The 140,261-nt window shown below is 39.5% G+C and overlaps 1 protein-coding gene across 19 annotated transcripts; it reads left to right on the top strand.

Annotated features, from left to right (window-relative positions):
• The first annotated feature begins 27,683 nt into the window (after nucleotides 1-27,683).
• LOC101172768 (adhesion G protein-coupled receptor L2) lies at nucleotides 27,684-130,671 on the top strand. 19 transcript variants are annotated; one of them, XM_011486959.3, is made up of 24 exons: nucleotides 27,684-28,320; nucleotides 54,023-54,235; nucleotides 72,673-72,886; nucleotides 78,821-78,930; nucleotides 82,016-82,030; nucleotides 83,185-83,985; nucleotides 94,166-94,462; nucleotides 96,562-96,662; nucleotides 97,950-98,135; nucleotides 100,001-100,039; nucleotides 105,797-105,980; nucleotides 107,303-107,425; nucleotides 109,705-109,910; nucleotides 110,605-110,778; nucleotides 112,024-112,233; nucleotides 114,364-114,584; nucleotides 115,337-115,403; nucleotides 117,739-117,830; nucleotides 118,889-119,057; nucleotides 119,811-119,939; nucleotides 121,504-121,600; nucleotides 124,260-124,385; nucleotides 126,992-127,030; nucleotides 128,586-128,699. In XM_011486959.3, the coding sequence occupies exons 2-23, from the start codon at nucleotides 54,160-54,162 to the stop codon at nucleotides 127,027-127,029; spliced, it is 3,675 nt and encodes a 1,224-aa protein (XP_011485261.1). In that variant the 5' UTR covers nucleotides 27,684-28,320; nucleotides 54,023-54,159; the 3' UTR covers nucleotide 127,030; nucleotides 128,586-128,699. The 19 variants fall into 19 exon arrangements, with proteins under 19 accessions (XP_011485261.1, XP_011485260.1, XP_011485259.1 ...); XM_011486958.3 differs by having other exon boundaries at nucleotides 126,992-127,045; XM_011486957.3 differs by having other exon boundaries at nucleotides 124,260-124,424.
• The last annotated feature ends 9,590 nt before the right edge of the window (nucleotides 130,672-140,261 follow it).

Below are 140,261 nucleotides of genomic sequence, written 5' to 3'. Positions count from 1 at the left end.
TCAGTCTGACAATTGGTACCACTGCTGCTGTTTGCGTCAGGGTTATGAGCTGCCAGCGCGCACAAAACAATTTATCAGCAACTGTTTTGCTCCAGCCCTCACACACAAAGAAAAAGTTATTGTGAGCCTTCACCAAGTTCATTCTGAGGTTGACCTTCTTTATGATGAAACCCCAGACTGTATTCTGAGCTTTAAAGCTAAAAAGAGAAACTTTTAGATTGGCTGCCAAATAGTGCTTCAAAAGAAAAAAAAGGACTGAAAACAATTTGAGTTGCTTATTAAAGACCTATTCCAATTAAAATGGTGTTTTCAACATGCTCCTTTGGCATTTTTCTGATGATGGAGGACATACTTAAAGAAAATTAAGCTTAACATAGCATTTCTGAGTATTTCTTTATTCAAATCGGTGTGAATCAGCAGCAGACGAAAAAATGCTGTTTGAAAAAGAGCTTATTTGTGAAAATACACTGAGCTCTCAGTGATGGTGAGGGGAAGTGGGCAGGGTTTGAAAATGGTCCCACCCACAAACTAAAGATGAATTTCCAAAAAACACCTGCCGCTCTACAGAAATTATGTCCAAGAAAATGCCAGTTTTTTTCTTACTTTGGATAAAATCGGCAAAATCTTAATTAAAAGACCACTGGGAATGCTTTTAAAATAGCTCAAAAGATGAGTGGAGTGGGTCTTTAAACCTCTTTCACTTTGTAACACTGATATTTTATGCTTATATATATTTTACCAAACATTTTAAAGAATTTATGCATAAATTAGAACAGGTTAAACTGCTATTGTGATGATTATTTCAACTTCAGTGAGAACTTTTGTGGTTTATGGACTTACCAGCTCTGAAAATACTCCGTAACAAGAATTATTAATCATTTGTTTCTCTGTTTGGTTTGTAGGATCTGAAGAACTTTTCTTGCAAAACATATTTTAAATCTAACATCAGCAGACAAACCGACACAGACAAGGATTCCTTGTTAAGAAAAAACATCAAGTCACTTATTTCACATCCAAACAGTGTTGTGCAAATATCCTGTCTGTGTATTGAGATACTAATGAGAATCCATTTCACTTTGAATCATAAACATGTCAGAAGTGTTTCAGTTTTTGATAACAGTGAGCCCAAATCAACAAATCAGTGCAGCTCTAGTTTTAGCTAAGGTCTGCAAGCTCTCCCTCCTTTACTGCAACCCAAAATTTAAAATAACTGTGGGGATTTTTTTTCATTACGGCAAAGATCAGATTTGAGCGTCAACTCATTTTTTTTCCTCAAAAATGTCTGAACAGCATTTCATTATTGTAGAGCTCCACCATGATGGAGCAGTTAGCACTCTGACTGGTTTAACCAACAAACCACACGCACCGTGAAATTACACTTAATAGGCGCCCAAAGGTGCCTGCGCTGCAGGTCATGTTAGATTGAAAACTCATTTCAGGATCAGGTAGGATTCAAAACATGACCAAAATGTTGCAAACCCTGCAGCTGGGCGCTGGAGCCGTTGGCCCTCGTGCGTCTGGCCTGTGCTTGATCAAACGTGACAGTGCAGAGTGTTTTCCTAGCGGAGTCTGCACTTATCCCCATTATTATCACCAGGTTATCTGAAAGGGTGTTGACAGCACTTGGTTGATGCAGGCCAGTGATCACGCCTTAGCTATGATAATGAAATATTTTAAACACCCAACTGGTTAAAATGGAGGGGGGGGGGGGTGTTGCAAAGCAGCAGCTGGGATTTTGGCTCAGCTGTTACCGCCACTAATAGTTTTGATTGGAAAGGGAAGCAGGAAAGGGAATGGGAGGTCCGTCTATGTCCCCCAGGAGCCCCACACGCGCTATTTCAGTCTGTATTTAGTCAATTAGAAGTCCATACATATATATTTAAAAAAAAACAACTATGTTCTGTCATCAACTGTCAGCAGAGTGGACTTTGGAAAGCCGGTTAATTGCAGGAATTGACGATAATTGTTTCATTAACTCGAGCTTACTTCCATTGTTTCTGGGCCTGTGTGTTGGTCCAAGTCTGCCATGGGCTTGGCAGCGGTTTTTAAACGAAGGGGAAATGGAACAACCTGCTTCACTGCCCCCGCTGATCCCTCGGGTTTAAGCTAGTTTTTCTTCTCTCTCTCATACCTAGACTGTCAAGGGCATTCCCCAATCCAGGCTTCTGGAAACATGCGAAAGGTCAATCATTCCAAAAGCTGGCGGAGGCTCACAGCGGGAGAGCAGATTTATGTTCTCTCTCAATATTCTCTTTGACAAAGTGCCTCGGATGTTTGTTCTTAATAAATAGTGCAGCTGCAACAGTCCTGTAAAAGCCTCCCGTTGGAGAAAATGCAGCGATTTTCAGACAGAACTTTGTTATAGTTGTCATTTCTATCCCGGTTGAAGCAGATTTAAAAACATGCTAGAGAGCCCCACCGACTGATTGCTGAAGGGGGAAAAAAACCCTCCTATTGACACTATTTGAATCCGCTGCTGAGCAAATGTTCCAGTCTCAACACTGAGGGCCGGGGTTATGAAGTGTGGCCATGAGAAGAACACCAGAGGGCAGAGGCTATTGGCTTTCCTGCTATCGGGATCACTGCTGTGTGTCTTTGAGGTTTGAAAAGTTTGAATTAGATGTGCTTCAGCACTTTTCCAGCTGTGTCCTATGTAAAATGACAGCACTGGTCTTTGCTAGAGAAGCTAAAGCATGTGCAGACAAGGGTACCCGCGTTTTAAAGCAGCTGCATTGAATGGGTCATGCATAAATGGCCAAATGCCTGGAGACTTGTTTTTTTTATTTGGTTGATATTCTGGCTAGAAACATGTGACCAAATCCTGCTGATTAAATCTGTCTGCGGTCTTTGCAAATGATTTTCATTTACGAAAATTAGTCCACAATGAAAATATTGTGATTAGTCCTTATGTGCTCTAACAGAAACATGACACTGAGACCTTTTATTCCACTGCTCAAAAGAAAGGAAGACTTCAATCCAATCAGTGTGAGTCTTGTAAAAACACGTTCAAGGTTTTAAAGTGCTGAATAGTGTCTGTGTGCTGCCTGGGGTTCGTGGCAGCCAGCACAGCCTGCAGACTTTGGTGGTGCTTTACAGTGGAAAACAGCAATTCTCTGTCGTGGCTGGTGGCCACTTCTTCCTTGAACTGCAAAAAAAAAGACTCATAAGGAGCCGGGCCGCCTGTGTGCAGCAGGGAGAGGAAAAAAAACAAAAAAAAAAAAGCAGTCATTTATTATTCAAATGAAATGAAGTCCGGCAGATGGTGGAAGAGAGGCCGTGTGCTTGCGGCAGAAAACCTCCTGCTCTCTACCTCTGTGATTTCACTCAGGCCGTGACAAAATAACAAGTTCAAAGGGAATCAGCCATCGTGACGAATCTCATTACCATATTTCCAATGAGGAACATTAGAGGAAGAGAAGGGGGAGTCGAGGGTTTATCCCAAGCAGGACCTAATCAATTCTCACTGTGTGCACACGATTTGCCAAGTTTCACTTGTACCTACACTTCCTAACACATGGACCAAAACCTTATCGAGTTGTAGCTTTAGTTTATGACAAGATGCAAAGAAATACTCAATTAAAAAAAAATCCAATCATTCTTGGTTATGAGCCACAACAGCAGGACTTTGAAATTTGAAAAATCAAATCAAGCTTTATTCACAAAGCCCATTACATACAACACTAATGGAAAGTGCTTTACTGGCTTAAAACATTTAAAAATGAAATTATAAAATCCACACAATGACCTCCCGGCCCCCCACCCAACATAACCAAACATGAAGTAATGTGTGGAAATTATATGATGACACTTTATTAACATTTCTGGAATAAAAATACCCTCAAACTGTTAAAAAACTATGAATAAATATTGTAAAAGTTGAATTTTCTGGAATAACCAGCTCTACTAAAACTTTTGGTAGTTCTTAAGATATTTTTTTAAACAATAAAAAACATTTGATACATTGTGCTCAAAAAAAATACAAAGATCAACTGCATGTATTTTTTCTTAGTTTAGATTCTAAAACTATAAAAGCAATACATGATTTTGTGCATTTATTTTGCTTTGTTTTCTACATCTCGGTGTAAATTATCTTGAAAAAAAAATTTCAACAGTTTTTTTTAAATCTTTCGTTTGTTTGCATATCATTGTGTTTTTATTTTTATTTTTATTTCTGCTGACAAATCCACAAGCAACTGAATGTCTTTGTCTTGGAATCATAAACAAAACCCAAACAGTCTAAATGCCACCAACTCGAGTGTCTATCCTTTGTTTTGCTAACCAGAGAACGGAAGTCAGCTGTTATACGGCGAGAAGACTCCGGACAGATGGACAGCCTATCACATCAATAACCAGGTCAATTTAGAATCACCAATCAACCTATCGAGCCAATGATTGAACTTGGATGAGGTTCATGCAGCTGTGACAGAAACCAGGAACCTCTCATGCTGTGTGTGTTTGTGTGTGTGTGTGTGGGGGGGGGTGTTCTGTGCTTAATAAAGCACAGAACACCAGAAAGAAAAAGATGGACAAGGCAGAAAAGTGTTGTGTGTGCTGTGTTTTCATATTGGCAGTCTGCAAGGAGCCCAGAGCAGCACCAATTAACTCGTTTTTAAATGCTGTTTCTTAAGTTTTAATTGAATTAAAAATATTTCTAATTATTTAAAGCAATTTTATGTAATAAAATTATGGTATAAACAAAAAGATATTGGAAAATATTGTTTTTGGGATTATTACCCTATTCCAAAATTCCTAATTTGCATTCTTAACTCTATTACATTTCTTTTCCCACATCTAATCAAATCATGAATTGCTCAAAATATGTGTTTAAATGAAGGAAAACCCAAATTAAATCATTTACCTTTGCACATAGCAGATGTTCTGCAGGAAAAAGTGTGAGCACTTATTCTTTGTGCTTCATCGCTGCATAGTTTTCTACGTGTTGCAAACATCTGATCAAGTCTTTATAGTTATTTTGCATTAATGACATAAAGTTTCTAAGGTTGTTGTGGGATTGGTCAAAAGGCAACACAAGGAGATTTTTTTATTTATTTAATGATATTCTTTCCGTTTTTATTTGTGTAATTTGGGCCTAAAGGAAGTTGAACCGAGAAGAGGGAAGTTGATGCTGAGACTTTCATGGGTTATTATATAATAAACACTCTAAATTTAAAGCCGTGTGAAGGTTTCTGGCAGAAGTCCAAGAGGACTCTGTTCAATCTTGCATTATGGAGTGGCATGGTGTCACGCCATTCGCCTAAGCGCTATAAAACACGGCCATGTGTGGGGTCAAACAACCAAGGTTGGGCTTATAAAAGGCAAAAACTTTTAAGCTGCCCTTCAAACACATCTGACTTCAGCACCTGTCAAGGGGTTACTTAAGTGTCGGCTTGTAGCCACGTACACTCAGCAACCTGCAGCCAGCCTATATTTCACAGCACTATGTGTTATTTAGTGCTTTTTTTCCCCATCAAGTCCTTTCTCCTCTCTGTTTAAAACAGAGCACCACTCCATCTCTGATTTGAAATATTGTGCTGGGAGATGCCCGTGCCCTCAGGCACAATTGTGTCTGGAAAAAAAAACAACTGAAATCCAATGAGTTATTCTGAAGTTCCCTGTGGTGCTGTTCATGTGGACCACAACAGCCCACAGATCTGGCAGCAGTTTTTTTTTTTTTTCCCTTTGCAAATTTGGAATCGCATCCACCCATTAAAAAGGCACAAGAGGAAATTTGGTCAGAGAAAGAATGTAATAAAACGTATAAAGAAGGCAAAGCCGAACTTTACGCAATGAATCAAAGAATGTCACTGAACCTAACGGGGGACATGAAGGGGAAAACGGATCACAATCCTTTTATTTTTGGGATATAAAGAAAGTCTGTTTTGATTATCTCATAACAATGGAATGTCCTGCCTGCAGATCTGAAAAACCTCTGCTGCGGTTTGGAGCTGATTTTCCGTTTTTGTACATTTTTTTGGGAAAATTCTTCACTCATTTATGTAAAAGATTCATCATCACAAGCGTGCGATGGATTTACCAGTCTTTTCCAGGAAAAGAAAACAGAGTAAGGGGGTGGAATGAAGTAAGTCTCGCTTCAGAGTAACGGGGGATCTGGCTTCTTACAGCCTCTTCCCGCTGCCAGATAACCAGATCAACAAGCCCCTCTGCAGCTAACCAGTGACATTCTTACGACAGCAGGTTGCGAATCCCCATTCTGAAACGGAAGCACTTTTCAGTGTCACCTTGTAAATTCTTTCCATTTTCCTGCTTTGAAAGGAAGCAGACTGCCATGTGTTTGGAGCATACCTTTGCTCGCAACAGGTTCTTTCTTTTTTCTAACTCCCACCCAAACACTCAGCCACTTACGCCTCTTCACTCTGTTACCAAAATAGAAGCAACAAAGTGACACTGACAAGCCCACTGGGCCTGCAGTGTGACGTTAGCCCACCCTGGGATGAGCCTGGAGAAGGACCACCCCAGCAGATGATCAAGCTCAGGCTGCCTGACACCGTTTATGGCACCTTCAAGACACGATCGCGCTGTCAGAAAGTTACCATGACATGGACTAGTTTTGGTCTTTACAATCCACGTTCATATCCTTGTTTTTCCCACCAATACATTTCTTTACCACCACCCTCTTGATTGTTAAATCCATAGTACAGTAATCATATTTACATTGTCTCACGTAATTATACCTCAGTGCCTCTTTTGTTCACAGCTCTGGAGCAGTTTGAGAATAAACACTTTTCTTTTGTGTTTCTAAGCAGATTTTTTTGCTGAAAGGGAGGTGAATATATATATAAATATATATATATATATATATATATATATATATATATATAATTAACAGCAAATCAGTATCCTCCATTTAACCTTGACTTCTGCATCCTCTACTCTAACACCAGCAACCTTCATGTCTTCCTCCTCTCCATCTTCGACCAACAGTAGTCCAATTTCCACCGGCACCCCGTCAGAAAACAGCACCAATTGCGGTCGTTGTTAAGCCGGGCCTCGACTTTTTTTTTTTTTGCGCATGCCCTTTCTGACCCAATCTTCTGTATTCATCATATACATGTGACCATAATATAATATATTATATAATGGTTGAAAAACAAAAAGTGCTACTTCTAAATTTTAAAGTCACTCTTCTGGTTTGTTATAATATGTTCAGCTTACAGCCACATTTTCTATGTGTTTTTTTGCGGTATTGAATTAAAGTTAAAAGGCAGTTCAAAAAAACCCTCAAACTACACAAAGTTGCTTAAATTTATGGCTAGCACAATTTTGGGAAAGTGTTGAGTTAATTATTGAATTTTTCTTTTCCGTTCTTTGTTTACAAGAATGCCGTATAAATTTTTCTCATTCTGATCAAAATTTCTACCCAAACACTTGTAACTTTGTGTTTAAATAGGTCTATTCTATTTGAGCTCAGGCTTCATCTGACAGTTATAAGCTTTTCCCATGCAAACCTGAAGAACCTATAGAGGTCTAATGTTCTTTTTTGTTTTTACATTATTTATTTGTTGATTTAAATTCTTTATATTCTCTTATTTTATTTTTTTTTGGCCACGGTTAATTGCTGAAACCAAAAATAAAAGGCAGGAAAAGAAAAAAAAACAAAGAATCAAAGAAATCAGAGAAAGTTATTCTTTCTTCTAAAACTGACTGTAGGTTAACTTTTATCATGAGTTTGTTTTCTGTAATCAGGTCCCACTAAAGAGGGAAAAGTGTGAGGTTTTACACAGGAAGCAACATGAAGCTGCTTTGTTGTTGAAATGCCAAAATGTTTACTCTGTCACATTAATGGATGTGGAATGTGACAATAACAGATGCTGAGTGTCATGATACCCCAGGAAGGACTAAGAGACACTGACAATTTTCACCAGAACAGAATTTTTAAAAAGTTCATTTATCAATGTCATTTCCAAAACCTTTGGATCAACTTAGATGAGCATCGCTCTGACAAATCGTGCTCAGACTGTGATCTTGTCATGACTCATTTGATGCACGGTCTAATACAGTCAGCAGAGTGTGTTGAAACTTACGGTAATTGCTTGTGTCTTTATCACTGTAAAAATCCGCAAAAAGATCTTTGTTCCAATACTCGCCTATAGTCATGAGCTATGGGTCATGACTTAGAGATAGGGTGAGAAGCTCGTTCACCCGTGGAGAGCTTGGATTAGAAGCGCTTCTCCTCCACATCGAAAGGAGCCAGTTGAGTTGGTTCGGGCATCTGGTCCGGATGCCTCCTGGACGCCTCCCTGGGGAGGTGTTTCGGTCGTGTCACACTAAGCGAAGGCCCCGGGGATGACCCAGGACACGTTGGAGAGACAACGTCTCTCATCTGGCCTTGGAACGCATCGGGGTCCCCCAAGAGAAGCTGGAAGAAGTGGCCGGGGGGAGTGAAGTCTGGATATTTTTGCTTAGACTGCTGCCCCAGCAACCCGGATGAGCGAAAGAAGATGGATGGATGGATGGATGTATATTATCGTAAGAGCTGATTAAACATTATGCTACTTTCACAGCCCGCTCTGGAAGTTGCTTTCAAGTGATACGCTTGTTTTACTCTTGGGGTCATGCGATACTACGCAAGTTTTTAAGCCCTTTTCCGGCCTTGGTGTACATTGAACACGCGTTGAAAATTGAACAAGGTTGAACTTTGATCAGTCGGGTACTCAGATTTGGTAGTGACGTATGGGTAGCGTCCTTTTCAGTACACAGAAGTGCCAACTGTTTGAAAATGTATCATAAAGGAGAAATTAATAGTTGTGCTTATTTTCCAGACAGAATTATATGCCACCAAGTCTTTCATTAATCGGAATAAAGCTGTGAAAGAAAAAGCCTGGAGCAAGATTTGCGAGATTTGTACTACTTTGACATTTCGCACTAAGCCTCTTCCAACTGTTTGCACATGCGGTATAGTATCGGGTAGCGACAGTCGCGCGTGAACACCATATGCTAAAATCACATGCAAATAACCCGCTTAGCATGTTCTTGAACGCTTGTCAAATGCCCGATGTGTACGTACTTTTTCAGTTCATTGGTAGAATATGTTACATTAAATCTGATGGATTATCTCTATTATTGCTGCAGATACTTTTTTTTTGTGACAGACCAGTGCAGAAAATAATGCTTTTTCCATTAATGTTGACTCCTGACATTTATCAAGTCCACCTTCAAAGGTATGGACAGTAATCAGGAGCACCCTTCCAGTCTGACTCCACAAAAGGGGAAAAATTAGGACCAGACCACTCTGTGGACGCGGCATAATCCACAGCAGATTCCCTCCTTTGCTTGAATAAAGCTTTGCAGCGTGTCTCTCCACTAGGTCTGCCTGCTCTGTTAACAAGCCTCCTCTGTGACTGGGGAATTCATAAGCAAGGCAAAGGTAGGGGAAAAAACCCTCTTCCCTTCCTCCTTGAATGGAGGCACGCTGGTGGTGGTGGTAGGGGAGCGCATGGGAGCCCGTCTCCCCTGCAGTTCTCGGTTTTTAGTTGTGCAGCCTTTTCCCCGACTCAGTGTGCATGCAAGGCAAGCCAAAACAGATAATCAGGAATGTCAGCTTCGAAACACAAAATCACCTCTGCCAAGACCAAACTGTTCCAGAGCCACTGACGTGCTTTTCACGGCAACTGTGAGTGATTTATTACTCCCCAAAACAACAAGTCCCCCGAAAAGACATCGAGCTCCACAGCTGGTTAATACCAACTGGTTGTGACTTGTGATGAGTAATGGCATCCCTTTGATTCGGTAGCTTTGCTTTGTCGTGTCTGGATGATGGATCATTCTTTTAAACTCATTCTCATGCAGTGAATATTACTCATTTTGCAATAATGCTTTTTTTTCAAAGAGCCTACAACTAGAAGAAGTAATTTGCCCCTCTGCTAGGTTAGTTGTGTTATCACGTTTCTGCGGGGTTGAAGCAGCGGTTGTCCACTTTTCACTGCGCTCATCAACAGTAGATCCAGAGTCCATGCAAACCCAATTAAGAATCAATTTGAGCCAGTGTCAGACAGTCTGGCGCCTGGAGAGGGGTAAATGCTTTTAATATGAACATTTTATCGTTGTCTCACAGTCCTCCATCGTCTAACAGTCTGGCATGTGTAAAGTATCTGTCATTAAGCCTTGTGCCTGAATACAACCATGGTAGCACATCCAAAGATCTTAACACATGTGCACATGAAAGGAAAAGGTACAGAAAGATTGATATGTGCTGCAATCCCACCTGAAAGGCGTAAATCACAAAAATACTACAGAAGAAAGAGATCTTGTCGTTAGTCATGACTGGCAAACGCACGCAGTTTGGTTTCGGTTTAGTCCCGAGACAAACTGCCACAGCGTGTGAAATTCCCCGCTGAAACTCAGGTTTGACGTGGGCCAGCAGTGATGTGTTTGCAGCAAAGGGGCTTTGAAAAACCGACACCTCCACCGCCATTATCTGTGCTTCCTCCCACTTCACATCTATCACAGCACGAGGAGACCAACGGAGCCGCAGAGTACATATGCAGATGTTTATATCTGCATAACTCAGCATCAGTTTGTTATGTCTGAAGCTCAATCTCAGCCCCTATCACAAGGAAAACATCATTTTTAAGAAAAATTGTGTTGGTTTTTGTTGTTTTTTTTGGAAGAAGCATAAAAAATCCGAAAGGTCAGGCCAAACAAACAACTCTGCGTTTCACAGCAGACATATGCCATTTAGAGTGTAGCTATCAGACAAATTGCAGACTATATTATATGCCAGGTTTGCAAAGTGCACATGCAGTTTCCATCAGTCTACCCTTTTGCATTACAATAGACTGTGACAAAAGCACACAGTGGCAGAAACCTGTTAAACAAGAGGCTCTTTAGGGCGGATCTCTCCGCGCTGACAAGGCTGTGGCGCTGAAATGCTGTGATTATCACTTAAGGCAATGCTGGGCAGAGATGATGGCTTTTTATAGGCGAGTGGCAGTCAAGAAACGAGTGGTATTTTTTATACACATTCCACCTGAGCAAGAGGGTCCTTTTAACAAGAAAATATTGTTTTCACGATACTGTTGTCTAAAATGTGGAAATGGGCATTTTGGAAGGGCTTATTAATATGCACTGTTTTCTAAAAATTCTTGCAATTCTGTAAAAATATAGTTTAAATGCTTGGACTTGATCATTTTTTAATCTTCATCCAAAGCCCTTTGGGAACTTTGAATATTGTCATTCACCGTTGTGCTTATGATTATGATGTTTACTTGTTATTTGTTTAAATTAAACAAATAAACTAAACAAAAGAGAAAAAAAAAGTATTTTGGAAGATTAGCAGATGCGACAAGTCTAATTGGTGAGACACTAAAATGACACAAATCCCCAATTAGTATGTTTTTTATTCAAAATGTAATACAAAGGTAGGGGTGGAGCTTGAACATTTAATATTGGGGGGCAGAAGACTTTGGAAGGGTGGCAAAACTCCATAGTGGAAGGTCATTGCAGATGAAAGGATCAAGAATAAGTCATTCTAACAGGTTTATTATTGTCATTGTTTCTCATTTCATTTAAAAATACTGTTATTTTTGCAATGCTTAAAGTAGCTTGTATTGATGATTTATTAACATTTGTTAATAATTATACTAATATTGACTCAAAATATGGAGGGAGCAAATGTGGGCCAAAGCTTTTTGCTCTGAATTGAGATTTTTGGACATTTACAGATTCCTTGTGGTGTCATTGTGTGATATGAAGATAAAAAGAGGAAGCAGAGGTTGAACTAAAAAGATGAATATCAATCACTACAAAAAGAGTTTTAAACATGAATTAATAAAGAAAATTGTAAAATAAAAAAATAAGATGAAAAGGCTTCGGGCTACCAAAGGTTAACAATGTGGTATTTTGGTTTTTAGGAATAGAATTTTGATTTTGCCGATATTTGGATTGTCAGAATGCAAAAAAAGAAGTGTTATGGGTTTGTGATGAAGGTTATGACATAGTTTTTTGCTTCTGTTGTTATGGAACATCCTTCAGGAATGAGTTCCTTCATGAATATGAGCATACATAAACGGCTGCTGCTAGGTTGGATCAGCCACAGGGGTAAAATAAAAGACGTGCCCTGTTAAGATTTGGGGTTTCGCTGTACAGATTGGATAAAATACCTTTTGGGCAGGACTCACCTTTTTGTCTTTGAAATGGCTTTGAACTGTTATTTCAAGGTAATTAGACCAAGACCTTGTTTAAATCAACGGGGATTGTATTCACCTGACTACATATTAAAAAGAAAAAGCACGTCCAGAATAACTGTTTTAATTAAATAAAAAAGTGCTAAAAAGGGTTAGTGACTTTGCCATGAACAAAATCAGTAGGTTAAACTTCTGCTACACAAGAGCAACTTTCGTCCTAGCTTCACTTTCTGTGCCCTGAATACAATTAATAAGGTTAGTTTCTGCAATAAGTTAATTATTAAGAGTCTCGGCCTGCTTGCACGCTTTTAAACACACTTTGCTTCTTCAGAATAATTAAAGCAACAACTCCTTTTTCCCTCTACACCCCACCAAGTTGCTGGGAAAATCCAGAGCAGACTTCTATTATAGAGAAGAAGATCTTAAGAGAAAAAGGATCCAAATCCCAACAACAAACTGTCATCTTTTCTGTTTCTGATGAGTGAATAAACAGTTGAGATGATGCGTGAAAACTGTAAGAAAAACTGATAATTCCTTCAGTCTTCGGTGCTGGAAGTTTCAGATTTGTTGCACTAAAGAAAAAAGAAAAAACATCTGTGGAAATGAGCAAAAATCTCCACACGTTCTACACAGCTGTACTTTTTATCTTTAGTAATAAAAACAGACTTTGTTAAGTGTCTTCTGAATAGAACTTGAAAATCCATCAACTACAGTCTTGTCTCTGCGTTTCATTTGTAATGTAGAATTATGAGTAATTCCATGTCCACGCGGCTTTATACATTCCTAAACATATAAGCTGCTAAAGTTAAGTACTTCACACTCTATCAGTCAATTTTATTTAAGCCTCCATCGTGTATTACAGACATTTTTCAATGCCTCCTGTTCTACTGTCATACAAATTCGTGCAAAAACCACAAAAAAAACAAACCAAAAAATGAATAAAAATAAAACAGAAATAAAGAAAACTGACCTAAATAACATAATCATCACCACATTTAGTTACTAGGGATGCAATTAAAAGCTTTATAGACATTTTAATGCAATGAAAAACCTAGTAAAAATAAAAAAAAGATACAAAACATGAATAAAATTATAATAAACTACAATAAAAATACCTAAAATTAAAAAAATTAAGCTCCTAAATACTTTACACTTTAAATAAAACGATAAAATTGGTAAAATAATTCAGATTTATATATGTAATATCTGTTTCTTATTTATATTTAATTGCAAACATTAATTTGGTTGTTAGAATAATTGAAAGTGAATGTTTAAAAAATGAACTCTAAAGCTGGTGCCTCAAATTGAAATGATATTTATTCATTTTTAGATTTTTTAGAAATTGTAGAAGTTATCAGTTTTTTTTTTATTAATAAAGGACCATAGATGAATCAGGATATTGTTATATCTAACATGTCTGTTACTCTATTCCTTTTTTATTTCATCAATAGTAATTCACAAATAAAGAGGCTTTTTTCTTCTTCTTTTTGTTTTTAGTTTTGATGCACTTCCTGTTGAGGTTACTTAGCTTTCTTTGTAAATATTTTCCTTCCAAAAACATGGAAACAAGTATCTGACTTTCTGCAAAGCCTGCTGGCAGCTCAGCCAACACTAATGTGTACTTTTATTTACCCAAGGTTAGATTTTTGTGTTGTTCTCCTGTCTCAACTGCTGAGTGCTGACAAGGAGCAAGTAGAAAGAAGTCATTGTACATTTTTAACGTTTTTCCATTGGTAGGCTGTCAGTTTATGTAATGATTTGAAAATTCTGCAATTTGTCCTCGGTGCACTTTAAAGTTTTTGCACCAGGCCATTTGTCTGACATGTTTCTGATTTATGAAGCAGTCTCTGGGGTTTTCTAACAGCTGTGTTTTTCCTTGTTCCAGAGCAGCAAAAGAAAATTTCTGAAGAGAATTCTTCTCATTTTCAGGTCCGAGTATTTTAAGAGTAGCTTAAAAAAAACATTGCAAAATAAATATATTTACGTCTCCATCAATGTTGCATATCATCAGCGTTATTGAACATCTGCCAGTCGTGCTGAAATATCTGTAAAATGCATTCATCTGTATGGAGGCTGTTGAATTATTCTAACGCAATAAAGGAAATTGGGACTAAAAAATAGGGAGAAATAAATGTTGAGCCTCATGAAAGCCTTTCAGACTAAATATGGGGCATGGTGGTTTTCTCATTGACAGGAATGATGCTTTTTCTCATTTTGTTGTCAGTTATTTCAACAAATATTTATGACTAAATAGAATTTAGCTTGATAAAATCCAAATTTGACCCCATCTTTTTACTAAAAAGTTTAATGTTTGCCCTACTTCCTTTCAAACAGAGTGAGTTTACTCACAGTCAGAAGGTTTAATCAGCCACCCAATGCTATGGGGCTTATTGGAATTGTTATGTCTTGATTAAAATGGTACGGCAGGTTCATTCCAGGCTGCACTTTTTCAGTCAAACTCATAAAGGCAATCTGTTTTAAGAGACAAATCGTGGAGTCTAATCGAGCTGAAGCTTTGAAAAGGGGCGGATGTTGCTTTAATGTCCCATCTCACTTCAATGCTAGCTGTGCTCCTCTCACATCCATTCGCATTTTTGCATAATAGGTCTACGGAGCCCAATTTTCCCCGTGAGCCGCTTTGCAAATGATTGACTTCCAACCAACCCTTGAGTGGATAATATCTTCCTGTTTGGTGCATTTATTATTTATTGCGTCTGTGCTTGTGCAAGGGTTAAACCGTACGGTATGTGTCTGAGCTCTGAGCGCTAAAATTAGACACAATCCCAGAACTCATGCTTGAGTGACAGAGATCTTCCCCCTGGAACACAAAGATGACCCATTTTTTTTTGCCCAAACGTCACCCAGGTATTTCCAACCTATGCTCTGCTTTATTTCCATCCAAGTCTGAGCAAAAGCTGAATTCAGGGAAGCACTTCAAATGGATTTATGTAAAGTTTGGTGTGCTTTCTGTACTTTCAAAGATCCGCACAACTACGAAGAAAACCCAACCAAGCTTAAATCCGCTACCGTTGAACAGCAACATCAGATTCTGGGAGGCTGTTCTTTCCCTTTCCCCCTCTCTGCATTTCATGCTGGAACAATGAGCATCTGTTTCCAATTTTCTGTTTTAGCCCTCTTTGTGGGACAACACAGACTTGTTACACAGCACCACAACACTGTCCAAACACACACACACACACACACATACACAAGAAAAACTCTTAGCATTGGAAACTAAATTAAAACAAATGTTCCCAAGTGCTTTAAAATGCTAGACTACAGATTGTGATGCCTATTTCAGATAAGCTTGATTTTTTGGGGCTGAGACGCAGCGAGGTCTTTGGAGCTAATCACACAGTTGGAGAGCAGTCGCTCTGGTATATATTGTATTTATTTATATGGCGCTTTTCCCCATATCAGAGCCTATTTGCCGACATTCTAAGGTTGAGGGAAAAGAGACCCGTTCTCAAGCAACAAAGGAGGTAGACAGGGGACAAGTCTGGTTCCATGTTGCCTGTCAGATTTTATCCTTTGTATAAAATACTGAGTGCTGTTTCATAGTTTTGTCTAACTTCTTTCAGCAGAATCTGAACTTCATTCAAATCTCAGGGGACTATGCAAGGTAAGTGGATTTTTCTGTGTGTTCCAATCAAACTTACACCAAGATCCGGAAGTTCTGAGCATCCCCTAAAAAGATGAAATAAAAAAATACTATATAACCCAATGACAATGAAAAAAACAACTTATTTTATCGGTAAAAATTCATGGTCAAGTGAATTTAAATAAAAACACTAATTAACAGTATTCAATGCAAAAAGGGGTAGCCTAAAAATAGCAAAAGAACTCTGATCTTAAGAAGAAAATCACTAGAAAGTAGTCAAAATATGTCTTCATGCAGCAGTTTTTTATCTATTTATTAAAATCTAGTAACAAGGAGTTCCACACAAGCATTCAGAAGTGGAAAATAAGCTAAAAAAGTTAACTGTCAGAAAGAAAGACTTTATATTGAATGTTATACACTCCATTAAGTATTTTTTGCTAGTTCTAAGCTAATTGTTTTTATATATTTTTTATTGTTTTTATCTATGTAATTGTAGAATATTTCAATTAAAGTGACAAAAACTAATGTAATCAGTGGAAATGACTTATTTTAGAACAAAATGAGAATCTTAGTAAAGAATGGCCAATCTTACTAAATCCTCATAAAATCTAAAACCGTCACTTATTCTTAGGGCATACCGGGAAATCAATTGACCGGAAAAATTTTTTTGGGTCCAAAATAAAGACAATTAATGCAAGTCTCACTAGTCAACATTTATTGAATATTCAAATAACATCCTTATAATAAAAAAATACGGTGTAATTTGACTTTTATTTGTCTTAAATCATGTTTTTCTATTGTCAAGAGTTTGAAGCAAAAGGATTTTGACTTATTTTAATAATGATTTCCTTTTTTCTAGATCCTATAGCTCTTGATGAGACAAAATGTTCTTGGCGGTGCTGAATTTAAGAAAAGCTGGAAAAAAATGTAGAGCAAAGAGAAAACAACTTAAAACCAATGTTTTGAATGTCTAAAAACAAGGTTTTACATCTTTGCAAGGATCAAACAGTTTGCAGAGTAGTTTTATGGTTTACAAGCCTGTTTCCGGATTATTTTTTAAAACAATTTGTGTGAATTCTGTTTTCAGTTGACCATATCCCACGGTGGACACATCACAAAACACTGATTCATCATGTCATACTGTGCTGTGATCCCCTTTTTTTAGTCGTTCATAAGATGCTTTTATCTGAAGAAACTTGGTTTCTTCCTCTTTCCTCTGGCTTCCACCCAGACCCCATCCACCCTAAACTTTTATGAAAAAGTAATGTGGTTTCTGTTAGTTTACAAGTTTCAATTCCCCCTTGATCAAAAACTACTCTGACAGGAACCGCTCTTAGAATTTTTTCCTCCCTTTTTCTAAGAACCTCACTTTATCAAACAAGGCTGAGCTGCTGCCAATAAGACTGACTGCATATTTCCAAATGACTCTTTGATGTTTTTCATTTGCACCAACAGATTCAGCAGATTCTTTGTACGAAACTGTCTTGTGATGCTGCAATTCCTTTAGCTCCATTTTCATCCCGAGCCCTCCAACTTCAAGAGCAAAGTTAGCTAATATTTCTTCAGAGTGTGTGATAGAAAAAGACACAAATGCAGGTTCACAGGCATCGACTTGCTTCAAAACCAAAAGCATTTGCAGTGAAACAGGAAGACTAAACACAACACACAGCTCTGCTAATTTGCAGACATGACACTTAAGATTTGGCACAGGATGACCCAAATCAGAGGGTTTATGTGTTTGCGCCTGAGCTACTGGGAGACTCATGGCTGCTAAGAGAGTGTGCAGCAGAGGGAGAACAAAGGTGAGGCATGATGGGAAGAACTCAAAGCAGATGTGATGTAAGCAAGGACAGCGGGCTGCATTAACAACCATGCATGATGAGGTAATTTCTCTAAACACAAGACAGGAAGTAAAACAAAAAGATGAGAAAAAAAACCAAATATGATCAAATAAATTTTCTTTAGATTTTAGGAAGCATGGGGGGTTTTTTTTTACGAACAAATGCTGATAGATTCCTGATTAATGTGCTCTTGCTGTAATTTCACTAGGCTTCTTTCACAGACAGCCACAAACTCCAGAGCAAGCTGGAGAGGAGAACAAAACTGCAGGGATGATTAGCATGCACGCTCACTCGCTGTGAAATCTCTGGATATTTCCAGCCTCTGTTCACACACTGTCAGATGTTCCCTTTTTTTCCCCCTTTTCTTGAATGATAGCTAGTTTTGTTGTCTGGAGGAAATTGACACGGTGTGCTCGTCAGGATATTGTATTGACATTTTCAGAAAATGCAGAAATTTTACCGCTGCGTCCTTGCTTGTCAAAGCTGAAGGAAGATGTGCAGATTTCCAGATTGAAAGTTCAATTTTGTTTATCATGAAGCTATTTTTGAAGGACATGCATGTGGGCTGATTTTGATTGGCTGCCCTTGAACATCCACTTAGATGAAAATCGTGTTTTTAACATGCTCTTGAGGCATTTTCTGATAATGGAGGACATAGATTAAGAAGATTAATTACTGAGTTTTACTTTATTGAAATCGCTGAAAATCCAGAGCAGATGAAAAACTACAGTGAGGTAGGTGATGAAGTCAGTGATAACTCTCTGTTCAGCTCCATTCTGATGCCTCCACTTGCAGACAAATGGATCCATAAATGTTTTTTTTTTCTCATCTGAGGTGGCATGTGGCTTACAACTGTATGGCTGGATAGCTCTAATATTGCTCGCTATTATTGTTGCAGCGGTAATGTTAGGTTGGGGGTGTGAGGGGCTGTAAGCTAGCAGAAGAGCATGTAAACGGATGGATTTTGGGAAATGGAGGTGGGCTCACTCTGCACCAACAATTTCCACAACCCAGAGGTGAATTTCTAATGAGCTACTTTCACTCTGCAGAAACGATGTCCTAGAAAACTGAACTGATTTTTTTATTTGGGCTAAAAACAGCATAATTATAATTAAAAGGCCACTGGGAACGCTTTGAAAATAGTTCAAAAGATTATTGGAGTGGGACTTTTAAGAAATATCTGTAAAATCTATTAAATGTTATGCCTTAATTGTGAGATAAACAGCTTGATTACCTATCCAATATTTTAAATTGGGGAGTTATTTTGACTAACATGCTAAACTCACACATTTTTCATGTCTATGACCCCTTTTTTGATGATTTTCACATCAAGTGAAATTACATTAAATAAAAAAAATACTTCAATAACCTTAGTAATAAGGAATTTCCTGCAGGAAGAAATAGAAACCGTCTTCTTGCTCCGTACAAGAGCTTAACAAATCCCATAGAAATCCTCAGGAACTCAAATCCTTTGATTTTTTTCTCTTTTTTTCAATAAATGGTTTTTCCCTTTAAGGTTTTTCGAGTGCCTTTGAATGTGTGGCTTTTGATCTTAATGAGTAAAACCATCTAATAATGACTCAAGAAATATTTACCACAACTTTTCCAGCTCTGTTATTTACCGCATAGTTGTTTGTTCAAACGCCCCACATTATTAGATGAGGTCCCCCTCCACCCCCCACCCCCATTATGTGAGTGGCACATTTGGAGCGAGAACACACAACAGATGAGTGGAACAATATCAAAGACAACACTTAGAGGTGGAGGATCTTGAATGGCTGAGATTGAGTGTCTTTGTGGCAAAACAGCTTAAAGTTAAATAAAAAAAAAAGCTATTATCACTCCCATAATCCATTGCAGTTTCACCAGAGTGGATTCAGAAGAGGGTCTGTCTTTAATGCATGTACTCGCTCATAAAAAACAAAAAAATACAATCAGTAAAGAAGTGAATTTGTTTGTAAATGCACAAAAAAGGTTGAATATTTAAATACAGGATGCATGGTGGAGGAGTACCCCCATAGTGGCTGACTCTCTTGCCTCACAGAGAAGGTTAGAAACCCATGTGGGTCATTTCTGTGAGTTTGCATATTCTCCTGGTGTGTGGGGGTTTTGTCCATGCACTCCACAGTCAATATCTCACCAAGTGTTGGATCGGATTAGATTAGATTAGATTAGATTAGATTAGATTAGATTAGATTAGATTAGATTAGATTAGATTAGATTAGATTAGATTAGATTAGATTAGATTAGATTAGATTAGATTAGATTCGATTCGATTAGATTCGATCAGGTTAGATTAGATTACATTATATTAGATTATATTAGATTAGTTCAGATTAGATTAGATTAGATCAGGTTATATTAGATTAGATTAGATTAGATTAGATTAGATTAGATTAGATTAGATTAGATTAGATTAGATTAGATTAGATTAGATTAGATTAGATAATTGTAAGCAATAAAATAAAAAAATTACACAGACATGCCAAACTCATTTCAGAAATGAAGTAATGCCTATTACTGAAAAATCTAAAGTTTCATTTTAGTCATACTATAAGATGATTGCAGTCTAGAAAAAAGGAGTTAGACTGTTTTATACCTTAAAATAGGATATTGTAGAGAGAAAAGTGTACAAATATAAAACCTTTAAAACATTTTGAGCAAAAACGTTTGTTTTAAAATGTCACATTTACAATTACCAGAGCAATAAATATGAGTGTTTATAGTTAATTTCAAGATGTAATCTTTACGTAAAATAGCAGGACACCCAGACTTAAATCAAGAAATCTTACCAAGATACATTCTGCTAGTTCCATTGGGAGTCTTTTTCACCTCTAACAATAAATATAACTTTATTCTACATTTTTAAACTTGTTAAAATCTTTTAAAGATTAACTTATGTCTCTAAATTGTCCTTTAGGTGTGAATACAGTTGTCCGTCTTTTTGCAGCTTTGGTGGACAGGCGGACTGTCCAGGATGTACTCTGCCTTTTCCCTTCAGTAACTGGAGAGGCTCCACCCACACCAGGAAATAAGCTGGTAATTAAAACGGACACTGGCATCATTTTAATCATCCATCCATCTTAAGAATCTGCTGAATCCTTCTTGAGGTCACAGGGTTGATGGTGCCAACCCAGCACCTGGATGAAGGTTGGATGCACTCTGAGCAGGTCGCCAGTCTGTTGCAGGACCACACACTCACACCCAGAGGCAATTTAGAGATATCAATTAACCTATAAAGCATGTTTTTGGAACCATGAGTCCCTGGAGAAAATCCATATGCACAAGGAGAACATTTAAGCTTCACACATAAAGGTCCAAGTCAGGATGTATAGCAGGGCCTTCCACTGTGAGATGAGAGCGCTAACAGCCCCATTTTAATATTATTATTATTAATAAGTGTCATTTCAGAGAATAAACAAATTAAAAAAAAGTCTGAAGATGGAAAATACCTTTTTACCCAAATTTTAGTAAAACCTCATTAACAATCAAACACTGGAAACTGCAGGAGCTGCAAGAAAGAATGGAACAGAGATGACCTGGAAGCTTTCTATCAGACATTACTTCATATACAAACATGTATCAGCAGTTCAGTCTGCAAGCAGTCAATGATGTCCAGCACAGCAAATCACAAAAGCTACAATGGAGGGGGAAAGGCTTTGCATTCATAATAAAACAGGATGTGTGCTGCTATGAATCAAGCCTCTATATAAAAAAAGCAGAAAACTGCATGCAAATGTAAAATATCCTCATAGTGATTCAAATGGTGGTTTCCAGAACTCCTAAACAATAAATGAAACCATTTATTTTCTAAATTTAAGGCAGATTTTTATTTTGACATTAATTATATTAGTAACATCCTTCACTGAATTTCAACAAACAGTTAACACCGAGCAAATTTGTTGGGAAAAATGTTTTCCTGATTGGAAAATGTCACCGTGATGCTTATTGCAGCCTTACATTTAGCTGAATTTGTGTGGAAAGCAGTTTCCTAGCAACCACAAGCAATCACAGGTGATGTCACGTGTTTATGGACAGGAGTTATTCATCCTGTCGTTAATTAAAACGTATGAAGGAGACATAAGTTACGGCAGCAAGTGAGGGGAATGAAAAAAAGAAAAAAAGAAGCCGTGTGCTCCTTGAGGGCTTTGATGACATCGAGGTAGCTTTAAATGATGGCCCCTAAAGGTGTATTTTACAGCGTCCGGTCTGTTTTCAGGAAAAACTTATTTGCCCTCTCGAGATGAGTCAGCACCTTATCTGCGGCGTGCTTTTGGTCCTTTTGTGATATTGCTCTGGGTTTTAACTGCACCCTGAATTTAGACGAGAATGACAGGCCACGGTGGGAAAAAAGCTAAGCAAAGCATTTTCTGACAACTTCATCAGCCTTCACAAAATAAAAAGAGGAAGAGAAAACAGAGACAAGGGCGGGTTGTGTGTATTTACATATATAGTGTGTTGACCACAATGAATAAAACACAAGCAAGACAGGCTCTCCTGGGTCAGTTCAAATGAAATAGAGAGTTTACACTTCCAGCATTAAGCCATACATAAACATTGTTTCTCTAAATAAGAAAATGTGCCAGAGGATCAGCATCATTACATCTGTTTTTCTTTGACTCTATCTTTTTTTATTAGGAAAAACTATGCTTTAAAAATTCATGCAACTCTGCTTTCAGCCTCTCACTTTCCACCTGGTTAATTTAACCCAAATTCACGTTTTACACGTGACCGGTGGGCGGTGTGTTTTCCTTTTTTTTTTTTTTATTTATTTTTTTTATTGAAGCCACATGTAACAGAGACCACTGACCCGGCTATGTTTTTTGGCTGTTGTGTAGAAGATAAGTGACATTTAGAATATTAATACTTGGCGATCAAGTGTTTGCCCTTAGACTGTCTTTTCTTGGGTAAATACACCTCTTGCTTGAATTTTCACCACTGAGGCGGCTCTTTTATTACAATTCTGCAAAACAGAGTCTAAAAATAGGAAGGAGTGTTTGGGAAGAGTGAAATCTCCTACTAACTATATAATATCATGTTCAAAAGAAAGCTGCATGTGGTTGAACTTTAGAAACTAGAGGGAAATGTTATCATAAACCAGCGGCGCAGATCTTTTTTCCTTCCAGCACATCGATTGTTGAGAAAATGACAACACAAACTTCACTTGATATCTAGAGGGAAAATGACAGAGCTCAGGCAGGATATCAAAAAAAAATAAAATTAAAATAAAGCAGCAGCTGTGCTGAGGCGCCTCCACCTGTACGAAGGACACAGCTAAGGTGGGGCCTGCAGTGCTGCTCTGCTCAGGCCCATCAGGGGTCTAATGGTTTTAATGATGGTGTGATTGTGGTTGGTGTATAAATCAAACATTATGATGAAAAAACATTTATTGTTTTGGTCCTTATGGCCCAAGGCCAGCACAGTCAACAAATCCTGTCTGAATAGCTGGAGATTTTGTGCTCACAAAAATGTTGTTCTTGCATTTGTCATTAAAAACATATATTTGTTAGCAAATGACAATTTAATGCAAATCTTTTTTCCTCTTGTGCTGAAATCTTAGGGGGCTTTCAGCTCTGAAGTGGTTCCATGACAAGAGCCTGAACTTGGATCTGGGTTGGAGGTTTTTTGGGTTGCTTATGTGCAGCAGTCTAAAGTCAGAATCCACATTCCTTTTTCTGGTGTTATGAATTCAATAAAAAAAACAAGGAAACAACATTTTCTGCAGAATTCTGACTTCAATAAGTTATGAATTGCAATTAAGACAATAGCACACGTGTTTTGTTTTGATTATTGATCATCACTCTTCATATTTTCAGATTTTTAATACCTGGTATTAATGTCAAATTAAACCAATTCTTGGGTGGGGTGGGAGGTGGGGCTTTCAGCTTTATGGTGTAATTCACAGTGAAAACCTGAACTTTGGTCTGGTTTAGGGTTTTTGGGTTTCTCACAACTCCGTTCTGCAGTCTCAAGTCTAAATCCACATTTCTATGGGGTAAGGTAGGTACTGCAAAAGGTGCGCATGTTCACTTCACCATCAAAGAACTTAGTTTCCGCATTGGAAAATTTACAGTGTTAAAATACACGTCGCAGTGCTGACTAGGATAGCTTATACTTTGATTTCGATTCGGAACAAGGTACATTGGACTTAGCAGACTTTCTCATGACTATGGATCGATTTCACAGCTTCCTGAAAGCTACAAGCTGAATTAGGTCCCCAAATCCATATCCTAAACATTGAGGAAACTTGATGAAATGAGCGACGTTCGTCGTTGCAGACCCGAATCTCACACGTCACATCGTGACGAACAATGTTAATGAGCGGGATAAGGCGTGGTCACAGGCTCAAGCCCTCAATACAGAATAATAAACTGCACTCGGCAGACATAAAGCACGTAATAAAATAAATTGAACGATCAAAATTTGTGGAATAACTTCGATAATGTTCTGTGATAAATAGATGGTGTTTAGTGCACAGATAGGGAAGATGTGGTATAGAAAAAAAACCTTTATATATCTACCTGTGATTACCAGGTTTTCCCATTGTTTTCTAGCCGCACAAGAACGGCCATCAGCAAGATTTAAAATATCAATGACTTGCTTAATGTTAGGTCTATTGGGCTGTTTTATTTATTTCTGTGTTCGGAATTGGAAGCTCTATCATTTGTCACCATTTAAGGTCATCTCTGGACCTTAGAAAATTGTGGCTTCATTTTAGTTTAATAAATAAACTTGAATACGTGCCTAAATTTCAGCCATCGCTCCTGTGAACCTGTGACGTGTTTTTGACAGTTGGTTACCGAGACAAATTTCTTATTCAAAATAAATGTATCAAAACAGACGTGTCAAACATAAAACTAAATGTTATATTTATATTTTTGCAGTCCGTCTTTATAACTATATTTCTTATTGACAGTTATCTCACCCCATTTCCTTCTCCTTCATTCTCTTTCTCTCTTTGTTCTTTTTTTAATTAAATCTAAAAAGGAAACAAACTTTTCCTGCATAATTTTGATTTAAATACATTTTGAATTTCACTTAGAACACATCAGCACACATACTTGTTTATTTATTTGCTTAAAAATTGACAAATACATCTTATGATACCAAATTATTCATCATTGCTGAGTTTTCAATTTCAAAACCAAAACTTTCATGAAAAAGGCTGTTTTGGCACATTTTGCACTTTGTGCTGATATCTCTTTCAGTTTAAAAATGTACCTTAATGCTACAAAACCCTATTCACCTCATTTGCAGGCGCCTGATAGTTATGGATAATTACTACCAATATTTGTATTTGTATTCATTATCATTATTATTATTATTTGTAATAATGATAAGATGGTTATTTCTAGTGTGGGTTTCATGATGGTTACTGCTATTGACTTTTCTAGTACTGTATCAAGAATATAATGAATGCATAGTTCTATATGTCTCGAGCCTTTCCTATCTATCTATGTGAATATTTAATAATGTATCCCTAAATATGTATAGTTAGCAGAATGCATGATGGTTAGTTCAAGCTTGAGGATGGAATTCACTCTTGTTGTCCTCACATGACACACACACACACACAAACACTTTTCCTTTTTATTTATTTATCTATTTATTTTAACCTCCTGTTTTTGTGTATTGATAGTTGTCTTTGTTTGTCAGATCTGTTTTTCCAGTGTATTGTCGTTTGTTTGTTGTTGTTTATTTTCTGTGGTCTCACTTAACTAAAAATTAATAATAAAAAAAAAAGTACCTTAATGACGAGTAACCTAAACTCAATTATGGTTTTGAGTTTTTTAAATACATTTCAATTTTGAAGTAAACCTAAAAACCTAAAACCCTCAAAATTTTCACCATAACTCTGACTTACATGAATTATGAATTACAATTATAACACATGAGCTCAGATATTTGTTTTCCTTATTTTTACTTTTATTTCAAATTTCAAAAACCACTATTCTGATCATTATTCTGTTCTCCTGTCTAAAGTCAGAATTCAAATTTCCTTCTTCTGGTTAATCCAAGACTTTTTAGATTTTGCACATTTTTTACTTCAATTTGACTCAATTTCAAAAGCAAATCTTTCAATATGAAAAAGGCTTTTAGCACATCTTTGCTTGGCCTGTAAAATTCCCTCTGAACACAAAACTATTCATTTGTTTTCTTGTTGATTTCTTTTCTCCCTTTTTTGTTTGCATGGAAAGAGAAAAGATTAGAAGCAGAGTGGTTTGGTTTTAACAGGCTGAGTGGGATTATAGAGGACTGCCTCAAAGAACTAGCATCCAGGAGAGACAATTTATTTCCTGTCCAAACCAGTAGTTTCCAGACTTTGTTGTGTTTTACATTTTATTTCTTTATACTCACTGCCCACTTTTGCTTGTTTTTTTTTAGTTTGGTTTTGGCTTTTAGTCATTTAAAACTTTGGTCTGGTTTGAATAAATCACAGCTTTCAGCAAAATAAACTCGTTTCTGTTTTACGCAGAAGTCTTGTGAGGCAAAAAAACAAGAACAACAAATAACTGTTTAGAACAGAAATGGTTGTTTCATGTAAAAATTCACTTTTTACCAACTGCATGTATGGCGTCTTGTGTGTTCATGGGAAATTAAAAGACATACCAGTGGGTTTGCATGATTTAGCCCTTTAACCACAAATGTTTAAAGTCTGATTAACATCAAAGCTGACCAATTAGCAAAAGAGTTGCGTTTTAGAGAGTTGGACAAACCGAAGACAACCAGCTTTTCCAAGCAACCACTGGCTTTAATTCAGTTGTTTACAGTATAAAATCAGCAAGACTGGAAAAGCACACAACACAGGCCACTCTTCTTGATCTCATCTGCATGAGGGAATGCTGCACAAATGTTTTTAGAGACACACTTTCTCTGCTAAAGTCTTTGATATAAATATATACATATATTTTTGCAGTAAACAACAACAAAACTCTTGCAGCTCTGCAGGATTCTTGATTTTTATAAAAATATTTATGACTATGTTTGTCATATTTTATCCATCAGTACAGCGTACTGATAAATAAATTCAAACACATTCTGTGAATTTATTTTACATTTTCACCCCAAATGGATCCTTTTTGCACCTTCGGATTTAAAGGTTACATATTTTTTTATTCTCATATAGAAGCCTTGATTTGTACAATATGATACAAAAAAATGCAACTTTTGTTGTATAAACCTGATCCAAGTTTCAAAAGAACTTTGTGAGATCCAAAATGCTGTTTTGGATTTTTTGGTGTTGACAGGAATGAATGAAGTCACTGAAATGACATGATTTCATCGCATGAACATATGGATGAAAGCTGAATGTTTGCTCAACATCTGCTCTGAGGCGACGCTGGAACATCACTGTCAGTGTACCAGCAGTTTAGGTGCCATTTTTGTTCACCGTTAGATGTGTTTCTCTCAGAAATTGGGGTTAAGTGAAGAGCTTTGAAGTCTAAACGCAATTTCAGTCACTTTACATAGCAAATACCCACAGATCGGCCATGCAGCCAGATGTGCTGCAAGTTACTGTTCCCAGCAGTTTTTTTTTTAGAGGAAATTGTTGCTGAACATAGTAGAAGTTTTTAAAAGATCCCTTTTAAAACTTACTTATTTTTTCCAAAGTTTTTTTTATCTTGTTGTTGATTTATTTTATCTATTATTGTCACGTTGCTGTTTCTTTCCAGGCCTAAAATGATTTGGTCAGTTTGAAAAGTGTTTCTTCAGCCTCGTTATTTTTATGCTGATGTGCTGTTTTGATTCCTACTGATCATCCAGGTGAAAGCCTCTGCCCACACTCCTGGAATTTTAATGGGGTTAAAATTAGTATTTTATTTACATGAACTGCTTTGAGTTGCGGGGATTTTTGTTAATTAATAGCCTTGCACTTTTTGTTGCCTCCCCTGATTAAACAAGGGGAAAAGCTGATTAAAAATAGCACTTTGTGGATTGTTTACATCACCTGGAGAAAACGCAGCCTGTTTGGGCTGTAACACCTGCGTCACATCTGAAGCAGCAGCATTAGCTGCCTAATTAATGAGAATCCGGTCCGTTCCGCGGCTGCGCTCCGCTCCGCGCCAGCTTTTGCGCGGCGCCATGCACAGCCAGCTGCTGCAGAGCAGGGGACCGGTGCGCCGCCGCTCCTCGCCTTGTTTGCTTCCAGTCCGGCTGTCTGCGCGGCGTGTGGATGAAACGCGGAGGGAGGAACCGGGAGCGCACCCTCAGACGGACTAAAAAAAAAGTCACGCACTCCCCCTTCCATCAGAGACACAGACCGTCGGAGACTTTCGGAGAGAGCCGGCGCGCTCGAGTCGGAGTTGCCAGACTGAGGCGCATCTCGTCTCCTTGAAGTGCTCCCTTTTCATGCAGGCTGTCCATAGCGCTCCCGTCGGAAGGAGTCTGTCTGTGTGCACGCACAGCACAGGAGGCGGAGGAGGAGGAGGAGAAGAAGGAGGGGAAGTAACGATCGTTACTTTTGAACAGATCCTTTCTGCCATGGAGCTACCCGCCTGGTCCCGGACGCTTGTGGAAGCGCAGATACCTGCCTCGTGGATCCGCAACATCTGTCCACAGTGAGGACGGTCGAGAATGCAGCAGAGCCCCGGACGGCTTTCTCTGGTTTCTGGCGGCTCCTTTTCTAAAACTGAGAAGAGGTTTTGGTGGGGGGGCCTCCCGGTGCGCAACTAAATCGGATCCCACTCCACGCCACGCCGGGATCGGTGTTTTTTTTTTTTTTTGGCACAGCACTGTAAGTAGCCTTCAGGAGCGCATGTTTTGAGTCTTTCAGTGGAGATGCTGGGTTATTGCTCGTCCAATCAATACCATTTATTTACACTCCCAAGATGGAATAAGGCAAATGTCACGAAACGGGCCCACGGGCTCCTCCAGCAGTTGGAAACTGATGAGATCAATACACAGCCCGTGGAGAATGAAATTATTTGTGGGGGCTGCATCATCACCAACAATTCAACTTATATTAAGTTGTTTGGCTCCTATGTAATTAAATGTAAAAAGGACGCAGGGTTTTTCCTAATTTAATGGGAACAATTTTTTTTAAGGACACAGTTTTAATTCATCAAATCAGTAACTAAATTTAAAATTAAGGGTTTAAAATAGATTGAAGGGGGAGTTTAAAGAAACAGGGCTGTTAACAGGAGGGGGCACACACAGACATCCAGTCCGGGACACCATGGAGCTCAGCAGTTGGATGCTTACTGTCTCCATTTACTTCTCCATTTTGCTGCTGTAAAATAAGATCATTTCACAGGGCATGCATAATTCACAGACCTGAGCCAGCCATGTGTGATGATGGGACACACACACGCACGCATGTACACACACACTTACACTTAGTTTTTAAGGGCTGGAGGAACCATATTTCAGTCTTCCGTGAGCCTTTTAAAGATAGCAGACCTCGGTAAGAAATCAGTGGAGAGCACGACTGCTGGACTTTAGTGTCAAGATAAATAAAATTTACACATAACACAAAATGTCTGTCCAAAATCAGGAAAGTGGGGAGTGTTAGACACAATTTGAGGAGGTGAAATCCTCCCCTGGTGGGAAAAATATTAGATTTATTAGACTCCAAAAATTCTGGATTACTTTAGAGTTTTTGCTGTTTTTGTTCGCCAACTAATTTTTATTTGTTTCGTAAAAAGTGAATGGACCCCTTTTAAAACTACACAGAGTGAAAAAAACGCATGACGCCAAACATATTCAGTCATATTGTGCTGAATAAGTTTCTGATTGAGGTGCCGGCCATTTTGGGAGCCCAAGCTAAAAGTCTTGGGTTGAAAAGTATCCTCTTCTGCTGACAGGATTCTTTCCTGCCCAATAAGAGATGCCCTATCTTCTAAGAATTTTTGAAACAGTTGGAATTTAAAATGGACAGGGTGGGGTTGGTGGGGACAAATGGTTGCCCCCCTTCCTAAACCAACAACTCCTCCACCCTCGACTCCCATCTCTCACCCATCCAGACATGCTGGTTTGGTGCATTTGTCTTTCTGGGAGGAAGTGCCATCTCATCTCACATTGCGCAAATGGTTTCAGTGCACACTAGTGTGAATTCTAGCAGCTTTTTGTAACTGCCAATTTCCATATCAAAGTGTCTGCATTTCAATAGGGAGAACTTGAGCTACCAGCCCCCTACCCCCCCCCCCCCATTTCCTCCAAGCGGGGCATTGCGGCGGCTTCTGCTGCTCCTGGTTTTGGTGTCGCTGGTGGTGGAGGAGGAGGTTCCTGACAGGATTTCTGGACACGCCGCTCGGTTCTGTGCGTGTGCAAGGACCAAGTGTTTGTGTTGGAAGCAGATTAGGTTTGGGATTTTTTTGTTTGGCCATAATTAAACACTAAAAGCTACACATTTGGTGGTGGTGGTGGTGGTGGTGGGGGGGGGGGGGATTCTAGACTGAGGCAATGTTAAAAACATTTTCTCCGTCAAAAACATTTTCCTCAGCACGAGCAGAAAATGTCATCAAAGGTTGAATGGAAAAGAAAGGGATTATTGTGAAAAAAAAAAGATTAATAAGTTGCAGAAAATCTGTTTCTGCGTTTCCTAATTTTTGCCACAGCAGTCTGCAGTTTAGATGCTCAAAAATGAATTTGTTCTCAAGTGCCTTCTTGAAAACTGAATGGTTTAATTTGACACTGATTGAGTGAAGATGTAAAGACATGGAGCATTCAGGCTTTGTGCGACACTGAGCGCCTATTGGTGTCTGATTGTTTTCCTGTCTCAGAGATAATATTTGTTTCCAATTTTGTGCAGCTGTTGTTTGTTGGAGTAAGAGTGCAGAAAGACTGTTTATTTTGATAGATTCCTATTTTCTTTGCCCTCATTTTGCAGAATTTATCACATTTGGTCAAATTCAAAGGATCAAATTAACAAATAAATGATATGTCGCCAAAGATTGAGGAGAGGACGTGTTCCTGCCACCGTACGTGATCCTCCTTTAAAAATAGGATCAGAATGGGTTACAACAGAGGGAAATGTTATTACACGGAGATGGTAAATACTATTAAAGGTGCTGGAGGGGCCCCTTTATGGTCGTGGGTTCTGGGCGCTAATGCGAGCCAACTGCTCCCCAACAGGCCGGAGAAGGGGAGCTCGCTCTTTCCTCTCCTTCCTTTGTTTGGCCAAAATAACATCACAAAACCCCGGAGAGAGCGGTAGGAGCGGGAGGGCTCTTTCCAGTTTGAAGCACAAAGAGCAGGAAGGTGGAGAAAGGAAAAAAAGAAAAAGAAAGAGCAAGACGTCACCTGCCATCTTCTATCAAGGCAGGTCTGACTGCTGTCTCGTCCAATTTCTTCAACTCACTCGTGGTGGAAAGTTGGACAAACAAATGGACAGAGAGAGGGGGGGCTACAGGAAGGGATGAGTAATCATCGATGGCTCTGGAATCGGATTGATTTTACATGAGAGACACTGGATGCGATGGTAGGGGATTTTTTTTTTTGTGTGTAATTCTCTCCTTCTGTTAGAGGCTTCCTCTGTTTCTCAGCTCTAACAAAGCCCAGAGAACAAGCTGCCCGCATTGTGTATGTGTAGGAGGATAAGGCAGGAGGAACTGGGGTAAGTTTGTCGAGTCGAGAAAAAAGTAAAGGTGGAGTGGAAACCATGCTGCGGCGCTGAGCTTCAGCCCGGTCGTTCAAATTACTAAAAAGCTGCTGAGGAGGAGAGGTACAAGCATTCTGCTCGGTGGAGGCTGCTGTCAGAGAAGTAATTGGCATCAGTGCTCTCTGTAAGATGGATTTTCTCCTGCTTGCTGCATGGTCTGGAGTCCAGAGAAGCAGCTGCATCTGAAAGGTGCACACAAAACCTGACATTTGACTTTATTTACTTGTTTGTCTGTTTCTTGAAAGAAACGACTCATTTCTCGTTGCTTAGACAACAAATAAAAAAAAAACAAAAGGAGGTTTTTTATTTTTAAACCAGTGGTCTCCAACCCCTGAGTCACGGATTGGTACCAGTATGAAGAAACCATGAACTACATTTTTTTCGTCTTGTTTTTAATTAGATTCTCAAGGAAGTTGAATTTATTTGGAAAACTGCTAGATTCTCCACCACATCCTACTCATTCTAGACACGTGTGAAGTCGCTCCATCACGTGTTTCAAACACACTCTTTTAAAGCAACTTTGTCAACCGCTAAGTCTATAACACCACCAAACTAGCAAAGTTAACAAAAAAATGATCATATTTGGAGAGATTTATTTATTTATTTTTTTCAAAAAAAAAGCCACAGAGGAAACGAAAGAAGAGCTTTTGAACTTGAAACAAAATAAACTGCATTTAACAGACATAAAACAAGGGTCTTTACTCCAAATGTGATTTAATGTGTAATGTTGTTTTTTTGAATTGTTTTGTTTTTATCCGTTGCACCTTAAAAGTCAGACGAGGCTGAAGTTGGCGTCTGATTTTTCAATTTTTTATTTTATTATCCCCCTTTGACTGTTATGGATTAAAGGAACACATCTGTGTCACATTTTATGGATTCCTACTCAAAATCTAGTGATAAAAAGTTTTAAATCAGCTGCAGGTATTTTACAGAGGATGAAGATGAACTTTACCTTAAAAATTTCAGGTAAAATGAAAACCAAAAGAAAGGGCCAGTTTGTGAAAATATTGTCTTGACATTACACTGACATTACAATGCTGTAAAGGAAGCCACACTTTGCCTATTTACAGTGTTTTAAGTTAGACAAGTGGAACGAACGATTGTGTGCTGTAAGGCAGTTAACCCAGTTAACAGATGCTTGTTCCTTTTTGTCAAGAAACCACTTTTGAGGGAGAAAAATTCCCCCTCTTAGCACAACCTCCTGCGTCTAAGATGACGGTTAACTTTCCCCCACTGGTTTAAAAATGGATGTTTAATGATCAACAGAGGCTCTCAGCTCAGGCTCCAGCAGCCACACTGGCTCTATGTGTGCACTCGGATAGGAAAGCTGCCCCCTCAGTGTCGTGGGCTGCTCCACTAGAAAAAAAAAAAGGCTAGTTCTTGAGTGATGGATCATCAGAGGTCCCTTTGGGATGTGTGTTAACCCTTTGGAGTGTGTGGATCTCTCCCAGTCGGGGAGCCGTCGGCCGTGTGTGATGGATGTGTCCCGGGTGTTTAGGCTCCATATATCAGAAGATTAGCGCTGACCTGTGGGCTGTCTGGGCCGCCCTCAAAGCTTCTTGTCCAACGTTGGCTTATATTAGCATATAGGACACTGCCTTGTCTCAGGGGATGCAGAAGATAGTGTTCTTTATTCGCCTCATCATAGCACAGGTCACAGGAAGTGTATAGAGTAGAGACTAGAGGTTTTCTGTTGGCATTAGCTGCGTCTGACAAGTCATCTGTCTTCAGACTTTCCTCCATCTTTAAAACACTAAATAGCACTATGCAATTAATTTAAAAACTGATGCTTTACTGCGGTTCCTCAGTTACGGTCGCCTCGAATCATATAAATATGTAAAAGTGGTCACTTGGTCTGAGTGTAACCTTGTTATTTCTCAATGAATTGAAAATAAAGGAACTGGCACAGGCCTGCACTCATCTTTTATCGTCTAAATGAGTAATCTGCAGGGCTGTTGCACGTGATGGACAGCCTCGCTTTTTCTATTAAGTGCTTCCATGTGAACGACACAGACACATTTTGCCACTTGCAAAACAGCTTTAAAGGTTGAATTAAACACTACATTGAGGCCCCCTTCACTCACCCTAGTTTTCTGCAGAGTCTTTCCAATAATCATAAAACCCTTCTGCGTTTAGCACTCTCATGCAACACTTAAATGTCACCTCCCACGGCATCTGGTTCTTGTTGTGTCTTTATGTATAGAGAGAATGCTTCAAATGCCAGTTTTGCAGAGCTGTTGTGTGCATTAAGAAGATGCAGAAAAAAAACACACAAGAACACCTGTAATCTGCAGGCTATTGGGCTGCCATTCCTAATAGCCATTTGATGTCTATTTGTTGTCAGTCGGTACCTTGTGATGAAGCCAATCTATTTTCAAGGTGAGGAGATGTTGTAAAAGCCCTTGAATGTTCCCTGGGCTTTGACTGGCAGGCGTTGTCACAGAGGATAAGGAGGAAGAGGAGTCGCAGTACAAAAAGAATCTATTACCCAGGATGGAGCGTGCTTTCACTGTGTGTCAGTAAAGTCAGCCATCTTGCTCGCTCTTGATGTCTGGGATAGTCTCTTGTCGGTGCTACAAGGGAGCAGCCTTCAGGTTTCATTTTGGTAGTTGCCATAAGTAATATTATTGATGTTTTATACTTTAGCGTAATACTATGATGAATCGTCCTGCAGAAACTGAAACGGTGAAGCGTTCATCAGTGTCAGTGTATAATCTGTTTAGTGATCACTGGCAGCATTAAACCAAAGAAAAGTGTTGCAACATAAATGGCACTCTGGCAGAGACGAATAAAAAAAAGGGAAAAGTAAAAAAGCCAACATAGAAGTGGAAACTCAGCTGGGCCTTTTCTTGCAGAGTTGTGCTGATTTCCGCCACTTCAAAGGCATCTTTAGTGTGGCGAAAAAGGGAGTGCGTGCTCTGTGTGTTGCAGAGAGAGAAGGAACCTTGTTGTTGATCAGCCAACCAAATCAGATCTTGATATTTGAAGAGTGCAGTTGTGATTGCTAATCACTCCACTGCTGAGTTTTAATTAGGAGACTCATAAGCATTCTGTCATTCTTCCATAGAGCATAGTCAAGCATCAGATCACAAAAAAAAATAATTTGATGCCTTAGTAGCTGTGGCTGCAGTAATGAACTGAGTTTTTTTTTTTTATTGTATAGATGAATGAGTGTTTTATTCTGCGCTGATTAAAAACAGCAACATATCTGGGTTTCATGTGGCCGCTTGTGCTTTAACCTAAAACATTTCTTGACCTTGTTGCAGGATGAAGCAGAATTGGTTTAAACCACACAGTCATGCGTAGACGCTGCTGTTTTATGGGCTCGTTGCCCCCCCTTCTTTTTGTTTCTTGCGGATATCACTCGGGATCTGACTGATCTTATTTTCAATGGGTCGGTTTCTGTCCTCAGACCTTTGTTAGGACATTTTAATTACAGCAGAGCTGGGAGTAATTGATCTTGGTTTAGAGAGATTTTATTGTCAGTGAGAATGAGCCTGGGCGCTAATACAGCCGAGCAAACGTCTGCACCTCCGGCCACGCAGACGGCGTGCAGAAACAAAGAGCAGGCCGTCTTTTACCTCAAAGAGGTGTCTGTCTTTTTTATCGGTAACCAGTCACTGCAGGCTCCACTTTCATATATCTGTTTCCAGCATTGCTGCTACCTGTAGTGTTCTCTTACGAAGCACTTTCTTCATGGTTCCATGTTGTCACCCACAATCTTTAAAATTTTATAAGGCTGTTAGATAATGCTTCCCGATGAAGGTGAATTATTGATGGTCTTGTTCCTATGAGTGGGACAGGGCAGGCTTTTAACTCTCTGAGCTGCATGGTCTCTCATCCAGTAACTAGGGGACACCACACAAACACCCAAAGGAATGATGTACTGGAGGAGGAAACAAACGGAGGCAGGAGGCTGAAAATAAAATAAAAAGACGCATGCATCCTTTACGCCGCTTTTGGGCTAAGCCACAGCACAAGGAAAACTTGGCAGCAGGGAGAAGCTTTGCACCAATAAAAGCCTTTTCTGTGTTTTTCGAGCACTGAGAGGTTAGGTGTGCTGGCTTAGACGCAGAGCAGTCTGGCTTGGCTTTTTCCTCATTGTGTAAAAACACGTGTTCAGCTTTGCTGCAATTATTAACCCTGGGTTTTAAAGAGTTCGCAGGCAAGTAAACCTTGTGGTCATTCTGTGGCTACTAGAATTTGTTGATCGCCTCTCAATCGCCTCTGAGTTGTGGGCAAAGCGATTGATGAGACCACCCATAAATGAGAGTTTTCTGTTTACATGCCCTCCTGCCAGCTAACAAACCTTTACAACTCCAACCTATCATTCCCTGTGCAAAAATGGCGAGCAATATTTGAGCTATCCAGCTGTACACTTACCCAGTGTATTTTCAACGACACAAATACAATCTTTTTTTCAAACAGCATTTTTTTTGTCTGCTTGGATTCATCATTTGAATTAAGAATTACTCAGAAATGCTTATATGTATCCGCCATCATCAGAAAAATGCCCCCAAAACATGTTTAAACAAATCCAACAGTAGGACCAGACTCTGCTGGGCAACCATTTTTTTAATGTTCCTAGTATTTTAGAGGTTAAAACCAAGTTAGGAATGAATCATATTTATTGTCAGCCGATGCATTGGTAAGGAAACAACCATTAGCCCTTCAAGCAACAATTAATAGACCGAATGAGGCAGAACATTCACAGCCCATTAGGTTTTAGATGACTGCTCTTTAAAGTGAAGCACATGTGTCCTTTCAAAATTTTCAAGTGGATTTAGGTGGTTGCATAAACACTTTGTGCTTAGCTAAATCCCAGGCAGCATATACAGAACTTTTTCAAGATTTCTTGGCAGAATTTAAAAAAAAATAGCTCAAATATATTATAGGAAAGTAAAATCTGAATTTCTTTGACCTGATTCTGTGTAAGTTGCTGTAGACGGGGATCAGTCATCTGAATTGCAGTTTGTTTCACATGAGCTCAGTTTTGGTAAAACCAGTCCTTAATCTGTAATTCAGCTCTCCCTCACCCTGACAGCTGTCCTGTGTCTTATTGCGTGTGCTCTCATCATTGTTCAAATCCACTCCCTCTGCACTCTCATGGCCCTTCTGTTTGCATTACAATAGAACAAGCAGAGCAAACCCTTGGAAATATTGGTAGATGGCTTCAATTAGCAGGCAGAAATTCAGCTTGTAAAGCTTTAGGCTGACTACCTTTTTTAAACCAAAAAAATGTCTCAAAAAACTCAATTTTCCTTTTTCTATTACTTGACTGGATGTAAAATGCAATGTCATGCAGGTCTTATATTTAAAATTATTCAAAGTTAAAAAAACAAAACTTCAAAAGATCCACATTTCTGTGAGATATGTACTCTTAAATAACAACCCTGACTCTGTCTCTACAAGTCATGGGAAGCTTGAAAAAGCAATTATGCAAGACAAAACAGGAAAATCAAGTGCACCAGTTCCTTTTTCCCAGTAGAAAAGCTGTAGATCGATGCTTTCTATTGAAACCAAGACACAAGCTGCGAGCGGGATGACAAACAAATAGAAACCAATGTTGGAAAAAAAAGACTAATTTCAAAACAGGCGGGAAACCCATCAAAGCCTACAGAATGTATATTAAGACCAAGGCTAATTTCCAAAGCAATTCAGCACAAACACCTGGACAGAAGGCATGAAAAGTTGTATTTTAAACTATAGGTCAAATACTATACATTTCTAAAAATAAAAAAGAATGTTCCAAAGTTGCAGAATAATTTAGATTTAAAACTTTTTTATGAAAACTGCTCAAAGTTGGATAACTACAATAGGGTTAAGAACTAATCAAGATAAAACTAAGTCTAATTATTTGTCAAATGCTATGGTTGCATCTATAAATGTGCATGCATGAGCTACATTTGGTGTGAATGCAAAGAAGATGCCATAAATTCTGAAAAATCACAAAATGAAAAAAAAAAAAAACTGACAATGTAAAAGAGTCTTATTCCAGCTCCCAAACCACAAAAAAAGAATCTGCTAAGAACCGTCCCACCATCAAACACCAGACAAATTTAGTGAGTAGCTAATAATGCAGCACTTAGCAGATTAAGAGGCAGATATTTCCCTCAGGAGTTTTGGAGTCTGCAGTCGAGCTAAAAGTGAGTGGATATTGGCCAGAAATGGGTCTCCAAATGAGTGATAATTCCGTGTGGATCTGCAGAATGCGTAATTAGGTATTTGTTTGCAAAAACTTTATGAAAACACAAGGCCATAATGTATCATTGTTGTGTTTACAGCATAGTCTGCAGGCTCTGATACTAACGTTAATAAAATAATAATCATAAAGATAATAACAGCAAGATTTTTGGACAGTGCTGTTTTACCATGGAAAAAAGGAGAGCTGAACAATTGTTTTTCTCCTTGAGGGAAAAAAAAAACTGCTTGCAAAAGCTAAAGTGGCTCATTTTCATGCTCTTTTCCTTTAATACGTTTTACTGTACAGCTGCACTGGATTAAGATTTTGTCAAATTGACAAGTAATCCTACCGCAGAGCAGATATTCATTTAGGATGAACTTCTTTGGCTGAGTTAAAGACCTTCACTCTGATGAAAAATGTGTTTTGGGTGTTTTCAACATGCTTGTGTGGCACTTTTCTGGTGACGAAGGAGACGTGCAAAGAAAATTAAATTAAAAATTGCATTTCTGAGTAGAGCGTGACGGTGTGGGATTTTTGATCACCGCGGTGATGAACCAGTAGGGGGGGCGGTGTCGCGGCTATCCCCCCCTTGCCAAAATCCCCGGTAGCCGCGTCGCAAATGAATACAATTACAACGCACTATTCTTTATTAACAAATAACAGTGACAACTAACTACTAACTATCTAACTATCTAACTAATGAACTAACTATATAGGTGTTGTAGAATGACTGTGTGTATGTGTGAGCGCGCTGCGTGTGTAGGAGGAAGGAGGGCACACAAGTGTGTTGGGGGTGCGTGTTGATTCTTCTGCAGCGGACTTCTCTCGAGCTGCACGCTAGTTTCACCTGTGCTCTCTGGTACAGACATCTTCTCAGAATATTATATATTGGTGTTACGAAGTGAAGGAGAACAGTAATAACCCCCCCCCCCCCCCCCCAACACAAAATCTTCCGGCGGCAGAGTCACGCACTCAAGAGCGTACGTAGCTTGTAATGGAAATGAATTCAATGGAAATTAATAATTTGAACGCAGTAAATTTGTCGTATTTCTTCGCGAAACGAAACTTCTGTTGTAGAATGAGGATGTGTATGTGTTGCTGAAACCGCGCGCACGTGTGTTAAAAGAGGCAGCGCAAGAGGGAGTGAGAGACAGCGCAGGGAGAGATGGAGAACAGTAATGAAAGGTTTCCCCCAGAAACCCTTGAAGTCTGAACACAGGACTAGCAGAAAAAGTAAATTATCAGCAAAGATGAATGCGTTCAATGTGTTTGTTTTAGTTCCAATCACGCACCATAAAGTGAACTTTCAAAAAAAAAAAAACGTGCGGTGATGCGGTTATCGTCACACCCCCTATTTCTGAGTATTTCTCTGTTAATCATGAGTAGACGAAAAAAAAAAGTCATTTGAAATAGAGCTTATATGTGACGTAGCAAATACGCTGGGCAGACCACAAGCTCCCTGCTTGGAGCGCTCAGCGGCTGGAAGAGAAAGGGGGGTGGGGTTGCTCAGTGCCAACAGTGCCACAACTCAGAGACAAATTTGTACTAAACTATGCTGCTCTGCAGAAACTATGTCCTAGAAAATTACAGTTTTTAAAATTTTTTTGCCAAAAAACCTCAAACATAATTAAAATTTAAAGACCACTGGGAACCTTTTTACAATAGATCAACACATGATCACAGTAGAACTTTGAACATAATAACAGCACACACACAGGGTCTCTTTTTTTAATAAACAAACGTTTCTTCATAGTTGCAACATCTTTGATTTTCCTTTGCACTCTTGTGAAAAGTAAAATCTACCTGACTGATTTTGGTGCAGGATTCCTATAGGGATTGAAGGATTTAAAATTCAGCGCCATTCAAACAAAAGTATATGAAAACGAAACAACTGTGCATCACTTTAGGCTTTATTTGGAAAGGTCAAAGAAAAATAACATAGAAAAATGTGACATGTATTTAATAATTGGGAATAGAAAAAAAAACCTTGTTTCAATAAAGATCTCTCCCCTTTAGCAGAAGATTGTTGACTGGTTTTAGATTTGGTGGGATTACACAAAACTCTAGATGTTTTCTGGAAAAATTCAATAGAAGGGGAAAAAATAAATTATGGCATCTTGTGGATTAAGAAAAAGTACAAATTGCTTGTTTGATTACTGGAGACTCAAAGATTCCAAGAGAAAAGGTAAATGTTGATCAAAGCTCAACAACTCGGATCCTCGTAATTCTACTAGCTGGGTGATAAACTGTGAGACTCAGAACCAAATACATTTGAACTAACATCTGTGTAAACATGCTGCCATGAATATTTTTGCAGGTTTTAAAGATGCCCTTCAGAGAAGACTTTCAAGTGAAAAGCACGCTGTGACTGAGACGCTGAAAAATGAATGAGCGCTAAACGCTCCCCTCACAGGCTGATGGGTTTACCTGCAGAGAAAACCAGTGAATATCTGCTATTGGCTTTTAAACATGGTGGTGGGTCCGTAATAGTATTGGCAGCACTCTCGTGGGAGTCATTAACACTGACAATTACTCCACACAGTGCTGTAATGGCCAAAGTGTATGAGGCATTTTACTTATTTATTTATTTCAGAACCAGCAAGCAACACCCCGTTTTTGCTGTGGTTTTATGAATTAATCAACTTTTTGGATTTAGTTTCGAGCTTTTAACAGTTCCAGACGTTCTCATCAGGAAAAAATCCCACAGACTGAGCTTCTATCGTCCCCTTATTATTCAGAAATGTTTGCCAAGTGTTTTGTTCTTCTGCCCTGCTGCAGTCCTGGCCGGCCCAGATTGTTTTCGCAAATCTTTTTTCTTACTGCACCTTCGAGTAAACTTTCGACTCCCCCACAAACTGAAAATCTCAACAAAATGTGCACAGACCGCGTCCCCGGTGAAAAGGAATTTTAGACAAAAAGAAATTGATGTCATAGAAACATCAATGAAGAAACCATCCAAAAAGGAAATGGGGTTAAGATCTCTTATGGTGCTCAAAAAAGAATCCAAAATTCCTCATTAAAGTTAAAACTCATGTATCAGAGATCGGGACAAAGTGTGAACCCCACCCCCCCAAAATATAAAAAACCTACTTTGTGATTTTTCTGGAGCTTCACACACATGCCGCCAGCTTAAGTCCACAATCAAAGTTTTGTTGATCTTCAACCTCAAAAATAGGCCACTATCTTGAATTTTCAAAAAAAAAAATAAAATGAGTATCAGCTACAAATTGAAACACCTCCTAGGGATTTTTGCCTATCGCCTCCTAACGCTTCTAGCATTATTGGTAAGATACTTAAAAAAAAATGGTTTTCAGTTAGAAGTTGTAGATTTTTAATGGCCTTAGTGTGGCAAGCTCAGAAAAGCTAAGCAAAGCAATATGACATATGCTATGAACATATCAGGAATGTGGGCATGTTTGACAAAAACCTCAGTTGCCAAGGAAATCTGAATGTTTAGTTTTGCCAATTCTTCCAAAAATTACATTGACTTGTTCGCCACCCCCAGGCAACCCAAGCATAAAATGGTTGCTATGGAGATATACCAACAGAAATGTCGCCATTTTGAAAAAAGCTTTTTTTTTCAAGTATTTGTCACATGGCTTTAACTTATTGTGAAATTGTTTGCAACAAATAATTGATCCCAAGTGCTGTTTCAGAACTGTTTGGGTTCATTTTTAATTGTTTTGTCTGTATGTGTCAATCTAAAATACATTACTGAATTGTTGCGTTGTATCTTTATTTATCTAACTACATTCTCATTAACCAACACTAGTTTAAAAATTGATTTTTTTGTGCTTTTAGGACTTCAACATGTGTGTTTTATTTTCTCAGAGTGGGAGTTCATGCTTCCAGAATTTATCAGATTTTCTGCTCGTGTGTAGATTTAACATCAGAAGCAGATCGATGCTCAACAATCATTGAGGTAAAGACGCTGCATTAATACAGACCAGGCTGCGCGCCCACAGAATGCAGTCCGTGTGTCGACTCAGGCCTGCATGAGGAATGTTAAGCAGACCCAAGTTTAGACAAACATTTCAGTAAATTTCTGCCAGGAATGTGATGAAACTAGGAGGACGGATGTATCGGTGTATGTGTGTGTGTGTGTGAGGTAAACCACCATGTTGTCATTGTGACAAATCAGTCGCTGCAGGAAATTGTTGCCATGCAGCTGAAAGAATTCATATAACTTTAAATAGCTTCTAAAATCTTTATGAAAATGTAGAAAGCATGAAATGTAGGCAGGACTGGTGGGAGAGGCAGCTTATCTGAGGGATGTAAAACGTCTGATTTATGGATATGTTCTTGAGATAAAAAAATAGGCTGCCTATATGAGATATGTTACAGCTCAGTGAATGCCTGAAATATGTGGTTTATTACACCAGTGGCAGGTATGAGGAATTTATTACTTATTGATTATTGTGACTTTACTGGGTTCCTCCAAAGAAACTTGATTTATGAGAGTAAGATTTAATTATATCATTACTTGACTATTACAATAAAATAAAGTAAATTAACACTAAGAGAATAAAAAATTGATTATTTTTGAAAGAGTCCTAACAATTTTTTTTTTTGCTCCAATCAGAGATTTTATTAAAGACCTAAACTTCAGAAATTAGGTTTATTTAATTTTTTTTAGGGTTTTAGGTCAAATCCAATTTAATTGTGGTCTTTGAACTTTTCTGTTCTTGGATCACTAGTAAGCATTAATTTATAAAGATTTATTGTTTTAATTACTAGTGTTGTTTTTACACGAATAGAGAAAGATGCTTCTTATTTTAATTTTGTTTCACGGTTTCAGTTTCTTTCCTTTGTGTTTTGGTTCCTTTTGTTCTGTGATGTTTGGAATTTACTTCCTGTCTTATTTTGTAGGGTTTCCTGTTTGGTGTTGTATTCGAGTTTTACTTTTGGTCCCCATCTGTCCTGATTGTGTTCACCTGTGCCCCGTCTTGTCTGTGTGTATTTAAATCTTGTCTTTCCCTTCTTCCTGTGCTGTTCCATAGCTTAATGTCCCCCGTTTCCAGTGTGTTTAGTATTTCGAGTGTTTCGAGTTCGCCTGCTTTCCGCAGTGGTTTGTTTTGTAGTTTTGGGTTTATGTTATTAAAAGCCCTTATTTCCCTGGAACCTTCTGCCCCCTCATCCTCCCTGCCCCTGGGTGCTTCCTTCATTCCCCTGTTCGTAACATTTTGGTTATATTTACCACACTCGCTCGCTGGGTTTCATCAGTTTCAAATATTTAAGGGGCCTATATCATGCAAAATCAACTTCTTGAGCTTTTGAGTTATAATTTTCATACTACAAACAACTCCAAAGCAGTGTTTTGATCCATTCACGCATCTCTAAGTATTCCTCTGAAAACCTGGGCTCTGAGCACCAGCCCCTCCCAATCCAAAAAAACAAGCCGGTTTCACATTGTGACATCACAAAGTGAGGAACCGCCCCTTCCAGGAGGAGTCTGCGCTGCCAGCACCACCCCAGGCTAACACACAATTCTACTTTCTCCACGGAGCTAGTGGTGATCGGCAAAACGCGTTCCTTTATGTGCATGATACGCACATCCAAAGTTCGGATGTTGTTTGTTTTAGTGGGTGAAATGTAGACACGCTGCCAAGGCTGACTCTGGCTTGACGTCATGAAATGGGCGGCACTCACAAGGGAACGAATGGCAGAGCCTCAGAGATCCAGTCGTCTTACTTCCGGTTAGGAAAAGAGCTGCAAAAATAAATTGTATTTAATAAAAAACTTTGTTCTTCAGTGTTCCAAAGGTAATATCATATATAGTTTACTCTGAAAGGGCCAAGAAAAGGACAATATAGGCCCTTTAAGATCCAATCACCTCCCGTCTCGCTTCTAAAAGTTACTATTTTTAAATGTGTAACGTCAAGTTTAAATCAAATTAGTCACAAAAACCAACTGGAATCCTATCAGAATCAGAATGTTGAATGAAATGATGATGCTCCCAAATTGTTTGAAAATGTATAAAAGTCAGGATTAGAAATAAAAATCAGTTCTAAATATAACAAAAAAAAATCGAAAATATGAACATCAGGTGTGGCTGGAGGATAATGACCATAAAATAATGAAGTATTGTACTACTGAATACTAAATGACCTTTCATTGCACTTATATAACCATATAAACATAGTATACTTGTTTAATTGAACTGAATAAATTGGTATTGGATATTGCACATTGCTAAACCTAAAATTGCCCTTGTTTGTAAAGATACATTGTGGTTTTTTTTTAGAGTTCTCAGAGTTCAGTCAAAGTCAAACTGAAATCGATGGATTTGGTAATAATTACTCCCTCTGTAACAGAAAAAGGCCCCTTTCTTTCTCATAGGCCTAATTTCTTTCCCTCGTTCATTCATGGTTCGTGAATTAGGGAAAAGTTTTCGATCAAATAAAAACAACTGTAAAAATCAAAGATTTTATAAAGACTTATGTCAAAGGCTATAAAATTATGGTTGACTTTTCACTGGCTTTTATAGAAAATTATCCAACGGAGGAAATAATTGCCCACTTAGTACACTTGATCTTATAGCCTTTGACTTTCTGTGTGGGAATTTATTAAACATTTACACTGTTTCCATTTTTTTATGTTATGAAGCTAACTGTAAGCATGAAACTGTTTCATACGAAGAGGTTTTCCTCCAGGTGGTCACATTTTTTTATAGCTATAAACTTTCATGTTTTCTTCTTTTTTATTTGGTGCAGAATAAGCTTTAAATTATACCTGGTTTACTCCTCAATGTGCTTCTGAAATGCTGACATGGATTGTTGTTATGCTCGAAAATCTTGTTTTGAGAAAGTTTATCCTTCTTGACTTTTTTGAAACGCAAATACTGACCATAAATCTTTCTTTCCGGATGAAGTTGTAAGTTACCTTACTTTGGTGTAAAAGTGATCTTTAATGGAATGTTTTGCATTTGTTAGACATCGTAATCCCTAAATCCACTTTTAATTTCACACTACCTATTTTTAAAGCAGATGCACACTTTAAATTCTGTTTTAGTTGCCAGTTGCTGTCAGTTTGATAGGCCTTTATATTTAACTTTGATCATCTCTCAAACATACTTTTGACAACAAATGAATCACTTTGATTAAGTGACAAGATCCTTTTTAGATGGGATTACTTATCCCCGGAAGAAAGTAAGTGAATGTAATGAAAAAATGGAGCAGGCCTGCAAATTTTAGCTCCATCTGAATCTTGTCGTGTCAGTAGCTGGGGTGTATTTTGGTACTTGGACCTGTCGTCTCCAGCAGAAATAGCCTCTGATAAAACCCTGGCTAGTCCTCTCCAATATGACAACTCTGTGATCGCTTGCACAAAATGTGTCATTTCCTGTGGAGGAAAAGGGATTCTGCAGAATTCCCTGGCTTTCACCTCAAAACCGAGATCCCTCTGGTCCATGCTGTGTTTCTTGAAACGATGTTTATGGTGCAGCCTTTATGAAAGCTGCACAGGGCTGAGTAATGTTGGAGACTGATTAGACAGCTTTTTCCATGTTTTTCATTAACATTGCAGATGTTATGTATTAACTTAATATGCTCTCTTCTGAGCAACTAATCCAGTCTTAGCGGGGCTGGAGTGCATAAAAATTCAACAACTGGCTTTTTCTCCCACAAGGTGTGAACATCAACATATCACTCGCCGTCGACGTGGTGAAAGTGTTGTGTATCGGTATTCCGCTCATGTGTAGTAGAGATCAGGTGTGGCTGACATTGCCGAGCCAGTTATGGCTGCTTGTAAAAAAATGCCGTTAAACACTGGAAAGACGCAGAGGTGAGAGGAACCAGCGTGGGTGTGTTTGTGGATAAATGCAGGGGAGTGTGAGAATTAGGTATGGAGGAGGTGAGAAGTGAGGCTTTCAGAAAATTTATGAAGAGACTGATTGAAAGGAGAAACCTTTCTTTTCCGTGTCAGAGTCAAGCTGCTCTCTCCTCCTCCGTGCCGACCTTCCTGCTTAACCAACTGCTCTGAGGTCAGGGTTTTCAGTTCAGAGTCAAACTGAAAGAACTTCTGAAAGCAGCCCGAATATCAGGTTTTTTTTTGTAGTGATCTTCCTCTTTGTAGTTTTTTTCTTTCATTTCTTTCTCTATGAATCACTTGTGGGTTTATTTATCTTGTTTGTGTGCAGAATCTGGAAGTGTCAAAACAGTAATCCTTGCCAGCTTTGTGATTAAGATAGTTTAGAGCTGATTGGAAATAAAATCAGGCACAATTCTGATCATGCATTAGCTGTTTAAGTCAGTTATTAAGGAAGGTGCCAAACATGTTCTGTTTCGAGCTTTTCAGACGCCCGTGTTATTTATGAAAGACTAGCGAGCACAATCTGCTTCCTGTGAACTATTTCAAAACCTCATTTTTCCGAGTCTTCTTCTTAGGATAGAAGAAAACATGCAATGGAAGGTGCAGACTGGAGCAAAACATGATGTTGTGTTTTTGCTCCCGATGCTCTGAAATTACACATCAACCCCCCCGAAAATGTTTGTTCAGGATATTGTTTTGCTGGTAATAATAAAGGCAGCCCCGCTCTTAAATCTATTCATGACATTTAGAAGCCCCCCCCCTCACTCGCTCGGCATCAGTAAATCAAAGGCTGCCTCTCACTGTGAATTCAATCTCTCTGCGTTTTGAAATGTTTGTGGGGCCCAACAGGCCGTTCGCAGGTTAACTCTGAAGGAAATTCCTTTTTCTGTTTCCATGCTTTTCATTTGTTTTTATTTATTTATCAAAACTACTAAGTTTGGCAAAAAAAAAATATTTTTGAGTTTCTCACAAAAAATAAAGAAGGATGAAGCTTTAATAGTGACTAGGGCTGCACGATATGAGGAAAACTTGCGATATGCGATATTAGAGATTAATATTGCGATAACGATATAATTTGAGGTATATAAAAAAATAGAAAAATGCCAAAAACATCATTCCCATTTTCATTAGAAACAGTTTAAAATTACACTCCAAATGACCTTCATTGACATAGGTGACAAACATCTAACATAATAGGCCTCCATGTGATTGGTAAACAATGGGAAGGCGTCCATCTGATTGGTCAAAGCATAAAGGGATTTATTTGATTCGTTAAAAGCGTCAAGCTGCCATAGGATTGTTTTAACACATTTTGGGTTTACGATTTATTGCGATATTCGCAGTCTTTTGCGATATGCCTATTGCAGAGCTGGATATTGCGATAACGATAAATTTGCGGTATATTGTGCAGGCCTAATAGTAACTGTTTTTGGAATTATTCATTAATGGGTGGAAAAAGTGATCCGAAACACTGGCTTCGTCCGAAACCCAATCTTTTACACTCTTTTTTTTCAGGCGTCTCTGTCCCCCCACACTGCTCCTTTTGAACACGTTCCCTTTTTATTTTGCTCGACACTAACCTGGTTGTTAAGCTGGGCTCTCCTTTGTTCTCTTCACTCTGTCGGGCTGCTTTGCTTAGCCCTCTCTGTTTCACTGTGTCCATTTGCCCGTTGGCACTGTATCTTATCTCCTGTCTCAATCATTTGGCCAAGAGCAGCACAACACACCAACTGTCATGAGCTTTCAGTAAAAAAAAAACAAAAAGGGTGGCCTTTTTTATTCTATTGACTTTTAACCTAAAAAGATTTTTTAAATTGGTTAAAAAAAAAGTCAGATTGAAAAAAGTTTTTCATCTAGTTTTAGTAATTATAGATAACTATGTGTGGTCTACATCTCACTACTTTACACACCCACACATTACTAATTAGGGATGTCTCAATGCGACTACATGATTGGAAATTGGGTCTGATGACATAGTTTGAGACCCAATCAAAATCGAATATTCAATTCGGATCAGGGTCCAGATATTTATTTGACTCTCAATATTTTGATCAGCGCTATATATTTTTAGCTTTTTCCTGCAGATAAATACTCTAGTAGTTGGCAAATAGTGAACGGATCGCTGCATTTTATTGGTAAAGTGCAGCAGAATACGGGTAGCGACAAGGCGCACAAAAGCAGTATCGTAAAATTAGCAAGATATTCACAGATTTGGACTTTTGGGCTCAATAACTCTTTTAAGAAACATTTAAAACTAACAAATTAACTCAAATAAAGACCTAAGAAGAATTTCGAAGGGGAAAAAAAGATTTTTATTTTTCTATTTTATTTTATTGAGAATTTAACAGTGGGACAGTAGTGTGATGGTTGCCAAGGGACCGTCTGCATTGTGCAACCTCCAGGATCAAGAGAAAACCCCAATAATCTCTCAAAAACAGCTGAAATGGATAAATGTTTACATTGAAATGAGCTATCAGCATATTCATGCTACAACAGCAATTTTGAAAGAAAGTCCTTTTATTGAGAATTTTAATTTAGATATGAATCACATTTGATCAGAACTGCTCTGAAGATCCTAAAGCTACAGTCACAAAGCTTTCTCACGTGACTAATTATCACCTTATTTGACTAGTTAGTAGTTAATTATTTTTTCTAGTTGGTAGTTGCTCTGTCTTTTTTTTGATTGTTTAATCTACTTCACAGAAGTGCTCTCAATAATATGATGGGAAAAAATACAGGATAGTAACATTAGAATTGGGGACAACTTGAATCGGTTAATTTCTGCGTTTGTTCATTTGTTTCACGTGTTGCAAAAGTATTGGATCGGGACATTTCTGACGTTAATTTGAAAGAACTTTTCTTAAGATACATTGATCATATACAGCTACACAGTTTACAGCCTGTTCACAGTAATTGCAGTGTGTCTCATTGGCTAAGTGTTGATGAAGCATACTTGGCGTGCTGCTTTCGGTGTTGATGCATTTCTGTTTCTGGCAGCTAGTGGCAACTCCTCTTCATCACTGGTAGAGCCAAGGAAGTGACATAATGTCGCTGCAGGGGCTGAAAGCGCAGCCCTGACAGGACTGTCATGACAAAAGAGTCCCCCAGAAACGTTGGGTCCACCGAGGATGGGAGGGGAGAAAAAAATGTCTTGAGGCAAAACTCTACTGCTTGTGGTCCACCAACCATTTTCTGGTGTTTGAAATTTCCCCCTCGCATGCGTGGCTTTGTGGTCTAGAGTGTGGGTTGTGGGGGTGGGGTGGGGCAGAAACTTTTGCAAATGAGTGCTTATTCAATGAGGGGAGGACAAAGATCCATCTCCACAGAGCCACGTCTCTATTCCACTTGTAGGTTTTCAGCTTACACTTGGACTTACTTGATATGTATGTATGCACTCTTTAACACTCTCTTCTGGGCGTTGACAATTGAAAATAAATTAACATTCCTTGGCTTTATTTTTGTCTCCTCTAAGCCTGTGGAGAAAACGTGGAGGCGAGCCTAGGAGGTCAGGCCGTACTCACAGCCTGTCAATCCTCCCCAGTGACCTCACCACCCCGCCACCCCCTCCATTCTTCTCCGTCTTTGCACCCCCATCTCACATCCATTTGGGCCCTCCCGTCTTAGAAACCCCAAAACTCGCCTCCTTTCCTCGCTCTTTCTTTCACTGGACGCCTCTCGTGTTTGAGTGAGGCAGACACAAGCTTTGTCAAAAGACCCTCGCATTCATTTGGCCGTCTGTTGCACACAGCCCTGTATTTCATATTAAGATATGTGTGCCGTCTCCTTCTGTCCATTAATTTTAATTATGCTTTAATTGCTGGCTGTCCTTTTAAATGCATGCTTATTATTTCTATCACCCTCCTGTGAAAAATTTGCTGTGGACTGTGATTTTCTCCATTAACCTAACTGATGATAGATCTCTGAGCTTGGGTTTCCACTATGTCTGCATGGGAGACGAAAGAAAAACAGATGTCATAGATGTTTGTGAATCATTTTTCATTTCTCTGCTTGTTTCCAAAGGGATATATAGTCAATGAAGAGAAATCCATTGGGAATAAACTGTATCGTCATAATTTTTGTAAGAAAATGAACTCAGATGAAAATGAATTGCTTTTATCAGTAATCCTCTGGTGTACATTTCTTGCATGAGCACATCAGATACTCATTCGGTATAAGGAGATTCAATTTTTGATTTTTTTCTTTTTTACTTGTCTGTGTCACAACTGTCCTTATGGGTGGATACGGGCTGCTTATGGGCTAAAAATAGGCAAACCAGTACAGGTTTGCCACAGGAAATATCAAAGTTGAAGACCGTTTGGTGAGCCTGTAGAACTAAAATGGTCATGTGCCATTTTACAGTGGTGGACAAAATTGTTGGTACCCCTCAGTTAAAGAAAGAAAGTCCACAATGCTCACTGAAATGACTTGAAACGTTCAAAAGTAACAATAAATTAAAATGTATTGAAAATTAAATAATCAAAATCAGCCATTACTTTTTAGTTGTTGATTAACAGAAGTATTTAAAAAAAAATGAAATAGGGCTGGACAAAAAAGATGGTACTCTATTTCCAAAAAAGACTGAGAAGTAATTGTCCAGGGGTCATGATGAACTCAGGTATGTCCTTTAATCGACATCACAGCTGTTTTCAAACCCATAATCAGTCAGTCTGCCTATTTAAAGGGAGACAAGTAGTCACGTTGCTGTTTTGTGAAAAGGTGTGTACCACACTGACCATGGACAACAAAAAGCAAAGGAGAGAATTGTCCCTGGACATTAGAAACAAAATTATAAACAAACATCGTAAAGGTAAAGGCTATGAAACCATCTCTGAGCAGCTTGATGTTCCTGTGATGACAGTGGCACATATTATTCAGAAGTTTAAGACCCGCAGGACAGTAGCCAACCTCCCTGTACGTGGCCGGAAGAGGAAAATTGATGACAAATTGAGGAGACGGATAGTTGGAACTGTATCCAAAGAGCCCAGAACAACCTCCAAAGACATTAAGGGCAACTCCTAGATCAAGGTACATCAGTGTCAGATCGCACCATTCCTCAATGTTTGACCCAGAGTGGACTTCATGGGAGACGACCTAGGAGGACACCACTGTTGAAAGGAAATCATAAAAAAGCCAGACTGGAATTTGCAAAAATGCATGTTGACAAGCCACAAAGTTTCTGGGTAAATGTCCTTTGGACAGATGAGACAAAACTGGAGCTTTTTGGTAAGCCACATCAACTATATGTTCGAAGACTCAAAAATGAAGCATACAACGAAAATAACACTGTCCCTCCTGTGAAACATGGAGGAGGCTCAGTTCTGTTTTGGGGGTGCTTTGCTGCATCTGGCACAGGGTGTCTTGAAGTTGTGCAAGGTCAAATGAAATCTCCAGATTATCAAGGCATTCTGGATAGAAATGTGCTGCCTAGTGTCAGAAAGCTTGGTCTCAGTCGCAGGTCATGGGTCTTCCAGCAGGACAACGATCCAAAACACACAGCCAAAAAACCCCCAGAATGGCTAAGAGAAAAGCACTGGACTATTCTGAAATGGCCTTCTATGAGCCCAGATCTGAATCCCATTGAACATCTGTGGAAGGAGCTGAAACATGCCAGTTGGACAAGACATCCGTCAAACCTGAGACAACTGGAGCCGTTTGCTCATGAGGAGTGGGCCAAAATACCTGTGGACAGGTGCAGAAGGCTCATTGACAAATACAGAAACCATTTAATTGCAGTGATTGTCTCAAAAGGTAGTGCAACAAAATATTCAGTTATGGGTACCATAATTTTTGTCCAACCCTATTTCATTAGGTTTTTTTTATATATAATTCTATTAATCAAAAACTCAAAAGTAATGGCTAATTTGGATTATTTAATTTTCAATAAATTTTAATTTATTGTTACTTTTGAACGTTTCAAGTCATTTCAGTGAGCATTGTGGACTTTCTTTCCTTAACTGAGGTGCGCCAACAATTTTGTCCACCACTGTAGTTCTACGGGCATGCTGCAGACGACAGGTCGTAGTGAACACATAAGGATAAATAAGGGGGAAATAGAAGAGATTTTTCATTTTTTTCAGCGGATTGCTTAAGCAGCCCATTAGTGCTGTTCAAGTAATAAGTGCGCACTCCTTGCACGCAGCCTGACTGTTAGAATTCAGGAAGTTCGACAACCAGAGACTAGTTTGGGTGGACGTTCTACAGGCACTTAGGTATCACCTTAACACCCCATGCGTGCAGCCTTTGCATGCGATTAAGAGCCAGGTCTTGGACCTTACTAACTACTACAGTGTGGCATTAAGGGCATAAGTCCCATACCCATATGTCATGAGTGCGTGCAACTAACGTTACCCTTCTAAGTACTTTACGATACAAATACTGCATTACGCTGTATGCTGCATTTTCATAAAGTCCTCTGAGTTGACCACACAAGCCTCAGGGGGAACTGCAAAACACACCTGTGCTTCACTTAAAATTCCTTCACCCATGCACACACACATACACACTGATGGCTGCTCTGTTGCCTAACATTAGCACCAACCTGTAACCACCTGGAGCAATGTGGGGTTCAGTGTCTTGCCCAAGGACACTTTGACACTTTGGTGGGCAGGGTGGAAAACCAGCTTTGCGATCTTCCTATTAGAGGTTGACCGCTCTGCCTCTGCAGAGTTCTGATATAACCTTTTGCTCGATTTTTTTGTTATTTTCTTATTAATGACTAGAGTGAGACGTTAAGGCACCGTGAGACGATAGGTGCCTGTAACTTACATTATCCTTACAAAAATTTCACGATACGCTTACCATGACGATGGTACGTTCCATCTTCACAACATTCCTTAAAATGGCCTGCTCCATCAGACCCATCTCTTAAGAAAAAGCTGCTCCCGCCTACAACCCTCCAAAAAGTCTCAGCCCCTGTATGTTTCCACCCCTCCAAACGCATGCATGTGACTAAGGCATTAATATGACTATTGTTGTGTTGCAACTGTTGGCTCAGTAACAAATGATTCTCTGGCTTAGAAAAGGCAGAGAATTCCTCTGCTGAAAATTGAAGGGGTTAAAAATGCCTCACTTACCTCATGAAATCATTTTCTGCCTGGGAACGTTGTAGCCCCCCCATCCCCTGGTGTGAAATGATGATGCATCTTGTGCTTGTGTAAGCCAGTGCCAGTGCAAAGCATCTTCATGCTAATCGGCTAATCCTTTTATCTCAAGTCTGGACCAATGCAGTGAAATCCTAACAAAACAGGGTTTTTTAGGAAGATCCCCATGGCTGTGTCCACCAGCTTAGAGGAGGAAGGAGGCATGATCATGAGAGGGAACCCCGGGGTGGCAAGGGCAAGACTTCATCCACAGGGCCGGGCAGGCTCTCGCCCCCTGCCGTCTGGAGGGGCTGAGTGGCTCAGCAGGTCCCACCATTTAGAAGGGCAGGGGCACATCCCCCCCAACAGTTTCCAATCTCGTCCTCTCGTCCACCAATATGGTTACCCTTTGCCCCCCTAAGGCTTCATATTTGGGCCTTGATAAATGGCTGCGGAAGAAGTCCTGCGTGTCTCTGGAGGCTTGACTCTCTCCGATATTGAACCGGCGGCGGTGCTGTTGGAATACTGAGGAGTCAGACTGGCCTCGGCAGAAAAGCAAGATTTCCCATGCAGGAGAGAAAGAGCGCTCCGCTCTTATCTGATCTACTTTGGCGCCACTGTCAGATAAACAATTTCAAGACAAATAAAAGCCCAATTATTATAAAGCCACCCAAGTTTAGGTGATGAATTATCAGTAAGCCGTGTGCTTGTTTCCTTGGCACAGACTTGGCTGCACAGTTTCTTTCTCAGAGAGACTTCAAATTCAAATAAATACTCCCAGGTTTTGGCAGGCGGGATCTCGTAGGTTATTATTCCGCCTCTGGTCACATATAAAATGAATTTATTGGCAACTTGAATAATTGCTCAGTTTGCTAACATGAAGGTTTGCCGTGTTTCCCGGGATTTGATGTGGCCAGAAATATCCAAGTTTATTAGTGCCGACTGGTCTGCCACTCAAATTTAGGTTCATTATAAAATAATCAGGGTGTTTGATGGGTGACGCTGTAGGAGCAGCGCTCAGCAACAGGAAACATTCGGTTTCCTCTGCACAGGTGAATGATGTTGTGTGCATTGGGATGCTGGGCTTTGGCCACGGGAGAATAAACACGATACTTGGGTTTTTGTGGGTGTTTGGATGTTGTCTCTCTAGTGTATTGACATCAAAAAGTCGCACCTTACTTTTGTGTGCCACTTGCATATTGTGTGTGTATGTGAGCGGTCTTCCATGTATGACACACATCCCTCCAGTGTTTGACTTTGGTAAGCGGCTTATCTGCCTGGTGTGGGAGTCTGTTTCAGGCTCTAACCTTTTGCTGCTTTTGCAGACAAAGGACTATTTTTTTGCCGCCCCTTGATAAGGAAAGAGACAAAAGTAGCTCTCAAAGCCGCCGTGTCTCTAATGGCGTCCTGTGTGAGCGTGTTGCCGCAGTGACAAGCCTTCTCCCATGGGGATGTGGGAGTAAATGGGGAAGGTGGAACATAGAGGTGTGAGAGAATGAAACAGTGTCAACATTTAGTCGTAACACGTTGTAGAGTGCTAAAGAAGTGCAAAAGCACCAAGCTTGTGAGTGTATTATTTTTATGTGGGTGCCTTAATAAACATGCAAAAACGAAAGTTCAGTTTTTTTGGGCCAAATGTTGAGGTTAAATTACATTTTTTAAAATCAAAGATTCCATTTGTTGGACATAGTGTCATAAGCAGCTCAAAGATGAACCTTTAACTTAAAAAAAGACAATAAATTCCTTTTTTTGTTTTGTTTTTTAGGTGAAAGATGAGAAGCTGTGCTCCTTCCGACCTCAGCAATCACTGAAGTTGTACAAGTTATCTAACAATCCACCACGAAGGGTTGAATCCCCGCTGCGAGCCATCAGGCCTCTGGAAAGTTTGCATACAACAGCACAATGGCTTCTGCACAGTGGAGGGGTCCAGTGTTTGGCTGCCTCCTGTTCCTTCTCCTTTGCTTTCAGTGTTCACAAGGTAAGTTGCCATGGATTCCTCTTGCAAATATCTCCCCAGAATGTGCTGGATTCATGAACGTACTATGTTGTGGTTACTTTCGAAATGTCAGAGACTCACACGCACTAACGAAAACCAGATTTTCTTCTGTGTTTTACCCTTGAACTTCAAAAAGGTGTTTCAAATTCTTTTTAAAAAACTCAAGTCCGAGTGTCACAGCGACTTTGGGCAGTGAAACACAATTTAAAGTCCGACTCGTGACTTTATTTGAAAAAAAAAAAAAAATTGGCACAGCCTTGATTTGCATTTCAAACAAATTGTTCTGACGGTCAGCGTACTTGAAACCATCAAAAGCAACAGTGAAGGATGTAAAAATTCTCCTGCTCGGTTATAAAAAGTTTGGAATGACCTGTTTTCCTCCAAGTCTGATTGGTGCACTCAGCTCTAAGTGAGTCTTGTGACAAAACGCTGTCAGTTAAATGTCAAGTAAAGCCTCTGATGTTAGTGTCTCCACTGATAATGATCATTTTCCTTTTTTTTTCTCATTTTACCGCCAAACACAGTAAACTAGTGTCACGCCTGTGTGTGAAGCATTTGTTACAGTTAAAGAAGTAAAAAACTTTATTCAATTCTACTTGGATTTGACTTTTCCCCCCACTTTTTCTAAATAATTGAAATCATTTATTACATTTCTTTGTCTCAGGCCTCTCTGGGTTGCACACTTTATACGTAAAGGCAGATTTCTGTGTGACACGTAACTCCTGCAGTATTTCTTTTTTCTTTCTTTCTCCAAGATTCACAGATTTAGATAATGAGGAAGATAGATTTCTTTTGCCTCAAAAGTAGATCTCTGATTTGGTCTGGCTCAAAAACTGAGTTGAATCGTGTAATTTCTAAAGGAGGAATCCTGCTTTGGTATGCAGAAAGTGCAAGTTTTGGGTTTCAGTTGATGTGAGGGCTCTCAGGCTCAAGAATGCATATTTGCCGATCCGTCAATGAAAAGGGCGCATGTGTGTGTGGGTCCATCTGAAAACAATATCTGATTCTATCCACATGCCACTCACCTTCAGCCTGTCCAGCCCTGAGGGCCTGCCTCTCGGTACTTGTGATCTACTTTCCATTACTTCCTGCAATGCAAACTCCACTTAATAATTAACTCCTGTCCCTCAACAGGAGAGGGTATAATTGGGTTATGATTTTTCCCCAAAACACTCCTCTGGCTTTGAAATACTCGCTGACCTACCTGAAAAGATCACTGTGGGAAAAAGAAATGCTTTGTTTTGATAAAAGAGCTTATTCTAATAGAACCCAATATTCTAGGTAATTGCAGGATGAAGATGGGTCAACATCTTGATTCCTTTTTATATCTTTCAGGTTATAAAGTCACCCCTGTTAAATAAACTAAAATATTTAGCGAGGGGGCATCAGTGGGACTTGTCCTTTAAATATCACATTCTGTGAACACTTTTGCAACCAGAGAGGACTTAAAGTCTCACATTTGCGGTTGTAAAAAATGGAAAAGCTTCAAGTTTTTATGTCACACATGCAACCTTTTGCCCACCGATTTCCTCTGCTACAACGTTTTTATGCATAATAAATGGCAGGGCCTTTGCAGGTCCTTTACTTGATGCCCCTTTTTTTGTCTTCAGATGTTTTCCAGAATCTAAATTTAAAAATAAAAGACCCCTGCTACTGTAGGGTTTTGAATTTGCTTTGCAAATATTTGTTGGCATTAGCTCTTCTCATAAAACTGTGAAGGTGTTTTTTTTTATTTTATTTTACTAGCAGCAAAACATTCATTAAAGCCATCCACCAGCAGACTTCTTTCCCTAAAATGCACATTCGGATAGTCATTTGTAAATGTCTGCGGCGAGAATACATTAAGGCTTTCTTCCATTGCCTTTTCCATTAATGTTGCAATGGCTCAGGTGAAGCTGCACAACAGTCAGTCTGTTAATCCTTGCTGAAGGTATTTTGTTCTCCAAAAGAGCCTTTGATTTGCTTTTATCACACATTTAAGACCAATTTTTAGGGGAAAAGTGGGTTTGTAGAACTTTTGCTGTCTTTTTTCCCTAATTAGATAATAAAAATTGCCGCCTGAGCACATCTTATAAGCTACTCCGGCTTTGTGGGTATCCATTATTTGAATCATTAAAATACTTGACAGCTGCTTAAAGAAAGCTTTAGCTGCTTATTTGTAGAGGATAAGTGGAATCACAAAGCAGAAACACTTATGATTTGCAAATAAAAATTTAATATTTCAGTAGTTTATCAAAGACCAAATGTAGAATTTGTAAACTTAATTAATTAGGTTAAAAATACAACATCTGACACAAAGTTTTAGTGTTGATAATTCCAAACAAATGTGGTAAAAACTAAATCTTTCCTGATATTTTTACTAGAGGACAGACCATTAACGATACTTTTACCATTTTACTACTTTGGGAGCCACTCAACCGAACCTTACTGCCGAAAAGTTTGCAGAAAACCAGAAAGGATTATTCCAAAAAAAAAACAATCTTGTGAAATACTAACACAAAAACAACAGTTTTCAAAGAATGAAACAAATTTTAGCATAAAAAGAAACTGATTTTCATTTAAATTGGCCAACAAATTTAACATTTTAGTGCTTCAGAACAGCAAAACAACAGAACATCTGGTAGGAAACTGAAGCCGCAATGACCTCTTAAAAACACAATTTAAACACAAGTATTGTTCAGTCCCATATTTATGAGCTCGTAAAAAACACAGTAGGATCTCAATAATCTGATGCTTTTATTTGTTTAAACAGTTTGTTAAATTCTGTGGTATGATTAGAGAAACCTTTACAACCTGACGCAGAAGTCCTACAAAATTCTTTCTTTTAAGAGATTATCGAAAATCTTACTTTATGCACACATCCAGCTCTTTAAAATTATTTCTTTGGGGAGTAATGCTCTTTGAAATTACACAAAACATTTGGTTGCACGAGTCTGAGTACATATTGTCTGTATTTTGGTATATATGTTGTATTGATTTTATTGGTGATTGTCTGTATCTGCTGTGTGTTCCACCGGTAAAGGAAGAAAAATGTAATTAAAAAAGATTTGATTGGAAAAACTAAGTAGACACATAAAAACATCAGCTGACAAACAAGAAAGTAATTATTTTGCTTTAAAAAATACAGATATTCTTTATAGCTTATCATTAATGAGGAGAATTCTGTGCAAAGATGGCATTCAGAAAAATGTAAGTCTTTAACTGCCCATTATCCATACATTTATGGTAATATTGTATCCACTGACAGCTTAAAAAGGGCATTGCCTGGCAGGTTTAATTCTCATCTCATAGCTTGAGTCTTTCCGCTCAGCTGTGCGAAGCTTTACAACTTAGCGTTCATCTGAACTGTTAACCATCTGTTTCAGAACTTCACTGGTGCATTAAACTCAGAAAAACCTCCAGTAAACACCCCTTTGTACACACAGGCACAGTTAGCATCTTTGTGGTGAGCGTAGTGGTGCACTTTTTTTTCCATGGGAGAGTGAGCTGGAATAACACATATTGTGCAAATATTTATGAATAAAAGTACTTCAGTATAGAAATAAAGACACAAAAACAGGATAAAAGGTAAGGACACATATTTTGGTTCCCCTCGTTTGATAACAATTTTTGATTTTTGTTAAAGTGAGAAATTAGGTGATGTCACTTGACTAGTTGTTTTCTAAAAAAGTTCATTTAAAAACTATAATATTTGATTTTTAATCATTACCATCCTGGCTGGAAATGGCATCACCAGACCCCATTCTTCTCAAAACAAGAAAATGTGTGAGACAATTGTTGAAATGCACCGCAAAAACCCAGGATTGAAGCTTGTGTGAAAACAAAACCAACAGCTGTTTAATCCATCAACACTGTTTTTTTACATATGCAAAGGTTGTACCCACTTTCTCTTATGTATCCTCTTTTATTGAAAACAAATGTATTCAATACTTTTTCACCGTTTGGGCTGTCTACAGTAAATAGATTCCACTGGTACATAAATATTTTCTTAAATGTACCTATTTTTATTGTATTTTATGATTTTTTGCAAAATTGTGTGTAAACAGGGACATTTGACATTCATTGCATATTTCTGTTCTATAACAGTCAGACTGCAAGTTTCACGAAGGCAACTTTAGACCAGCTTATTTACCTATTTTCAGAACACCAGCATGCAGAGAAAACAAACACCTTGCTTTTACATTAGGTCAATACAAGCAATCTTTAACCCCTTGCTCCCTCAGCTTATTTATAAATAATGTTTTTCATTTTTTTCTTCAAAATAGGTAATATTAAATCAAGTGGCTTAATTGGTATGTTACGAATTAGTAACATGGGGTGTGATGGGGTTAAATAATCTTGTCAATCTTTTTTACCGGTTTATTAAAAGACCCATTATAGTTTCAAGGAAAATACAAAACAACAAGAATACTAAGAACTTCAGTCTCAAACAGTTGCCCTTGATGCAAAATCTGGTCTAAGAAAAACAAATATAAAAACCTTTATTTCATCTAAAGATTTAAACCGTTTAGCATTGAAGTAAACAAAAAATGATGCTCTTTCAAATACAAGAGTGGAGTGGCTGCATCTTAAGAGGAACACAGTTGTGTTCCCTTGAGGCTTGTACGGCCACCTCATGGGATGTCATGCCACACACTGATACTTAAGCGCCCGTGGGATGCTCACGCAAACTACTCTTGAATGTCTGATTTCCTCATTTCTAACAGGTCAAGCTGCAATCAAGGAGCGCATAATTATGAATTGAACAGGCTAATGGGTTTCTTGTGGAGTGTGCATGGTGTGGGGTGTTTAAAAAAGTAAAAAATCCTTTCGATACATCTGCGTCTCACCTACTTCCCCCTTTGATGTTGTATAAGTATTTACTGTTACCTGCAGCATGCCCGTATAGGTAAAAAATGTGTATGAACAGTTTCACCCTATGGGTTCACCGAGCAGTCTATGATATTTTGTGCGGGACACCTACGCACCCCGTGCAGGTTTGCCCATTTTTTTGCCCGCAGACAGGTTTGTACCCCCCCCATGGTGGCAGTTTTTACTTAGGCTTTAGGCTTTTAACATCAAGACCCAATCTAAAACTTTCATTTCATTTTAGATCTTTTTGAAAGACTTTTTGGCAATATCTGGTCAAGCAAGCAAATCCTCCAAATAAGAGCAGAATTAAGCGTTAAATCATGCATGTTGCTTTCACAAAGACCTAAAAAAGGAAAAAAGATGTCCTTAACACCTCATTAAACATTATATCTTGTCAGCTAAAGTATAAGTTTACTGTAAGAAATGACAGAGGTTCAGATAAAAGGACACTGTGTTATCAAATATTTGGACTCTGTCAAGATAAAACAGACAGTCAATGTTTTTTTTTTTTTTGTTCTTTTCGTGCCCCTCCAGTTTGGTATCATCTGTGTTTTTTAGCAGCTTAGTGCTTAACTCATTTGACTCCTTTGAGCTGTTGGTGCCTGTAGAAATGTGAGCAAAGACATTTGTTCTTTTTCCCTCCGTGCAATTTGCAGACCATGCATGTTAGATGAGTCATGTCTTGTCCTTCCAACTCGCACTAAAAATGGATCCAACTGTTCTCAAAATGATGACAAATTTAATTAGAAATATTTTAACGGGTTTTGATTTCCATCTCTTTTTTTAAATGTTTAATGTCAATCTTTTGAATGTTTAAAGTTTAGCTTCTAAACTTCTCATATATCTCATGCTCTTTTTAGATTTTTTTTTAACTCCATTTCTCCCTCAGCCTTGTGCTGCTGCAGAACAGACACATGAAATGATGCTTCTGCCAGAGCAAAGTAGGTCATGTGGGTATCCGATTTGTCGTAGATCTTTCAGACTACTTTGCCGCATCGTCTAACGACATAAAAGACGACATCCAGAATCAAAAGTGGCAACGGCAAAGATGGAGGAAGTGCACGGCTACATGTCTTCAGTGGATGAATGAGGACTGTTATGTGGCTCATTAAACTGAAGAAAGACATATTAATGTTGCACAGTCGGTGTCAACACATTTTTTTTTTTTAGGTTTCGGGCCTAATGTTGCACAAAAGTCCTGTGAAAACTGTGTCTGTGGAGGTGGACATTAGAGACATGCTTGTGTGGTTCCGGCGGAAGCATTTCAGAACTATGGGGGAGAAAAACAATCTGCATTCTTTGATAAAAAAAATTCCAGAGGAAAATGTTTGGCTGGAACCCTGAAAAGACATGATTTCAAACTCCTGGCACTTTGGATAACACACTGTACACCTCTCGCTGGGCTGGATTGTGTTAATGGTGAAAGATTCCTCTGTTGAACCCACCAGCTCGCTTGTGTTTCTCCCCAAAAGGTTACAAAGGTTAACGCTACGTCTCTGCACAACATTTGTCTCAAGCAGTGCCATACAGTGCGCTGACGGAGAGCCCTCCCTCGTGCCACGCTGGTATTTCTAGTCTGAGGGTTGACAGAAGAGGGGGAGGCTTTTGTGCTCCAACTCCTCTCTGGCCCAGGGCCATACATATCCAGTCTGTCATCCATTGATATGCTTGGCTTGCCATTTTATAATTCATATTGAATGTTGCGGGTCCATGGTAGGGCGATCATGAATTATCTGCTAAACCGTGGGAGATTCACAGATGACTGGTCAATCTGTGTGGTGAGAACAAGCATAGAGGAATAAAAAAAAAAAAAGAGGGGATACATCAGTCTTTTATTGAAATTGTGCCCAATTGGAAGCATTTCAAAAAAATAAGGCAGGGGTTCATCATCCCAATTGAATGGACTCTCCATCAAAGGAGAAGTTACATGGAGACAGAACATTTTTCTCGTTTTCTCCTTTTTTTCCCTCTTTAATCTGCCAATTCAATATTGTCAGGAATTTTTCCCAACTCCTCCTGCAGCGGCTGCTTTCGCATGTCTGCACAGTGTGCGAAATGTGTGTCTGTGTGAGGCTGCCCTGTTTTAATAACAGCCTGGAAAGTTTTGAATCATAAGAGAACATGAAACAGAAATGAGCCAGACCCACATGAATCTCCAGGATCAGGATTTCACTCAGAGGAAATGAAATACAATATCACCCTCGATGGGGTCATCTTAGATTTACTCCAATAGAAATTTCCTGAGTGCCTTTTTGGAAAAGCAGAAGCAGGGAGGAATCTTTCCATCCTGTACTTTAGGTGGGACTCTTTCCCCTTTGGAAGTCTCCTGCACTATTGTGTGTTTTGGAGCTGATTGCACAGTCTCAGTTACACGGCAAATTGATGAACGAGGTCTTAATTTAATGGGCACACACTGCAGTTGTCCTTAATTTTATTTGCCAAACATGCATTAAATCCTTATTTCTTGAAGCATCTCAAGTCACAGGGCTTACCTTTTTTTTTTCAGGCGTCCTAATTTTATTAAAACCTAATTCCGGTTTCCAAGCAGGGAAAAAGCTGGACTCCAATTCAAAAACTTTTTGGACTGTCTGTTAAAGGCGCTGTTTCACAAGGGGGGGCTTCAGCTGTCATAACAAAGCATTGCATTTAATCTCGAAAGGAAGCAGAGATGTTTGAAACAGAAATCAAGGCCTTGCTGTGAAAGGTGCAGATTCCTTCTGCCTTTCATTGTGTTTTGGGAGGTGTTTGCCAACTCTGGAGCACAGCTAACTACTGAAGCAACAAGAACCTGTCGCACGTTTCGCATGTTTTAACGTTAGCGGGAGTTTAAAAAGGCCCGGAGGCATGTCAGAACTAATTCATTTGAACTGAAGGAACAATAACACAACAAACAAGCAAAACCAAAAGCTAGAAAAGTATAGAACATTTTTGTGTTTAGGCAATGATCGCTGTTATACCTGCAGCCTATTTTTAAAGCACAACATCTGTCTTTTTCTTTGATCCTGACATATATTTGAAGTAGTAATTTTTCAATGAGATCAGGCATGGAAGGAGTGCGTTGAAGAACAGAAATGTCATTTTGACAAAAGACATTTTCAAAATAAAAATGATTAGAAGAGGGAGAATGTAGTTCAACTGTTTTGTGTTTCCTGCTCATTCAGATATGTCATTACAGGTAAGATCTCTGATTTTTTGTTTTGTTTTATGACTAAGGTTGTGACTTGCTCTGCAAATTGTAGACTTAGAAGTTATGTCAACAGTGGGTAAAGAACAGCAATCAATAAAAAACATAGTGGTGGGGCTGATAAATGTGCTTTTTGTTACTGAAATGTGTTCGCAGAGATTTCCAGTGAGAGGGACTGATGATTAAATATAAGCCTGAACTGGTTCCACTGTGGTTCAACAGGCACTGGTTTCTGTTTCACTCACTCTCACAAGGCTAATGGTCATATATGATGTGAGTCAGTGTAATGATGTGTGTAAGGTCCCTGTGTGTCTGCCAGCTAGCCCGTGCTACAGGCCATGAATGTGGCTCTGTTGAATTTGCTGCTTTAGTAATCTCCTCAGGCTGGGAGTCTGTGCCACGGAGCATGACCACACATTTTTTGTCTAGGAATTAAATGTCACCTCAGGGCGGGTCACCTGCAAACAAAAGGCCACCAGCCGATTTGCAGGTATAAACAGTCTCAGATAAGGAAGCCCTCTCCTGCCGGGCAGGAAATTGAATAAGTACGGAGCAAGAGAAAAAGTCGGCGAAACAGCCAAGCACAAAGAACGTTTTTGTTTGCCCTATTCTATCAGTATTGACCTCGTGTAGCGTTTATCCGCATTGAGTGTGTACGGCACAATGGTTTTATCGAAGATGAGGAGCAGGAAGCTGTCTGTCATCTAGATCTCCCCATCTGGGTATCTGTTATCAGCGCTCCTGTTTTTCTGCTCACATTGACCGGAATGCTGGTGGAAGGGAATGAAGCAAGGTCATCACGCTCAAGTCAATCAAAGTGGTCAGCGTTGCAGAGATAGCAGGGGGTTACTGCCAAGGAATGTGATTTTTCTTTTCTGTGAATTTTCTGATAAATCGCTGAAACACGGACAAAGGTGCAAACAAAGTTTACAACTCTGAACTCCATGTATATTTACAACCCTGAAAGGGTAAAAGTCTATAAAAATAATGGCCATTGAACAAGCTATCGCAGCAAAAAAAGGTTTTGGCAGCATGTGCATGCAGAAAGTATTTTTCTAGGTGGTTGTGATCCCTACTTTTCAACAGAGCCGGAGTTAAATCTTAAACATCTAAAGTTGCCGGTGATACCTAAATAATGCAATATTCAGTCGTTGACGCAATTGACGTGAATCAGCTGATTCTGACATGGAAAAAAGCATGTGTTGCAAATCAGCTTTGCACTAATAAGCAACGCATTAGCCTCATTTCCACTGAGCAGTCCTGTTTGGTTTAGAATAGTCCAGGTAATTAAGGTTAGCTTTTCCACTCAAAGTTGGACCATCACAGCGCGTGCGGTGTGAAGCTAACAACAATAATAGGGGTCATCCAGCAGCTCATTGTGTTCCGCTTTTAGTACTTCATTGATCCAAAGCATTTTGTTGTTTGAGAGAAGATTGTGGGCGGCGAAGAGGAATACAGCCGCTTTCTTGCAGCTCTCTTTTGTCATAATGACCTTCAGCCAATCAATGGGTTTCTACAGTAGCTCTTCCCTAACCGGTCCGTTCCATTTTTCTATAGACCTACAACCAAAAGGAGCCCAAAAATTGTACGATTTAGTCCGACTTAATGCGTCTATTTTATAATAGAAACGCTTTAAATCCGGGAGTGGTCCGGTTCTGTTCAGTAAAAATGAGGCTAGATTAGATTAGATTAGATTTGCTTTATTGTCATTGTCTGTTGTACAATAAAATTGAAGCAACACCATTTCAGTGCAAGAACAGCAAGGAACAACGACATACAACATACAGTCTGGGGGCGATGCTGGCTGTGCAGACTCTTCCTGGAAGGGGCGGTTCCTCACTTTGTGATGTCACAATGTGAGGACCCACTCGTTTTCGTTGATTGGGAGAGGCTCGTGCTCAGAGCCCAGGTTTTTAGAGGAATACTTAGAAATGTGTGAATGGATCAAAATATCACTTTGGGGTTGTTTTTTTGTGGGGAATGGTCATTATAATACTTTAAGAAAACAGAGTATGACCATGTGCACTGTGCAAAGAAGCGTTTTAGTGCTGTTCATTTGAATAGTGTGTGCTTCTTGCGCACAGCCTGGCTGTTAGAAATAAGGAAATTAAACTGTCAGATTGTTGTTTCTGTGGATCTCCTATGGGTGTCTGACAAACACTTACATATCACCAGCACACCCTGTGCGTGCAGCATCTGGGCGTGGTCCGTTAAGAGTCAGTACTCGTAGAGTAGAGTGTGGCGTTAGGGCACCGTACGGCAGCATCACCTGTATCTCATAGTGTGTGCAACTTAAATTCTCCTTGCAAATATTTTACCACACACTTACCATGCACACGAAAATGTTCCATTTTTATGACATCCGTTAGGTGGCCGTACGAGTCTCAAGGAAAAGCAAGACACTCGTTCACTCCCTTTAAGATGCGGCCACTCTTCTCTTAAACCCGCCACGGGCAACCCAAAAAGCTGCAATACCCTTATGGGTCAATCCCCCATACGAGTGTATTTGACTAAGGCTTACTAGTGTAAAGGGCTGCTTTTGTCTACTTCAGAATCCACTGGAATTATGTTACTTGTGTTGAAGAGTTACAGTAGTTGCAAGAATGTCAATTCTGGAGCTATAGCCCTGTTGTTAATGGGTTAAACACATGACCTTTTGCTCAACACAGTAATAGTTTACTAAAGCACCACTATCCAATATGCTATTACTGTAATCCATCAATAAAAATGATTTTCTGAAGTAAAGTATTGACAGGAAAAAATCTGTAAAACCTCAGGCACGGTCATGTAGCTCTGAATTCCGGGGTGGCGCACATTGTAGCCTGAATTTCCAGAAGCTTGATGTTGAAGTACACGGCGGTACAACCAACACACTTTTCAAATTAGGTCAAAGCAGAGTTTGCGGTGTGGAAAAGTGCTCCTGGAGGATGAGCGCTCTTAAGCCGGATGCTCACGACATGTCCCGGAGACATTCCTGATAAAAATCACCTGCATTCACTGCCTTAATTGCATTAAAAGTTGCATTTTATTGTGGTCTGAAATTGATACCAGATGAGAAGCATATGCAAAAAAGCAGAAAGAAGCATAACAAAACAATTATGGATGTTTGTGCAAAAATGAGGCACAAGAAAGTCTTGAGATGAAGCCCTGAGAACAATTTCATGAATGAACGCTAATGTTTTCATGTGCCTCAACACAAACAGTTACCCCCTTACCGCATATGGCTTCCTTTAGAAGCGGAAATACCAGCGTGGTCCAGTGGAAAGGTTGCATGTTAAAAGGCTCTCATCAGGTCTGCATTGTCTGTCAAGATAGAGTCCCCGTTTCTTATCAGAGTTGCCTTTTCTTTATCATCTCTGGGCCCTGATCTTTCCTCCAATCACCACTGTAGTGTCTGCCTTATTATGCATGTAATCCATGATGCAGCTGCAGCTTCTGCTGTCACCCTGTCAATGCTCTGTACAGGCCAGGGTGAAGTGAGGTAGGAGATACTTAAGGGAACCGTGCCCTAGCATACAAGAACAGTGACACGCGAATGTGATGGAGACAAAATCATTTCCTGCTCCTTCTTCTCTGCTTCCCCCCTTTCTTTCTTACTCTCAATTCCCACCCTCTGGGGGAGGGGGGGGGGGGACTTGATGCCTCCTTAGAGGTTTCTTGCTTGAAGAATCCAGCTGGGGCTTAAGTGCAAAGGGTAAAAAATGGGCTTCAAGAGGAGTTGGGTATCACTCGGGATAGATCAAACCTGCGAAGCTACAATCCTCCTTCACTCCGGAGGGTTGCTTTAACTTGCCTCTTTCTGCGTGTTTCATCAACTTCCCCAAAGAGACGCAACAGTATGTTAGATATTGAACGAGCCATGAACTAATTCTGTCAAAGTGACTGCCTTACAGGAACGTATAGGATGTTTTTCATCATCAGAGACATAATAGATTTTTTATTATGTTTTGGTATCTCAGACAGCTGCTTGAGTGGACGTTCTTTTTGTTGAAACTTTAATAATCCTGCAAGAAAAATGGTTAATCCATTTTTTCTGGGAGCGTTATGCCATGGTTGGCAGATCAGCAGGGATCCAGCAGGTATTGATGAAAATATATGGTAAGGAAGCAGAAACCTCCATTCATCCATCTGTCTTTTACTGCTAATTCAACGCTGTGAACATCAGAGATGCCCAAACCTCTGTCTCCACGGAGACTTCCTCCAGTTCAGCTTGGGGAACCCCAAGGCACTCCCAGACCAATCAAGAGTCACAGACCTCCTCCTGGTGGGACATGCCCCGATTACCTCCTCAAGGAGGCGTCCAGGAGGCATCCGACAGAGATTCCCGAGCCACCTCACCTGGCTCCTATTGATGTGGAGGAGCAGCGGCTCTGCTACAAGCTCCTTCCAGGTGACTGAGCTCCTCGCCCTATCTTTAGGGTGGCTGAGCATCCTCCAGCAGAGGAAACTCATTTCAGCATCCGGGATCCTATCCTTTCAGTCATGACCCATATGTGAGGGTAGGAACATGGATTGACCAGTAAATCGAGAGCTTTGCCTTTTGGCGCAGCTCCTTCTCCACTGCAGCGGATCAATACAGCGACATAAACATGTTAGATTAAAAAAAAATGGGCTCAATAAACCCACAATTTTCTAGATGATTGTTAAAGAACTTAATTTTTTTAGCCTAAATGCAACAAACAATTCATTGGCGCTCATAAAATGTTTTTTTATTTAAACGCACATCTTCTTTACATTTAGGGGATTACTTGCATTAGAATTGTAATGAGGCAGATCTCTTTCTTTGATGTGCAGCCACAGGGTCAGAGATCATACAATCCAACATTAAAACTGTTTTGCAACCCTTTTTTTCCACTGTGTTTTTAGTTCCTGCTCCCACCAGAGAAACTCTTCATCTTCAGCCATCTTGCAGCTTAGCTGGCTGTTTTGGAGAGCCAGGATAGTCAGCTGTGTCCACTTTGCATCACTTGTGGTGAAATGTCAACATTTTCTGTGTGTTGGCTAATCCCAGGGATGGATTCCTGCTACATCAAGACAAAGTGCTCAGAGAATTTTGATTATTTTGTGTTGTTAGATGCTTTGAGGGAGAATGCAAGTTGGTTTACAGATTTTTCATTTTTTGTATGTTAGGTTTTCTGCCCCTGGAGCTCTCTCTATTTGGCCTTATAAATTTTGCACCTCTCTGTTGGTTGTTTTAATGCAAAAAACATAACTTTGGATACATTTTTTAAGCATTTTGCCTTTGAGTCTGACATATATCATGTCTTTTAAAGTAAAAAAAGCTCATACTTGGCTTTCCCTACCATTCAAAACAACTTTATTGTGTTTTAAGGCAAAATTGTCAAACACTTACTTAAAAAACAACAGCAGCCCAAGTTGTGCCATTTATTGAGCTTGGGCCACTGAAATTTTATTATTTACAGCAGTTTTCATCAAGCTTTTTTACTTCTACCTTAAACTTGCCTAAACCTAAATTTTAGAATAAAAATCAATAATTTAAATTTAATAATTCTTATAATAATAATTCAATAATTTTATTTTGACCACGTTTTAACTATAAATATTTGGAAGTATAATGCTAAGTGCAAAATAATTTAAATAGACTTTGAATCCAATTTTAATTAAATGAAATGCTGCAGCCCACTTTTTAAATGCCCTGAAAATGAAAAATGAAAAACCAAAACATGATGTCAATCAATATGTGCTTTCACTACATTCTTGGAGCTCATTGAAAATGACCTGTAGTGGAAAACAGCCATCTGGTGTGATGCCATGTTTTTTTTTTTTTTTATAAATCGACCAACCTGGGGAGTCGAGAAGCATCAGCAAGATATGTCACACTTACCCATAATAAATGGCATATCCTTTCCTGCAGTGGCTCCTCTGAGACATGCGTCACTGCGGAGTCTGTGATTCTTTCCTTCCCAACTTAAGAAAACATTTAAAGGATGAATTAGAGAAAGGTTTGTGGTCTTGAACACAAATCGCAGCTTCAGAAATTTGAACTGAAAATGCTGTATTCATGTATCTGTGAACAGAAAAGGGATACGACTCAGAGAGCTCCGTGTAACCACAGATGGACTCGGTTCTATACTGCCAGTTTCTATTTTAGAATTCTTATATGGGAATAAAGAGTGTCTGATAGCAGCAGTCTGGGAAAGGCGGGTGTAGCCCCAGGGTTTGTGGTCTTGTCTGACACCGTCTTTGGAAACGATTCCCAGCAAGGTGGACTAGAATGAGGACTAAGGTGTCGAGGGAAATAGTGCTTCATGTCCAACTTGATTTTCGGTGTTTCTCCACATTTTGACAGATAAAATGAAATGTGAGCTTCTGAGGCCCGGGGAGGACTTTGGGATGTTGTCTGTGTTTGAAAATCAGGTGTTACTTTGTGAATCCCAAATCTCCCTTCTAATCTCTCACCTCTCCTGTGTGCTTATCACACCTGATGGACAGTCATGATCCTCATCTGTGAACATTTTGGCTTCCCCTTAAAATTTGTGTAATGTTTTAATCAGTCCTTGTTGCATAAAAAAGTATTTTTTTCTTCTTCTTCTTTGGCAATCTGTCAAGTTTCAATATTTGAGAAGAAAGAGAAGAGCCTGAAAGATGGAAAGCAGAAGAATTCTGATGAGGTTTTTTTTTTTAATGTTAGGAAGTCTAATGTGTTTTTCATGTTTTTGGCTCATTTAACAAGTTCCCTTTACTTCTCCAAATAAAAACCTGATGGCTGCTCTGTCACTCCGGATATTGGATTATGGAGGCATGCCCCACTGCTGGAAGAAAAGCTTGACTCTTAAGATTTGTTCTTTCCTCCAGAGATTTTGGCTACCAGTAGAATCGAGGAATGGGGCAACATAAAAAGACAAACAATCTTGAAGTAGCGCCGCTGTGACCACAGTGGGGGTTATCTTATTTAACCAAGGGCTACACCCTCCTTTATGGTGCAAAAGAAAGCGTCCCTGGCAAACCAGAGCCAGGAACAATGGGGGCCAGCCTCTGGGAAACAGGGCCATTTGCATGCAGCTGTTTGCCGTTTCCCGGACCACAAAGGCCAATCAAAGGAACCTTAATGAGGGATGACAAGCGTCAAAAAAAACGCTTTTGCTCTCTGTCTGTGCCAACCCATGTCAGACTCTCCCCACCCGTCACAAAAAAATAAAAGATTTTTCTTCTTTTTGGTTATCAGACATTCCTTTAGTTTTCCCTCCCAATGTCTGATACCCCGATGTGTGTGCAGTTTGATGGGTTAAAGGTTCATCGTGACTGCTCTCTTGAGAGCTGACGCGGAGCCGCTATGCTGAACCTGAACATATGTGTTATAGTCTGCTGCCAAATAGTGGCATTTCAACACCTTTCCTCTATTATCTTTTCGTTTTTTCTCAAGGGCTTGAAACGCGTCGGAGCGGTAACTCTGCGGATGATGTCACATGCACCCATCTGAGCCACAGTGCCACTTCCAATTTCAAGGGTGTTGATAGAAAACAAAATATGTATTATGAGAAGGATTGTCGCCAGTGAATTACAAGCTGTCAGCTGGAGAGGAAAAAAAAATTGACTAAAATGCAACCTAAGAGGCTTCAGTACTGCGGTAGCTTTGCTCTCTTAAGCTCAGGAGAGGGCTTAGCAGGCAGGTCAGGGGGAGGAATCTGAAAAGCTACTTTCTGCGCAGTCTATCACTGACCAGAATACATGATAAGGCCTCGTGTCAACAAGGGCACAAACGAGGATCAGAGCCAATTATTGCCACATCAAAGTGGTTACCATGGCAGTTTGACTAAATGGTCTACGTCAAACATACAAATCCCATTCTGATTTTGATTATTCTGTGTTAAACTCGGATACAGGGGGGAAAAAAAACACCCTATTCTCTACAGATTCTAACAGCGTGTTTGTGTTATGGATTTTATCGTGAGAGTTTCTTGACAACTTTTCCCCCTACAGCTGGGCTCCGTCTGTTGCAATTTTCAGCTGCTGCAAAGTTGAACAATCAGAAAGGGGGAAAGAAAAGCACAAAGTGTGAGATGAAAAGCTTTTCATGCCTCCCCAAGACGCACTGTGCAAACAAACGACCTTCCCTTCCTTTCAAAACCTTGCAAAACTTGTTTAAACCGAGGAACTTCGCACACAAAAGAATACACACATCCAGAAACACATGTTGTCACAAGGTTTTTCCCTATTAGTTGTGTCTAAATCCTGAGATCTCATGCAACATCCAGTGGACTTGCCACAAAAATTCAACTTTTTGTCCAGTCAGAAAGAAAAAAAAACATATTTAAGTACAGTATATTTTAATGTTTTAGACAGATTTGTCATTACATGCCCAATTACAAGTTGACAAGACAGTCATTAATGAGCACACAACTATCTATAGTTTGGAGAAAAAGCAATTTGTTCTTTAGGCCGCCAGCACAGTCTAGATACTCCCCCTAATTGATGTAGTGTTAGCCTATGACCAGAAAGATCTATACGGGCGTGGGGAGAGGAGACTAGCAAGGCACAAGCGTAATCAATTGCCAGGCTACTGTTGACAACAGCATGCCATCATGCCATAGTGCTCTGATAGATGAGCGGAGCCGCCAGTGGACAGCCAGAGACAGAGTTACAAAAAGGCAGATGGCGTGTGGGGCCGTGAGGGTGTTTTAGCCGAAAGACTGTCTCTCTGCTCAGAATTTTAAAACCCCATGAGATGCATTCTTTCTGCCTGTTCTCTGTTGCTGCCATGATAAACCCGTCACTCCTTCCATGAGGAATGGCAGGCAGGACGATCATTATTCTTTGCAGTAAAGCCGCCGATTTCTCCCTGGGTTTTATCATCCACCATTCTGGACAGGTTTTCTGAAAGGTTTGGGTAATTGTCATGGTTATTGGAAAAGACAGAGTGACCCCACAGCCCTTCACTTATGGTTCAGTTACACAGGCGTCTTCTAATGAGGTGATATACAGTCCAGCTAAGCAGAATCTACTGGCCATTAGATGGATCATGGTTTTATAATGAAATGTCTAGTTGCTAAATGCCAGAGAATTTATACCATTAGTTTCATATTTTGTTCTCATGCTACCTCAACAAGAGTCTGTAAAAGTTTTTCCTAATGTGCTATGAGTTTAACATTCTATTCTGTGGAGGGAATGTTTTGCAGATGTCGATCTTTCTGTATTTTCCTGCAGCGGCGTGTGTTCTGCACAGAATATCATTGTAAATGAGCTGGACGCAGTAGGCTCAAATGACTAGCAGACATGTGGGTTGGGTTTTAAGAGTAGGAATTTCAAGCCGGAATCGTTTCAGCTTTGAGGAGTTCAAACAATGCTAATTGCATCAGGCCCTGGCTGTCAAAAGTGTGAGGATAATTAAAGCAAGAGGGCAGAGCGGACCTGGAGTGGTAAGTGTTAGAACATGACAATGCTCGGGAACCAATGGGAGCGTGGAAAAGGTAGCAGGCAGAAAGGATGGCTAATTAGGAGAGAGCAGTGCACAAAAAATACAAATGGTAGTTGTTCCATCTGGGGCCACCGGTGCTGAAAACGTCTAAGATTATTGACAGTACAGTTCATGCTGAGCCACACTTTCCCTTAATTACATACATTTCAATGTTATGCCAATGATTCTTGCCTACTTTTTTCAGAATTGCAGATTTTTTGTTTTTTCAGCTTGAAGTTTGTTAATGGATTTCTGGCTTTTCTGTTTCCTCTAGTTGCAAAACCTCCATTGAATTCTGTAACGGTACATTACAAAAAGGAAGTAACAAAGATTAGCCTGTTTCACTGTAATTTGTTGCATATCTGGCACAGATATTAGCAAAATTATTTGGGTTATTAAGGGTTATTTGGCCGTTCTCCCATCAGCTTTCTTCCATCTATAGATTAGTCCTCCTGTGTAGAGTCCAGACTTTCCCTCTTTCAATTGTTGGCACTGTAAAATGGATTATATTGCACTTCAATCTGCTGGGATTCTTCCTTTCTTTGCCCAGGAAACAAAGCAAAAGAAACAAGTGATGGAGCTTTTACAACTGTAAAATAAAACGCTCTTCGTCCAAATAGATTTGGCTCCGGACGTTCTCCATTGGTGGAGACCATCTCGAGGCGCTGCAGCCTTCGCTCGGAAATTTATTAGATTACCTCTGGTCTCCAATGAGTCAAAAATCTGACAGCCCTGACCACACAGACATGGAGAAAGGAATTATTTTGTCTTTCCCTATTCTTGGATTGCGTGTAATGGTCCATCTGTTTAAAACGGTGGTAAACACTGGACTGCTGTTGCCTATTTATATCGTGCCAGCAGATTTTTACTGCATGATGTGCGGTCTCGCTGTATTGATGCAGAGATCTCTTAACCTATTAATTTTGTAATGTGCTTCCTTCTCTATCTCTGTGCGTCTCCCTTTGTCAGGTTTCAGCCGTGCGGCACTGCCTTTCGGGCTGGTCAGGCGTGAGCTCTCGTGTGAAGGATATTCAATTGATCTCCGCTGCCCCGGGAGTGATGTCATTATGATCGAGACGGCTAACTACGGCCGCACCGATGACAAGATCTGCGACGCTGACCCATTCCAGATGGAGAATGTCAACTGTTACCTCCCTGATGCCTACAAGATTACATCACAAAGGTAAAGCGCTGGGGGAAGGATCAGGTTTCACAAACACAACCAGGAGCTGGGGAGGAAAATTTATGTTCCAACTTTCTGCTGCACACCAAAGAAATGTTTCAGGCTTTTCAAATGTTATTTCAACTGTAGATGGACTGAAAGGATCAGTTTGCTTTAGTTGGTTGGTTTCAAATAAAATGTCAGCTCATTTTTCATCTCAGGAATGCTTTGAAAGTCTGTTTCATCTCATTCAGAATAGAAAGGTTTAAAGTCCCACTCCGATCATCTTTTGATCTATTTTCCAAAGTGTTGATAGTTGTCCAAAAACCTGTATTGTTTTCTTGGACATCGTTTCTGCAATGTGGGAGGAGTTTAGTAAGACCGCAACACACATTTTCACGTATAAATTTGGGTCTTTCGGGATACACGAGTGATTTACATAATTCATAAGTGTTTCTTGTGATCGAGAAGGATATGCAATTGATCTCCATTAGTTGATGTGTGCAGATGTCCGTCGTGGGTTTCGGCCGATGGGTCTTTACATAAAATTAAATTTATAGCTGTTAAAAAGTTTTGGTCGGTTGAGAATTACGCATTTTATGCATATTATACATAGTTTCTACACAATTATTATGTAACTTTGCAATTGTGCAGGATTTTTGGGGGATGCATACAAAAATGTATAGCTTTCCACCACCGTTGCACATAGGTCTAACAGATTTTTCATGCACCACCGATGAATAACTTTTATGTTGCGTACACGGCGCACATAACATATTAAAATTATGTAATTGAAGCACAAATCACTAATGAATTGTACATCATATTTAATGTTGATTCACATGTTCTTTGCATGGTTAATTGGTACCTCTTCTGTGATTAATTCGTTATACATCTGTGAAAACTTCACGTAGAGACCACAACTTTTCTCACTTTTTCCATGTTTATTCCCGTATGACCAATTTACGTGTTGTGGGCGAGCCCATTGGCTCAGAGCAACCCCGCCTCCCCTTCCCCTCCACATTGTTTAGAGCTCTCTGTTTACAGTGGTCCCTGGCTACATCACAGATTTTTTTTGGTATAATTGTAGATGTTTATTTATTTAACAGCACACTGTGTTCTGAATTTTCATTGAATGTTGACTGTTGTCCATAATACTCAACCTATTTTTCAGCAAAGGTTCGAATTTTGAGTGTTTTTGAGAGCAAAGTATGAACATGTTCATGTCTGTCTGAGAAAAGCTAATAAAATGTGTAGTGAGGGCTTTTAGAGCCTTAAAACAGTTGTAATCCTACTATCGCAGATCATTTTTAGAAAACTTAGCCCCAGCTATAAACGAGGGACCACTGTACACTCTCTCCTACAGCCCCTCACACCCCCTACCTAAAATCACCAGTGCAACAAAAATGGCAAGAAATATTGGAGCCATACAGTTTTGAGTCTGATGCCAGCTCGAACAAGAAAAACAAAGATGTACATGGATCTATTTTTCTAGAAGTGGATGCATTAGAATGGAACAGAGCAGGGAGCTTGTGGCTCTACATTTTTTCGTCTGCTCCTGATTCCCGATGATTTGAATAAAGAAATACTTAATGCACATTTTTGCTCAGTTTTCTTTATATATGTCCTCAATTGTCAGAAAAATGCCACAAGAACATGTTAAAAAGAAAACCAAATACTATTTTTGTCAGAGTGGGTCTATAAAGGCTGGGGTTTGAAAATTGTATACCAAAGAGCTGAAAATGTGCAGGTTAATGTTACACCTTTAAAACTTTTTTTTTTTTTTTAAACCGGCAGGAATGAGTACTTGAAATGTGGTTTATTCCTGACAGGCAGGAAATGACATCTTTGCAGCAGCAGAGCCCTTCACACCAGCTGTGTGTTGTTGCTTCTGTTTGAGTCATAATCAGTGTACTCAGAGACCGCAAGTCACATGAACAGCCCCTTAATTCCCTATCTGGAACACAGCGCTTGCTTTGTTCAAACACTTGTAGTGCATTGAAGAGGTTTTGCCTCAGGTAGTGAACGTTGCCCATCATCGTGCCTTTTATCCTGGTTACCCTTTCACAGGATGCAGCCTCGTTGTCAAACAGCCGCGCAGCAACACTCCAGCTCAACCGCTGCTTGTACCCCAAGACATGTGTGTATTATAAAGGGCACTCAGAAATAGTAACCAGCACTGTTCATTTTCTAACACTCTGCCTTAACCTGCCCCTCGCATAAAGATAGTTTCATCGCCCACCGCTTCAAACCCCTGGGATTCTATCTGCCTCCTTCTTTTTTTGAATTTGCTCCCAAGAGATGCAGCTCTACAGAATATTTTATGAATACATTAGGTTGCACCATCTTTTCTTAACCTGCATACATGCTGCTGCTGTTACATTTAGAAAGACTCAATGTTTAGAAGGTAAACTAAAAGCACGGACACAGTGTGTCCGTGCTTTTAGTTTACCTTCTAAACACCGTTGAAGCTGCACTTTCAGCAGGTACAATGCTGAATCCTTGACCAATAACACTGTAATGATTCCTAGCGGTGGGGGGGGACGTGCTCCTGACCGTAATTATAGTTGTCGTGATAAGGGCGGACGTTAAAGCGCGGCGCTAATCTTTTGGAGGCCCTCATCAGTCCTTCGTCAGTGTGCAGCGGAATAGAACAAAGGTATTTAAAAGCCATTGTAATGCCTCGGTAATACTGTCAAGATTAAGAAAAAAGGCAATAGACCCGCTGATGGATAAACAAACATTAAACGAGATCATTGAGATCCTAACAGCTGGAAGTCTGCTTCAGTCTGTTTTCTTGGAAGATGCTTACAGAAGCTTTTCATTTCACGCCTGCTTTTAAAACCAAGTTATTGAATAGATAATGTTTTGGTTTAAAAGTTGAATGAAAGGTTATATTTATATTCAGGTGAGGATTTCCTCTCAAACAGCTGTAAATGACTGTTGTGTTTGACCTTTACTTGCTTTTTCCTCCCCCTGTCAACCTCCTAAGTCCTCAAAGCTTCTCCCTTACATGATCATGTGTCTGTTTTTCCTTCCTTCCAATGATTTCAATGGTCACTTCTTCTCTGACCCTTAAAAACTAAGCGAATAAATATTTGATCCGGTCAAAGGTTCATGTCTTTGATGGAAAACAAGCAGACTTCGTACACATCACTGCCGTGACATTGTGCTCGGTGCAGTAAATATTACATGCAGTGAGTACCTGCTGTGAAAAAACAGACTGTCAGGATGCTTAGCAGCAACACCTCCTTTTCTTTCAGAAAAGGAGAAAAAGGAACAAAGGTTTTTTTTTTACAACCTGAAGGAATTATCAAGAAAAATGTATTTAGATTCTTAGCTGAAAGTACTGTACACAAATCAATATTTAGTACTTAGAAAAGATCAAATGATCTACTATGAAAGATTTTTGCTTGTAGTGATGGATCCTCTGAGAGTGAACCCCCCCCCCCTCTCGTTTTATCGTCTTTTAACTCATTGCTTTGCTCTTGTGGGCTGCAGCCTACTGTAAATGGTTTGATGTGGTCTCATGGCTCACATCAAACCAACTGTACACAATCTGCAACCTGCTCAACCGCAACACGCCACTGTCTGCCACGGAGAATTCACAAAGAGCCAGAAATGTTTCCCCTCCGAAAATGGCGGATTTTAAAAATTAAGCCAAAAGATGAGTAAAGTGTTTGTCAGACCCTCAGAAAAGCAGCTCCAAATGTGGCTTGTTATTTTTCTTTGTGAGCGTTGGCAGCATGTTGAACCATGTTGTATGGCAACAGTCAGAACCTAATCTTCTTGTTACAGATGAACATATAAAGCAAAGAGAAAAAGATGTTCACTTAGGTAAAACTATAAGCTCAAAAATGTAGGCCTCATTAGTAAAAGAATATATATAATTCAATAAAACCGTATTTTATTTAGATATGCAATAAATTAATTAATTAATATTGCATTTTAGTACACTTGATTGGAGTTATGCCTTAGTAACAACTGCCCTTAAGGGTAGTGAAAGGCTTTCTGTGGGCGAAAAATGGGCAAATCTGTATGGGGAACGCAGGTGGCCCCTATGATAATTTAAAACCTATTTACTCGTCCAGTGTGAACGCCATAGCGATGGCCAAAATGCAAAACCTCTTTTCTGAAAATTTTTAGGTAATGAGTTTTTACATTGAATGGTGAGAACAACAATAACTCTACATTTTAAATGAATCTGAAAGAAAATCTTCCCTTTTTTGTGACATAAAGGCCACAAGATAAAAACCTCCTATCAGCATCGACTGGAACATTTGAAGCATTTTTCTTTTTTCCTGAAAAAAGGGATTTTTTCAGATAGGAGATTTTGTATTTTGGCCATCAATTATGCTGAAATGGATATGGTGGGCTCTTGAACGCATGTCACATGCCCGGCAAGCGTGCGTCGTATGGATATTTCATTTTTTCAAGCATCTTACTAACAACTAGAGTGCGGTGTAAGGAATCCATAAAACAGTGGACGTCATAAGTCCTTAAAGTATACTTTACAATACACCTACCACATGCACGGCAATCGTGGTATTCTCATGACATGACTTAAGGTCTCTGTACGAGCCCGCCTAAAGATGCAGCCACTCCTCTCTATGACCTTCCACGGACATGCCAAAAACCTGCAGCACCCTGTGGGTCAACTCCTGTACGGATGCATGTGACTAATGCCTTCATTAATTTGATTATAATAAAAAAAAGTATTATGATCAAATGATGTTTCATGGGATTGAATCGAAGAGATTGAATAACAGACACAGAAAGTCCTTTCTACATAAAAAATCTGGACACTTTGGAGATGATTGAGTCGTTCTTACCTGGTGACAGCTAGTTCAGCAGTGTGGCCGTGACCCTTCTGCTATTGCAGCAGCTCCCTTAAGCCTTTTCTGCTGCGCAGCCACACAAGCAGACCTCCTACATTAAGTGCTGCTCACATTGAAGCTTAAACCTCCGCCAACGGGTGTGATGCACTTTTTCAGGCCCATTACAGACTTTCTTATTCGTACATAATGTCTGGTCATCCATTAGTCCCACGAGCAAATGCAATGGGATGAAAAGTAGAGTCTTATTTTGGAAATTGTTATTTTTATGAACACGTTATTTTGGACGGAGGCTTCCATTTTTTTGTGCAGTAGTTTGCAGACATCCTGAATCTGCTCTTTGTCTCGTGTGGTTAAATGTGTACGACCTTCAGAAATATTTATCACAGGCAGGCAATTGTTGGATGTTTTTTTCCCCCCTGTTTGCCTTTCTTGTAGCTGACATAATTCTCATTCAAGTGAGCTTGATTGAAGTGAAGCCAATTTTACCCTATATAATGTTTACACAAACACAGCCTTGTGCTGGGCTTTAAGTCTATCCCCTCCCGGTTTTCTTCTTTTTTTCTTCCTTAAACCATTTTAGCACCCAGAGGTATGTGCCAAGGCGCACACGCGACTGAAGGCACACTCAGTCTGTCTTTGCAAGTCTTTGCACACCAGACTGTTAATTCACTGAGGGATTCTGTATCATACTGGAAGGCAAATAACCTTTCATGGAGATGACACATTGGTTCGGTCATACATGCATAGGAGCTCTGTTGTACCTGAGGCCACAAATTCCACTCCACTGCCTGTCACTGCCACCTGTTCTGTGTGTTTTAATGAATGTCCTCTCTTTTAATAGCACTACGAAGGCAGCAATTCCTTACATGCCTTCAGCTGCTTTTTTACTTTGTCATTCTTCCCATAACCTTTATTTTGCTCGCCCTTAATGCTGTCATTCCTCTTCTTGTTTGAGGTTTAAACAAGGATGCGTAAATGACAGTCCGTCCTCGGATCTCATTAATGTCTATGTGACTGCTGACACATTTTCCTCTTCTTTGTTATTAATGTTTTCTCTGCGGAGTGCTCTTTCTGAAGGTAGTCATGATGAAATCTCTGGTCAATCTTTTTTTCCTAGGTGCAACAACCGTACGCAGTGTGTGGTTGTCACTGGCTCTGATGTCTTTCCTGATCCATGCCCTGGCACCTACAAGTACTTAGAGGTCCAGTATGAGTGTGTTCCTTATAGTAAGTATCGCCATCTAAACCTCACACTGAAACTTTACTGTGTGATCATGAAGTGCCTATACTTTTCTCATAAAAAGTTGTTTCCCCTCAGTTACCTGTAAAGTAACTAAATCACTTAGATCATTTTCTACTTTGACAATATTTGTTTTCAAAGCTAAGGTTTCATCTTTGATCCTGACGTGCACTTTCTATTAGGGGGCTCTATAGAAAAGTTTGTCTTGAGGTCTGTGGGAAAATGACTTAACCTCTAACTTGATTTTTGGCCTCAGTAAACATTTTCGTAGCCAGATTCATCTCTCAGTTGCATGATGTTTATTTTGTGAATTATGGTCCCATTTAAGGGGAACTAGACAACAGTTTTTTTTGTATTTTTTGGCAAGGTAAAAAACTATGTATACATAGCAGATATAAGGAGTTTTTACAGTATACATTTGATCTGCTTTTGTACCTTGAAAAAATAGAAAAATTGTCCCTAAGAAAAGCAGTGTCAGTATCTCAGTGGTAGGAAGAGCAAAAAAGGTCAATAAATGGTCAAAAAGAGATATAATATAATATAATATAATATAATATAATATAATATAATATAATATAATATAATATAATATAATATAATATAATATAATATAATATAATATTCTTTTGTTTTTGTTTTTTAATAGAAAAAGAAAAAATATAGTATTTAAAAGCTTTTTAGGTTTTGGAAGCGATTAAAAAATGTTTATAATTATTCAGAAATTGTAAAAAAAAAGTTACATTTCCATTAGTTTTTTTCTGAAATAAAAAAGGCTGATAATCACATAAGTGGAAAAAAAAAGTGCTTTAACAGGCTCAACATATTTTAAAACTTTTTCTTTATCAAATGTTATTTGAACCAAACATTCCCAATAAATTATTTAAGGTAACTTTCATTCTGTCTGACAGGTATATCAGAGCACAACTGTGTTCTGCTGACATCCCAAAATACATTGATGGAGGATTAACTTCCACTAATTAATCTCAAGCAGCAAGATTGCGGTTTGTGTTGCTGTCAGTTTAATAGGTTTTCTGATGATCATCTCTGATGCTGTCAACATTTGCTGTCACTTTTTAGCTTGTTATGAACCTTATTTAAATAAACTAAAGGTTTGATGTTTTATAAAATGTCAACATTTTTACTTAGTTTTTAATGAGAAAATTAAGCAAATGTTTCCATAAAAAGTTCACTTTGCTCAGTATACATTTTTTGCATGTAGGCCCACAGTATTTTGCTGTTGACATGTTTCCTCATTAAATAATTAAAGAACCACTCTGATCCTCTTTTAAACCACTTTAAAATTGTTCCCAGTGGTTTGTTCATTATGCAGTTTTTAGCCAAAATCCAAAAATCTGTCATTTTCTAGGACATAGTTTCTGCAGAGCGGCAGGAGTTCATTAGCATTAGCTTCTGAGTTGTCGGCTGGACCTTTTCATGCTGCAGAGTGAAGCTTGTGGCCTGCCCAGCATATTTTCTACTTAAAAAATACAGTATGCTCTTTTTCAAACTGCATTTTTTTTCTCCTGATTCACATTGATTTGAATAAAGAAATACTCAGAAATGCAATCTTAAGCATATTTTACTTTATACGTGTCCTCCATCATCAGAAAGAACAGGTAAAAAACACCAAAAACACCATTTTCATTGGAGTGGGTCTTTCATAGATGCCCTACTACCAGTTGTTTCTCGTTTGATTTAAGAACCATTACTAGTTCCACAACCTTATTAGAAGTTGTCATTCTTTTGTCAGTTTAACTTTTCTTTGTATTAAAATAAGATCCTCAGCAGTTGTTTCTCTTTATAAAGTAATATTGTTCTGAGACTTTAATATCTCTTTAAATATTGGGAGCAGTTACATTGAAGTTCATCTGCATCACTTGATGTCCCAAAGAGTTTTTGAGAAAATATCTTTTTCTCCTAAATGCTGTCTGACATTTAAAAACATTCGACAACGTTTGATTTTTATATCTTTTCTAAGTGGTGGAAATGATGGTTTTACATTAGTGCAGTGAATTCATTAATACACTGTAGAAAAAAGAAGATTTCTGCAAAAGACGCAGTAGATTATTGTCAGTTTATTCTGTGCTGTGCTAACATTAAAGTCATGGTTCATCACTTTTCCGATGGTTTAATTCAATATTTTTTAACTTCATTTAGTCTAGTCCTATTTTAAAGTAAAAGTGGTTTCAGAGTGGTTCAGGAATATATTTAAAGGCTTTTATTACTGCCTGTAAATGTGCTTTTTGTTGACAAACTGTAGACATTTTCAAAAAAAAAAAAAGATATTCACTCTTCTTTTCTTCTTCTTCCAAACAGACCTCCCTTTTACCTCCTGCTCTCTTCGCCTGACTAACCTCTTTGCTCTTATTTTTTTTTTCCAACTTTCAATCTTTCACATATTGTCTCCAGCCTCTCCCCCTCCACCCAGTATATGCAGCTGCAACAGTCCACTAAAGAAACTCCATATAAGGCCCACTATTCATCACTCATCTCATGTGCTGATGCCCTCGCTGGCTCATTTAAGAGCGGGGTCTGTAACATTAGCACCGTGTCATGTATTTTGTGTGTGGGCGAGTAGGTTTTAAAATCAAGGTTTGATTTGTGTTTAGTTAGGTCTGAGCAAATTTCCACCTTCACTTGATACGTGCCAAAAATAATACCTGTGCTGTTCCTCTAAGAATGGCATCCATCTCAATCTGACCACATCTTTGACATTTTTCCCTTTGTGCCACCAAGGAGAAACATTCTTAGAGGGATTTATTCTGCTTTTGTTGGTTATTTTTGTTGGCAAATAAAGCCAGTAAGAGGTAAAAGTTGAACACAATGGAAAGAATGGCACATATCTTGTCTCTAGTCGTAACGTCTTTGTCTCTTATGTCCTAGGATGAGAGGCCGACGCACTAACAAACACGATCTTTATCTCCTCTAGCTCTTCCTCCTCCAAGACGGTTCATTTCATGGTCATACCTTCCAACTAATTCTCCTTCTTTGTACCTGCTAGTTGACTCATGATAACTTTTCTCTCCCTCTTGCACTCTTTTTTTTTGCTTTCTTTTCCAATGCCTGAAATAGAAGTGGAGCAAAAAGGTAAATGAGTGGTCTGGTCCTTCCCTCCCCCCCTTTACTTCGGCTCCGTGTTCTGTGGTGTTGAGTACAGCTCCCTTCACGTCCCCTTCCCCTCCCCTCCTGATTGCTTCTCCTGTCAAATGCTAAACCCATAGGAGGATTGTTTGCACCCATGGAATTCAAATGATTTGCAGAACAGAATTTCAAACGACAACCATAATCACCAAACTTTACTATTTCCCTGCAAAATGAAAGAAAACACACAAACTTGTCATTGGTGATTTGTTTTTTGGACCCTCTCTTAGCAACGTAACCCTTGATGAATGACTAGTTGTGTTTATACTCTTATTTGGCTCAGTCTTTGCTTGGCCCCAACTTCTGCTGCACGTGATGTGAAATAGCAGTGATGGCTGAGTGAGTTTGGCGTCAACGGAAAAAAAAATTAAGAGTAAAAACAAAACAAAAAACGCTGTTTTGTACACAAATAATTTACTTTAATAGGCAGTTCGCCACAGCCTCACTCATCCATCAGTGGATTTTCCTTTTTGCCACAAATGTAGTAAAAAAATCCTTTACCACTCTTGTTCTATTCTATTCCCCAACCTCCACTTTCATTTTACCTCTGCTTTGCTGCTCCCACTACCATTGACGACCTGTTGTTCACCCTACTCACAAAATGTGAAGTCTGTTACATTTTATCCTTTATTTCACGACTCCAGTCATGTTAGTATGCATGTGCAATGTGTTCACACCTCAATTTGTTCATGTGGCATTTGACATAAGAGACAGACTGCTATTTGAGAAAAAAATTAAAACACTGTGACCTCTTCTTCCTCCATTCCCCTGTCTTTCATTTGCAGGGTTTTTAAATTTCGTTCCTTTCCTTTATTTGGTTTTGTCCCTTTTAACAGTGTAGCGGCAGACTTTTTAGGTGCAAGTTCTCTTAACCTCTCATCTTTCATTCTGAATAATCCCAATGAGACATTCATTTTTTTTCTTTTCTTCCCTATTCATTAGTTCAAAGCACTAGTCAAAAGCTTCCTCCAACGTCACAGTCCCTGATCTTTTGTCTTGCACTTGAGTCACACAGCAGCAAGAACTGTGACAAATGTCAAGTGTGTATTTTAATACTTTGCTGTGTTGTATTTTGTTTTGCTCTCCATCTCTGTCACTAGTTTTCATTTGTCCTGGGACTCTAAAAGGAATCGGAGCAGCCACCTTCCTGTTTGAGGCCGAGCAGCAAGCCGGGTCGTGGTGCAAAGACCCTCTGCAGGCTGGGGACAAAGTCTTTTTCATGCCCTGGACTCCATACCGCACAGACATGCTCTTGGAGTATGCCTCTCTGGAAGACATCAAAAACGGTCGTCCGACGACCTCCTATAAACTGCCGCACCGCGTGGACGGGACAGGCTTTGTTGCGTATGATGGTGCCATCTTTTTTAACAAGGAACGCACACGCAACATTGTTAAGTTTGACCTCCGCACACGCATCAAAAGTGGTGAGGCCATCGTCAACAATGCCAACTACCATGACACTTCTCCCTACCGTTGGGGTGGCAAGACGGACATTGACCTAGCAGTAGATGAGCGGGGACTGTGGGTTATCTATGCCACAGAGCAGAACAATGGACGGATAGTGGTGAGTCAGCTCAACCCATACACGCTCCGCTTCGAGGCTACCTGGGAGACGGCGTACGACAAGCGCTCAGCCTCCAACGCCTTCATGGTGTGTGGAGTGTTGCATGTGGTGCGCTCAACGTATGAGGAGAACGAAAGTGAAGCAAGCCGGAGCCAAATCGATTACATCTACAACACCAAACTGAGCCAGGGCGAGTACACCAACATCCCCTTCCCTAACCAGTACCAGTACATCACCGCTGTGGATTACAACCCAAGGGACAACCAGTTGTACGTGTGGAATAACTTTTACATCGTCCGCTACGACCTGGAGTTTGGCCCGCCGGATCCGGCTGAAGGTCAGAGCTGCTTCATTTTCCTGTTGTCCGTTGTCTTTTTGTAGTTCATCTTTTGTTTGGCTGCAGTGAGCAATGTCACAGATGGCTGTCTTTTAATTTTGGATCCAATCCAGGTGTGATAAAGAGAGGAGGGCTGTGTTACGCTCCAGGAAAAGCCTCATTACTATTTCCTTGCCTTTCGGCTGCTCCCTTTAGGGGTCGCCACAGAGAATCATCAGGGAAAGGCCTCATTTGCAGACCGAAATTACAGATTCACCTCGGAATGAGAAATAGCTTCCTGTGGGGTCGTGCGGCTACAAACAGCCGCTTCTTCATTACGTCTAGACGGGCCGAGGCACTCAATCCAGAGGGTGCTTGGAGCCCATCAAATTCTTCAATCTTGGGCCTTATCAAAAACCATTATGAACACTGCCCTCCTGAACTCCTCTCTCATGCTGGGAACATGTCTGAGAAGTATTGTGCACAGTATGACAGAGGTTATCCACCACCCCCCACCTCTGGATTTTAACTTACGTTTCCATGGCTACCTCTTCAATTTTGCCAAAGCCATTTTTTGTAACAGATGAGGAGATAATCACAAACCTATTGCAGGCTAACATTTTTGAAAGGCTGAAATGTGTGCGAGCTATAGAGCACATGATGCATCTTTGTAGGAGAATGGCTGGAAAGGAACATCTATTACAGCGATGGCGGTTAAAGGTCCTGAATTAATCTGTGGAGTGCTGTGAGGGGACATATGTGTCATCAGACGGCCATGTTATGTCAGCCTGATAATGGGTTTAATTACCTGACAGCAGCCAGTTTATCCCATACAGCCCAGATAAGTCTCTTGTGTGAAGTGGGGAAACAAGAATCTTGACCCGACTCAATGATACGTTGGAGGCTCATGTTGCTCTCCTGAGCACTGAACCAGATTAGGTTATGAGTTTTAACTTCTAGTTATTTGGGAGGGAATGCAGAGGTGGGGGCGGGGTGGGGGGGTGAGGGGGTGGGGTGTAACATGATGCTTGACCTGTGTGCTGTTGGGGGGGGGGCTTCGGCGGGGCCGCATGCTCATGAACTCTGGCCTTGTGTCAACACGTCTGTTTGTTTTCCTGCTGTTCTCTGGAATCTCCGGAGCATGATAACTGGACCCCCAAAGGGAAGGGGTGGTAAGGGACAGGTGGTGCAAGCTGGTGACAGCTTTGCGTAGGTTTGCTCAACGACCAAGGTTTTGCTTAAAAGTTCATTGGAAAAATGATTAAAATCACAGAAACTTTAATGAGTTCACTTACCTCAAACTCTATTGTGTATTTAGGGAAAATTAGCCCCTAAATTATCATAATTATGCTTGTTTTCCTTAAAGAGTCTCAGGGAAAAAGAGGGCCACTTGTCACCAGTGAGCCCGTTTGCACGCACACAAAATTCTTTTGTGTTGTGGAATTTTTCAAGTGACGTGGTAAATGTCCTTTTACCGATAACAACAATCCAACAGTTATCCATCCACCAATGAGGTTTTGGATTAAAGCTTCAGTCACTACTGACCTTATGGGGGGATATAGGCTGTATGTAGGTAAAATATGAAGATCCTAGCCTGTAGAACAAAAATATTCACGCACATTCTTTTTTCTAAAGCCATGCTGCGAGTGACAGGTCGTAGCGAACAACTGTACAACACGCAAGGGTGAAGTAGATGAGATGCAGTCATGTCGTAAAGCTTTTTCATGATTTCAAATCCTAATTATTTTAGTAAAATTGTTCAAACGCAATGCATTGTTATCTCTATTCACCAAACTAGTGAACAGAGACGTCTGGGGAATATTTATCCACTTGATTTTGGAATTGTAGATCCGGACAGCACTAGAAAATGGCAAACGTCATAAAGGGATTTGGACCCAACGATAGACTTCTCCCCATAAAGGAGATAGGGTTTTGCTTTTATTCACTATCATCTAAATATTTTGTAGTTCTGTCTGTCTAAAATGTGCAGAAGGAACCACATCTTACAGAAACTGCACCAGACTCTGCGTATCCAAGGCAACCGTTGTTTTCTTCTTGCTGAGTATAAACGAACTGCTGCAATGTGTTGTCTATTTTACAGACATATTAGTTCTCACATTATCATTGCTAATGCTAAAAGCATTACAGTTATTAACAACAAAAAAAGACTCAATGAAGGTTTAATGTTAAATAGCTGCAGAAAATAGGTTGTTCTCTACAAAAAATTTAACCTTGGACAATGACTTGGATTTCCTGATGATCCAATTTCCACTCCTATTTATCCGATTTTTTTTTTTTTTTGGACACACAAACAGGCTCCCTGATCAATGCTAGTAGCGGGTTACATGCTCTTTCCACTGTCATTTCTGTGTGGACAGAAATGCCACACAAGCTCGTTGCTGCAACTTGATGCAGTAACTGAACGGTGTTTGATTTCAGTCATTACTCTAAGTGCTGGTTTTCTGCGACTTTTCTGTCATTTGGCTCCAATCAAAAAATGTACTTTTGCAACATACATTGTGAAAATGAATCATAAAGTGCGCTTCATGGAAACGATGTGCTCAGGAAGGAAGCACCTCGAAATGCCAAGGCCACTCCACACTCTGCGAAAGGCACTAAAGAATAATTGATTCTGATCGTTTGTTTTTTCCAGGTCTTCTTTAATGTGCTGCTCTTAAAGACTTATCACTGCCCACGACATGTGGAATTTAACAACCTTTTTCTGCAGAAAAGACTAATGGTCCAGGAATAATGTATCACTGTCTAAAACTCAAGGACACTTGAGGCACAAAAGAAATTAATTGTGCCCATAAAGATTCATTGACCACACAGGGAACTGAAGTTGAGCCCCAAATCCAGTGGATCTCCTCTCCTTTTTAGCACTCGAGTAACAACAATCAATGTCCGTGTCCTTTTCTGTCAGAGGCATCAACCTCGGCTGTGATGCTACAGAGAAACTGAAACACCAGCAAGATTGTGGGTTTACATCAAGGGAGTTAATGGCAAAGTAATAAAAGCAAAGAAATAATTGACCTAAGCAAGTTGTCTTTTCCCCTCACTTGTGGAGGGTTTTGCGCAACGCCGTGTGCTGCTAAGTACTGGCCCCAGTTGAAGTGATTAACTTAGATCACTCCTCACATTGATCTTTCGGCTGATGATTATTCCGAACAGATCACACGGGTTTGGGAAAAAAGAAAAATCTTCTCGCCGTTAATGAATTGTGAACCAATATTGAGGGAGTTCACCTCTTCGCACATCTACCTAATAAGAGCTCATGCCAATAAAAGGAGCACATCTAAGTGCCCACGGTTGCAAAACTTGGAGAGACACCGGTAATCTATTCTCTGTGATGTGGAAAGACATTTAACTGATTTCTTAGCTAGTAATTGCAGGGAGCATTTCACACTAACAAGGAGAGAAAGGAGAAAATGAATTTGTCTTTGAGGTAGCATTGATTTGAGACCCTAAAGACGAGAAGCATAAAATTGATGGCTTTGTCCAAAAGGCTTATAGCTGCTTGGAGAAGCTAGCAGCAGCAAGCAGTAAGCGAGCTCTGTGTTAAATTAACAGGGACGGAAAAAAAAAAATAGTTTTTGCATTCCTCACCGCCAAAGTGGGTCATTTTTTTTGCCTTTTTTTCTCACGTTCTTTGTTCTTGCCGTCTTGCAGTTTTGTGGCAAAACCCCATCCGACATGTCTGTGCTGTGTCTAGCTTTTATATCCTTTTTACGATGCCTTCAGGTGAGCCTTCAAAATGAGGACATTTATAGATGTATCATGCACTAAGCCTGCGTTTCTCCCTCTGAAGCATGATCTTTAGCTGCAGAAATTGAGTCTGAAGTGAAGGAGTCTGGGGATTTGGAAGAGCTTTAATTGTTGTGCTTGCTGGATTATGACAAGAAAGTGTTTTATTGGACTTCATAGGTGAACATGACAGAGTTTCAGATATTTCTGTCCCAATATATATATATATATATATATCTGTCTCCATGCATGTGTCTGTTCTGTGAACTGGTTCTCCATGTCCTCCTGACTCCGACTGTCTAGATGTTCCTGTGTTCTGCCCGCTGCTCCTCAGTATTTGGTTTCAAACCTCATAAATTACCCCACACAGACACAAGATATGTCGGGCAGAGCTTTTCTTGTCTATTGCTCTTTAAAGAACAAGTGTCAGCTCTGCAACTGTTTCCTATAACTTTTTTTCTTCCTTTTCGTTTTAGGGATAATGACACATTCTTTAGTGTCAAATTAGAGAGTGCAGAAGAATAGTTTTGCGGCTCTTTACCTTCCCAGCTTCAGTCATGCAAGCCTGAATCAGGCAGAGCAGCATGGGTAACGAAAGACCATTTGATGTACATTTCATGTCCTGTGGGATTTATTTCTCTGTCATTAATTATCAGCATGGGCTACAAGCAAAGATGAAGAAGTGTGACTGTTACCTCATCATTATCCTTTAAGACATTACTGAGTCAAGCTGAACGGTGCAATACATGGATTGATAAAAGAAAAAGCACACAGTTTTTTCAGATGGAGTCAAAACCATGATGATTAGATGCTGAGGGCAGCTTTGTTTGTTTTTTAAACTATTTTTACTCCCCTTTTGGATCGACAGACAAAAGCACAAAAAAACGCTCCCACAGTTTCCAAAGACTTCAAAAAAAAAATCCCATGATGACAGTCTCAGCTCAGCTGCATGGGTGTGTTTATTAGGATTAACTCGAACGTGATTCATCTTCAAAATTAAAACCATGTAACACAGCTTTGACGGCAAGTTCCTCTGCTCTTAATAGCAATTATTTGTCAGCTTTTAATCCATTTATTCTTGTCTCTGCTGGGACAGGTAGTTTTTTTTCCCAGTACTGAAGTGTGAGCTATTAAAGCAAGAAGGAACCTCAGACGCAGACCTTTCATCATCCGGTTACGGTTTAATATTTTTGTCAGCCTTCTCTCAGATGCATGTATGACTCGAAGGCGCTATGAAATGATGAAACTAATTTAGCTCTACCTCCAGTGTTTGCACCGATGATCTCGACGGATAATTCTCTGTTCCCTAATTTACACTCAGCTCTGGTCGCAGTCATCTTTCAAAAGCTCAATCTTCGACTCTCCCATTATTTACAAGAGGTATTATTGGCCATATGGCAACAGTATGCCTTTAGTGTCAAATTTCCTGTAAGGAGTGACTTCACTGCCTCTTGAGAGAAATGGTAGCTAATTGGTGCAGCCCTCTCTTGGATGAGTGCTATCAGAGGACACGAGGCTCTTGCTGGAGGGGGATTTGCTCTTTGCAATCAAAGGAAAATTGTAGCGTGCATAGTGCAAAGGCATCAGGACAAGCCTGCAGAGGCACTGCTATCTGAGCACATTACTTCACATAATATAGGGTAGATGTGTTGCATGTCTGATGTTCTTGACGGTATAGACTCTGATTTAAATGTGGAGATATGACGACTACGAACATCCACATATATGGTAGCATGCCTTTGATTAAAACGTCAGCTGACATCTGAGTGCCCTCCTAATTAAAGCAAAAGGAGAGAGCTTGAAAGAGTGAGCATGAAAGGCGACAACTAAGTATCTAATAGCATTAACAATTAATTAAAAATGGAAGTGTCATTTTGGGGTTGTCAGAAAATGCTTAATGAACGAATGATCGTTTAAAAATGTCCTTGAGCAATCAAAAACATCTATGATTTGCTTCTGAATATTGTTCTCTGACATTCCTCTGGTAAAAACAGCTAAAACAAAGCAGAATTCTGTGGAAAAATGGTGGAACCAATAAGAAATCTTTGGAGAACGCACAAAAAAATACCATTTGTGGATTAGCAATTGAAAAACACAGTAGTACTTTTCAAAATTAAACTCTTTTGCACACCAAAAAAAAGACAAAACTGAATATTTCTTAAACAAGATGATCAATAAAATAAACGTGTGTTTTTAAGGGAGATTCTGGCAGAAATTTAAATAAGGTCTGCAGTAAATTTGCCTGCAGTAAAGAGCTCAAAGCCTTGTAAGACGTTACAACATCCGGCTGATTGACAGGATACATGTCCCCAAAGAGAGAGCTGTCACTTAAAACAATGGAAAGGCATTACAGAACTCCTTCAAGAAGATAATTTAACACAGAATGTGGCAAAAGACGCTGTTTGTTCCCTGTCCGGGGTTGAATATCGTAATGATAAGGTCGCAAGCGGAAAACACAATGGCAAAAAAAAAATGCTTCCCGACAGATAAATTTAAAGTAACGTGCTCGGAGAATGCACAAATAAGAAGTCAGAACAAAAGTCAACAAGGGCAGGTTGGTGTTTGTTAACTGTGAGAAATCCTTCAAAGCTAATTGGATCTAAAAACAGATAAACCCATCATTATCAACCACACAGAGGCAAAAGGTTTATGGAGGGCTAAAGAGAAGCAATCATATATGGATGTAAGTAAGTCAATCCCAAGTCTGCACAAGAAAGAGGATCAGAACTAGGTTTGGTACATGTCTAACAGTCCATCTAAAGAAGACAGCTTGAAGAAAACAATCTGTGCATTGTTTGTATGCCTGTGGATGCCCCATAAGTAAGGCCTAAGTCATAAGCACCCATATGGACGGGGTTGACCAAAACGAGTGCTTTGGGTTTTTGGGTTGTCCTGGCCTGTGGACGGGTCGTAGAGTGAGTCTTGCAGCTTGTGCGGTCACCTCAAAAGACGTTAGGAAAATGGAGCATACTGTTGTCGTGCGTGTGGCAAGTATTTGTAAGGATAATGTAAGTTACATGTACTAATGATGTATGCTGTTGTATGGTGCCCTTATCCAACACTTGAGGCGATAACAGGGGTTTGATTGATGAAAAGCCTGCAACGCTTCTGCATCTCACCTACTAGTGTTCGCTACGACCTGTTGCCTGCAACATGCACATAGAAAAATAAACACACATGAACACTTTTGCTCTACGGGCTCACAGAAGGGTCCACGATCTTCAAATTTCCTGTTCAGGTTTGCCCATTTTTTGCCCGCAGACACTCCGTATCCAACCATAAGGGCAGTTGTGACAAATGCATAAGCAGGAAGGATGTTGGCTGCTAACTTTACTTTAAATACACAATTTTGTGTATATGTTATCCACTGAATGTTTTTTTTTAATTGAAAGCAGATTTTAGTGGTCCATGGAGCAGTTTTTTTATTTTATTTTATAAAAATCTTGCAGCAGAGCGTCAGAACTCAGTGACAGTTCAGATCTGGATCTGACTGAAATGTTAAGCAGAAGAAAGAGGGGAGGGGGGGGGGGGATTACCAGCCTCCACCCTGCTAGTCTGAGCTGTCAGCTGCCTTTGGAGCAATCTTTCATTATTAAAGCTCTTTCTTTAAAGAATTCAATCTGTTCCCAAAAGGCAGAACAGAGGAGGCTGAATGATAAGTCGAATAATCAATTAGTCAATGGACAGAAACAAATACCACATTACACGTATGTTAAAAAAAAGAGGAAAAGTACAAAAATGAGTATTTGAAGAAACACATGTGATCTATTTTTGAATAAGATATTAGTGAATCTTAATAGATTTGAAGATTTTTTTTTGTTTATTTAAAAAGTTAACTGCTTTAATATTTATCTTTTGGTGGGATTCAATGCTGATTTTTCTTCTTTTTTTTGGTTAAAATATTATAAAACACAAATTTGGTTTGAAAATAGATCTATCTATTTTTAAAAAGCCAAACACAAAAGGTAAATTGACTTTTTTTTTGCAAACCCCTACTTGAATAATTTTTTTTAAACCCTCCAATCATCTTTTAATTTATTTTTAAAATTCCCAGTGTTCTTTTAATTATGATCATGCTATTTTTAACCAAACCTGTGTTGTTTTCTGGGACATAGTTTCTGCAGAGCGGCAGGAGTTCATTGGAATTTGCCTCCTAGTTGTGGGAGCGACTGTTGGCATGAAGCAACCCCGGCCTCCTGTTTGCATGCTCTTCTGCTTACTTACAATCCCTCGCACCCTCAACCTACCTTTACCGGTGCAACACAAGTGGCGAGCAACATTAGAGCTATCCAGTCGTACAGTTTTGATACCAGCCTGGACGAGGAAATCAAAAACGTACATGGATCTATTTGTCTACAAATGGATGCATCAGAATGGAACAGAGCAGGGAGCTTGTGGCCCGCCCCGCGTATTTTCTACCTAACAAAAAAGCTCTTTTTTCACACTGCTCCTGATTCCCATTTTGAGTAAAGAAATACTCAGAAATTCAATTTTGAGCTTAACTTTCTCAGTATATGTTGTTGTTATAATTTAAACGCCACAAGATGTTAAAAAACAATTTTCATGGGAGTGGGTCTTTAACTATTACTTTTCTAATAAATAAACTAACATTTTTGGTAAAAATGAAGGCTGAAGTGTTTGTACACTGACCTATTCATTGATAAAAAATAAATAAAAAGATGCCATTGAAAGCCTTTGCATTTTTATATGCTAGTATGTTGTGATCACTTGCACTTCAAAGTAATATATTCATGTCTTGAGTTGGAGAAAAATGGGAGCTGGTTAATCAGGGAATGCAAGCACCCGCTTAGACTCATCCCGCTGGAGTTTATATGAGGCTGTAGAAAAGCAGGCGTTTGCTCAGGTATGGAGAAATGCAATACTCTCTAACCAAATCACACTTGCTTGGATTGCATTATGTGCGTTGAATCAATCAAGTCTGTTTATGACTATTCTTTTCTAAACCAAGAGGTAGAACATTTCCTTCATTAAATAATATATCTAGAACTTTTTACATATATATATTTTTTAAATGTTCCAGTGCAATTATTGTGTTTTATTGCGTCTCGAAGTAAACATAAAATAATTAGAACAAAGCTTATGCACTGAAGTATTAAAACCTGCTAATGAGGTGGATTTCTGGGTATAATTTTTGGAGTTTGTCTTAAACCTCCGGGCCTTTTTGACGGCTGCGAATGCAAACTGCACATCAGCTGTTCGTCGGGTGGCAGGCTGTACATGCCAGTTGGTGTTTAAATCCACAGGCCAACTTTTGAATGTGTGGGTGACAGGCACACAATGACTGAATGAGTGTAAGGTAATTAGCCCGGGCTCCTGTCAGGGGGAAAAAGGTCACCGTGTGAAATGTCACAATTCAGCCCACTCCATATATTCTGCCCCTCTACCCCTACTGCCAGACTTCCTCTAGCTGTGGCCTGACTTCATTCACAAATACCAGCTTTGTAAAAAAAAAAAAACTCAAAACATTTCACCTTAATGAAAAAAAGTTAAACTCTTCTTGACAGGATGATTATGAGAAATATGAAATGTCAGTTCTGTCACTGTTCTCACTCAGGAAATGGACATACCAGTCCAGAGATGGAGTTTTAGATAGCATGATATTGCATTTTCCTTGAAGCACCGAGGAAACCTGAAGGCAACACTATAAAATGTGTCTTTCAGTAAAAAAAAGCATGCATGGTCATTCATGCAGGAGAAGTTCATCGAAGCAGCCGTCAGTGATGCAGGCATGTGTACATTTACACAAACACTAACCGTGTTTCCTCCTTTATTTCTTATTGGCTTTTCATATTGTATTACATTTATGGATTCCCCATCTCTGCTTCCATTTTCCTGCTTTCTTCAGGCTCCCTGCAGCAATCTGTCCGTGTGCAGGGATTTTAAGGCAAGACGCACCTGAGAAATGGAGTAAACACAAGTGCGCTTGCACACATGCACTTTTACTCGCAGATTTGCTTTGGTGGGCGTTGACTGAATACGGTGGAATCACATTATTGCTGATGTATGGTTTTTCGCTCCGGGCAGCGCAATTCTCCTTCTGCACACCAGCTTTATCAAAGGGAAAACAAATGAACAAGTCGGTCTTTGTCTTGGTGGTTGACATTTAATCAGCCCAAAACTGACGCTGCTGAGAAGAAATCACTGCTGTGTCAAAGACTGGCCTGCTGCTGCTGCTGCTGTTTGCCTTATTTACTAGCTTAAGTAAACTAGTAACAACGGGAGGAACATTGACTGAACGTTGACTGTTTTTCTTTTGCTTTGTTTTGTGAGAGACCAGCATTCGAGTTGAGTTACAAGTGTAACCTCCATGATGCTTTTATTTTCAGGACTTGTGGGTGGCTAAGCACAAAGCTCACAACTGTTGCAGGTTCCTCACAGATGGAAACTGCATTTGTGACTCAGTCTAAAGCAGCCCTCTACTCCTCTGTGACTCTAGTGCCGGCCATCGAGGGCGTCTCTGTCTCCTCATTTACACCCAAGACCACCACAGAGTTCACCTCCACTGTTGCCACCATGAGGGGCCAAAGTGACACCACTGTTGGGGGATCAGATCCAAGAGAAGGAAGAGATCCCTTTGAGGGCAGCCAGAGCTCCGTAACGTCGGAGCCTACAGTTCCTGAGCTGCCGCAGACGCCAAGGCGCTTCTGTGAGGCGACCAGGAGGAGGGCTATCGACTGGCCCCAGACTCACACTGGGACCACCGTTGAGAGGCCCTGTCCAAAAGGGACTAAAGGTAGGTATTTTTCTAAATGTATTTCAGTTTATATTTTTGATCTGTTGTTGAACCTGGATACTTCTTTCTTATTTTTTTACAGATTATAGAGAGGATAAAATACCCCAATGCAAATTTCAACAAAAAGTGTTTTACGTTTATACTGTTTTAAGAAAATTTGCTGTTTTATGTGAGAGATAAGATTATCACTTATTGTCAAGATCACTTTACTGTATATAAGAACTGGACTGAGTGACCCCTCCCCCCTGGCGTACCAAACAAAAAGTATCCGCTGGTTCCAAGAGGCCAAAATCCCTTCTATTGAGAAAAAAACTGCTATTATTTTGTCAGAATCTTCTTGCTAATATTCATTTTTTAATGAGATGCTTCCTTATTGCAAGCTCTTCAAGTTATAAACAGATCAATCAGATGTGGGTGGAGCCTGCTGGGCCACATGACGAACATTTGAAACATTTGATTGACAGATTCTCCTAAGCCCACTTTTAAGTGGTAGGGGTTTGGACTTCCGACAAGCTCACTCCTGATTAGTCAGAGTGGTTGGCATAGAAACGTTGACTCAGACCAATCGCTGCTTAATGACGTTGTCTGGCCCCAACAACGTCATCCATTTCTCGAAAAATGGCTTCTGAACTGACTTAATTTTGTTTGAGGCGGAAGTCGGTCATTTTCTATGGGTGACGTCAGACTCACTCGCTCCAGTTCTCATTTTTAGTCAGTGGCCAAGATATGTAGCAGCTAGTATCGCTAGAAATTCCCTCAAAGCTAGAAAAAGACCTCTTTCATCTCTAATGATGTTATTTTCTCAAATTGGAAAATGTAAAAAATAGAATTGTATTAATTCCATTACATTTTAAATTGTGACACCAAAATATTTAGTCCAGTTCTTTGCTTAGCTCACCACCTCTGGAACTTGTTAGTTTCAGATGTTGGTGTAATCTAAAACAAAACAAAATAAAACAAATATTTTCAACTACAACTATCAATTAACTTACTGTGAGTTTTTTGTAAGTGAATAGTGTCACTAGATCACAATTGTCTACTCATAATGGGGCAAAAGCCCAAACAATGAACTCCAAATTAAATCCTTTTATAATTAAACTCATCAGCAGGTTTACGCCTTCCCTGATGATAAAATAAACAACTTTTCAGGTGATTGTATATACCATTCAAACAAAAATACACTTTACATTCCAATGTTAATATATGCATTGTTGTTATTTAATTACAACTTTTTTGAATCACCTTGATTAATCCTTGTTGTTGTTTGCATTAACAAATGAAGTCTAGCAATTATTTTTTTATCATAATATGTGCAATCAAAGCTCCAAATGCCCAGACAAAATGTTTTGAAAGGGTATTTATTTGAATGATGTTATTGTTATTTACATCCTAATTTAAATTTTCTGGGTTTTGTAGCCTTTAAGAAAATCTGCAGCAGTTTTAAGTAGATAAAAAGCAGAAATATTCTGTGGCTACAGCAGTTTCCTGAGAGGAAAATGTGAATTAATGCTGTTTTTTGCTGTTAATTTCAATACTTAGAACTTTGCTGTAAACAAAGGAAGTTTGCACCGAGGACATGTTTTTGTGATGCACTTTAATACGTTGATCTGACATTAATGAGGTTGGAGTGATCACACAGAAATTGCATTTACGGCTCGTCGCAGAAGCCGACAGTACTGTAATAATACGAAGCCGTACTGCTGAAGAATAAAACCAAGAAAGTGAAAATGTTGGAAAAAGAAGGAGATGAATTTTCTGTGTTGTTGTCAATAACTCAGGAAAAGTGTGTTACAGAAATGCTGGCAGATTCTGTGGTTTTAAAGGGGGAGTGTGGATGTGGTTCATGAACAATGACACTTTTTTGTTAAGTGTTTTTATCTGTTACATCTAAACCGTACAGGAATTTGGCACCCCCTTGTTTTAAACGCATACATGATAAGCAGCTCTTCCAGGCTTTAGGATCAATTGAAAGTCGTCCTGCTGCACTGTTAGTTTCCTGCTCAGGAGATTTTGTTTAAATGAGAGATCAGCAGGAGACGCTGGATCCGAGCAAAGCTTTGGCTTCCCTCCAACCGCTGTGTTTTTCTGCTCTGCTGCAGGCATCGCCACTTTCCTCTGCAGTGTTGTGGGGACCTGGTGCTCCAAAGGACCAGACCTGAGCAACTGCACCTCCCACTGGGTGACTCAGGTGGCACAGAAGGTAAAAAGGAGAATTTGTCCAAAAACATGGCTAAAATCATGTATGCACTGTTCTTTATCTCATTTGTGTTGCATTTCAGGGCGTGCTAAGAACGCTGTGATGTGTATACTCTAGTAGCAGCTGATAGAATGAGCAATTTGAAATATCTAGAGTGAATGGCATGATGCTACTGAGAATAGCAGAGGCAGGGCTTCTGGTGTCTGCTGCTTTGATGTTGTGGAGGTAGAAACCTAGATGTGCAGATTAGAGCTACGATAGACGGAATACTCAATAATGCAACAGAGAGAAAAAAAACAAAATGGATAGCATTCTGAGGGAGTGATTGTTAGCCTTGACCAAGGTCATAGAAAACAGAAAATGTATAATATTTATGTATGTAAGTACTTTTGTAATATGTTTGCAGCTGGGTGAGTTGTCAGAATGGCTAAAAATAGCAAAAAGAAGAAAGTAGTCAATTTATCTGCCAATACAGCAAATAATTTGTACTTATTATAAAATGTCAAAATCTAGAAACAAGGAGTTTCACAAAAGCTTTAAAAAAAAGGAGAAATAAGCTAAAAAGCTATCTGTTAGATAGAATTAATTCAATTTAACTGTTATACAGCTCAATAAGCTGTATAACATTTGCTAAGCAAATGTTTGGTAGTTTTTATACATTTAACTGTTGATTACAGTGACAACAAAGTAGTGCAATAAATGGAAATGACTTATTTTAGAACAAAATTTGAAGGTTTACAGCAAAGATTCATTGAAATATTTTTCAAACCTGCTAAAATATCTTGAATATCTAAAAACAAGGTTTTAAATCTTTGCAAGAATCTAATAGTTTGCATCATACTCAGAATTGAATACCAAGTGTACAGTATTTAAGTGCAGTCTTAAAAAATGTACTTATTGAAGACCTCTAATCACACTTAAAGATTTAAAAGGTGGACAGATTACAAATGTTATCGCCTATCTCTTTTAATTTAAATTAAGTGAATATTTGTGGGAACAGAATTGCACAGAAAGGATAAGTGGATGTGAAATGTGTGTATGATGTGTGTATGATGCTTTTCCGTGAAAAAGATAATATATTAGTAAAAGAACAGATTCAGACTGGTGCTTACTATATTCTTTTTATCACTATAGTTTGTGTATTTTGCTTTTACATAAGTTACAAAATCTTTTTTTCTATGGAACAACCCAGGTTCCAATGGATGTACAGGAGATAAATTATTCAAGGTTGATGTTACGTAAGTATGACTTCAACCCTGACACCTACTTTTTTTTTAATGCTGTTTTTAGATCCGGAGTGGCGAAAATGCAGCCAATTTAGCCAACGAGCTAGCGCGGCACACGCAGGGTCCGGTGTTTGCAGGAGATGTCAGCTCCTCGGTGCGCCTGATGGAGCAGCTTGTGGACATCCTGGATGCTCAGCTGCAGGAACTGAGACCCAACGAGAAGGACTCAGCTGGCCGCAGCTTCAACAAGGTGCTGTAAAATCCTCTCTGAACGTCTGTCTGAGCTGGAATCAGCGTCACAACATTCTCTTTGCAGGATAATGTAGTCTGTTCTTTCATACGTCTATTACCACTTCAGGTGAGGGGCTAACGGGCAGATTTAACCCTGAGGGGGACCCCTTTCCCCTACAGCTCATGGGTAATTATGGGCTTTTGGTTATATAAAAAAAGGTTCACCTGGCAGTTCCACCTTAGTGAAGCTAATGGCCACAATCCCCCTCAAGAACACAGAATAACTCTTCATTGCTGACAAGAGCAGAACTGCTGTCTCCTGGAGCTTCTGCAGGCACCCAGGGAGAAAAGAGTGGGCCCAAGATATACCTACTTCAGTCAGCTGCTGGCAGTCCCACAGAGGCTTGACTGACAGTTTGAAAAATTGCATAACTATCCAGGCTTCGGAGACAGTTACAGCACAGTTGCTCTGTAAACAAGGGGATTTGAGCAGGTTTATTTTCCAGTATTTTAACAAAATGCATAATTAATAAAGGGGATTAGGACAAACGAGGTTTCTCTGCAGGAAGTTGCTGTCAAACTCTACAAAAACATTTCAGTTTGACTGAAGACAGATGAACTTTTTTTCTTTTTTTTTGAAATGTGTACTGAGAGACATCTCTGTTTCATGTTGTTACAGCTGCAACAAAAGTACCTCACACATGCGGCAAAACAGGGCAGCGTGAAAAGCTACTTTCATCTGGATATTAAGTTACTCTTGAAGTGGACTGCTTTGACTTTGAAAATGAAATTATTCACTTAAACTGTTTGGTTGGTTTCTCCTGACTTTGTTCTGTCTCTGCGTAGTTTGAAAATCTAGATTTGTGGCTGAAAGGGTTTTGACACAATCTGAAAGCCCCCCCCCCCCCCCCCCCCCCCAAAAAAAAAAAAAAAAACGAAGTATAAAGTAGAAAAACATCATTAATAACTTTGTACAAAAAAACACAGGAGTTAGTTCGCAAAACAATCAAAGAAAATCCAAAGTATTTCACATATTTCTGATTACTTTTTTAGTTTGAAACTGTTTCCAATCACCTGCCCTGATGGACGACGTTGCCTCTCTGATTTAGACGTTTCCTCCACAAAGTAAGCTGTAACGTTATATGGCCAGCATGTGAACCCAATTAGGCCTTTAGACACGTCAAGGACCTTCTAGTAGACTGATAGTTGATGGACTTGACTTGTGAAATAAATAAGGAAGAAGACATCAGACGAAGAAGACATGCACGCAATTAGAAAAAAAAATTTGTAAACTTGATTTGCTTTTTAAGATAAAAACCACCATGATGGGATGTGGTTATGTGATGCACTCCGTCCTCCACAAATCAAGTGGTGCCCTCCAGCCCTCGACTAAAAAAACACTTTCTTTTTGTGTTTATGATGTGAATACATCTTTTTTTTTTGCAGTTGATATGATAAAATCTTTGTTTTTGCCAACAGAAAGCAATAATCTTTGCAAAAAACTGACTCCATTTGAATTTCTCCATAAAATGAGGCTTGAACGACTTCATTTTGGATAGATCTTCTCTGTGTATTTTGAAGCAGCAACAACAGATAACATCAGTAACCACGTTCAGCATTTCTTTTTCCTTCTCATTGTCTGTCAGTTTCCTTTTTCACCCTTCTCATTTGTACGTAATCCTAAGGATTCTAACATAATTAACATAATTTTCCCCTGGAAGCTTTTAAAAGCTGTTGCATTATTTTCAGGCTATAGTTCACAGACCTGTCTCTTTCCTCCTTTTTTTTCATTAGCTCTGTAACTGATGCTGAGTTGCATTATTTAATGTTTCCTGTTCTCTTCCAACCTTTCTCTTATGCTCGATTCTCTTTTGTGTGGAAAAGCTTCAAAAACGAGAGAAGACATGCCGAGCGTACATGAAGGTATAACTACCACATTGCTCCCCTCCCCACTCCCCCAATCCCTGATGTCTGGCTCTCAGCATGCAGCACACTCTGTCTGTGTCTTTGGATGTGTATGTGCCAGCTTACCTGCTCGTATAATGCTGCTTTTGTTGTTTGTCTCTGCGGTCTTCTCTCCTTTCGATCCTGTCCATCTGAGGACAACCCCCCCTCCTCCTCCTCCACCCCCCCCCTTCCTACGTCAGTATAGTTTTACTTTTTTTCTTCCTCTGTCCTCCTCATCTTTCTTCAACACTTTTCCTCACTCTGTCACTCTTGTTGGCTTTTTACACGTTGTGTGAATAATTGACTTCCCACGGTCATAATTGCACTTCCCTGTCAGCCAGGAGTGTGATCAAAGTGGCACTGGCTCGATTGTCACTTGCTGAGATGGTACAATCTCCAGCCTCCCCCGTCCCCATAGTGATAAATAAAAGAACACATCCTGTCCCACTGAAAACGTGTTTCTTCTGAGGGATTAATTGCAAACGCAATTGTTTTGTTGGCGTTATAGTCGGGTTCTTACTTCACCTCTATCAAATTGGAACAGCTTACTGTCTTGGGAAGGCTCTGTTGAAAGACATAATATTAGCACAAGGGAAAAGATAAATAGCATAGAATAATAATAATTTAAAAAATGTTTTCTTTTTGACTCAAAGACTCATGGGGTGCAAGCCAAAGATGTTTTTACTTTAAGGGTCTAATTTACCAGAGAACAAAAACTGTTGTGCATTTTTTTCTGCTGCATCTTTCAAGGTCATTGTGTATCTCAAACAAGAGTTTCATATTATTGTTCTTTTAGCGTCCAGTTGTACTGGTTAATATCTGGGAACGAGCTAATACAGCATGTATTTCTGGTATTTCTTGCACGCTTAAGTTATGAAATTCTGAAAGTCTAACATTAGTTTGCAAAGACATATTTGTAATGTTGGTCCTTCTGTTGTCAGGCTGTCTATAGTTGGCTTTGAAATATGGCAGCTATGAAGGAATAAGAAAAAGAAAAAAATGTATTCATCTTCTAAATGCGCTTTGTCCCTTCTGGGGTCACAGGAGCCTATACCCGCCACTCACGGGCGAAGGCAGGGAACATCCTGGTCAGGTCACCAGTCTGTCGTGGGGCCACAAATTACACTCACATACACACCAATCACAATGTATAGCCATAGCCAATTAACCAATGGATCATGTTTTTGAATGGCGGGAGGAAGCCGGAGTCCCCGGAGAAAACCCACAAATGCACGGGGAGGACAGCAAACTCCACACAGAAAGGTCCCCCATTGGTTTCTGTTCCAGGTCCCCCAGCTGGGACTTGAACTGGGGGCCTTCTTACTGTGAGGCAAGAGCGCTAACCACTGCTCCACAAAAAAGTACAACATGTGTAAAATATTTTAAAATGACATACGTAAGTGAAATTATTCTAAAAATGTCTCGGAGACAAAGACTTGTGTTTTTAAATAAAATCACAAGTGTTTTGCCTTTGAGCTGTCAAGGAAGAGAATCATATTCTTTCGATGTGTAACCTCACATGTGTGTGATTTTTGTGTCCTTGGTGACGTGGAGCTAACTTACTAGTCAGATTTTTGTAACATTTTACAGAAAAGTTACCAGTAAAAGTTTATTTATGTAGCTTGACCCAGAAAGGTTCACAAAGTTCTTTATAGTGCAGGTTAAATATACTTAAGACAGGATAAAACAAGACAATAATGGTAAAAAAAAAACGTAAAATTACAAAATATTTAAAATTCACATTTATCTAGATGTCCGCTGAAATGAATAGGTCTTCAAAGGAAACGGAGTGATATAGGTGCAACTGCCACATGATGGGTTTTTTTTTCAACTGAAACTTTACTGACTTTTGTAGAAGATGAGGCCCCTATGCTGATGTCTTGACGTAGAGTCATGGCATCTAGACTTAAAATCTTCTTCCTTTAAATATTTCATCACAATTCCAAATGCTTCATCAGTTTCCTGATGTACTCTCATGTCATGTATTTATTAACTAGCATTTATTATTTGACTATTGACCATTTCCTGGTCCATGCTGGTCAGTGCATCTGCAGATAACCCATGTTCAGGAAAGCTGTTCATTCCTCCATTAAGAAACAAAAAAATATATATTTAACACTAAAAAAGGATTCTGTGTTGGCATTTCATTTTACAGTAAAAAGCAGCTATTTGACTTGTTTTTTTTACTGTCTGCTCAAGGTTGAAAATGTATAATCTGCTTGCTAATGCCTCAGTCACAGCTGCAGGTTTTTGGGTTGTTTGGGCCCATAGAGGGTTGTGGAGAGGTAGGGCAGGTGTGTCTTGCAGGTGTGTCTTGCAGGTGTATAGCCACCTTAATTTAAGTTTAAAAAATGGAATTTACAATTGTTGTGCGTGTGTCTATCATGATGTAATCGAAGTTGCATGCTCTTCGTACAAGTGATGCGGTCGAATGGTGCCCTTATGCCACACTCCAGTTGTTGGTAAGGTGCTGCATTTACAGGGTGCACAGGTGAAACCTAAGTAGGACGCCTGTTAGGTGTCCAAAAAAACTACGCACCGATTGTCTAATTTCCTAATTTCTAACAACCAGGCTGCTAGCAAGGAGCGCACACTTATCTCATGATCAGCACTAATGGTCTCTTGTGCAGTCTGCATGGTTCAATGGGAAAAAAATGAAAAAATCATTACAATGGGCCTGTGTCACGCCTACTTCAGTGTTGCCTAAGTGCGTAAAAATTTTCTATCGTACAGACTCACCGAGCGGTCTACGATCTTGATATTTTTAGCCTGCTGACGGTCCATCTCTGCCTGTAAGAGCGGATGTGACTAAGGCATTGTGTGCAGCACTACTTTATGAAAGGTTTAACTTTAAGCAAGAGACTGAAACTCAGTCTGTGATTGTCTTTGATTTCCTGACATTACAGCTGGTAAAAAAGTCCTTATAGTTTCTGTTTTGAACTTTCTGCTCTTAGTAGGTGAAGCTTGAATCGGTGTTGCCTCTGCCCTACAAGTCACTCCTCAACAGACACTCATCCAGTTTCTTTCTGTCTGAAAACACACAAAATAATTTTTCAACACTCAGAGGGAGGGATCCAGGGTGGGCTGAGTACAAGACTTACAAAGTGTTAGTGGTGGTAATGGTGGCGACCAAGTACTCTAATGACGTGACTAACTCACGTCGGTCTGCAGTCAAACGCCTCTTTAATGTGGATTGACGGGTTTGTCACACAGTTCATCCCGTCTGGACTTACACAAACTAGCAAAAACAGAATCTTTAATGTTCAGATCATGTATTTTATTTATGTAGGTTCTTCTTCAGAGTCCATCCAACTACTGTTCACAATAGTTTGGAGGATCATTATTGGTCTGGGCAGCCTCTGTGTTGACCTAATCACTGAACTCTCACCATGTGTTCTTCCAGTTAAAGCCAACCCACACAGGCTTCCTGCGGTTTGTAAACTGACCTTAACCTAGACTTGGATTAAGGAGGACACATTCTGAAGACAAGATCTTTCTTCTTAAACAAAAACTAAAGGCATATGTTCTCTTTTTTTCTGCTGCTTCTGTTTTTTTTTATCTCTGAAGGCAGACATACCTCCATCTAGATACACTCATTGTTGCTAAGGTTACTGCGTATATATAATTATATATTGGTGGAGATTGTGGTTGACATTGTTCCTGCATGTTTTCATAGGTATAATCCTATCACTGGTCAATTAGTCTTCTTTCTCTTTCGGCTTTTCCCATCAGGGGTCGCCACAGCGAATCATCCTTTTCCACCTCACTCTATCATGGACATCTTCTGCCCTAACATTAGCCAACTTCATGTCCTCTGTTAAGACATCCATGTATCTCCTCTTTGGCCGTCCTCTTGCCCTCCTGCCAGGCAGCTCCATCTCCAACATCCTTCTACCAATATATCCACTATCCCTCCTCTGAACATGTCCAAACCATCTCAGTCTGGCTTCTCTGACTTTGTCGCTAACACAGGCAACATGAGCCGTCCCTCTGATGTACTCGTTCCTTATCCTGTCTAACCTGGTCACTCCTAAGGAGAACCTCAACATCTTCATCTCCGCTACCTCCATCTCAACCTCTTGTCTCTGTCTCACTGCTACCGTCTCTAACCCATAGAGCAGAGCTGGTCTCACCACTGTCTTGTACACCTTTCCTTTGAGTCTTGCTGGCACTCTTCTGTCACACAACACTCCTGACACTTTCCTCCAACCGCTCCAACCTGCCTGCACTCGCCTCTTCACCTCTTTTCCACACTCCCCATCACACTGAACTGTTGACCCCAAGTACTTAAACTCCTGCACCTTCTTCACCTCAGCCCCCTGTAACCTAACGCTTCTACCTTGATCCCTCTCGTTCAGACACATGTATTCTGTCTTACTACGACTGACCTTCATGCCTCTTCTTTCCAGAGCAAACCTCCACCTCTCTAGCTGTTCCTCCACTGGTCAATTAGTAGTTTAAGTAATCACAGCTGTGACTAATTGGTTTAGTGAACTGGAGCTTGTTTTGGTTAATTACAATTATTGTGGCGGGTCTTCCAGTGGTTAATGGGAGCCTCGGTTAAATTGTCACTCTGAAACAAACAGCAAGAGCAATCTAAGGGCCAAAGCCTGTTTGGATTAATGAAATTCACTGCATTTCTTCATTTTGCCACTCGAGTGTCTTGAACTCCCCCTGCTCGGGTCAAAAGGAGATGTGGTTTTATCAAAATATAAGACAAGTGTGGGTTTGCGGGAATGTTTTGCTTACTTATGGCTCATCAGAAAGCAGGAAATTAAAGTCTTGCCATTGTAAACAAGTAGGAAACTCCTCAACCCCGCACCACTGTTTTGAGTTAGTGCACAATTATGGTCAAGGATTTCGTTATAATGCCCCCTTTCCTCCAGGAAAACCAAATCAGTGGATTCTATTATTGAAATGAGTGTATTGTTCTTGACAATGATTGTATAACGATTCAAAGCCCTTTTTTTTAATACTGCATTGTTCAAAGCAACAATTCATGGGAGAAAATGGTAACATTTATTTTATTTATATATTGTCTTTATTTGCTTTGCATAAAAACAATAAAAAACATATACCAAACAAAGGTTGAACTTGGTTTAGCATCTTTGGTTTAGTTAAAGTCCCACTACGATCAGCGTTCCATGAGGTCTTTTAATTAGGATTGTCATTTTTAGCCAAAATGTAAAAATCTGTGTCATTTCTTAGGGTATAGTTTCTGTAAAACAGCAGTAGTTTATTAGAAATTCACCTTTGAATTGTGGGGGGGACGGTTAGGGTGGAGCAACTCCGCCCCCCCTTCCCGTTACTGAGAGCTTGGAGCAAGGAGCTTGTTGCCCACCCAGCGTTTTTTTTCTGTCAAAGAAGAAAGCTCTGTCAAAGAAGAAGCTCTTTTTCAAACTGCACTTTTTTGTCTACTCCTGATTTACAATTTGAACAAAGAAAGACTCAAAAATGCCATTTTGTGTTTAATTTTCTTTATATATGTCCTCCATCTTTAGAAAAAAAGCAACAATAACATGTAATAAAAAAACAATTTTAATCGGAGGGGGTCTCTAAGAGTCAGAACTATAACATATATGTTTCTGTTTTCACACTGCTTGCTGCTGTCAGTGTCGGCCGTTCACGGTCTTTTTATCATTTGCTACCCAGTCCTCAGCACTTTGTCATTAAACCCTAGTTATGATGAGAGGCGAAAGCGAGCTGACAACTCTCTTGTCTCCATGGATACAGGCAATTGTGGACACAGTTGACAACCTACTGAGGCAGGAAGCGCTGAAATCATGGAAAGACATGAATTCCACAGAACAAACACACGCAGCCACGATGCTCCTGGATACCCTGGAGGAGGGCGCGTTTGTCCTTGCGGAAAACCTGATTGAGCCTGCGATCGTGAAAGTGCCTGCAGAGAATATCAGTAAGTCCACGTCAAAGAGACAGACACGTTAATCTTGGATGACCTCAGGTTTCCAGCTGCTAAAGGTTTTTTTTTAACATCTCATGTGGCACAATTGCCAGAAATTAGGCTGGGTTTGATTGAATAACACATTTGTTTTAGGGAGCAGTTTATTAAGGACATTATTTCCTTCACTTCATACAGTACAGTCATGTTTCCACTCCTTTGCTGCCACAATTACAGTTTCGTCACTCTCTGCTCATTGCTTTTTAGTCTTTCATTGTGCAGTCCCCTCATTGAACATGTTTGACGAGATGAACTGCCCGGACCTCAGGGGTGGGAAACAAAGCAAGCCAATTGAATGGCTTTGTTCCATTCAAACAGCTCTCCCTATGCTCTCTGCGAGTGTTTTCCATTAAATAGCAGTTAGTCACGCTATTAATGACTTCACTTTACCAAACGCACTGATTAATACAATATAGTGCTGTACATTGACTATTTAATTATTGTATTAATTCAGTGTTCACAAACTCGTCGAGCTCTGTTATCATTAAAATAAACATTCCAGCGAAGGAGAATAACTACGCCCACATAAAGAGAAAACAGCCGTGGAGAGCAGCTTACCTGACTTGCCTGGAGAGTTAAAAAGCTAAATAAGTTAGATTTTTTTTATTGTTTTTTTTCTAATTAGCCGTTTCCTGGGATCCTCCAGGTGAGGATCAAGGACAAAATGAAGCGAAAAGGGAGCTGAGAGCTAGAAAGATGGGGACAGAAAGGGTTGCTCGTTTGTGTCCGTCAGAAGATCTGCGGAAGTGAGGCCTTTTCTGATGTGATGATATATGCGTCCTTATGACCCTTTAGTAATTTCACACATCAAAGGGAGCACCATCCGGCAACTGGCATGCCAGAAAAAGAGGGCTGCAGGAGTTTAAAGGATTTTTAGAGATTTGTTCATGGAGCCCAGAGTTATCTGCACCCACAGGGGAAAGTGAAAGTAAAAGTAAAGCTCAATTATATGTTTGATCCTTTGAATATTTGACATTTATGCTGCAGCAGCCTATGTGCTTTCATTCACTTACTCTCCACCGCAGCCTCTTGTCAATATTTTTTCCCTGCACTTGCCTCTGAGGCTTTCATAATGCCAGCCAACAGCTTAGTGACACGGTTTTTAAAGTAAACGACACCCTACGGGATCTTGCCAATAAGATTTGACTCCTTTACTGTTACAGTGAACATGAAGTCTTTGCAGGCGTGCGACTGGGCCTCAACCACACAGCTCTATTACACCCTTTTTGTGAGGCATTTGAATATTCACATCTCTTTTACCTCTCCCTCACCTCCAGTGCTGGATGTGTATGTGTTAAGCACTGACGGTCAGGTGCAGGACTTCAGGTTTCCACATACGAACAAAGGGGGGGCTACACTTCAACTCTCCTCCAACACGGTGAAAGTCAACAGCAAAAACGGTGAGAAAAAAAATGTTTTACATTCTCTCATCACACGGTGCTCTCAAAGTCTAATTTGACATGTTTTCTGGACACTGACCATGTTATCCCAATACAAATCATATTTGGTACATATGTCTCATTGGCATGGCAGGAAGTTTCATTGATAAATAACTTGGTACATGTGTTTTGACTGTACATGACAAATGAACTAAGTGAACCCCTTATCCCTCAGCGTTCCAAACAGGAAGTGCCTGTTGGCTCCAAGAAGCTAAAATCCGATAGACTTCTTGTGAGAAATAAACAGCTATTACCCAGTCATTATTACCATTTTTGCTCTGCTGCCTTTTCTTACTTTGCTAATCCTAATTTCTTTTCACAATATTTTTTCTCTAGTGCAAGTAATTGAAGCTATAAACTGGCCAATCAGATGCCTCCATAAAAGTATGTGGTCTCACGTTCAGCGTTTAAAACGTCTGATTGACAGATTCTCCCGAGCACGCTTGCAATTGGTGTGGACTTCCAACAAACCCATGATAAGCAAGATATGATGACTCAGACGTATCACTTACTGACAAGTTCTGGTTCTAACATGATGGCATCTGTATAACGAAAAAATGGAGACTTCATTTCGATGGAGCTAGAAGTAAATCATTTTTTATGGATGATATCATACTCTCTCAGTCCAGTTCTCAGATACGATCCATTAGTTCTGCCTTGTAGTTCATTATCGTTCCACTAGGGGCAGTAGAAGCGGTTTTCAAAATGGCTGCTTTTATGAAAACTTAAGGGCCTGTACCATGCTAAATAAAATTAAGGAGCTTTTAAGTCTATTATAATGTTCATTCCTCACTATAAAAAACCCCAAAGTGGTATTTGGATCCATTCACACATTTCTAAGTATCCCTCCATTGCTTTGCTGTGCTCTGACCACCAGCCCTCTGTGGAACTAGCAGTGATCGGCAAAAACACTTTCATTTTTTTTGCACAATATGCACATCCAAAAATTTGGATGTTGTTTATTTTGGAGAGGGAGACGCAGACACCCTGGCAAGGCTGGCTTTAGGGTTGATGTCATGAAATGGGCAGCACCCAACAGGGGTCCTAAGAGATCAAGTCGTCTTACTTCCGGGTGGGAAAATAACTCATAAAAATAACTAATATTTAATACAAAATGTGTTCTTTACTGTGCCTAAAGTACCGGTAATATATTATCATATACATGGATATTGTTTACCAAAAAGGCTTTGGAATAGCATTGTATAGGCACTTTTATTGGGAAAAGGTTTGACTAATTATTAGAACCTTTATGGTGAGAAAAACTCATCTTTCTCTCAACTCATCATCATCAAGTTTATTTATATTTTTAAATGACAACTTGCTCTGTTGAAATATTTAAATTTGGCGATACAGTTACACCATGCAAAAGATGTGTGCGTCAAATTGTGAAATTGGGTAAATGAGGTGTTTTTTACCCCCTGAACACTCATGTCAGCATTTTTTGCATATTAAACTAATATTATGTTCAGCAAAAGCGTACCAAATCACTCAAGCATATCATAACCGATACTTTCTAAATCTCATAAAAAATTATGCTTTTTTGTGGATTTCATCAAAGGACTTTGAACACATCTTAATTTTTAAAAAATGATTTGATGTAGTGGGCTTTACAGCAGTAATTCTGGCTCGCTTGGTTTTATTCTTGTGTAGTCTTACTGTGGATTAACAGAAAAACAAAGTGGACTGCATCTTTCTGTTGCATTGGCAGCAATGTAGAATTGATCTCCATCACAAAGCTAACAGAAACGTAAGACAGAGAAGTTATTTTGGTTTGTTATTCTGCATAAATCTTTAAAAGGTGTGAACTAATCAGCCCCCATGTAACATTTGCACCTTTTGAAATCAGTCTGTTGTTTTTAACTGATACCTACTTGAAATCCTTTAGCTTTATTGGCTGGTGTTCCCATTACAGCCTGTTGAGTGTGAGTTATTTCAAAATGTGGTGGAAATGATCCTTTTTTAATGTGCCAAAGTCAGTTTCACGACTGCATCTTATCATGATGCATAATAACGGTCACACACTTGAAGATGAAAGGCTTCAGACCAGCAGCTTAAGTTCCCTCTTCTAAAATTTTCCATAGTCTGAATTTTAAAGTCTGCTAAAGACAGCATTGGTGCGTTTGATGTTCACAAACAAGCACAGATATGGAGTATTTTATCTCCTTGTTTGTTTCACCACGCCGAAAGTTGAATTGTGAATTTTCCACATATCAGATAAGTCTCTCCCCTTTTGCCTGCAGGTGTGGCCAAGCTGGTATTTGTGCTTTACAAGCACCTGGGTCAGTTCCTCAGCACAGAAAACGCCACGCTGAAGGGAATGGGGGATCTGAACAAACACAACCTCTCCCTGACTGTTAACTCCCACATCCTGTCAGCCTCTATTACAAAGGAGTCCAGCCGTGTGTTTGTGGCCGACCCAGTGATCTTCACACTCGAACACCTGGATGTAAGCCTCCTCCTGAGAATCGCTCAGACCACACTGTAGAGGCAGATTGTGAAAAATACTTTCACTCCTTTCTACAAAGAATGGCACGTCTTGCACTTTGCCTGTGGTGTTGTTGGGGGGGCGGTTGTTATGGCAAAGTTTGCAGTGGGTTATGATTCTCCCTGATCAGACGTACTTTTTCTACTTTTCTTATACATTTAAATTATTTTTAAAGACCCACTCTAGTCATCTTTAGAACTATTTTCAAAGTGTTCCCAGTGGTCTTTTGTTAAATCTAAAACCTGTGTCAGTTTTTAGGGTATAGTTTCAGCAGGAGTTCATTTGCAATTTCTCTCTGAGTTGCGGGTGGGACTGATCTATTCGTCTACAAATGGATGCATCAGAATGGGAGCTTATGCCCCGCCCAGTCTATTTTCCACATCACAAATAAAATTTCTTTATACAATCTTAAATTTTCCTTTTTTTATTTTCATTGTAAATGTCCTCCATCATGAGAAAAATGTAACAAGAACATGTAATAAACACCAAAAACACAATTTTCATCAGTGTGGGTTTTTATATTTTTACACAATTTCGGCCCCAACCATCAGTAACAAAAAAAAATACTGGTTCAAATAAAAGCCTTTACGATCAGACACGTCAGTTCTTTTTGTGATTCAGTGCTTCTGGTCTAAGCTATTTCTTTGTTTTACAGAAGGAAAACTATTTCAACCCCAACTGCTCCTTTTGGAATTACTCGGAGCGAAGCATGATGGGATACTGGTCCACTCAGGGCTGCAAACTGCTGGAAACCAACAAGAGTCACACCACTTGCTCCTGCAGTCACTTGACCAACTTTGCCATCCTCATGGCTCACCGTGGAAATGTGGTGAGTGGCCCTCACCTTGTGGTCTGCAGGAGCTGTTTTCCTTTCTCACCTAGTTTATTCTTCCCCCCCCCGTCCCTCTGACTGGATCTTGCACAGACAGGCAGAACAAGCATGGCATTTCCGAGATAATTAGATAATCTCTGCAGGAGAAGGCATGGTTGGGGAGGAGGGTGGAGAAAAGGCAGTGGGCTGTCATTTTAAAAGAGCAAGGCAGTGGATCTGGATAGAAAGTGGCAAAGCATTATCACAGGTAATTATGTTTTACCTGTGGTCCATGTCTGATATACACCCCCCCCTCCCCCATGGCTGGCTCTTGGGAGTCATGAGAAACGGCATAACCACAGCTTTAACTTATGTTTCCACACTTCCTAGAGTGGCGCAGAATCAATTTGGTGGCAAAATGCAATTACAATCCAATTACAAGATAAGTAGCATGTGAAGGGAGGACCTAACCAGTAATAAATGTAGAGGATAAGTTTGTGGTTTGTTTAATAATATATCCCAGCTCCTGAACTCTCTGCCTGTCATCTACTCTAACCACAATCTTAACCACAGCTCGTAACCAGAGCCAGGAGGCTAGGTTTAACCTCACACCAATTCTCTATAACTCCTGTCCTCTATGAAATTGCAAATATTACTGCAGGATTTGCCCCACGGTTAAGGAACCATGTCTTCAGGTGATATTTCTTAAGGTCAAGTCTTTTTTTTTTCTCCATATTTTCCTGACGCCCATCATGAAACACACTCAGTTATAGGTCCTCTGCCATGCAGCATGATCAAACCTCGCTCGCATGGCTGCCTCTCTTTGAAGTGGTTTTCCTTCTGATGTCACTTTTTACAGCATGTGCATTTAAAAAAAAAAAAGATGACTGGACATGTTTGGCTTGAGTGCCAAATGACATCTGGCTCAATCATGTTTAATTACAGTGTCAGAGTTTGTCAAGAAACACTGAGCTCCCAATCACATTTGGCTTTCTGCTGTGTTTTAAGGAGAAATGCAAGAATGAGTTCTTTTGTCTCAATAAAAATATGCAGCTAAAACATTTACTGCAACGAGATAATGGATAACGCGATGCAAACGTTGTTTAATCGTCAGAAGGACAAAAGCCTCTAGAAGACTTTTCTTGTAAAGTCTATATTTTTTCCACTTTGAAGAAGCCATTATTAGTTTATTTACCATCTACGATAATGTTAAGCACAAATGCGAAAACTCCTCCAATCTTTTGTGTGTTTGTGTCCCTGCAGAGAGATGGGAGTATGCATGAAGTTCTCCTCAGCGTCATCACCAGGATGGGCATTGCTGTGTCTCTAGTTTGTCTGGCCATGAGCCTCTTCACCTTCTGCTTCTTCAGAGGCCTGCAAAGTGACCGCAACACCATCCACATAAACCTTTGCATCAACCTTTTTATTGGCGAGCTCCTTTTTCTCGTTGGTGTCAACATGACAGAAGCAGAGGTATGCATCAAAAAACTCTTCATATCCCTAGAGTTAGGCTCCATTCACACTGAACGGCGGGGCCCATCAAATGCAATCAGAGGTCCTGGTTCGTTTTAGGCGTAAGGAATGGCAGTCAAAATAACCAAACCCTGATCTATCAAAATCATCCTTGTCTTCCATGTAGCAATAAGGCAGCAAACTTTGGACACTAGCTCCTCCCACATGTGGCGAGATCATCAGTTTAAGAACAGGAAGGCGGCAAGCGCAAATTTTTTTTTTTTTCAAATTTATTTTTTATTGAAAAAGCACAGGATAAATTGTACATTGTTTTGACGTGTCACAATGTTCATGCTTTCTCAGTTTTTTAATTGAAAAACAAAAAAAACAAAATAATAATAAATAAAAAAGGAACATGTGAGGAAGCAGGGAGTTTCAAAACATAAATGATATGACATGATTTCAGATGAAATCTGATCTTACCGGCTTAACATATTCTGTCCATATAGACCAAGTAGCGTAAAAAACATCCAGCTGTATTTGTAAAGAGTGTGAGATTCTTTCCATTATGTAAATTCTTTGTACCACATCAATCCAGTCCTCTGTCGTTGGTTGTTCAGGTTTAAGCCATTTTCTGGTTATTGCTTTCTTACTGGCTGCCAGCAGAATGTAGAGTAGTTTCTTATTTTTGTTGTCTAGGCCATCAATTTTACTCAAAAACAGACTTTCAAAAGACAAGGGGAAAACAATAGAAAACACATTTTGCAGATGTTCATGTATGTCAGACCAATACTTCTTGATAATCACACAGTCCCAAAATATATGGAAGTGATTGGCTCCATTATTACCACACCTCCAACATTTACTATTTCCTAGGTATTTTTTTTGAGAGGGTGTAGTAAAAAACCTCATTATGCTTTTCCAACAGAATTCACGCCAAATGTTTGATCCTGTTGTGATCCATTGTTTCCGACATATTTGTTCCCAATCCTCCTCTGTGATAGTGAGCTGTGCAGCATTAGGATCACATTTAGTTAATGCTCCAGTGAATTTTACTAAAATAAACCACCTGCTCAACCAAATGATGGACTACATTTTGAAAACTTATTTTAAAAAGTTGCTGATTGTGTGTATAACCCACCAAAAGCAGACTTCTTTTTACTGTTTTTTTCTCTTGATTGGGTTATTTAAGGGTGAAAAACCCAAACTCATACATAAAACTCTAAATACATATAGGACCTAAATGACCAAAGTTTTAAAAAAATGACCCCTATCAAAAATTATTTTACGAATGTATAAATAAATTTACTGTTTTACTTTTTAATTGTTTTGCCATTTTAGTTGTTGTTTTTAAAGTTTGGCGACACGTTAAGCCACCATATAAAATAAAAGGGATTTGATTGAATTTGTTTATTACATGATCTCGTGATTTCTGTTTTCTGTGTTGCATATTTGCTTTTTAGAATTTGAAACAGAGCTTCATGGAGGCAGAAACAGGGATAATGGCAGACATTGCAAATCCGGCAAAATACTGTTTTAGCACATTTGATTTTTTTTATTTAGCTTTAAAAACATAACGGTGGATATTCTTACGGCCTCTATTGAAAATAGAACTGTAGATTATTTCTAAAGACTTATTTATTTACCAGCCTTCCGAGTTCACTAACACAGAGAATGATTATTGAAAAACAATAAGCATTTTACAACATAGCAGGACTTATAATGTGAGAATGTACACGCCTCGCTGACTACATGTACGACTTGACTGCCATCCACACACAAAAAATTGAATATAGAGAAAATGTCCCAAAAGTTTCATCTTTTAATTGCTCAAATTAAAGAAATGTCTTCAGTCCTTGAACAAGCCGCTGCCTGTGCCTCTTTCTAATTAGTCTTTAAACAGAAACTTAAAATATACCAGTGCAACGTACCATGAAAAGAAGTTCCAGAGCTTGTAATCAATAATAAATATAGAAAAGATTCAAAATTTAAGCTACAAACAAGTTGCGGAAATAAATCAAAATTAAGGTGTTAATTCAAGTATAAACCAATACATTAATTTATTGATGGAGGTATTGGGTCGTTTTTTGTAAAAAGAAAAGAGAGAAAGTGAAGTTAATGTGACGTTTTTTGTGTGTGACTGTCTTTCAGCTGTTATGCTCCATCATTGCCGGGATTCTCCACTTCTGCTTCCTGGCTGCCTTCACCTGGATGTGTTTGGAAGGCGTGCAGCTTTACCTGATGCTGATCGAGGTCTTTGAGAGCGAAGGCTCACGCATAAAGTATTACTACAGCTTCGGCTACCTCATCCCAGCTGTGGTGGTGGGCATTTCAGCAGCCATCGACTACAAAAGCTACGGCACAGAGCGAGTGTACGTGCAGACTCCGTCTCTTTTGCAAACATGGGATAAAACTCTGGAGGATCTCCACTGAGACAAACGCAGAGAGCATCATAGTGTCATATTGTGCTAATGATACTGATATCACAAAGAGCAGTCCACTTCCCCCTCCTGGCAAATTTTCAGTCAGTTACCACGAGCACAGATTACTGTGAGCTCAGCTGCTTTATTAATGACTTTGCTGCCTTTCTGTGCTCTGCTTTTTCTCCTTTGCATGAGGATAATTGCTGCCTCTGTCAGTGTAAAGTTTGTACATTTAGCCATTTTTCTGTATCCAAGCTGCAAGCTTTGTGATCTGTGAGTCTGCAGAGCTGCTACTTATAAAATTTAAGTGAAGTGCCTTGTTCAAAACTCTTTTTCTTGCAAGAGTTTTCATTCAATTTCCTGATAACGGAGCGAGGCGCAGTTCACTGTTGAACTCTTTAAAATTCAGTATATTGTTTACTGTTGAGGGTCCTGGGTACACACGAGCATTTCGCATTTGCAGACGGTGAAGTCAGGAGTCCAATAACCACCGCCTTTTACTTTGCAGTGTCTGGTGGCACGAGGCCAATGCTCTCTTAAGATTGTGTTTTCTTCTCTGCGGTCGGAAGAGTCACTACTCTGCTGCTAGTTCCCTATCATCCAGCATGCTCTCCTGGACACTGATCGATGAGACACAACTATGTTCTGCCAATGAGATTATTTAATGAACTGCGTATTATTATTTTTTTCGGATCTTGCAGATGCTGGCTGAGGGTGGACAACCATTTCATCTGGAGCTTCATCGGACCTGTAGCCTTAATAATATTTGTAAGTGTTTTTTCCTTAAAATCAAAGCTTGGCTAACAGTTTATAGATTTTTCTCTCTTTGTGCTGGCAGATTTTTAGCTCTGCTTTCTTGGATCAATTTGCATGAAAGGAAGTGGTCCCATTATGGCTGACACGAGGACATCGCTGTCCACTCAGCTGTGAAATCCTCTGAAATCAGAATTGTTGAGCAGCAACAACTTAGAGCTGTTTTGGTTGAGTATTCCCTTCCTGCAATCAGGGGGAGAAATCGTTTCAGGCATGAAGGTCGTTTGCTTAGTGGGAGAAACAAGGGTGATGTTGGTGGTGGTGGTGGTGGTGGGGGGGGTGTGGGGGGGGGGGTAAACATGCAAGTAATGAGTGGGTGGGCCAGACAACCATTACCAGAGCTCATAGCCCTGCCGAAGATCATCACACATCCCCAGCCAATCCCTGCGTTTGGACATCTCCATCTTCTCCTCTTAATATTTCATGCAGAGTGCAGGGTGTTCACGATTCTCGTGGACAGACTTGCATGCGCAGAAGCCCCAGCAATTCACAGTATGTATCCATACGGTGAAGAAACATGTAAATGGTCTCAAAGGCTGGAAAATTCTGCAAACGCTTGCAATGAGCTGCATCCGTTTTATGTTTTTTTTTTTTTTTTTGGCAGCAAAAGAAAAAGACACCTGAAAACTGTAGCAGATGAACCCTTAGAGACCGAGCACGTATGGAAAGTCCATAAGCAGGATGTTCTTGCTTTGGGCAGAGTGCCTCCCAGCTATTCTGCCTCGCTGTCTGTCTGTCTGTCTCATTGGATCTATGTCATCGCTTACAGTTGTGTTAAATGCAGGCCCCTGTGGCCCAGAGACAAAACTCTGATCTAAAAGCCTCTTTCTGTTTTCTTAGCCACTCCTTTTTCTCCCATCCATCTCCCTGCTGTTTCTGGATAACATCTTCTCTCCACTTAGACTCCTTTGTTTGAATTTAAAGACCTCTCTCTGCCTGCTTTGAAGTTTTTGAAAACACAATTGTAGGATGTTATCCAAGAAATCTGGTTGCTTAGAAATACAAAAAAATGGAAATAAACCATTTCAGCTACACAAAAAAACAAATATGTTGGTATATTTTGAGTTATTTTTCCATGTACGACATTTTTTTATTCACTTAAAATGCATCAAAGAAATAAAAATTTAGAGGATCCTATTAAAAAGTGCTAGAGTACATTTGAAAAGTTAGAAGTGATTTGTGTTAAAGTGAAGCTCTCAGCCCTCCCCCTCTTTGTGGCTCAGGTCCCTTCAGTGCTTGCAGGGAGAAATCCACGGAGCATGGAAACCTTGGTGGATGCATGGACTGAATCATTTAAATGTTTTTCCTGGCCCCAGTAAAACTTGACTATAAAATGTGGAATCCAGCTCCATATTTTCTTCCTTAAATGTGCCTGCTTCCCTATTTATATTTTTACAGTGATTGGTCATCTTTTTGTCCTTTTTTCTTTTATTCATATATGTATTTTATTAGAAAGTGGTCACAGAGTTTGGGACCATCTGCTGGGAAAATGAGAATAGAGTTGTGGGTTTATAGCGGCTTATGGCGATCCTTGAGCGCCGTGAGGAGCACCAAACCAAAGCGATATTCTCCCCTGATGTTGCTTGTTTTTCCAAAAGTCAGCAAGCTTTATGATTATCACTGTGGCTTCACATTTTTCTGGGTCCTCTTAGTGAAAAAGCTGCTCAATTCACAGACAGCTTCACAACAAGTTCAGCAGCAATTTAGGGGAAGGAAAAGCAATTTATCCAACAAGAAAATGGACAAAATAACAAGTTGAAAGACCCACTTTCATCAATTTTTTAGCTATTTTAAAAGGTTCCTAGTGATCTTTTAATTCTGTTTAGGCCAAAATGAAAACTAAAATACTGGCACTTTGTTGGAGACAGAAACATTTCCTAAAAAATTCTCCTCTGAGTTACTCCACACCAACAATCCCACCCCCCATTTCCCATCATGCATCTGTTTACACTCTCTCCTGCATTTTTCTGGCACAGTAATTGTAGCACCTACGTCACTGCTACAAGCTTTTCCAACTGCAGGTTTTCATTTGCTCCTGATTCTCAACAATTTGAATGAATAAATACTTAGACATGTTTAGTTTAATTTACTTCGTGTATGTTCCCCACCATGAGAAAGCTGCCACAAGAGCATGCTAAAAACACCATTTTGATTGAAGTGGGTCTATAAATCCTTGGATAATCCGGCACATAAGTAACTGATTTCCTCCTTCTTGGCTTCTGGCAGCAGGATCAAATGTCCCTCTTAGTGCAGGCAGTCCTTTAACCCTGACTCACATCTGTTTTGACAGGTCAATGTCATCTTCCTGGTGGTGACAATGTACAGGATGGTGAAGCATTCCACCTCCATGAAACCAGACTCCTCCAGGCTGGGGGGTATCAGGTGAGGGGTGTCACTCTAGAAGATTAAAAGGCTGCTCCGTCGCTGTGTGTCTCTGTGTGTTTTCTTCTGTTCGGAGTAGGCTGGGGAGGTGAGGGTCACTTGTGTGCTAGAATAAAAGTAATATGCACCATCGCAGCTTCTGCTTCCCCGAAGAATTTCAATAGCTGCAGTTGATCTACATTTTTTTTTTTAATTTTCCAACCAGACTGACAGATTTCCCCTTTTAGATTTTATTTTAGTCTGTCAATCACGCCTTCTAGCTTATTTTCAGTATTTGCGCTGCAAAGGGGTATATTGCTTGTTTTATTTCTTCATAACTGCACCTTTGACCTCTGGCATCTTTTTACTCCTATGTTGGTAGAGTTTATAGACAAATTTTTAAGGATGGATCCTAACCACATCCGTTGTGGAATTCAAGAATATTAAGAGTGAAAACTGAAAAAGGCCCTCCAGTGAACGGCTTTACCATGAGAAAATGACTTTTTCAGTCTAAAAGCACAGCGGCATATGTTATGTGGGTGTTTCAACTGCAAGCAGCAACTCTGCATTCTGTCTAGAGACAAAAAAGGAACAGATACATGTATTAAAATCCTTATGAAATTTGTTTAATTGGCTTTCAGGCTTGCTTGTAGAATGTGAAAATTGCCACATTTGTGAAAGCTGGATTTCACACATTTTAATGAGCTACAAAACTCATTAACTTTTATTAATTAGGGTCTAACTCAGATCTGCTGTGGGTTTGTTATCTATGCTGCATATATGAACTTGGCTAAACACCAATAATTTGTTGTAGGGTTTTTTTGTGCAAAAAAAATCACACAAATCACATCTTGCACATAAAACATATGCAGGTTAGTTCAGGGTTCAGGGTGGTTGTTTTTCTTTGGCTTCCTCTCTCGGCTCACTCACTCATAAAAAGCCAGTCTTTGTGACTAAAAGTGGCAGCTTGGATCCTTTAGGCTTTACTAAAAGGCAACACATAGACTCCAAACAAAACAGAAACGGCTGTACGTGTAAAAAACCTAACATTTTAAAGCATTTTTTCTTTTGTTTTGCAGGTCATGGGTTTTGGGAGCATTTGCACTCCTCTGTCTTTTGGGGCTCACGTGGTCCTTCGGCTTGTTCTTCCTTAACGATTCATCCATTGTAATGGCTTACCTCTTCACCATCTTCAACACATTGCAGGGGATGTTCATCTTCATCTTCCACTGCCTACTCCAGAAAAAAGTAAGATTGTGTTCTAGATTGTTCATAATGAGCTGAACTTTCAGCAAACCAAACCCAGTCAGTGATTAATCAGTATTTGGGGTCTTAAATTGTTAAACCGTATATTTTTCCAGTTTCTTGAGAAAAGATCATGTTTAAAAAGCTTCTTCAGCAAAGACGAATCTTTGTTAAAGTGTACCTCTCAAAATGCTGCAAATATCAGTTTAAATTTTGTGGCAATGTAGACAGTTATGAAGAATATCAATAAATATTAATAATAAACAATATTAATAAAAACATGTTACATTAAAAAAATAAACATTTAAAAAGTGCTAAATGGTTTATATTTACAAAAGACTGCTCTATCGGTTTAAAGCGCTTTTTTTCTTTGCCCATTTGCACACCTAGCAGAAAACACTTAACCTGACCCACTGCAGCCGTCTATCAGTTCAATGTCCTATCAAATGGCAGCCAGGAATTGAACCCAGACTGTTTACCAAACTCTGGCAAAATCTACTGTTTTGGTTTTGTTTTTTCAGTATTTTAAAACGGATTAAATTTGTCATGTCTAAAAGCTTCAGTTAAATCTCTGCATCACACACGTGAAATGAAATTTTAGAAGCTTTTTGCCCACTTCTGACTGTTGGATTGTGCCTCGAAATGTGCTGGAAAATGGTGTTTCTGTCAGCTGGAATGCATTAACAACAGAGCGGCAACAGTATCAAAGCCTGTGTCAAAGTGATCACCGGGTTTTGATCTTTTCCTCATCTGCAGGTTCGGAAGGAGTACAGCAAATGTTTCCGTCAGTCTCAGTGCTGTGGCGCTTTGCCATCTGAGGGCTCCCACAGCTCAGCCAAGGCAGCCACCTCTCGATCTACAGCCCGCTACTCATCTGCCACCCAGGTACTCGGAACCATCCCCCCAAAATGTCAGGGTTTGAAAAAACCTTGCACTGTGCATGACCTAAAACTTTGTTAACCCTACCCTTTTTCACTTTGAGAAAAAAAAAAGACAATTTTTTTAAATTAATAGATTCATGTTTGAATAAAACCAATGATTAGTTATTATCAAGTTAATTGCATTAGGAATTTGTTCTCAAACAGAACTCAATGATCCAAATAATATTTCTAAATGCATCAAACCCTTCAGATGATTATTCAACTAAAGATTCAGTAGAAAATTTGCTAATAATTAAGACTAATTGTTGTTGTTTTTTGGCAAGAGAGAAAAAAGTAACAAAAGCAAGCGAGTAAGTGAAAAATAAAGTGAAAAATATGCAGTATTCATTGTCCTCTCCCTTACCTGCATGCAGCATGGCAGAGTTTATGTCTGCAGCTTATTTAAACAATATTTTACATATATATAACATAAATATACATATAACAATACATTATATCATGTTTCTATATATCTATGAATACAACAGAGTTGATAAAGACATGTTTGTATGTATTTTGTAAATGAGCAGTAAATTACTTGTATTTTGCCTTCAGGTTAAAAAAAAGATGAAATATTGAATCAGTAAAACACAAAAAGGGAGCAGCTGATTTTGTTTTTTCTCCAAAGAGAAATAAAAAATAAAAAAAGCCCAAAGCATCATCATACATTTCCTTTCAGACTCGTGAGAAATGAGCGGGATTTTAAAGGCCACAGTCTCTGTTTTCTTTGTGAAGCCAAGCTTTTCAATTCATCCACATAAATACAAAGGTCAGACGTTCAAATAGATATAACAGTGAGACACGGAGGTTGGTGCTATTTTATATTTTTGATACCTTAATGTGAAAACAACTGTAAAACAGGGCTGGGGCCCAGTTTCAGTAATGCTGAAAGAAAGCGCAGCTCGCAAAAACCTTTTATAATGCTTTGCCAGTTAAAGAAGGAACAATTTCAAACTAAAAAATAGAACCACTTGTATGGAGAGCTTGTGTCTTTTGGTATTTCTGTTATTGATTTTTACAACCGTTAGTAAATACTTTTAAAAAAGAGCTTGTGATTAAACCTTACGAGACCAAACTTCACCACACCTCAGTAGAGGCAGAAATGCTGCTTGCAGCAAATGTCAGCAGTACTGCCTGACTTCATCAAACCTCTTAGTTTGAACTTTTACTTTAAAAATACACATTCATTTTCTGAAACTTTTAGCTTTTCCTGTACTCCACGGAGTACAGAGTGTTGAGCTAAACATTTTAAAACCAGCTCAGAAACTTTGTGAGATCCATCCTCTCAGCAGCAGAAGGACTCGCTGCTCAGGGCAGGACAGATTACCCCCTCCAAGACACTCGCACATCCATTTTTAGTAGCAGTCGGATCAGTAGAAGGCTGTGGCGCAAACATGTCACCGTGCAGCGAGGCAGTTCATACATGTACAGGTCTGAATCGTAAGCCCACACAGCGACACAATCCTCAGGCCCAGAAGGCATGCACACACCGCGTGGAGTCCTGATCACCGGCTGCTTTTTCCACACAGAGTCGCATCAGGCGGATGTGGAACGACACTGTGAGAAAGCAGTCAGAGTCCTCTTTCATCTCAGGCGACATAAACAGCACCTCTGCAGTCAACCAGGGTAAGAAACCATTCCTTCTGTCACCGCCATGCTACTGCAATATGAGACCAATTCCCTTTTGTGAAGTTATGAACTCTGCGTAAACTCCTCAGTGGATGAGATCTAACCAACCCTGTGGCAGTTCATGAAAGATACAGATTAGACCTGATTTATTTTAATTAATCTGAAATAAAATGCCTTTGAATGAGAGGAGTTTTTATCTTATCATCTTCATCCCAGAGTGATAGCAGGTTGGAAGAAGGGAAGTTAGATGAGCAAAGTCAGGTGGAGGTCAGAGTGAATTTGGGAAGGAATCCCAGTGTCATGAATCTCTGCCAGAACACATTTGGCTTCATCTATGGGTTAGTTTAGATTCTATACTAAGATGCATGCCAATGGAGACTCTGGGAGTTTTATCCAAACAACACGTCTGTGGATGAGGATACTGGGTTATCCCAAACAGGTCACTCAGACACATTTTGTCTCACATTTTTAATGGCATAACATGTGCGTAGATTAGTTAAAATGAGGAAAAAACAGATTAGCCGACTGTGTTTGCAGGTTTATTGTCAACCATTACAGCTCTGAGCGTTACACTAACATTGACAAAGAATTTAAATGATTTTTAGCTTCGTCCAGTAACAGTGGCTCCTTTGTTTATAATAGTGGGTAGATTTACAACAGGTCACACAGTCAAACAAACAAGTTTTTGTCTGTACTGTTATCCTGCAGTTATCCCACTGCTTCACAGAGAGGTCTTTAATATTTATCATAAATTCAACTGAGACTGACAGAAATCTCATTGCATGATTTTTAAAGGATTTATTCGTATAATGTTGCAGGAAATAGGTATTTAAGATACAAGTAAGCAGGATTGAGGTGCACGGTGGAGCAATGGTTAAGGCTGTTGCTTCACAGCAAGAAGGCCCCTGGTTCAAGTCCACCAGAACATCCATGGGGGACCTTTCTGTGTGGAGTTTGCATCTTCTCCCTGTGCGTGCGTGGGTTTTCTCTGGGGACACCATCTTCCTCCCACCATCCAGAAACATGCTTCATAGGTTAATTGGTCACTCGAAATTGTCCTTAGGTGTGTATTTGAGTGTGCATGGGTGTGTGATTTGTGGCCCTTCAACAGATCTGTTCCTGACATCACCTGCCTTCGCCCACGAGTGGCCGGGATAGGCTCCAGCAGCCCCGTGACCCAAAAGTGACAAAAACAGGTTTAGAAGATGAATGAATGAGCTGCACGGTGATATAGTGGTCGGCACTTTCGCCTCAAAGTGAGAAGGCCTGGTTAAATGGGTGTTTTTTCAGGCACTCCGGCTTTCTCACTCCGGCTTTCTCAGTCCAAAAACATGATTCATGGGTTTAATGAAGATTCTAAATTGTCCCCAGGGATGAATGTAAGTGTGTGTGACCTTCAAAGAACCTGTGCCCCCTCCTTTGCCCAAAAGTAGCTTGGATAAGCTCCAGCAACCCTGTGACCCCTGAAGGGATTTAGAGGGTTCTGAAGATGGATCCTCCACTTCTTACCTGTACTAATGTCACCGGTTTGAACTGGTTATCAGTATGAAAACAGCTATCCACACCCTTAAACAGAACATCTTCACCTTGACCAAGACCCAAGAGCTGTCGAAGGACACCAGGGACACAATTGTCGACCTAAACAAGACTGGAATGAACCAATCTACTATAAGGAAGATGATTTTTGTGTTGCTCTGCTTGAAAATTTGCTTCATAAATAAATAGATATTAGAATATTTATAGAGAAGAGATATTGGAGCAATTATTAGAACATGGAAGATCACTGACAACATCCCTCTAACCGGAGCTCCATCCAAGATCTCACCTGGGTTGGGTTCAAATGATCTTGAGAGAGCTGAGACCACAGGAACAAACGTTACTATAGTAGCACACAACGTTGTCATGAATCTAAATCTTGCGGAGCTCCAAAGGTCCTGCTGCTTCAACCAAAACATGTCAAGGCCCATCTAAAGTTATCCATAGATCATCTGAATCATTAAGAGGAGGATTGGGAGAATGTCATGTGATCAGAGTAGACGAAAACGGAAATCTTTGGTCTAAACGCCACTCACCTTGTTCTGGACCTCAATCAAATTCAACATCTGTGAAAGTTGAAAGTTTGTGTTGCCCTTCAACAACCCAACACATCATCGCTCTTGAGAAGATCTGCATGGAGGAATGGACCAAAATAGCAGCTACATAGTGTGCAAACCTGGGAAAATCTACAGGAATTGTTTAAACTCTGTCTTTGACAACCAGGGTTACAGTACAAAGTACTGAGGTGAATTTTCCTATTGACTATGTACTTGACTATGTACTGTTGGTTTTTTTACACAATTAGATACATGATTTAAAAATGATGTATGTAGGCCAGTTTTTATTTATTATTTTATTTTTTACATTCTGTTTCTTGGAGTTACTTTATCTAAGATAAACATTACAGACCAAACTTATCTTTTATACAACAACTTGCAGAATAATTGACTGACAAATACTTCTCAAAGTCTATTGCTATAATCAGGTTCTGGACAGTGATTATAACTTTCCCTAAAACAAATTATGTCTGCAAAACTCAGATAATGGACTCTTCTTCTGTTGTTTTCTTTTTTTACATCCTGATTTTTCTCTATTTCTGTCTCTCTTCCTGTTATTGCAGGGATGACAGGAAACTACCTCCTAACTAACCCTCTTCTCCGAACCCACGACACTAACCCTTATAACAACCTGCTCGCAGAAACGGTGGTGTGCAACACCCCCTCTCCACCGGCATTTCACTCTCCAGGTGCTCATTTATCCTCCAACCTTTCGCAATACCAGCAAGGTGATTGTTTTACAGCAAGCATGCATCATCTTGATAGATACTGTGTTGTGGAGAAACAGACAGTAACCACTGCAAATTCCAATTTGTTAAAATGGCACTAGAAAACGTCACTTTTTCTTGATAGAAATACACAGTTACCCTAAATTTGGGCAGTAAAAACTCCAAAAACTCATTAATGACCGTATTTTATTCTTGACCCTTTGTTTAATCAGCTCAAAAATAAAAATAAAAAAGCTATTGAAATTGTGGTGTAGATTATCAGCCTAACTGTTAGATCAGAGCAGTTCCCAAGCAACAAGCGGAGGTACATTACTGGTCTTTTTTAAGATCCTGCACTGTTACACAACACTTAAGTATAATTCTTCTATACAGTTAATAACCAAGCAAAGCAGAAATCATGTCAAGGAATGAGTTTAAAGGTGAAAACTAAGGTGTTTTTGTGGCACTGTAGGGCAAATGACTTACCTTCACTGCAGTTTATGCAAATACAAGGCAATGGTAATTCTAGTTTGCTTTAAAGAGATGGAGACTATCACTTCCCACATCTGCATAGAACAGACATGGTCAAAAACATTAACTCTTCCATTAAATTTGCTTGTTAGATATTTAAAAAAAAAAAAAACCTCCAAAGATCTGTGCTGTAATGCAGTATGAACTGCTTGGATAATTGACAGAAAAGACAAACAGGTGGGAGATGTAAAATACAAAAAAAAGTGTTTATTATCTTGTCTATGAATTCCACATGATTTGATTTCTTATGTTTTTTCATGTAGAGAAATCCTAACGCAGAGGCGACATGTCAAAATTTTAGCAATTACTCCACATTTCAGTGAGTTTAATGTCAATAGTGTTTATTGTGACCTAGTTCCTCAGCTGCCGAGCAAAAAGAGAAACCCAATCAAAGGAGAAAAACATGATGCAATGCTGGCAGACTTTACAGGCCTCTTTCATTCAAAGGCGTCTCATGATAAAAGGGAATTCGCAAAAATGGCTGTATGGCGAAAGCATGTATGGAACAGATATGCTGATTAACCTGCTTCTGCCTGAGCCGTGTTGTTTTGTGCTGCGAGCTGGCTTACAGCACAGTGTGCGCGCACTCCACACCTCGAGATAATGATGCAGAGCTGGGACCAAACAACGTCTGCTCAGAAAATGAGAGACGCTTTTTGATTTTATTTGGTAAAGTTTTTTTTTTTTTCTGGGGAGACGGGGATTAGCCGCTGCAGAGCTGTTACTCAAAGGTGCCCAAAAAAAATCAACCCTTCCTGTTTAATCACATTAAAATAATTACCTGTTAACACTACAACAGCATAAGGAAATTAGAGATTGAATGTGAAGTTGCACTTCATTTGAATCTCTTATACCTGTGGAATTTTTATTTTTCCCTGAGGCAAGCTGCTGCAGTTAGCCCTGTTAAAATGCAGGAAATGCTACACACATTTTTAAGCAGTTCTGCAGTGGTAAACATGGGGGGACATTTTAGCATACGGTAAGCAGAGCGATGACAGCGAGCGCAGTGTGACACAAATGTCAAAATCTGGTGTGAAGATCACAAGGCAGGAATGAAAGACTGTCGAATTTAACCCAAGAGGGTTCTGAAATTTTGCCTTTGCAAAAAAGATGAACCTGTCCTGTTTTAGAAATGTATTAATGCTAAGTAATGCTCTGCAGATGTTCATCTAATGCAATAAATTTGGAAAGGAAAGGGGAACTCTTGGATGAATCTCTGCTGGAAAGGCTCCCAGAGTGCAGCTGTCGCTGTGTCCAGTTAAATTCTGTTCACATCATTTCCCCTCAGCCGCTCAACAATACCTGTATGCAATTAAACCAAAGCCTGCACATAAATAAATGCAAATTAGGAAGAAGGGTCTAACCAGACATGTGTTTGACAATCTCTCAAGCAGCTCTGCCTCATTCTTTTCATTCCCGGTTCTGATGTTAGGTTCTTTCTCTCGGTTACCACCCTGCATTTTCTGACACACTCGTTTGAAACCCAAAACCGCAGCTTCCCTTTTTCTCCTGCAAAGACACCACCCTCATACTATAAAAAAAAAAAAAAACTCTTTCACTCCCAAACTCAGCATGCCCAAAAATAAAATCAGCATCTAACAAAATCTGTGTTCTTGCTCTCTTCCTCCTGTTAGTCTAAAATATTTAAAAACAAAATTGCAATAAAATGGAAGAATGTGTGTAGTCTATTCACAAAAAAAGAACACTAAAAAACAGCTTCATCTCTTAACGTTCCTTTTTTTTATTTAAGACTTTCTGACAGAATTTTGCTTGCTGCTGAACCCTTTTCACCTGCAGACTCCTGGATTCAGTTGTCCTTGATTTAGCTTTTTATCTCTTTACCTGGTCAACATGTAATTTCATCCTCTATTCACCCACAATCAATTGTGCGGACACAATCTAAATTACAGTTAATTGCCAACATGCAATTTAAGGTGGCTCAACTGAATCCAGGCTGAATGTTACAAGCTTCCACTTTTGCCTTCTTTCAGTGAATTTGTTGTTTCTGCTGCAATTGAAAAAGCATCTGTTTTCCTTTTTTTGGGGGGGCAAATCAGCTGTTCTTAGGCCAGATAGCCTGAGCAGACACACTTGATGTGAGTGGTGGCAAAGTGAGTCATTGCACGGTGCCTGTCTGTCGTGGTGTGTGGGGGCTGTTGCTGTGCTTTTGGGGCCCCAGTGCAGAGAGGTGGCTGGCCATCTGTGTTTGACATTATGCTTTTGTCTTCTTTTTAACAGGTGGAATGTTTTATTCATACTTCATGTCATAACATTTCCTCATCAGCTTGCGTTCACCTCTGTCTTTAACTTGCATCCTTGACGGTTTCTCCTGCTGCTGTGTTGTTACCCGGCTGTGAGCTGCTTTGCAGTGCATTGTTTTTCTGTATCTTACTGTCATCTTTGGCTCTCATATTTACTATATTGTTCAGGATAATCACTCACTCGGTAGAGAAGGTTGATTGGTTTTTTTTTTGTTTTTTACTTTGTACTATACAAGAATATGCCATTTTTTACTAGCTTTTTTTTCTTTAAAGACCCACTCCGATGATCTTTTAAGCTATTTAAAAAGTGTTCCCAGTGGTCTTTTAATTATGATTATGCCATTTTTAGCCAAAGTAAAAAAAAACTTTCTTTTTCATTGACTGAATATGGTAACTGGACTTAGTAAGTGTGACATCACCCATAGAAAATGACTTGCTTCCAGCTCCAACCAAATTAAGTCAGTTCCGTCACTATTTCTTCTTGATAAGGACACCGCCGTGTTGGAGCCAGACGTCATTAGTAAACAGTGTTTGGTCCAAGTCGGCATGAGTCAATATTGAGCTTGTTAGAAGGCCTCATCCCTAGCACTTAATTCAGGATTAGGAGAATCTGTGAAGTCTACAGGATTTTGGCTTTTTGGGACCAGCTAGTACTTCCCGTTTGGAAGGTGGGGAGGGAGGAGCCACTCTGTCCAGTTATCATATAAAGTCAATGATTGTTTTCTAGGACAGAGTTTCTACGGGGCAGCAAAGGTTCATTAGAAATTTTCCTCTAAATTGTGGGCAGGACCGCTGGTGCGGAACAACCCCGTCCCCCCTTTCTCTTTCTGTTGCTGAGAGCTCTCTGATTACATGCTCTCCAGCTAGCACCTTACACCTCCAACCTAACCTTACCGGTGCAACACAAAATGGTGAGCAATAATGGAGCTATCCATTACAGTTTTGAGCCAGGCACCAGCTCAGACGAGGAAAACGAAGATGTGCATGAATCTAGTCGTATACAAGTGGATGCATCAGAATGGAGCGGAGCAGGGAGCGTTTAGCCAGTTTATTTTCTGCGTAACAAATACCTTTTTTTTTGAAACTCCAATTTTTTTCATCTGCTCTTGATTCACAATGATTTGAATAAAGAACTACTCCAAAATGCAATTTTAAGTTAAATTTATGTGTAATATGTCCTCCGTCGTTGGCAAAATGCCACAAGAACATGTTAAAAACACCCAAAACATCATTTTAATCGGAGTGGGTCTTTAACAAGACTTCATAAATCCAAAAGCATAGGAGTGAAGTGTCCTGAGCAGTATCAAGTAAACGTTGGAATTGTGATTCTGTTTTGTTGTTGGACAAAGTGGGAAGTTGTCTTACCTGCTGCTTTCTCCTTTCTTTCCAGGACAGCACTCCCTCAGCAACAGCAGGGACATCAGCACCATGGACACCCTTCCCCTCAATGGCAATTTCAACAACAGCTACTCCCTGCGCGACGATGACTATGAGGCTGTTGGGGTTCGAGCCCCAGCAGACCTGGGGGGTCTGAACCTGGATGATGCTGCCTTTGAGAAAATGATCATATCCGAGATTGTCCACAACAACTTAAGGCCCCGTAGGGCTCCCAAAGCCCGCGATACCCCGAAGGAGAAGGAAAGAGGACTGCCTCCCCAGACCAGGGTCACGGTGGACCGAGGAGGGGGCGGGAGTGGAAGCGAGGATGACGCCATTGTGGCAGATCATCCCGAGGCCTTATCGCCAGTGAGAGGAGGTGAAAGAGGGGCCCACACCACGCTGGAGCTACTCCTGCATCCCCATCACAAGGAGGTTCTGGAGGCACCCCTTTTACCCCAGAGGACTCACTCTCTGCTCTACAGTGCCCAGAAGGCCCCCAGGCGCCGCGAGGGCCAGAACGGCCACGGCTCTGAGACTGGGAACGCAGAGGAGGACATGGGCTCTCATTCACCAAACAATAACAGAGACTCCCTATACACAAGCATGCCAAACTTGAGAGACTCTCCATCTCCTTCAGCTTCACCGTACCCGCCGGAGGAGGAGGAGGAGCTCTCGCCTTCCCCTCAAAGCGAGAGCGAAGGTGCTTACCACAAAAGCTTGCCTGAGCTCGGGGACGCGGCACAGCCGCTGTCCTACTACCACATAAACCGAGGCACCAGCGAAGGGTGCATCGTGCCGCCCAACGCCGAAGACTGTGCGCAGGAGGGGGAGGCACCCACCGACGGACAAATGCAGCTCATTACCAGCCTCTGAGCAGGCCACGTATGTTTGCACAGGTTTGAACAGATGGGTGCTTTCAGCTGTTGTCCGAAGCGCCCGGCTCCTCACTAGCCCTTCCCGTTAGCACAGGAAGTGAAAGGTTGCTGGACGGCAAAAGGAACGAGTTAATGACCTTTGCACACAGATTTCATTAGCACACAAAACACATCCAACTAAGGCCAGGCAAATGTGGGCGTTGGTGTTGCTGCATTTGGACTAATGAGGTGCAGAGGATACCACCGAGGCTGCAGTTTCCAAGATAAGTCAAGCATTTCTCTTGTACCGAAATTGAAGGATTTAAAAAAAAAACACTCAAAGGAACGCACCATGAAACTCCTGACAAATCATTGGGGGGACTTTTCTGAACCAGGGGCTTTTTAGTCGAGAAGTGGAGAACTAGAAGTAGTGTGGACTCCACTGCATCGTCAGGACTGTAAAGTAAAGAAACCACTAATTCAGACTCAGGCCTTATATTTTCTCTATTGCACATTTAACTATTGTCAAAATAACAGCTAAAGAAAATATATTTTGCTGTACCACTGGTGTAAAAAAAGAAAAAAAGAAAAAAACAAACAAAAAAAAGGAAACGGCAACCGTTCAGTAGTTATGCCCTTTCAATGTTAGGATCTTTCAGACAAGGTTAATAAAATGGTGGAAATGTGCTTTTTCCTCTCACACTTGACTTGCTGTAGTATGTTTGAACATTAAAAAAAAAAGGTTTTGAGAGATATCGGTCCAAATGAAAATCATGCTCACGTCTCTGCTTGTGAAGTGCTTTTGCGTTCATGGATTTTTGCCAGTAGTATCTTTGTCAACACCAGGCCATGCACAGATTTTAGACTGAATTGGATACTCGTGTAAGTTACTTGAAATCGAAAACTTTTGTTCATGTCATTGCAATATAGCCATCATGGGAGACATGTTATATCCTTTGACACTAATTAATTTATTAACTTTTCAGAAGAAAAAAAAAAAAAACAACAACAAAAAGGTTGGGAAGTGTGAAAAGTTGCAGCACTGATTAGGTTGATCTTCTTTCTTTTGTAAGACCCATCATCAGCTGATATTTAATTCAACTCCTGTTTGATATCAAATAAATGTGAATTTTTTCTTGTTCGCAGATGCCTGGTTGCTTATTGTTTGAAATTAAGTTTGGATGAAAAAGCAATAAAACAAACAAATGATGCATTGCGAAATTCCTGCAATGTGCACTCTTAGAAACAAAGATTGAAATGGTGACGCGTTTGTCAAAATGATTCATTTAGCCTGAACTTTTGCTGTTTTCCCTTTGCAAACATTTTCTGCTTAATGTCCAAAGCTGCAGAGCCTTTTATAAAACACCCCAGTGCTGCAGAGGTGGGATGTATTTTTGGAAAATCTCTGCCCAATTTTTATTAAAAAAGTATTTTTGGGACATTAACTACCTACAAAAATCTAGTTCAGACATCTTTGTTAATATTTAAATGTTTGTTTACAGTGTAGGAACACAGTAATAGGAGTTTTGCTTATCAATGATGGTAAATACAACCTTTAACGTTAAAAATAATAAATATAATAAAGTTAGTGTGAAACTTTATATATGAAGAGACTTAAAAAGTAACTAAGATCTAATGTAAAAAAATTACAATCAATACCCTCTGTATTTTACTCATTTTGTATTTCAGCTTCTGATCAGATAATTAAAAGATGTGTGGTATTTGCTGAGGATGCAACAATTCACTTTCCCCACAACTCAGTTCAAATCAAGATTTTCTTTGTCATAATTTTGTTTTGGTTTGATGCAAGATTTGGGTAATTCAAGGAATATCATAAAAATCCAAATTTTCAGATGAATCTCTTGTTTCTTTTTGCTTACAAGGGAGTAACATTGATGAAAAACCCTTCACAAATCAGTGTGTGAATGTGTGTGTGCGTGGGTGAATGGAACTGGCTGTAAAGAGCTTTGGACCTTCTAAGAAGGTAGTAAAGTGCTATATATGTATATGCCATTTACCATTCAGTTGACCTACACTAAGCCAGCTCTAATGTAATAAAACAATAAATATTAAATCCTTCATTTAGCTCAATGGGTCTTTGGCCCGTTTAACGTAAACATACTAGTATGCAGTCTGGAAGCAACGATTCACTTTCCCTATGATTCAGTTCTCTAGTGTAAAATCTGATTCACCTTTCAACTAAGCATCCCTAGGTTTTATTATAGAAATCATTTTAAAACATGTTTGTTATCTGAGTTTGACATTCAGACATTTAGTACCAAGTTTTTAATTCCTACAATTACCTCGTATTCTGCATCGTCTTGACTGCAAAGACTTGCAATAAACAGTTAAAAATGATAATTGTTTTCCAAAGATTCATTTTATTTTACTTTTTTTGTCATTTCAAGCAGCAGTGAGTACACATTAAAACACATTCTATTTTCTTTTCACTTTTTTGTTTGTTTAATTTTTGTAAAAATATTTTTAATTTAAAATAACCAATTTTGTTTATTGATGACATTCAATTTGTGCAAGAGGCAAGAAAAAAAAAGCTAAAATAGGGTTTTTTTCTGCATTTTCACCAGCACTTATGGTATACAGTTTTTAAAAACAAAAGAAAAAATTATGTATTTGTATATAATTAAAAGAGCTGAAACATACCTATCTTCTCATATTTCATCATCACAACTCTTCTTACTTTTCTTACTTAACTCTTTTTACTTGAATTTTGTTCCTTGTGAAAATTTGTAAGTTGTGTAAACATTTCCATCCATTCATGCGAGTTCTTGAATTCAATTGCTGGGGGGGGGGGCTGATGCAGAACAGATGTAGAGCCGAGGTGGGCAGCGCCTGCAGTCAGAGGTTTGGTGGAAGCTTTTTTTTTTGTTCTTTCTGTTGTGCGTTTGTGAAAAATCGATCCATCCGAATGTTTGTCTTTTCAGACTTCTTTTTTTCTGTTTAGTGTCAAAGGAAGCAGCAGCTGTAAAAGGCATCGACAGGTCAAAAGGTGAGCCAGGTGACCATTAAGTGGATATTTTAGGTCTCATATGTTAATGCCACACTCAAAAAACTTTACTTTAACAACACAAATGTTTTAAAGTACTTAAACGAGGCCACAGATGAATCTGCTTGTTTTAGAAAGTCTTGCTGCACTACATTCACCCTAAAACACCCTGAAAAATACTTTTGTACCAACTTTTGCTCAACTTCTTCCACACATCCCATCCAAACAGAAAATCCAGTTGTCAAAAAGTAAAGCACATTCCTCCATATCCCAGATTTCCATCTTGTTTCCTCAGTTTTGTGTTGCGCTTGTACCTACAAGTACTTACTGGCACGTACAGCACACTATGCCACAAAGCCAGCACTCCACATTTCAATTCTCTGTGCGCTGTATGTTGTAACATAAAGCCAACCTTTAGGCTTGACGTGCCGAGAGTTGGCTCCGGTATGTTTCACGGGAGCATTTTTACATCAGGCATGATGATGATGTTGACACATATGAGGATATCACTGCAGCGCAGTTTAATCTGTAATGACAAACAGATCCTCCAAGCTAATCCATCACTTGGATAGTTAGACTCTGGGTGAACTGAGGGGGGAAATGAGATTGAGAGTTTCAGACTGTTCTCTTTTGTCAATCATGTCTAATCAATCCAGACAAACGGTTAATAGTTTTTGGAGACCAATGGCGATCCATGCTGGAGAGGCAGATGATTGTTCTTTTCTCTAGACTTTGTCAGCAAAAAACTAAAAACCTCATAGAGTTTGGTTGTCACGACAAGAAAGCAGTGTTCATCAAGGAGAATAGAGACAAACTCCCATTCCAGATTTGGAAGATTTAGTGTCACATATTCATCTGAGGGTTTCCAGAGGATTACACTCAGACTGACCACACACACATACGCTGACGGGATGGGTGGTGGAGTTTATTAACCGAAAATGTGGCTGCCAGTTTGCTGTCAGGAGACAGAGGTGGAGGCCAAGGCAATGCTTTGAGCCCACTCTGGCTCTTCGCATTGTTGTTCGAATACCAGACTCTCAGTTTACACAGCCCCCTTCAAGAGCCCACAGGGACACAGAGCCAGGCTTTAAATCATGCCAAATCTTGGCTTCCCTTCACTTATAAATCAAATCAAATTCACAGCTGATGGCCTGCCCAAGGTTCCCCACAAATAGGCCGGTGTTGTCAGAGAAAAGTTTGTTTTTTTACAAACTCGCATTAAGCCCCGCATGAGGCGAGCCCAGCAGGACGTGTGTGATGTTTGCTGCGAGCGTGGCTTCCCCTGTCTGTGTGATGAGTTTTGTGTTTCATAACAGAGAAAATTGTGATGAATGAAAGTGCTCAGTTCTCTTTGCCAAGCGTAAAGATCACTTTTGGAAGATGCATATATATTGGTTCATTATCGCTAAGTCACCTGTGCCCTGTATTAGCTCTCTCAACACGTTATCTTAAAGAACATTAGATTCCAAAATTGAACAATAAAAAAAAAAAAAGGATGTGACCTCCATACTTTTCCTAAAAAAATTCTGGGTCGAAGTGGGGGGAGGAAAACAGGCATCCACATTTTTAGGTCCCTCCTTTGTCTGTCCCAGACAGCCTCCCACCACTTTTGACTTTTATGGAGTCACTGACACATTTCCTGTTAAACCTTAGCAGTCTGTGAGTTTGCTAATCACATCAGCTGTTTATGAAAAACGGAAGAATAACACCAACCTCCCTAATTAGTTTAGTTTTCATCCAAAATCCAACATGAAAGTTTCAAAACGTTATAAGTTTTGCAACTGTTTGTTTCAAAGAATCATGAGTTATGACTCATAATAGAATAAATCCTTGAAATATTATATGTAGGTTATCAGGTTAGTGGAGCTTTGCCTGTCTTGTTTTAGACATTTTTGTCATTGTTTTGTCTTTATATAGAAGTTTTTTTCACCCAGAATTTAAAGTAATATTCAATTGATAATTAAATTTACAATTTTATCATCCTTTTTGAAAAATGCCTTCTTCAATTTAGAATTCAAAATGAAAATTGCAGTTCAGTCTTAAAAATTTTTCATTAAGTTTTTAATAAAAGCTAAATCAATTGCATTTTAAATAGTCGTGTGTTTTTGTTATCATAGTTCAAATAAAAATAAAAAAAGTAACCTAAAGTCTATTGCATGGTGTGTTTGTGTCCAAAATTCAAAAGAAATTGCAAAACAGCATTCCTCCCGGTCAAAAACATCAGAAAAAACGTAGTGTCCTTCAAGTGCAAAATACGCCAGGGTTATGTTTTTATTTAAAGTTTTGTTTTTAAAAATTCAACATTTAACTGTAAATTTTCACATACATTTCTACATCGCAAAATGCCTTTTAAAATTGCATGAATCAAATTGCGAATTGATTTGCCAAATGAAGATTGAATATTTTCTTTTATTATGGTTGAAAAAAGCTGCCATGTCTTTGTTTTGTTTCTGAATTTATACATTTTTATTTTGTCTCTACATGTTTTTGTACAGAGTCGGGTTAATTGTGGAATTATTGTGTAACATAATGAAAAAGAGAAAAAGCTGGGGTTGTGCTAAAAAGATGAATATCAAGCATTGCCACAAAATACAGCTTTAAAGATAAAATAACAAAGCAAATTGTAAACAGAAAAAAAGCTTCAAAGCCGCCAGACTAATATGATGCAGCGTATTAGCCATGCAGCTTCTGTGTAAATAGAAATGAAGGCAGAAGTAGAAGTTTGTTGGACATTAGAACGCTTCATTTATCATCTAATCAGCTTTCTGGCCTTTAGTCAAACTCCAGCTTCTGTGAGCGGTGGCAAATGAGAAAGCTTGGAGCAAGAAGACATTACCCTGCTTTCTTTAGAGCCGTTTGATGTTTCAGCCCCCGTAGTGATTTTAGACATTATTTCAAGTTCACCATCAAATAGACATGAAAAAAAAGATGCTGCGTTGAAGATCACAGATCACAGAGTGTTCCTCGAAAAAAAGGTTTATGTGCACCTGTGTGTGTTTGCCTAGTACAGCCTCCAATATATTACATATTTTACCCTCAACCCTTAATTATGCCATTAAAAAAAAACACAAGCATTTTAAAAAAAGAAAAAAACATGGTCTATTAAGGAGTTCTGCACATAAAGTTTATATTCTTGGATAGCAATCTTTACTTCAGCAAAAACAGGATCTGTGTATAATTATGCAATCACAACCATACTGCAGACAGAGTATTATGTATCCTGAGGGCCTCAGCTTACATTCCACTCCATTTCTTTCTGCAGCATGAAGATAAAGAACATCTGAATGCCTCCTTCTCCGCTGCCACCATCCCACAGAACAACCTCGCTCTTTTGAGGTTGACTTGAACTCTCTGTGTGCACTTGGACCTCTGGTAAAGACCAAATACTCATCCATGCCACATAAGGCAACTGTAACTTCCTCAACATTCTTCTGGCTGTGGAAAATTCTAGATCAGTAGATCTACTGCAGAGCTTGAATGCTTTGCATGATGGATGGAGAGTTAAAATATATGCTAACTATAAAACGTGGTCTTAAAAATGTGTTGAAACATTGGTGATACAACGTTTTTTAAGTCCAGCCGTATATTCTGAATTTGTTCCCCAAGAATACAACTAAGTCCAAGCAACAAAGGACTGTTTATGAAGAAACGCTTGCTTTGGCTCTCTTTCACAAAGAAGGCCATTATGAGAAATTAAAACTTCAGCCTTAAAATATGCGCAGGAGTCTTTTTGTGAGCCTCCCTGAGAACGCCTTGATGTGATTTCTTACCTATCAGTGTGTGTGTGTGTGTGTGTGTGTGGGGGGGTGTGTGTGTGTGTGCGTGTGTGTGTGTGTGTGTTAGGAAATGAAAAACAGAGAGGGATTGTTTCCTACAGGAACCAAGTGAGGCTGGAAAGGAGAAAGAGGACGAAAGAGAAGGGGATACTTTGTGAGACAGACGGCGAGCAACAGCAGCCTGACATGTCAAAAGCAATCCGAGTCTGAGCTCCGAAGCTGTAAAACTGTCATACCTCGTAGGAAACACCAGAAATGACCTCAGAATTGGGCTAAGATAGCCTGTCACACCCATTATACAGTAAACACTCTCCAGAGGGTCATGTTTTTGTTGGGATGTCTCTGTTAAAATAACAGCAATACATTTCCTGGAGACACAAACATGACTGCTATTAGTCAAAAACTCAGGAGAGACCCTTTCACACTTTGAAGCAGCTGCTGCAATAGTTTTGGGCTACAATGAAACAAAATTGTGCGATTTTTACTTTTGAAAAACTTGCAACTGATAGAAAAAAAAACCAAAAGTGTTAATAAATTCTAGACAAGCACTAGAAGTGTGAATAACATGGTATTTTTGCATACAATTCTTTTCTAAACCTCAAAGTGACATCTGAGACAATACTGGAAAAATGAAACCATCTTTGATATCTGGGGAAAAAATGTCTCCCTCCTTGCACAAAAGAGAACAAAAATACTTTGCTGCTGTTGTTGTATTCCTGTGGAATTTCAGGATGATAATTACAGATCACTCATGCAGATGCTTTCCATTTATCCTCAAAGTCATGCAGCCATTATTTATACAGAAACCCCACCACTGAACAAACACATCTGTGCCTATTTTACGTGCAATTTATCACAAGAAATTTATCTGCTGGTGACAAAATGCCTAATGAGGCACTGGGGCTTTATTCTTTTTATAAATCTAAAGACTCAGTTTGGTGGCAAAAGTTATGTCTCATTCTCCTAATAGTTTTCAGACACTGTAAATATTTTAAAGTTGCCAACAACCTCCCAGTTTGGATTACACAGACAATTAATAGTATTCAACAGCCCTCAGTTAAAAAAGCTTTAGTTTCTCCAAACACCCTTCCAGCATTAACTCAGCCTTGTCCAAATGAGAAGAACGGTGGTACTGTAACATGTGGAGATAATCATGAAGCCAAGCTAATCAATGTCACGCTCAAAGTTGCAGTCAAAAGACGCCTGAAGCAATGTTTTCTTGAACCACTGGTTTGAAAGTCAAAGTGACAAGTTAAAGGAAAAAGAGGTTAAGCACCAACCTGGAAACAGCAGAAGTACACAACGGAACGCTCGCACAGATGAATTTCAACAAGCCTGGTCCGTGTTCCGGTTCATGCTTCATTTTGAAAAAAACTGACAGCAGGAAAAATGTTGCTTTGTGACATTTGTTATGGTCTGGAGCTATTTTGTTACCTGAACTTTCTAACACGGTGAAGTAAAACATAGTTGCCCACACTGTAAGCTAGACCTTTGACAGAAGAAACAGGTAATAAATCACAGCTATTGACGTGACCAATTAGCATAGCTAGGATGTATTAAAACTATTTATAAAAAAAAAAAAAGGTCCTGAACTGTTTGACTTTAATCTCGATCGTATACAAATTCACTTTTCCCCTTGCATAGCTCTAAAAGAACCGTATTTATTTTTAACTTCTTATCTGCGCAGTGCATCAGTTCGGCTTCTTCCTGAATATGTGGAAGGTTTTTCCAAAAGGGTCAGGCCTCCTACTGATGTAGACTCTCCTATTTGCTTGACTGCCACGGGGCAGCAATTACTGCTGGAGAACAGGCTCAATTGCTCTTACGGTTGTGTTTTTCGTAGGTCAAACCAGCCAAACAAAAAACTAAACTGACAATAAAACTAGTAATTTTTTTTTATCTCAGAAAAAGATAAATATGTTTGGCTGCTAATGCACCAAACAACAACAGATGCCTTCACACTGACACACCACAAACCCTGTGCCCTCTTTCTAGTGAGCGAACGGTCCACTGCTTTGTCTACCCGACTGGATTAATCAGACGGTCCTGAAAGGTCTTTCCCCCTTCTAAATCTGTGCTGAAGTAGCCGTGTTAATACTTTCACTTTTTAAACCTCACAACTGCTCAGAACTTCAAACAAGCTGGTCAGGCAAAAGATGCATGTAACTTTCCATCACCTGTAGGACTTCTCCTTTTTTTTATTTGTTCTTTCTTTTCATGTTCACATTTCCTTTCATTTTCTCCATTTCCAGTCCGGGGGTGAAGCCCTCTCGGTTTAACTAGGGCTTTTCTAGACAGAGCTCTAAGACTTGGAGCCTCTGCAGCTAAGAATGGGGAATCACAGCAGGCAAAGGAAGCCTTCTCAAAGTCAGGCTCTAGTATTTGTTGCTGCATAGAATGACCTTTAGCTCATGCAGGTGTGGGCAGAGGAAGCATTGGTTGCCTCTTGATGTACATCCAAGGGGAGGAACTGAAGATTCCTTGATTCTGAATCACAGTTCCAGCAGATTTGATGCCAGCTATCCGTATTCTTTCTCCGGATGAGCATTAAAATATTCTTGGATGATGTTTGTTGTCTTTTTTTTTTTTGGCATCTGATAAACACTTCATTTCTAACTCAAATTAGGCGGCCTTAGGCAGGCTTAATTAAGCTGAAAAAAGTACTACATAGTCCAAAAACACTCAGCCCACAAGGAGCTGAGCTGGACCGTTTGCACACTGAGGCGGTGTATCTTGTTTTCATGCCAGTCTTGTCCTGCAGTCGAGTGTCAATCCATGCTCTTGCTGGCTGAGTTCAGACCGGTGAGCAGCACACTCTTCACACTTCACCTCACCTTTGGTGACCTTCATGTAGTTTGTATGCTGGCACATCATACTGCAGCACAGAAAAGTAAAATAAGACAGACATCTTTAGGAAACAATGTTTTCTTTGCTGTGACTCCAGCTGTCTCTGGTTGGTAGTTTTTTGCCACAGATCCCTGTTTTTGTATGTGCAGGGTTTCTTTAGACCACTACCAGCTTCAGATGCTCCTCTTAGAAGTTCCAGATTAGTGCGGCTGACACCCACGTTTTGCACGGTATATACAATCCCAGGGAAGGCTGGTCCTCTTAACCAGCTCTTGAGATCCACGATGTGTAGAGCACAATATATGCATGACGGAGCACAGATACTACCTCAGTCAAATCCTGAAACATTACAGAGTTACCAATGAAAAATGAAATAACAGATATCATGGCAGGCATGACAAAAACATATTTTTCCCATTAAGGAACTACAGGGGTGCCTGCACAGACTGGACTCCTTCTTGCTCAGTTGGGGCATGAGACTGTAATAGCAAACTACAGGTTTCAATTTATCCTCCAAACAACATCTTTCAACCATAAAATGATACATCAGATGTCACAATGTCTTTTTTTTAGGTCAGACATGACTTGAAGGGAAGAGAAGAAAGCGTCAGTATTCCAAGCACTACCACTTGGGCAAAGTATTTTTTTTCCTGTGATTTATGTCATTTTCAACATTTATTAATTAAAACATGTAATCGAGGAGACCTATAAGGTGAAGCAGCGATGTGAGGAGCATTAACCCCGAAAATCGTAGAATGAGAGGTTTTTTTTTTAACTACTACTTTAAAATCTTCCACACATGGTGCAAGAACCATCTCCCTCATTCCTCCAAATCAAGAAGCTGTTGAAAATCGTCTAGACTAGACAAACAAATGTTATTGTGCTTAAATATTTTTTGGCATCTGAAAACATTTGGATCAGCTCATGTGGAGTTTTTATAGGTAGAAAAAAAACTTCCTGAAAATACAAATTTGTATTTTTTTATTTTTATTTTTTTGTTGCTGTTTGTTCACATAATTTAAGCATCTTAAACAAATAAAAATGTTTATTTTTTGTTAGAGGTTAAACTTATTCTGTAACAACAAGACAAATATTTCACTCATTATGAGAGATTATTTGATTAAGTTTTTTTTAAAAGTCAAGCCAAACTTTTGCAATCATAGGGGTTAGTGTACGGAGTCTGTGACCTGACATTGGTAAAAAAA

The sequence above is a fragment of the Oryzias latipes genome, chromosome 17, assembly GCF_002234675.1.
Source record: "Oryzias latipes chromosome 17, ASM223467v1".
NCBI lineage: Eukaryota > Metazoa > Chordata > Actinopteri > Beloniformes > Adrianichthyidae > Oryzias > Oryzias latipes.
Note: the sequence above shows the minus strand (reverse complement) of the source record. Positions and strands in the feature narration are given on the sequence as shown.

Bases quoted from the DNA above. Each gene is read 5' to 3' on its own strand.
- LOC101172768 (XM_011486949.3), top strand. From the start codon at position 54,160: ATGGCTTCTGCACAGTGGAGGGGTCCAGTGTTTGGCTGCCTCCTGTTC. The intron at 109,911-110,604 runs GTAAGCCTCCTC...TTTGTTTTACAG, and splicing joins TCACACTCGAACACCTGGAT to AAGGAAAACTATTTCAACCC. The intron at 110,779-112,023 runs GTGAGTGGCCCT...GTGTCCCTGCAG, and splicing joins TGGCTCACCGTGGAAATGTG to AGAGATGGGAGTATGCATGA.